This window comes from Lepidochelys olivacea, assembly GCF_965140295.1.
Source record: "Lepidochelys olivacea isolate rLepOli2 genome assembly, chromosome: 18".
Taxonomy (NCBI): domain Eukaryota; kingdom Metazoa; phylum Chordata; order Testudines; family Cheloniidae; genus Lepidochelys; species Lepidochelys olivacea.
Window position 1 is genome coordinate 16251103 of NC_140428.1, and position 140439 is coordinate 16391541.

General features: G+C 47.8%; 8 protein-coding genes across 11 annotated transcripts; 2 read left to right on the forward strand and 6 right to left on the reverse strand.

Moving 5' to 3' along the window:
* Window positions 1–1752: 1752 nt before the first annotated feature.
* Window positions 1753–17104, forward strand: LOC311533012 (agmatinase, mitochondrial-like). Its single transcript, XM_084652042.1, has 7 exons — window positions 1753–2360; window positions 4020–4222; window positions 4855–4903; window positions 8727–8922; window positions 9591–9770; window positions 11878–11962; window positions 15312–17104. Exons 1-7 carry the CDS (start codon window positions 1948–1950, stop codon window positions 15383–15385), a joined length of 1200 nt encoding a protein of 399 aa, XP_084508168.1. The 5' UTR covers window positions 1753–1947; the 3' UTR covers window positions 15386–17104.
* A 2206-nt stretch (window positions 17105–19310) lies between these two features.
* On the reverse strand, window positions 19311–33781 carry DNAJC16 (DnaJ heat shock protein family (Hsp40) member C16). Of its 3 annotated transcripts, none has more exons than XM_084652036.1 (15): window positions 33693–33781; window positions 31824–32009; window positions 29840–29906; window positions 28982–29315; window positions 27608–27792; window positions 26313–26417; window positions 25495–25653; window positions 24532–24662; window positions 23603–23786; window positions 22387–22569; window positions 22018–22094; window positions 21402–21482; window positions 21213–21308; window positions 20397–20564; window positions 19311–19864 (listed from the first exon to the last, which is right to left on the reverse strand). In XM_084652036.1, the coding sequence occupies exons 2-15, from the start codon at window positions 31988–31990 to the stop codon at window positions 19465–19467; spliced, it is 2337 nt and encodes a 778-aa protein (XP_084508162.1). In that variant the 5' UTR covers window positions 31991–32009; window positions 33693–33781; the 3' UTR covers window positions 19311–19464. The 3 variants fall into 3 exon arrangements, with proteins under 3 accessions (XP_084508162.1, XP_084508160.1, XP_084508161.1); XM_084652034.1 differs by having other exon boundaries at window positions 20397–20567; XM_084652035.1 differs by lacking the exon at window positions 33693–33781 and adding an exon at window positions 32811–33396 and having other exon boundaries at window positions 20397–20567.
* Window positions 33782–35429: 1648 nt separating this feature from the next.
* CASP9 (caspase 9) lies at window positions 35430–49601 on the forward strand. The gene is made up of 10 exons (XM_084652039.1): window positions 35430–35651; window positions 36729–36942; window positions 38544–38633; window positions 39826–39863; window positions 41743–41919; window positions 43182–43271; window positions 45312–45459; window positions 45967–46146; window positions 46771–46880; window positions 48977–49601. The coding sequence occupies exons 1-10, from the start codon at window positions 35520–35522 to the stop codon at window positions 49067–49069; spliced, it is 1272 nt and encodes a 423-aa protein (XP_084508165.1). The 5' UTR covers window positions 35430–35519; the 3' UTR covers window positions 49070–49601.
* A 1600-nt stretch (window positions 49602–51201) lies between these two features.
* LOC311532978 (chymotrypsin-like elastase family member 2A) lies at window positions 51202–61181 on the reverse strand (the record flags this gene model as incomplete). Its single annotated transcript, XM_084652001.1, has 9 exons — window positions 51202–51457; window positions 52176–52328; window positions 52708–52853; window positions 53582–53718; window positions 56645–56773; window positions 58822–58919; window positions 60757–60845; window positions 61027–61089; window positions 61139–61181. 9 exons carry the CDS (start codon window positions 61179–61181, stop codon window positions 51440–51442), a joined length of 876 nt encoding a protein of 291 aa, XP_084508127.1. The 3' UTR covers window positions 51202–51439.
* Window positions 61182–71962: 10781 nt separating this feature from the next.
* Window positions 71963–81209, reverse strand: LOC311532979 (chymotrypsin-like elastase family member 2A; the record flags this gene model as incomplete). The annotated part of the gene is made up of 9 exons (XM_084652002.1): window positions 71963–72079; window positions 72797–72949; window positions 73387–73532; window positions 74281–74417; window positions 77388–77516; window positions 78847–78944; window positions 80785–80873; window positions 81055–81117; window positions 81167–81209. 9 exons carry the CDS (start codon window positions 81207–81209, stop codon window positions 72062–72064), a joined length of 876 nt encoding a protein of 291 aa, XP_084508128.1. The 3' UTR covers window positions 71963–72061.
* A 10761-nt stretch (window positions 81210–91970) lies between these two features.
* LOC311532980 (chymotrypsin-like elastase family member 2A) lies at window positions 91971–101218 on the reverse strand (the record flags this gene model as incomplete). Its single annotated transcript, XM_084652003.1, has 8 exons — window positions 91971–92087; window positions 92805–92957; window positions 93395–93540; window positions 94289–94425; window positions 97397–97525; window positions 98856–98953; window positions 100794–100882; window positions 101176–101218. 8 exons carry the CDS (start codon window positions 101216–101218, stop codon window positions 92070–92072), a joined length of 813 nt encoding a protein of 270 aa, XP_084508129.1. The 3' UTR covers window positions 91971–92069.
* Window positions 101219–105686: 4468 nt separating this feature from the next.
* On the reverse strand, window positions 105687–117785 carry LOC311533013 (chymotrypsin-C-like). 2 transcript variants are annotated; one of them, XM_084652044.1, is made up of 12 exons: window positions 117618–117785; window positions 114723–114803; window positions 114331–114411; window positions 112139–112172; window positions 111901–112002; window positions 111379–111467; window positions 111182–111279; window positions 110270–110392; window positions 108893–109029; window positions 107952–108097; window positions 106688–106837; window positions 105687–105764 (listed from the first exon to the last, which is right to left on the reverse strand). In XM_084652044.1, exons 5-12 carry the CDS (start codon window positions 111938–111940, stop codon window positions 105747–105749), a joined length of 801 nt encoding a protein of 266 aa, XP_084508170.1. In that variant the 5' UTR covers window positions 111941–112002; window positions 112139–112172; window positions 114331–114411; window positions 114723–114803; window positions 117618–117785; the 3' UTR covers window positions 105687–105746. The 2 variants fall into 2 exon arrangements, with proteins under 2 accessions (XP_084508170.1, XP_084508169.1); XM_084652043.1 differs by lacking the exons at window positions 105687–105764; window positions 112139–112172; window positions 114331–114411; window positions 114723–114803; window positions 117618–117785 and adding an exon at window positions 113045–113589 and having other exon boundaries at window positions 105805–106837.
* Window positions 117786–119551: 1766 nt separating this feature from the next.
* Window positions 119552–139971, reverse strand: EFHD2 (EF-hand domain family member D2). Its single transcript, XM_084651605.1, has 4 exons — window positions 139596–139971; window positions 125786–125933; window positions 121638–121772; window positions 119552–121025 (listed from the first exon to the last, which is right to left on the reverse strand). Exons 1-4 carry the CDS (start codon window positions 139898–139900, stop codon window positions 120891–120893), a joined length of 723 nt encoding a protein of 240 aa, XP_084507731.1. The 5' UTR covers window positions 139901–139971; the 3' UTR covers window positions 119552–120890.
* Between the last annotated feature and the right edge of the window lie 468 nt (window positions 139972–140439).

Genomic DNA, 140439 nt, shown 5'->3' on the forward strand with positions numbered 1-140439 from the left:
CCTCCCCACGTCGCATCCCTCTTAATATTTTCATCCATCTTGACTCAAGGCATTTTGGACTGCTGTAGTGAATACATCTCACAGCTTCCTTGCATCATCTGAGTCAAGCCTGCTTGGTATGAAACACAGGTGAGCCTCGGATATTCAATCTGGTTTGATCTTGTTCAGTCCAGTGGCCAAAATTAGAGTTGGCAGGAGGACAGCAATTCTGTTTCACACTACCTTTTGAGGTTTTTGTGAAAATTGAATTACGTTGATGTCTGTTTTCAGGTTGAAATGCGAGCTTTTTGATTTGGGAAGATAAGGGTGAGATGTGGGAGGTGATCCAGGTACAATCTCTGCTCTGCTTGATTCAGAGCAGAGATTTTCATCCGAGATGACTCCGAATGAGGCAGAGTAGGGACTTGAACCTGGGTCTCTAACATCCCAGGCCAGCAGTCTTGTCACCAGGGAACAGAGCACATGTGTATTCTTGCATGCACACAAAATAGTCTTGCTGAAAATTTCCTCAAAACTGATCTGTCTCCATGAAATGTTTCAGTTTTGCTGAAATTTCAGTTTGTTGAAAATGTTCCAACTATCTCTAGCCAAGATTAATATAGTTTTTTTTTAAAAGGTTGCAGGTTCCTGCTTGCTAAAAATGGGAAAGCTGGGGCTTGTGAAGCAAAGAAATGCTGAGTGTCCATCATCAGAATGTATTTAACCACTGGAAGCTTTTGGTCACAGCTGGATTTTGGCAGAGAGTTTGCCATTTTCTGATATACACTGACAGTGTTCACAGCTGCACTGTTACAAGGAGTTGCCATTTCTTGGGCTTCCTACTACGAGGGTTCATATCACTTGGGTATTAATCGAAAATGTGATAAAACTCTAGGATTGTATTACTTCCAACCCAAAGTCTTTTATGATGACTAAGGCCTACGCTTCCCTGGGGACTTACCCTGAGTCCAGTCATCAGTGGCTGGTTGCCGGTATAGTTACCGGTGCATCTCCCCTAGAAAAGGAAAGCTGCCATTTGTACTGATACAGCTGACTTTGCTCTAAGTGCTACAGCCGCATACTGGGACTCTGTGTGTACATGCTTGGGGTTTGCACTAGGCCAGCTGGGCATCTGGAGCTGGAACTGGGGCAAATCCGCATAACTCCCTTGGAGAATTGTCTGTGGAGACCTAATAGGCAAGGCTCATGCTGAAATCACATGGTCCTCAAGAAAGTGGAAAGTCAGAGGGTGAGATGTGAAGAAAAAGTTCTTCTCTTTTCCCTAAACCTTTGCTACGACACCTGACCCCTTTAAACAGCTGCTGCATTCCCCGTCACTGTGTATTGCAGCAGGGCAGTGAAGACAACTTGAAATTCTAGTGGTAAATTTTGCAAAGGATCCCTTCGACTAACAGGCAAAGGTAGCTCAGGCAGTTCTGCAGTGCGGCCTGTGGCTTCCTTTTCCTTTAATCATATGGAGGTGCGGCCCGCAGGGACTACAGGCTGCTTGATTTAAATGAACATGTTGCAAGCTGGAACCTGGCCACATCAGATCACGGCAATAATGCTCCATGCGGCACAAATTCAAATTGCTCCGGCCATTTGGCTGAGTAGACTCTGGGGTCCCTGACACAGCATCTGACAATCCCAGAGGAGGAAAAGACTCCATTTCCCAGAATGCAAGGTGGGAGGAAACGGAGGAGGGGGGCAGGGGGAGTGGGAATGGATTATGGGGAAAGGGTAGGAGTTTAAAGCTGCTGTATCTCTGCTATTGGCCTGGAGGAACAGAGGGAGATGTGGATCTCGGTGTTGCACTTTGAACCTGCCAGGGGGAAGGGAATGAGGGGGGTGGCATGAGTGCTGTCTGTCTCTGCTACCCAGCCACTCTCTGCTTTGAACCTGAAGGGCCAGCTCTGGGCATCTGGGTGTCTGCTGTGCTGGGGGAGGAGGGCTAAGCAGGGGGTGCAGATGGAGGCCCTCTTTCTGCGAGGCAGCCAGCTGCTCTGGAGAACGCTCTGCAAGGAGCGACTCTGCCTTCGGAAGTTCTCGACAACTTTCCTGGCAGCCAAGCTCCAGCCGCCTTTGCTGAGCAGCCCCAGAGCTAACCCGTGTGTGTGGGCCACAGCTCACCCCACTGCAGCTGGCTCCCTGCCTGGCTTCCATCGTGGGGGCTTGGAGCACCTGCTCGCTGGGCATGGTGCCCCTCGCCGCTTTCTCGCTGGTTCTAGCTTCAATATGCCTCCCAGTGCTCAATTCGTAGCTAGGCCCGTGGGGGTCTGCTCCATGATGAAGCTGCCCGTTCAGACTTCACCAGAGGGACTAGATGCTGCTTTTGTTGGGGTGCCCCTTGACACGGGAACCTCCAACCGTCCTGGTGCAAGGTAAGGGGCAGCTATTAGGCTAAGAGCTGAGGAGGGGGAAGCCACAACCCATGAGATAGGGGCTATTCAAGAAAAATCCCAGGGGAGTCAGTGCTGATGAAAGATTGGGACCGACTGCCTGGTAGCATGCAGGCCTCTTGTTATTCCAGGGAACAGATATGGCAGAATGCAAGGTTTCCCGTACTGCCCTGCCAGTCTGCCTCGGGCGCGTCCTGCAGGGACCAAGAAAAAGCGGGAGAGGGTGATTTGCTCTTGGTACCTATTCAGTCCTGTTCGGGCTGCTAATGAAGGTGCCAGTTGTCAGAGTGGTTCTGTAATGTGACAGTCAGGGTCCAGACACCCCAGAACAAGGGTCTGAACCCCAAAGAATTTGCAGTTGAATCAACCGACTGAATATAATATTATTGTACTTTAAAAGGACATTGAGTCAAGTCTTTTATGAAAACTGGTGACATGCTGGTCGTGAATATCAGCGTGATGTATGTATGGGTGGTGCATAGAGTTATGTATGGGTGCTGAAAATATGTTCCTATAATATGTTGTGGAGAGAGTTGATAAACCATCTTGCCTGAGACAAAGGAATGGGGATTTACCTGTCTAGGTCAGAGGTGGGCAAACTTTTTGGGCCGAGGGCCACATCTGGACGGGGAAATTGCATGTAGGGCCATGAATGTAGGGCTGGGGCAGGGGGTTGGGGTGTGGGAGGGAGTGCAGGGTGTGGGAGGGGGTGCGGTGTGCAGGAGGGGCTCAGGGCAGGGGGTTGAGGTGCGGCAGGGGGCTCAGGGGGCTGGCGTGCAGAAGGGGTGTGGGGTGTGGCAGGAGGCTCAGGGCAGGGGGTTGGGGTGCAGGAGGGGTGCGGCAGGGGGGATTGAGGAAGGGGGGGTTGGGGTGCAGGAGGGGTGCGGGCTCCAGCCTGGCACCACTTACCTTGAGCTGCTCCGGGTGGCAGCAGGGCTATGGCAGGCTCCCTGCCTGCCCTAGCGAGATGCCGCTCCCGGAAGCAGCCGGCAGCACGTCCCTCGGCCCTGGGGAATGGGGGGGCAAAGGGCTTCGCGTGCTGCCCTCGTCTGTGGGTACCTCCCCTGAAGCTCCCGTTGGCCACGGTTCTCTGTTCCTTGCCGATGGGAGCTGTGGGGGGCTTTCCGGTTGTGAGCATGGCCTAAGCACTTCAGCAGATGGATCATGTGTGGCTCCAGTCAGAGACTTTCTTGTAAATCTGGTGTGACTGGCAAAGAGTTTCAAAAGCACCTGACAATTTAGACACTTTAAAGGGAGCGGAGGTTGAAAAGGTGGGTGTTCAGCATATCTGAAAAGCAAGCCCCTGAAAATCTTTTCAGGTTGGCCACCCAGAATCAGAGTCACATGTGAAAATCTTTGCATGCACTCTCGATTTGCAGTAAGCTCTCTGCCTGGATCTACAGATGACCTGTCTGTTGAAACCATTCGGCCATACTCATTATGCATCTGACGTAGACTATCACAACCACAATATAGTCCCACTTGAAACATTTGCCGCAATGGTCTTTCCAGCCTTCAACTCCTAAGTGTCTAGGAGGAGTGTGTGCCCAACCAGCCATGTGTTCAGAATCCCCGGGTTCTATACAAGTTTCGTCCTCGAACCATCCCAGATAATGAAGTGTGGGATTCTTTCCCTTCCAGGTTCGGCCCTCGCCATATTCGAGCGGAGTCGGGCATGGTGAGAATGTATAACCCCAGCACTGGGGCAGCACCTTTCCATTCCCTCATGGTTGCTGACATTGGTGATGTGAATGTGAACCTCTACAACCTGCAGGACAGCTGCAGGCAAATCCGAGAAGCCTATCAGAAGATTGTGGCAGCTGGCTGCATTCCCCTCACGATGGGTAAGGAACCCAGGGCTGGGCCCAATCTCATGCTTTGCTGTTAAAACACCAGAAAGTGGGCACCCGGAAGAATAGCAGGATCCATTAAAGCCACCTCCCCCTTCTGCCCCATACACTGCAATGGATACAGACTAATTTATTAACAGGGTCTTGAGAGTGCAACAGAGCTCCTCTCTCCTCCCTGCTGAGATAATTCAGTCTCCTGCAGCTGCTCCCAGACCTTTGCTGCTGCTGGTTCAGCTCTGGGGCTGGGGCTGGGGGAGAGGCACCTCTCCCCCAGCCTGCTGCGGCGAGAGAGGGCTGTATATCCGGGATCTGCATTCAGAAGCTGGCCTTGAGTCCCAGCTGCAGCAAGAGAGTGACAGCCAGCTGGATTTTTGAGAGCTTTTAAAAAGAGAAGCTGCCCCTTTTTATACTATCTGCCACCAATTAAAGCTGCAGGGAAGGTAGTTAGATGAATAAAGGCTGTTGCTTCGAAAGGATGAGCTCTCTCTTTGTGAAGTGCGGATGTGTTCCCCTATGAGAGGAGTGGTGCAATATGAATGTAGCTTGCTATGACTGGAAAATATATCTGGTCAGTGCTGGCCTGTTCTTATTACATAGCATGTTCTCTGTTCCCTGTCCCGTTGCAGGTGGTGATCACACAATAACATACCCGATCCTGCAGGCAGTGGCAGAAAAGTAAGTTTAAAGTCTTTTCTCAAGACTAAACATGCCCAATTTTTGGTCACTTTTCCTCATAGGTCAGGCTTCCTAACCCTTTTATCATTTTGGTCGCTCTCCTCTGGACTCTCTCCAATTCGTCCATATCTTTCTTAAAGTGTGGTGCCCAGACCTGGACACAATACCCCAGCAGAGGCCTCATTATTGCTGTGTGTAGTGGGGCAATTTACCTCCCTTGTCTTACCTACAACACTCCCGTTTATACACCCCAGAATGTTGTTAGCCTTTTTCGCCACAGCATCACATTGTTGGCTTATAATCAACTTATGATCTACTATAACCCCCACACCCTTTTCAGCAGTCTGACCACCTGGCCAGTTATTCTTCATTTTGTAGTTGTGCGTTTGATTTTTCCTTCCTCGTGTACTGCTTTGCACTTGTCCTTATTTAATTTCATCTTGTTGATTTCATACCAATTCTCCAATTTGTCAAAATTGTTTGGAATTCTCATACCGTCCTCCAAAGTGCTAGCGACCCCCTCACGGCTTGGTGTCATCTGCAGTGTTTAGAACATCCTCTCCATTCCGTTAGCCAAGTCATTGATGAAAATGTTGAATAGCACTGAACTCAGGCTAGACCCCTACGGGACCCCACCAGATGTGGCCTCCCAATTTGACAGCATACCTTTGATAAATACTCTGAGTACGGTCTTCAACCAGTTTTGCACCCACCTTAAAGTAATTTCATCTAGACTACATTTTGCTAGTTTGCTTATGAGACTGTTATGTGGGACTGTGTCCAAAGCCATACTGTATAGCCATACAATCTAGACACATCATGTCTACAGCTTCCCCCCCGTCAACTAGATCAGTAACCCTGTCGAAAAAGAAATTTGGTGGGGTTGGCATGATTTCTTCTTGATGAATCCCTTGTGGCTATTCTTTATAACCCTAGTATCCTGTAGGTGCTTACAAATTGATTACTTAATAATATATTCCAGATTCTTTCATCTATTGAAGTTAGGCTGACTGGTCTATAATTCCCCGGGTCCTCTTTGTTCCCCTTTTTAAAGATCATCACAATGTTTGCTTTTCTCCAGACCTCTGGGACCTTACTTGCCCTCCCTGAGTTCTCAGACATAATCATGAACTGTTCTGAGATTTCCCCAGCTAGTTCCTTAAGTACCCTAAAATGAATTTCATCAGGCTCTGCTGACTTGAATACATCTAATTTAAAGAAATATTCTTTAACTTGTTCTTTTTCTATTTTGGCTTGCATTCCTTCCTTCTTGTTCTTAACATTACTTGTGTTAAGTATTGGGTCACAATACTTTTTAGTGAAGACTGTAGTATTATCTAGTATTATGTAGTATTAAGACTGTTATCTTTTTAGTGAAGACTGTAGTATTCAGACATTACACAGCTCAGCCTTCTTAATGTCGTCAGTTATTAGCTTCCCTCTCTGCTAAATGGAGGACCTACACTTTCCTTTGTGTCTCTAATCCTACTCATGTATTCATAGAACCTCTTCTTATTGCCTTTTATGTCGCTTGGTAGGTGTAACTCATTTTGTGCCCGTCTTTCTGATTTTGTCCCTACATGCTTGTGCTATTCTTTTATACTCATCATCAGCAATTTGTCCATGTTTCCACGTTTTTGTAGGCTTCCTTTTTAATTTTCAGGTCATTAAAGAACTGCTGATGGAGCCATCTTAGCTTCCTACTGTTCTTCTTATCTTTCCAATGGCTCCTCAGACACTTGGGGTTCCAGGGTTCGTGTAATCAGACAGGGTTGGAGAGTCATGTGAGGGATAAAGTCGGGCTGCAGCAGTATCCGTCAGTCAATAGCTAGATGCTGGCAATCTTCCTGTTTGCTCCTCTCACTTACTCAGAGCTTGTTTGTGCTGATCCCAGCTGGCATCTTGTGTCTGCACTCGGTCTCTGGCTATCTTTGCCCTAGAGTTAATTGGTGCGCTCATGTGCTTATTGCCTTCCTGAACCTGCTGAATAGAAAGATGCCTTCTCAGAGGTCTGAAGCCATAGGAATCTAGGGTGGGAAGAAGACCTTGACAAATCAATTGTATGATCTGTTTGGCATCTAGATCTCTATCATTGTGAAGAATCCAAGATTTTATGCTGAAAGATTGAACAAGGTCAGAACTACTTGTTGTTAGAGAGCTTATTCCTTCACTCTCCCACTTCCCTGGTCCTTCTCGCATGAACAGAGAGCAACAATACCCGAAGTCCGAAGGTGCAAACAATTCAATGTTTATTGGGGTGAACTTCCAGCAAGCTTAAATACAAGTTCCTTTTTCCTTATTTTCGAATCCCAACTTACTTCCTGTTTGCCCCTAATTTATACAGTAATATTCTTAGCTATACCTTAACCAATCATTCTACTGAAATTTAACTAACCAATCCTAACATATTGTAACATGATTAGCTAACCAATTATATCCCACCACCTTAATTAGTTTACACCCAGCAAAATTAATTATAAAGCAGACAGAAACAATCACAGAACCAGACAGAGACCATGCCAATAAACAATAGCAAAGTGGGAACTATAATGACAAAACAATACAGAAGTGAGGATTTCACATCCCAGCTATTGATAAGTGAGTTCTTGCCAGACAGGATGCTATCAACCTAAGTTTCCTTTTACATTTTCTAGGCACTTCCCTTTCTCTGGAGGTGATAGGAATACAATCCTGTCCTGATAATGCCTGACAGCCCAATAGCACCTTATTTCAATGTGACTAGTTTGGAATGTGAGGATGTGACTGTTCGCTTCCTAGCTTATGGCTGCTTCTGCTGCTTAGCCAAAGGCCTTAGCCTAAGAACAGGGCCTCAAACTGTCACAGTAAGAGAAGGCCCTTACACCAGCAGACAGTGATTTTGATTCTTTCTTTTATACCTCTAGAACTAGCCAAGTGATAAGAATACCCCTAAATTCTTAAAGTACAGGCCTTTGCAGACAGGCCTGAATATCTATATCCTAACACTTGTGACAAAGTTCCTCCTCTGCCTTGGTGGGGCCTGCGCTTTTTGGCAGATTTGCTCCCCTCAGAGGTTCATGGCAGCCCTCAGTTTGGCCACTTCTGCTAGAGGCGCTAACCTCATCGCCAGCCAGCGTGCGGGAAACTTCTCCACCATCTCTGTTGTCCCACCTAGGGGGTCAGGGACAGGCCAGATCCCTTTCCAAATTAGACCTTCCCTTCTGGTGTTGCTCACAGCCCAGGTCAACTCCTCCTGTGTCCGATCGGGAGTTGGGGGGAACCCGGGCCCACCCTCTACTCCAGGTTCCAGCCCAGGGCCCTGTGGATAGCAGCTGTCTAAGTCTCCTGTATCCGCTGTGTGACAGCTACAACCCCCTGAGCTACTTCCCCATGGCCTCCCCACAGCACCTTCTTTATCCTCACTGCAGGATCTTCCTTCTGAAGCCTGATCATGCTTGTACTCCTCAGTCCTCCAGCAGCATGCCTTCTCGCTCCTTGTATGCCCCCCTCCAAACAGATGGGAGGTCCTTGTTAAAAACCAGGTGTCCTGATTAATCTGCCTGCCATAATTGATTCTAGTAAGTTCTTAATTGGCTCCAGGTGTCTTAATTGGTTCTAGCAGGTTCCTGATTGCTCTAGGGCAGCCCCTGCTCTGGTTACTCAGGGAACCGAAAACTAGTCATCCTGTGGCCAGTATATTTGCCTTCGACCGGACTCCTGTACCCCACTGGTCTCGGTCTGTCACATACTGTAAGCACCTGTGTTAACCAAAGCATCCACCCAAATGCAGGGGAGCATGGGGCTGGAGCTAAGGCCATGTTTGTGCCTGCCCTGTCCCCATTAGGCATGGTCCCGTGGGACTGGTGCACGTGGATGCTCACACTGACACTGGAGACACAGCGCTGGGGGAGAAGATCCTCCATGGGACGCCATTCCGACGCTGCGTGGACGAGGGGCTCCTGGACTGCAAACGCGTGGTTCAGATCGGAATCAGAGGCTCCTCCTACACCCCCGATCCCTACAAATACTGCTGGGACCAGGTAGCGTATACCGCTGCCAAAACCTTCTCTACTCTCCGCCGGGCCCAGCCTGTGCAGTCAGGGCCAAAATGGCCATTGATTTCAGTGCTGGGAATAACAATATGCCCCTCTTCTTCCTGAGACGGCTGCTGAGAGGCTTGCTGAGTGTGTGTGATGTGAGATCCTCAGACAAAAGGTGCAAGATGATATTGTTCATTAACTGATGCCGTGGCATGGAACACTTCTCCCACTCCAGTCCCTGCAACTAAGACACTTAGAGCAGGACAAAAGCCACCCGCTGCCATTCTTTTCATTTATTGTCCCTCTCTCCTCCTTTTGCACCAGATGGCAAGGGAATGGCACCCCCCCCTCCCTCATTGCTCTCCTGTCTGTGCTGTTTCCAGCAGCATATGCCCTGAACAGCTTCACCTGTGGGAAAAGCACTACTTGCCAGGGCAGGTGGAGACCATAGTCTGTCCTACGTGGGGGCAGAATGGAAGAGAGAGCAAATGCGAGACCACAGAATGGCTGGAAGCACCAGTTGTGATCCGCAGAAGACACTTGCTTTGGCCAGTTAGAGCTGTTTGCATAAACGTTACACTGGACCACTGCTCTCTCCACCCGTTTCCTTTCCCCAGCAGCGTGTTTCAAGCAGGTGAAGCCAACCTTTCTTCTCCTTCCTCCACCAGGGTTTCCGTGTCGTCCTGGCTGAAGACTGCTGGCTGAAGTCATTGGTACCACTGATGGGGGAGGTGAGAAAGCAGATGGGAGCCAAGCCCATTTACATCAGCTTTGATATTGATGGATTGGACCCTGCATATGCCCCTGGCACAGGGACACCTGAAATTGCTGGTCTCACACCTGCTCAGGTAAGGAGATGCTCAGACTTTATTTCTGAATGTGCAGAGTGGATGCAGGGAAAACCTGGCTCCCTTTAAAGGAAGTCCCAGGGCTTACACTGTCTGCCCCTAGAAATCATAGAATCATCGAATATCACGATTGGAAGGGACCTCAGGAGGTCCTCTAGTCCAACCCCCTGCTCAAAGCAGGACCAAGCCCCAATTTTTGCCCCAAATCCCTAAATGGCCCCCTCGAGGATTGAACTCACAACCCTGAGTTTAGCAGGCCAATGCTCAAACCACTGAGCTATCCCTCCCCCCTAAGCCGGACACACTTTCTCCTTTCCCAGACACACAGCTTGGGATCTCATTCCCCTTGTCCCAGCACACAGGGCAGTTCACAGACAACTGCCTGGAGATCAGAGTAGCTCCCTCCATAGGCAAGTCAATACCCCTGACAGACACAGGCACGTTTCCTTCACTGTCACACTTCTCCACCCAGCTAACAGGTAAGGTCCAGGGACACTCATCTTCTGCTCTCCTCGCCTTCCCACCCTGCTGCCTAGACACAGCCATCAGCTCACAAGGCTGCCTAGGCTCATCCAGACTTTCCTTACCAAGCACCTTGCCACTCCCTACAGATCCCCTGCCCTTCCTGCGTTTTCCCCGCACTCAGGTGGGGTCTCAGCTCCCACTGTGCTCAGCGCTGCCCTTGCTGTCCCAGTGGGGCAGGCAGCGAGCTCGCTGCTTTCCTCACTGCATCAGAGCCAGCGTGAGCCCCCTCCGGTGTGCAAGGGGGGCAGGGAGCCCCAGGGGTCTGGTTACAGGCAGGCAGTAGCCTGAACCTAGCAGGTCCTCCCCCCTGCCAGCCAGGTCATCTGCATTTTCACTGACCATTTCCCTCTCCACCGATTGGTTCCCTGATTCAAATTCAAACCCTCGGCAGTTAGAGGAGCAGGGCCTGGATCCTGTCCCAAAGAGGCACAGTCACCCCACAACAAGGTCTTGCAGTTGGTATCCTGGAGCACCACCCGTCCTGTGTCTGCACAGGGATCTGGGCCATAGGCAGGGCGAGGGGCTTCATCCCTGGGACCCTCACACAGCCCCTCAGCATCTGAGGCTGCACCACCCAGGGCCTGACAACAGTTCTCTCTGTCCCAGGATCTCGCCACCCCAGGAATGTCTCCCCATTGACCACACCTTCTGCTCCCACTGGAGGTCCGAGGGGCCTGGCCCCAGGAGACTCCACACAGACAGATAGGTTGGGCTCAGGAGTGGGAGCCTGTCCACCTCCCCACCCATCTGGCTGACGGAGTCTATGGCCTTGGGACCCAGCAAGGGAGCTAGACACCGGGGCTTTTCCACAGGGTCCCCCTGGTTCAAATCTCCAGCCTGCTCAAAGGCAGTGAGGTGGGCATCCACATCTCCCCCGCCCCCTCGCCCCTTAACCAGGGGCAGCAATTTAGTCTCGAGGTTCCCTGCGGAACTGGCACCCCGGGGTCTATCCCCACTCACCCCTGGGAGGTCCCCTAGGCCTCTCCGCTCCCCCACCGCCAGTTCATGCTGCTGCTGCTTCTGCAGCTCTTTCTTGGACTCTTGCTGTCTCTCACAGTCCTCTTGCTCTCTCGGACTCAGCTCCAATCCCGTCCGTCTCCGATCCCCCGATGGGGAACCCGATCGTGAAGACCCTCGTCTGGTCGGGGACAGGAGTCTTGGGGATGAATCTAAGGGTCAAGGAACTAAATGGGATTTAGAAGTCTTTAAACAAGAAACTTGGCAGAGCGGGAACTGAAATCATTGAGAACTCCTATTGTGTCCTGCCTATAATCTAGAGAGAGATTGGAAGTTACCCTTCTAGTATAGGAAAAGCCACTGCTAAGGGAGATTGAGCTGATATACAGTTTGATGGTGTCTCAGTATTTATACATCTAAGCCTCTGCTTTCCGCTCACTCCGGATCAATATGTAACAAACAAAGAGCACTAGGTTACAGCAGTGATCTCGGACTGTATCTTCTCAGATTTCATGTCAGCTGTGTTTAAAAACGAAAACACCCCCTCGGCTATTTAAATATATAGAGTGTTTTCAAAGTTAACAATTTGGGTACCTAGTAACTAGCCCTTTCTTACCTTCCCTAGGCTTTGGAGATCATTCGTGGGTGCCAAGGACTGAATATAGTGGGATGTGACCTTGTTGAAGTTGCACCAATCTATGATGCTTCTGGTGAGTCACAGGAAATATTTGGGACAATAAAGCAAACTTAGAGAACTGCTGCATACCATGTTTGTCAGTAGTAGATTGGGTCCTGTTTAGCTGTGGGCACTGGACGCTGTCTAGAGTTCAAAACAAAAAGACAGATATTTGGTCCTGGACAGTTTGAGCATCCCTAGAGAACATAGTGATGGCTGTTGGAAATACTTATAGTCAGGTTTCAGAGTAACAGCCGTGTTAGTCTGTATTCGCAAAAAGAAAAGGAGCACTTGTGGCACCTTAGAGACTAACCAATTTATTTGAGCATAAGCTTTCGTGAGCTACAAAAAAGCTTATGCTCAAATAAATTGGTTAGTCTCTAAGGTGCCAAAAGTACTCCTTTTCTTTTTACTTATAGTCAGCTATTCCTACTCTGTGTATTACCGACAATTCAAACAGCATGTTGCATGAGAATATTTAAGAAAATGCAGAGTAGTCTTTAGAAATCTAGCAACAGCGATTTCAGGGTATGCTAGAGTGTGTGACCACCAGGATGTCGGGGACAAATAGTGCTGTGTAAACAGGAGAGGCCACAGCTCTTGTATAACCAAGATATGGATTCCTCAGCGTTAGTCAAAACTCAGCTCAGTACTCTAAACAGCTGGAAGGTAAGAATCACTTGTGAATGAACTGCTGTGTTTGTGTAAATCTGTACTTCCATTCTGCAGTTCTGTAGCCCCTTCAGTGCAAGCACCTCAACCACTAATGATCTGATCCACTTGGTCCCCTTGTCGCTCCCTTTTCAGATGGAGGAAACTGAGCTACAGGGAGGTGACAGGACCTGTCACAGCTCACTCACCAAACTTGCTGGTGGAGGCAGTAAATAAAAGCCAGTTTTCTGGACTCAAAGTCCAGTGCTTTAACCACTAAGCAATCCTTCCTCTGTACTGCTGTGGCAGCCAGGTAAATGCAAAGAGACATCGGTCCTGCCCTTGGTGACAGAGGCGACTCCATGCTTCAACAGCAATAAAGAAAAAACAATATTTAAAACTAATTTAATTTAGAAAAACCAATATTTGAACCTGTTATGTTCAGAAACTGTGGTAGGCAAAGCGCACCCTGTAATAAGATGATGGCTGTATTAGGTTCATGTCCTGCCAAAGGCACACTTTTTAGCAGAACACTCTGCTCATGGAATTGACTTTGTCATATGTATATACACGCAGCCGGGCTCATGCAGGGAGAGAAGTGCTTGCTTTAAGAAACACCAAAAAAAAAAACCAAAACCCCAAACACTGTATCTGGTTCCTGGAGATCTGTAGAGACCATATAACAACACTGGACGGTCCTGTCCTGGGGCCACTCTGCCTTTGGATTGATTTCAGTGTGAGTTATACACATAAAGGGACAGACCTGGGCTTTGGCCACACCGGCACTTCACAGTGCTGCAACTTTCTCGCTCAGGGAGGTGAAAAAACATCCCCCTGAGCGCAGCAAGTTACAGCGCCATAAAGCTAATCCCCTTGTGGAGGTGGAGTACCAGGAGAGCTCTCTCCCAGCACGGGCGCGTGACCACACTCGCTCCCGCGGCAGCGCTTTGAAGTTTCGAGTGTGGCCCTGCCCCTGGAGTCTTAGGTTGCATTTATGCTGGCAAAAGTCAGCTGGTCACGATGGGTGTAGCTCCCACAGTGTAGCAATGGTTGTGATGCACTCTCTGTATAGAGTGTGAAGATAGTGTAACTGGAATATGCTTCATGCAGAAGGTCTCTTGTAAGGTTTCATTACAAAGCTTATAATCCACTGAGTGTGGTCATCCTAGTTGTATAAATGTATCACTCTTGTATCAGAAACTAGAAATATGAAATATAACTCTGAGGGCCTATTGTAGTTATGCAAATGGGCCATGAATGGTGGCTTGGAATCTTGATGGCTCCCATGGACCAGGACAATTGACTGTGGATGGCTCTGTTTGCAGGCAGGCCTTCCTGTGAGTCAGGCTGGGAGGAAAGGCGGCTTGGGGTCTCACAGGACATGTGACTATGTCACCTGAACTGGAATCCATCTTTAACCTGGTGTTTTTCCACTGAGAAGGAGGGGTGGGAACCCAGAGGGACAAAGGATTCCCGCCTGATGCAAAAGATATATAAGTGGGTGGAACAGAACAAGGGCCGCAGCCATCGTGAGGAATCTCCTAGCTACCACCTGAGCTGGAACAAGGGCTGTAGCCGGGGAAAGGATTGTGCCCAGACTAGGAAGGTGTCCAGCTCCAGTCTGTGAAAGAATCTTATTGAAGCATCTGTAAGGGTGAGATTTTATCTGTATTCAGTTTTTAGTACTATACTAGATGTAGACTGGTGTGTTTTATTTTATTTTGCTTGGTAATTCACTTTGTTCTGTCTGTTACACTTTTTACTTATTAATTAACCCAGAGTATGTATTAATACTTGGGGGGGAGGGGGAGGCAAACAGCTGTGCATCTCTCTATCAGTGCTATAGAGAGCAAACAATTTATGAGTTTTACTCTGTATAAAGCTTATAGAGGGTAAACAGATTTATATAGGGTTTGGACCCCACTGGGAGTTGGGCATTTGAGTGTTAAAGACAGGCACACTTCTGTAAGCTGCTTTCAGTTAAGCGTCCAGCTGTTAGGGGACGTGGTTCAGAGCTGGGTCTGGGTCTGCAGCCGGCTAGCGGGTCTGGCTCAAACCAGGCAGGGCACTGAAGTCCTAAGCTGTCTGGGCAGGAAAGCAGGGGCAGAAGTAGTCTTGGCACACCAGGTGGCAGCTCCCAGGGGGTTTCTGTGATCCAGCCTGTCACAATGGCGAGCGAACATATGCACAGGACCAAGTGTGTTCTCTTCCCTTGTACAATGGGAAAGACTACAGCTTTCCACCAAGGCACTCACTAGGGAAGTAGCACCAGCTGTGAATCGGGGCAGGCGCTGTAGATACAGCCTTAGTGTACTGTGCAAATGAAACTCGTGTGACTAAGAATTAAGTTACTTGTGAATTGTTTCAGCTGTTGCCTATCCGTTACTCTAATTTATTTCCTGGGGTTGGGGTAGAGATTCCATTTGAAGACAAGAAGGCAGTTTGGTAGAACTAAAGCATTCAGCATAACTACATTGGTAGTTTACCAGCACAGACAGCTTTGCACTAGTGTATGGCTTTTAAGCAGCCGGTCTCAGTCAGGCAAGTGAATTTGTGTAGGAGCACGTCATTGATTTGAATGAGCCTCTGCCAACATGGAGTCAATTACAGGCTGGGGCCTAGATATCGGAGGAAGAGTTGGAAAATAACCCCTTGTTCGTGTAGTAATGACTTTCTGACTGACCCTTTAATTGGAAGCCATTGGATAGTCATGGTTTTTTCTTTGTTTGTAGGTAACACAGCCCTCATGGGAGCAAATCTGCTGTTTGAAATGCTGTGCGCACTCCCACGAGTCAAAACGATTTAAAGCCGTGTAGGGCGGGCTCCAGCTGAGGCAAATCAAGTCACGACCGCTCTCTCTTCACCTACAAGATGAGTTTAATATTCACAGCCTTTCCACACAAGTACTTTGACATAATATGAATGAAGAAAAAAGCCTGAATGGAACAACTCAGTCAGATTTTGCTTTTAATTTCCACCTTCCCTCACCTCTGCAGTTAGAGAAGGGACGAGGGAAAGCTAAGCTTTGTGGTAGAGACTAAAAGCCATTCCTCATCAGACAAAATCATTTCATGCTCCTTGTATGCTATAAGCAGCGGCTAGAATAGATGCTGGAATTGCGGGGGGAAGGCTTAATGTTCATGTTGCTGTAGTAATATGGCTTAGCAGCATATGGGTCCAGTGATGGCAGCTGGAATTCTTTCAATATCAAAACTGGTGGCTATGATCTAAAATGTGGGGGTCTTTTGGAAGTGCCTAGTAAAGACTTTTTTCCACTAAACATAAACCTAGGAGGAGAGCAATATACAGACATAATGTAACATCCTGGCTCCCTTCCATGGGTATGGAATAGAAGAGTTCTTCTGGCTGCTTTATGCAGTGGATCCAAACTGACACTAGCTCCAAGCCCTACCTTAGGAGAGGACTTATGCCAAGGCACTGTGTTCTCCCTCGCAGTGATGGGACGTTTCTAAACCCTCTTTATGCATGATTTTCCTAGGGCCCATAGCTGTCAGCCTTCAGGAGGGCAATAGGAACATTGACTAAAATACAGGGCAGCTTTTGGAAACAGTTGTCCTTGGTTAAGCAGCCCTGTTGCCTGAGTGGAGATAACTAGCCCATTGCATTTGCTAAATCACAAGCAGTTAACAGCTATCGAACTTTTGCAATTAAGTCACGTACGCCACAACGCACTGTCAGTTTGTCTATTAAAATGCAAGGCCACCTCATCGTCTCACATTAAAATAGTTTATTTCAGTTGCGAATCTGTAATAATCTTAAAACAAAATGACATTATCAGTGCCTGTTCACAAATACAAAAACAAAAATTAAAAAAAGACATTTGCCAAATAAATTATTCCCCCCCCCCCCAAGAGTATCAAAAGTGCAAAATATTTACCTGCTTTTCAATCCACCTCCCAGGCTGCATTATTATATTAGTTCCTGGCAAGCTTTTACTGACCACATATATGTCAGCCATCGCTGCGAAGCTGCTGTGTACCACACCCAGTTAAGGGGAAAGGGCAGGTACAGTATTTGGACTCTAGGCTACGTTTCCCTGTGTTGTAACGATGTTTCGCTTCAGTTTCTGGGAGTTTTACATTTAAAAAGCTTATATTTAGGTTTCTCGCAGAGCAGTACATTAGCACTGAAAACTTCCTCGCTCTTAGCTCAAGAAAGTACCATGCACAAACTGAGAATGGCCGAGTGCATTTCCTTCGCTATGAAGCAAAGCAAAGGGCAATATTGAGGGCAGTAGGACAAAAAATTATCCCAGCTTAATGGTCTTGCAGCATCTGGAAAAGGGTGGAGGGAAAGCAGAGACATTCAATTCCAAGCAGCAGAGAGGTCCTGTGACTGGTCTTCTGCCCCAGATGAATAATGCAACTAGCTGGATATCAGAGCAGTGCTACCCTTGCTGAACAGATGAATTCAGAACAGTTGGGGTGTGCCTGAGCCCATGAAAGCATCGCGTCTCCCTAAAAATACAAAGCACTAATAATAAATCATGTACTTTTACAAATGAGCTGGTTTGACCTCCTGCAACTTTGTTCTACGTTCACTTTTATCCGTAACTGAATGGAATCTGTAGCACCCACAGTTGGCTATTTCCTGAGGGTGTATTACTGCGAGTGGTCTCTCCACAAGACCCACATCAATAGGTGTTTATACACAGAGTAAGAGTCACCCCTCTGTAGAGAACAAACACAAGGCCTACATACCCCACTGGAGCCTCAATATAGGGTTTAAGTAATGCCTATAGCCTTTTCCTGGGTCCTTTCTTCTACATAGCACACTTGGGCCCTTAGTTTAAAGCCCTAAAGTTTGACACTGGTTTCTGACTAGCAGAAGAGATAGTAACAGCCAGCTTTTGTAAATTATCCTTCTAGGCCTAACCCACTCCTGGAGACATTGTTCTGCTGTGTTTAGCATATCAAAAATTTTCTTTTTAAATTTGGATTTTTTTCTGCAGTGTGTCCAACTCTGGGATTTACAGCACTGTGTTAAACCATGCAAGACCCAAAAGGCAGAACTGGCTACCAACACAAGAAAATAACCAGGCTATTTCATTACCCAAGGCAACTAAAGCACCGGCTTCAACAGAAACAGCATAAAGAGTGAAAAGTCAGTCTGCTGCTTCAGGTTAGTTTAGGGTCAGTCTAATGCATGGGGGTTTTCAGCATTTTATTGCTGCATCTCTCCTAAGAAGAAAAATCCTCTTCTTCCCTCTCACACCCTGTGCTTACTAATCAAAAGGGTTCACGCTGGAGTTAGGACTTTACAGATTAAACTCCATTGGTTTAAGTAACATAGGGAAGGTCGGTTGAGTCCAATATTTTAACCTGACAGTACCCTTATATATAAGAGCATTATGATTATTGTTCAAGTGCTCTTTCCTTAGTTGAAGCACGGAGGGTAGTGAGGTTTTTAAGTAAACCCCCATGCTTGTAGGAGTGCTTTACAGTAAGGTTCAGAATGCTACTCAGGAGTTAATCTCAATCTGAATGAGAGGAAAACTCATGCAGAATTTGGCCATCATGTACCATAACGTGATCCATTCACGTGGAAGCCTCAGATTCCTATCCAGGTCACTTTGGAGAAGTTTATTAAGTTTACAGCAAGCATCAGATAAAGTGACTGTGTCCACACGGATTAACAGAGAGAAAAAAGGAAGTAGCAGTGTCACAAGATTACAGTTCCCTGCTTTGAAAAGAAACCTTTCCCATTTACCTTAACGTTCAGGTAGCAGCAAGAGACCATTTCTTTGTTGACTACTTGTCACTAACAAAAAGCCAGCTCCCTGGGCAAGCCAAATGGCTGGTAGGAGAGCCCATTTGATATATTTAAGTACAGTAACTCCACAGCCTAGAACCATTCCAGTTTTACACTGAACCATAGGTTTAAAAGAAGGAAAAAAAAGGCAACCTGTATGTTCAGAAACCTTTGAGCTGAGGATAAAAACAAAGTGAGAGAAGCTGAAACTACGCATCTTGTAAACGTCTGTCTACAGCCAAACTAGTTCCATATGTAACAAATGATCCGATGACAGCATTTGTTGGGCAACATAGTTCAAAAATACAGTCATTAAAGAATTAAGTTCCTTGATACAAAGAAGTGTCGATATTGTACTAGAGATGTACCATTGTTGTTTGAAAGGCGTCCAAGTTGATTCACTAGCAGGTATTGAAGTTTTCTTTTACATGTCTACTGGCTCATAGCAGCTTATGCCTACAATCTGAGGATGTGGGTAAAGTTATGGCTCTAAGAAGACAGTCTAAAAATCGACAGAAGCAAAAAGGCATCTGAAAAACAATGTACATTTAAATGGCTCAACATCTTTACAGTATTTACTGTAACCACACTCCTAAATCACTCACCGCAGGGAAAGCTGATAAATAAAGAATGCTTGGTATGAGGCCTTTCAGAGTTTCAGAGGCTGGGGAGATTCTGTAGGGTCTTCCCAGTATCACACCATGCACTATGGGCTAAGCATTGGGAAGGGGACCTGACCTATGTAACAAGTTCATTGTGTTCAGTCCAAACTGAGTCACCGTTGCGAAGAACTCACAGGTTTTCTTCAACTGAGAACAAACAAGAGACCGGACAGAGGCGATGCGGTGAGCAGGACATTAAAGGGAAATAGACTGGGTTTTGTCTTAGATAGTACAGCATTCAAATACAAGAACAATTTGGTACAGAGGACTTCAGTATGTTTCATCTTTCACTCCTAGGTCAAAGATGAAGGAAGATACTTCTACTCACTGGGCCTAGGAGAGTTCATCTAAAACCTACTGTCCATTTGTCATGACTGTTTATTCCTGGAAAGAATTGTCCATGGTTGTCATCTTAAAAAGTTTGTAGTGTTAGAATCTCTTTTAAATCCCTTCAGTCTAATGCAGGCCAGGATGGAATATAGAACCTTTGTAAGGAACCTTCTAAGAGACGTTCCATCCATAAGGACAACTTGCTTAATTTGTTCTTAACTTGTTTGGATCCTGGACTGCAGGAGGATTTTCCTCGGGCTTCTCCTGTGTGTAGCAAGGGGTCATAATCCTCACAGGACCCCATGGTTCCCCCTTCATCCCCTGATCTGTGAGGCTTGAAGAGGCAGAAGTATTTCTTGTGGCCATTTAGAGCTAGGACGTAACCGGTGTAGTCGCGCTCCAGGAAATGTTTATCGTACTGATTTGGAATGGGGGCAGCATCCTGGGCAAATTCTAACAAATACTCCAGCCATTCTCTATGCTTATCGAGACTCAGGAAGGAGAAATGAAGACAGCTGCTCCTGCAGAAGAAGTGAGAGGGAGACAATTTAGACTGTGTTCCAATTCAGACCAGACACCACACAGGAAACATCAAAGTTAGAAACTGAAGGAGGGTTGGAGTAATTTATTTTTTGCGCACACTATTTTGACTGACTTACAGCCCTGGAAAGTGAGGCCCTGTATTTGTCTGAACACAGGCACAGCATAAGTGGCAGTAGATAGACCTGGAGGGGAGAGTTCAGGCTCCATGGCCCATCCAGTCCTTGGCCTCTCCGCTGAGATCACCAGTTGCACTAGTGGCAGAGCGGAGGACATCCATCCATTACAAAGGGGACTGAGCCCACCAACCCATTTAATGCTGGCTATCAAACGGCTACCCATTTAAGCCCTCTCACAGGTGCAAGCACGCACATGAAGCTGAAGATGTTCTTGGGAGCAAGCATACACGTGACGAAGCAATGCAACAATACACACCCCAAGCCTATTCACTGCAGAACACTACACAGACCATTAAGACCATAGCAGAAGCCCAACGAGGAACTCCGTACATACCCTGTGAATGTGTAGACTTCCAGGGCAAACTTCTGAAGCAGGCTGGTTTTGGTGGGGTTGGAAAGGATCAGAACCACATTCATGTGACCTGGCCTCAGGCGCACCAGATTACTAGTATAGGTAACATCTGTTAGCTCAGTCACTTCAACAAAGCCCTTTTTGGGAATCCTGCTGGGCAGAGAGAATGACTCAAGTGAAAAAGGAGCAAAGGACAGTAAATGCTAAAGGTTAAGGATTAGATGCTGTTTGGCAAATCATTGTCTTTTCTCCTTCTTCACTCCACAAAGCATTTGTCTAGGGGCAAACACATGGGTTTCTAAGTGGCTGTATGGCGGGAGAAGGATAGCTTTTAAATGTAGGAGACGGAGAAAGTTGGGTGGATGGAAAGAAGTTGGCTGTATAGCCACTAGTCTGTTGCTAGTTCAAAGAACTTAGCAGTGGCTCCCTTGTATGACGGGTTTCAGTCACAGCTCAGGTAACAGCTACTTTCCAGTTCTCTACCTCGAAGGGACTTTTGGTCCCAAATATTCAATTTGTTGCTTTCCACGGATTGGCCGATAGCTGTGCCCATTCAACCATGCACGCTTTATATCAGCTACACCAAACTGACCCATGCGCTGCTGTTCACATGCTGCCTTTCAGTCACACCAGCTCCATTACTTCCCAACTACCTACCCACTGCCCTTCCCCAACCTGCCCTCTCTGCCTGGGGGAAAGGCAGTAGGAGCAAGACTGTGCCCCACCAAGCCTCTTGAGCAGGAAAGTGGAGGTGCAGAGAAGGCCTGACTAGTGCTGGAAGGAGTTAGCAGGAGAAACCTGTTCTCTTTGCTGAAGGCCGTGTCATTCTTTTCATTCTTTTCATTGGGTTCTTCTTTCTGGGGGAGAGGAGAGTCTCTCTCGTCGCTCGAGTCACTGCAAAGGAGCATTTTAAAATAGGGTAAGTTTCAACTGAGATGCTGAAATCTGGTCTGTAAGGCTCCAACAGATGGTCTGGTAGGTACTCACCTGAAAGCCTGAACGATAACAGTGCCAAAGAGAATGAAGAGGGCTGAGAAGATCAGGGACAGAAGTGGCATCATTTCCCGCCTAAGAGAGAAGGTTTGCAGTTAGTTCCGAGTTCCTACAGTCAACCTCTGCCTCAGGTTTTCAGCTTCCTTCCACCCCAGATAATAGCATATAATTTTCCTTGAACTGATTGTCTCCTGGTTGAAGGGCTTTAATGGAAGCTCTCTCATCATTCCTATCTCCTAATGAAAAGCCAGGAGACAAACAGAAGAATGTTTTTAAAATACCCTAAATGCTAATGAAAACCAGCACAGCAAGACAGCCAAGCCAGGACTATTGCCAAGAGGAGCAGTGTGTTTTCAGTAGCACAAAATCCAGGGGCAGACCTCAGCTTCACAGCTCAACCAGCTACCCAGGAGATGAGGCAGAAGTCAAGCTTCACTGTCCCACAGTTCCTCTCCTCTCTCCAAGAGAAGATATATATGCCTCCTTCTGTCCCTGTCAGATACCTCCATATCTTGATACGCTTTTGAATTTATCCTCAGGCAAGACAGAGGGCTATTACATCTATACAAAAAATAAGAGCTATATTGATATTTTAAATGGGATTCCATACCAGTTATTATGAAATACGCTATCCCAGACGTCTGAGACATACTCTATTGCAGAGTAGAGCCATCGGAGAAAGAACACCTGTAAAGATACAACAGGTCAGTGAGAAGGTGGCTGCTCTTCCCCCACGTGTGAAGAAACACATCAACTATGTCACTATCCCCTCTGCACCCCTTGTCCAAACCAGCTCAACTACCTCAGAGAACAGGGGCTGCCCCCTGAAGCTGATGAGTACAGTGAAAGAGTCTTGCCTCTCCAATACTCAAACCTCTAGGCACAATTCCCATCACTGACCACAGCAGTGCAGTCTTAGAGTTAACTAGAACCAACTAACATAGGTTTGTTATGTCTCTGCAAAGCTGAGAATACTTACAGGAGCAAGTTCATCATTCAAGTCTGGCAGGACAGTGTCTGAAGAGAGAAGACCAGGGTCTGTTCTTAACTGAGCCAGAAGATCCAAAAGCATGAAGTTATCCTCTTCGCTGCCCTTCCAGGCATCTTCCAAGATTTTATAGACCACTCTTCCTACATTATTGCGCCTTTCCAAGATGGCCACCTGGACAAATCAACATCACCACAAGCTTCAGGGAACAAGATACCAACTCGGAAGAAAGACTTGATGTGTCAAATGAGAATTCAGCACGAGGATCCAGATTAAAAACAGCTATTTCAGTTAATCTCTCACAACACCCATGTCAAAGAGTGGGCACAACAGCGGGATGGGAACAAGTATTAAAATACGCCACATGTTCCATAATACCCAACAGGAATAGAGATGAACAGCACGTGTTCTCTAAACCCCAGCTCCTGTTCTTTGGAAGCGTAACACTTATTTTGCATAGTGTTTTCCCTACACACTGCATTCCACATCACATTAGAGTTAGCCAGAAGGACAGTAATTAAGAAGCATAGGCAAGGAGGAAAAAGAGGGATGTTTTCTCAGCAGAGATGTGAAATAAAACAGTGGATTTGGTGGTGAGACATAGGAAGGTCATTCCAAATAGGAGAAGCTGCAGAGGACAAAGCTCTCACATGAAGACTGGAGTGACAGAGTGAAATGACAGAACGGAACAGTGCTAAATAAGTAGGAGTAGTTTGGGAAGGAGTAGAGAGAGACAAGGTCCATCCATGAGACTGGCAGGAGCAAGTTCATCGAGGGGTTTAACATCAAAGAGGACAATTTTGAACTGGACAGTGAAATGAACAGAGCCAGTGGAATCATGAGAATGGAAGATGATGAGGTTACACTTTGTACATGTCAGAAGGCAGGCAGTCGTGTTCTGCACATGCTTGAGTCTAGAGAGCTGAGATCAGGGCTGAGATCAGGACAGATCAAAAAGAAGAGAACTGCAATACACAAGACAATGAAGATCTGACCTGAAGCAGAGCATACCACCATGCAATACAAGAGGATTTGTCAGAAGTAGAAGGCCTGATCCTGCCCATAACATGCTCCCATAATATTTCAAAGAAGCAGCAGCAATGTTCTCTCCCCCCGCAACATTTTTGAGTTTGGGGTAAAAAAGTGTAAAGTTCAGAGAAAGAGAGAATGAATTACAGATTAGGCAGAAGGAAAATGTGACACTCACAGCAGATTTCCCCCAATATTTCTCATCATCCATCAGCAAGGCATGGGCAAAGTCTCGCTGACGGTCGTTGTAGATATGCACAAACCTCACGGTGTCTTTCGTGTTTGCCAGAGCAAAGGCCACAAATGCCTCATAGGTCCTAGCAAACTTGTCACCCTCGCCAGTAAGTAAAACCACACAGTACCTAGACAACACAATGAAATGGAGGATTCACAGCAGGCCTGGAGACACAAAGGAATAACAAACCCAGCCTGCCAGCTAGAACGGACCCTGACGAGCCAGAGAGACACTTCATCGTGTCTATCTTCTTATACACTCTATTGCTCAATGTTCCTATCTCAGTCCTTCCCATCTTCTATGTTCCTGTCCCCACAGAGTTACTGCAAGGTATTCTATTCCATAATACAAGAATAAGGGATAGTGAACAGAACTGAAAAGTGGCACGTTTGAAACTGATAAAAGGAAGCTCTTTCACACACACAATTAGCTTCTGGGACTCATTGCCACGGGAGAGAGGCCAAGATCTTAGCAGGATTCAAAAATAGATTAGACATTTAGATGTGTAAGAAGAACATCCAAAGTTCTAATACTAAATATAGAGAGACCCCCCTCAACACTTCTGAAGGCATATAGACCTAATCTTGAATTATTAGGAGTGTGGAGGAAACTCCCCTGGGGGCAGGTTGTCCCATCACTGCCACTGAAGGGGCTTCTTGGACATCCCTGTGCAGCATTTGGCACTGGCCACTGACGGTGACAGGATACTGGACTACATGAACCACTGCTCTGATCCCGTCTAGCAATTTCTATTCTTCCAATGACCCCCTTTATGGACCCCCCCAGACAGTTAAACGAGAGGTCGCCTGTAAGCAGCCACCAGGAGTAGCTGTGCATGAGGATAGGAGGATCTCCATTGCAGCAAGCCTTACTTCCGCTGACGGTGAGACTTCTTCACAGGACACAGCTCATGAAACAGTTTTTGGTTGGTGAGCCTGGCTGCCAGAAGGAACTTGTTCTGAGAAAGGAAGTCATCAATGAGCTGCTTTTTCATCTCTCGTGCCTAGAAAGGACAAAGCAAACAGAAGATCAGCTAAACCAGAAGGATATTCAGCTCTCAGGGAACATGAATGCTCTAGTGTTAAAGGGTCACCATGATGAAGGTCAACAAGATGCTTTACACAATGGAAGAGATGTTTGGGAGATTGGAAGCATGGCCACTCATGACTGCCCCTGGAGAAGGAGAATTAAACAGCTGTTGGAGCTGAGGGGAAAAAAAAAATCAAAAAAATCAGAGCATCCAGTAATATTAAAATCCCAACTGTCAGAAAGCGCAACAGTGACCGAAGGCTTCTGATTGACCCAGCATTTTACTGGGGTGTACCTGCACAAGAACAAAGGTTTGGGCATATCCCATATGCAGCCTTTCACTATTAATTCACTTTCTCTGTGAAACCTCTAAGTCTCATGGACTAGTCTGTTTAAGGAATTCCTCAGAGCCAAGGGTTCTTCCAAGGAGACTAACGATATCTGACAAAGCTGAATTAATTAAGAGCTGCCCACTCTCTGTACAGTCACTGCTCCACTGAAACCCAAAGACCTGCCCTCCTCCCATCAGCTTAGCTACAAAACTATGTTCCAGTGAAAACCAAAACTATCACCAGTTATCCTCCAAGTTAAGATCCTTGTTGAAACCTACAGAGCTCCCTCGCTCCCTGACATTCGTTCAAGACATCCTTCTGAAGCTCGAATTTCTGCTCCCATCCAACCCAGAGTTGGTTTGAAATGCTCCACTGACCCACTTCTGATGTAAGAAACAGGCCAGAAAAGCAGCTACTATATTTTTTACTTAAAACCCAGACAGACAGACAAAGACGCAGACCACGAAGTGATACCTGAATAACATCGGCAGGCTTATCAACGTGTTCCTTGAAGATCATCATAGTAGGGGTGTAGACATTGATGTTATATTGTCTGGACAACTCTTCAGTCCCTCTGAGTCCAACATACACGTATCCAAAGGACAAATAATCTCTGTACGCAAAAGCAGTGAGCTAGAGGGAAACAGAGGTCCAGTGCATGTTTACATTGCAGATCACGCTTTGATTCTTCCCCAGTACAGCTTATGGTGATTATTTCCCCATAGCCTCCGCAGCACTGTTAAGTCTACAACACTCACCATTGTAACAGCCAAATGACACGCAACGTCAGCCCATTCCCTTTACTAGGCTTATTACACAGTTAGCTTCTTCCTCATGACAGAGGAAGGTTGGCGGGATCCATAGCTTTATTTTACAATTTAACATTCTGTATCTTGCCAGATGTTTCTTTAGCAACTCATCGTCCTCAAACAAACTAGATGCGGTGCCCAAATGGCCCGGATCATTAACTATTTGTGGTGGGAAAGGAATGATGACTTCTCCCCTTGCCCCCAACCCCACCCACGCCCTTACTCCCACTAGAGATCTGTCTATGGCAAGAAAAGTAAGTTCTACTCATATTCAGATGTTTAAAATAGTTAGCAGAAGCAGGTCACCTGACCATGCAGTCTCCAAATAACACACATGAAATTGCTGGGTGTTCAGGGTGGATAATGCTACTTAGAAGAACCATCCAGCCTGTGCCTACACCGAGATCCCATTCTCTGCTAAGACAGGTGGATTTACAAAGCTATCCAAATGCCAGAGATAACACACAAACACAAGTACATTACCTTGTATAACAATGGCACTACTGGCATATGATCAAACAGAAGGACATGGGGTTTATTTTCTTTCTTCCAGTTTGACAGGAATCGGACATAATTTTTATCTGTAATCTTAAATGTAAAACAGACAGTTAGTTTCAACCTCAATACATTCAGAAAACTAAAGTTCAATAAGGTTAAATGGCTGCATTAGAATTGGGTCCTAAAAAGATGCCAAAATGTCATGGGTTTTTGGTTTTTTTTGGTAAAGGACAATTGTGCCCATACATCTTTTCACGCTAAGGCGATTTTTGCAAAACCAGGATTTTTACACTAACCGTTCTCTCTGCTTTTGCTGATCTTTCCTGACTTGATGTCATAAATTCTCAGTGGCATCACAATCATTTCCACAGCAACTAACTGGTGGTCATTACTGAGGATTATGACTTCAGATGGGGAATAAGCAAAAAGGGCAGAGGAGAAGTCAAACAATATGTTTATTTTAAAATGTCTCTAGTGATAAAAAAAACTCTGTCTTCCAAAAGGACTTAGTGCGCTCAACTCCCATTTAAAGGCCTGATTTAAAGCCTGCTGAAGTCAACAGAATGATACCCTATTCACTTCAGTAGGCTTTATGTCAGGCCTAAATATCAGCAGGAGTTGAGAATACAGAAAATCTTGCAAGAGGTACTTATCATTTTGCAGAAGTGGGCAAGGGGAGGGGAAGAGACATACAGTGATAGTCTCTAATGTCACGTCCACACCGGAGCACCGTTTTGGAACCTGGACATGGCTATCCTCCAAGCAGAGTTGAAACACGAATCCTTAATATAGTTGTGACTATCTCTGGTGTAGTCCCAGACAGTGTCAAATTGGCACCCGTGTGGTTACGAGCCCTAAAGTGAGCCACGTGTACGATCAAATGCTTACCATGAAGCACTGCAGTTAACCCTGAAGGACGGGAGTTATGGTAAGTGGGGTATCATCAGTGAGGGGGAGTGTCCTGCTGCCAGCTCTGGCACCTATCTCACCATGCACAGGGAACGATGGAGAAAAATTCCATCTTGTGCGTGAATGTAGTGTTTCCTTCAAAACTGCCTCCAGCATTCATAGCTGTAACGACTTCACTCATCCAAACCGCCATTCTCCCTTGATTAAGGCCATTGCAAATAGCTTCAGAAACTTCTGACACCCCCAAGACAAAGGTCACATCAGAGACTGACTCCTTCAGATGATGTGTCAGAGACAACAAAAAGATCCAAGTGCTTAGCACACACTACTACTTACCAGAATCTGAACACGCTGATCTCCCTGTCACGTACCTTCTCGATGAGGTTCCCTGGAAGAAGGCTCTCCACAAACTGCCGCAGGTTTTCTCGAATGACCGCATTGTGGAAGAAGGCTATTTTCCCATTAATGAGTCCCAGAATGGAGGGTGTGCTGTGTGCTCCCAGGTGATGTGCGAGGCGTCTCTCATATCCAGCATGGACAACTCCAATTCCCACTCCTGAAAAAGGAGGGCAATCCGAAAAGAGGGTTACCTTGACATGGTGGGTGAATGACCCAAACTCCCCTAAAGGGAATCAGCACTAAGGTGGCTTCTGTTACCAAGCACACCGAGAGGATTAGTTATTCAGCTGGTACTACATAGTGTTGCCCTTTTTCACATTCCATGGAGAGTTGTATTACTCTGCTCTCAGGAAGAAGTAACAATGGCACCATCTCCTCCTTACTCTTCTGCCTACTCTTCTTCTCTCTTCAGCATGTTAAAACCCCAAGGAAAAAATCACATTAAATATACAGTGCAGCAACTTCTGGTCCCTGCACTCTTATTTTGGATTCTGTGTTCTCTGTGACCGACTATCTCTGGTTATGTAGATGACCCATAAGGGGGACAGGAATTTTCATCCTGAGCAAGAATATTGTAAGTACTTAACTGGAATACAAGTGTATATATTGCCAGTGTTCCCTGATTTTTATTTTGGGTGCCAACATTTTCTCCCATCCTCCTGTGTCCTGCAGGATAGTGGCCTTGACTCTGGTCAAGTATGGGCTGGCTCACAGCCCCCTCTGGACTCCAGATTGCATCTCAGTACCATTCCTGGTATATATCAAAGGGCAATGTAATGTTTATATTGCAGGCCAGAACATAGTAGTCCCTGACCATGCAACACTCCTTGGTGCTATTTAGAGTGATGCAGGCACTAGGAATGGTTTAATCATACTGCAGCAGAAAAGGAGACAATCACTGAATTTAGAGATGGAAGAGACTCCCCAGACTGCATCCAGTCCATCCTCTGCCAGGGAAGGATTTCCTAATGCCTTGTCTCGTCAAGTTGCAGCTATCTCCAGGGATGGGGCTTTCACCAGCTCCCTTCAGAGACTGACCCAGCCCTACAGATCTAAAGTGTTTCCTCATGTTTTAAACCTCAATTTTTCCTGTCTCAGTTTCATTGATGAGGACTGGTGTTGAAAAGAAAGAGAGCAATGCCCCTCCACTTACACTGGAAAACAACAGAAATAAAGCTATTCACACCACACTGATAAACCACAAAGGAACTCCGTGGCTGAATTCACATTCAAACACAACCCCCAAAAGTTGAAGTCAGTTGCCGTGGCCTAGGATGGAAAGCTTTGAGAAAGCCTCTTTCTGAAAACACGTTGCATCTTGAGTTTTTAAAATTTGCTTCTCTTACCCAGCACCTCTAGCTCCTGAACAACCTCCTTCCACACAGGCTCAATGTGGATACAGCTGAAGCACCAGTCCGAGGTTATTTTAATGAGGTAGGGCTTTTTGAAACTGTCCGGTACAATCTCGTTCACGTAGTGCGAAAAATGCAGCAAGTACTTCTCATCGGAGGAGTCTCGTCGCTCCGAGTTAAAGGGGAAGTGGAAAAAGGATTCATCAAAGTAAAAGCTTTCGTGGAAGTGATGGAACTGGCGGTGCTGCTGCTGCTGAGGGTACCCCTGGTTCTCACCCACGTCTCCGTAACGATCAAAGTTTGATCTCTTTTCCTCATTGGAGAGGATCTGTCAATCACAGAGTTAAGAAGGGTTGAAAAGAGACAAAACCTGGCTCATGTTGAGAGGGAACTGGAAGGATGACAATTCCCCTTCTTAAAATGATTGAATAGCCATAAGGAGCAGACACACTGGGAAGAGGACACAGATGCTGAAACTAGGGCTGCAGCACCCCGACTTGGAGTGGTTTTCATTATATACAGGGTTTCCAGTTTAGTTCAATGGCTCTCAGCACCCCCACTATAAAAAAAATTGTTCCAGCACCCCTGGAAGAAGAATTTTTTTTGCTGAATGTCTACCCAGTTGAGCTCCAAGAAAGGGAACTGTCATGTCTTTTCCAGGGGCTGGTTTTTGTCAAGAAAACCCAGACAAAGATTCCACCACCCTACTCTTCCATACACAGAGCTGAGAAATTGTTCCATGTAGATATAACTAGAAAATAGTAAAGGCTACTTGTAAAGGATGAACAGCAATTTCCAGGCTCTAACATACATCCTGAAAGCAGCACAAAGTTACCAAACAGTGTTGAATACCTCATAGGCCTTGCTAATTTGTATAAACTTATCTTCTGCTCCTGGGTCCTTGTTTTTGTCAGGGTGCCTACAATGCAAAAAATAAAGAAAATGGATTTTGTCCTTTAGAAAGCATCAGCAATTTATCACAGGGAGTCACAGCAAGCCACAAGTGTTTTCAGCTTCAATTTAATACTCATACTAAGCGGGATACATAGACATTAATGCCATTTATTGGTATCCACTTCTTAATCCACCTGATGCAGATTTATGGCAAAAGTCTATTTCTCCTACCCAGGCTGAACCACATAAAGAATTTCAACAGGATTTGAGTGGTGTATGTAAAAGCATTTCCTCGGTTTTGAATTTTATTTCATAAATAAATGGTCCAAGTGGAGCTAAAAAGTTGATTTAACAGCAGGCAGTAAATTCCTTCAGCAACAATCCTACCAATTTCAAAGATGCACACTTTAGCCGCTGCTCTCTATATATTAGGCAGAGCAGCTACTTGGTACATCTGCAATTCTATTCTGCATGTTAATAGTTTTTCATGATAGCATTAGACCACAACCTTAATGCCTAGGTTCTATGAGACCCCAGAAGCTATCAGATTCTGTAGTTCAGATAACCATGTTTTTCCAGATGCTTTACATCAGCTCTTCTCTTCAGTGTATGAAACAGGTCTTAATCTATGGTCATAATTTGGTTTAGCTTAATTCACTTCCTCTTTTAGGAATCTTGAAAATTTGGCTTAAAAAAAGCTCAATGACTAGAAGTTGGCCGTGATCAATTTTTTATATATATAATAATAGATTTACTCAGTTGAGCTACTGGATGTGAGGAGCACACGTAAACTGTTAGAGAAATTAACTAGTGACTGTGATCCTGTTGCAATTCCTACAACAACCCTAAAGATATAGTACAGAAGTTATTAAAAGACATTTGTTTCTTAAATGTCTGCCCTTGTTGACTCTTCCAATATGGTATATTTTGTAATGTACAAGATGGAGAAGGGAAAAAGTTTCATATTAGATCCTCCAGAGTCTGATATCCAGAGAATTGGATGAACCGGAAGTTCGTACCATCAGAAAATATTACAGCATGTGCAGTGTGTACAAACAGCTAAAATTTAGGGCCAGATCCTGCCGTTCTTATTGTCAACCTGTGAATAAAAACGAGGAGTCTGGTGGCACCTTGAAGACAAACAGATTTATTTGGGCACAAGCTTTCGTGGGTAAAAAACCCACTTCTTTATTCACCCATGAAAGCTTATGCCCAAAGAAATCCGTTAGTCTTTAAGGTGCCACCAGACTCCTTGTAGTTTTTGTGGATACAGACTAACATGACTATCCCTCTGATACTTAGTACCTGTGAACAGTCCCACTGAAGTCGACAGGTCATTTGTGTGAGTACGTGATGTGGGATCAAGACTCTCATCACATACACAGAACATAGTGTATAACCAGCCTTTTACTTAGAATACACATGCAAACAAGATAGCTAAACATTATAGGTCCAATTCTACAAACCTCTTCTTGAGTAGTACTTACTCACAAAAGAAGAGCCACTGAATTCAATGGGACTACTCATGAAAATAAGTACTTCTCACTTTCAGGCTGCATAATTGGGCCCTTTATTAGGAAACAGTGTTCCTTCTCTCTCTCTTTTTTTTTTTTTTTTTTTTTAAAAAAGGTTTCTCCCTGACCAGCAGATACATTTACTTAAGAAGAGTGGGCCAGCTCCTCAGCTGAAATATATCAGTGTAGTTCTATTGTGGATTTAAGTTGATTTATACCAGCTGAAGTGCTGGCTCGCTATTCAGAATATGGTTTTATTCAACATGGTAAGAGCAAGTATGGGAAAATGGTTATTGTACAATTTTGAATGTCTTTGTTTTTATTTTGTAGATGATGGTTTCTCTCACAAATATTTGGTGCATTGGTGAAAATAGCCGACTCTACCTTGTAGAAACCATTTAATATACAACATATTTTAATCCACCTACCATTCCCGGGCGAGCTTCTTATAAGCCTTTTTAATGTCAGCCTGGCTGGATGTCCTGCTAACCCCAAGGATTCTGTATGGGTCAAAATCCACTGCAGACAAAATTTGCAGGACCAAGACCAGAACCAGGACCACAACCAACGAGATGCTTAACTTTTTCAGTTCCATTTCTCTTCCTTTAGGCAACCTGGACAGGAGAGTTTCCATATGCATAAGACAGAAGTACAAAACTAGGGATTGGTGCAAAATCCAGGAATCCCTATATTTAGTCCTGGACCACTGGCAAAAGATCTGAAAAACCAAAGGCCCCATCTCTTTCAAACAACCAGGACTAGCATTCATGTCTTATACTACTAAAAAGGTAAGATTTGGTAGAGAGTCTGTTCCAGCCCTTGCATTTCATGAAATATCACATCGTTCTAGTTATCATCATTTTGCTTCACCTGCAGTTCAACATTTTAGTAGCTTCTATCTTGAGAATTCTAGAGCAAGAGACCTGTGCTTTACACCTACTAGCAGTTCGCTACCAGTTTTCAGATATTAAAAAAGCAATAAACTGTAGCTGATTCTGCCATTCCATCATCTATTCATTTATCAAGACGAGCAGATACTTAAGGGACCAGTACAATTTTCAAAATCCTAGTACTAGACTAGCAATCAGAAACCAAAGAACTCTGATGGCTGACAGTTACATGAGACCATGTTAGCTGAAGGGACAATGCCACCCTGAACTCTAGTCAGTTCCAAAAAAGTGAGCTAGAATATTTTCAGCTACTACATCTGCCCCTCAGCCCCCACTGTTGTGTTTTTAAAACTGTATTTTCCAAAAATTGTTTCTCTCTCCTGTTCACGTATAAGATCCACAGAATCACCTCCTTCAACTAAATGCACAATGACAACAAGTTGACTACTTAAAATGCTGCCAACCACACAATTCAATAAAATGAAAGAATACAAAAAAACATTTTTAATAATCTGACACAGTTACCTTGAGCACTACTTGCCATAGTTAAGTGAAACCATTTCTTACAGCTGGGGTGAGATTTCTAAACAGATAATGTAAATAAATTTATTCACAGATGTTATTTATAACAGATTAGTAATAGGGGAGGAGATTTTTTTGTAATCCAGTTTTTCCACTGTTTACGCTCTTCGCTTAGATTCTGCATAGTTCACAGCTTGGGCAATGGAAATCAATGCAGTCAGTTTTGCCATCAGGTTCTTAGAGCTGCAAGCCTTGGTCTCCAGCCACTCTCTGGCAGGGGGCGTTTATTTGTTTAAAGAGAAATCCTAGCACTGGACATTTAAAAGTTAAAAACAACCCTCAAAAAAATCTCAAGAAATATGTCTCAGGTTTTACAAAACCGTATTGTTATGACCTGTCAATGTGGGGGCAGGTGCGATCGGACCGAGCAGCCCTTTCAGCCACAGCTGCTGACAACTCGGGCTACCCCGGGCAGGGGGAAGGGAAAGGAGCCAAGGGACCCGGAAGAGGGCACCCCAGCCGTCTCGGCACCCCCTGACACTGGGGGAGGGGAGCGCCCAGAGCTTCCCAACGCTGCTCCCCGCAGGGCCCCGCCAGCACCCCCCGCTGCCCGCATCCCCGCAGCTGCCCCACGCTTTACCCCAGGTCGCCTCCCACCAGGCAGCTCTGGGCTCACCCCACCGCCAGCCCCCCAGCCGGGCGCCCCGACCGTCGCCCCCGCTGCCCCTGGCCAGGCCCCGGGCGGCGCTCGGAGCGCGAGCCCCGGAGCGGGCGGGACGGTCCGCGGGCAGGCTCAGCCCTAGATCACATGGCGAAGCCCCTTAAAGGGCCAGCGCGCACCCCGGGCGGGGACCCCATGGTGGGGGGGGAGGGGGCGATACCCACCCTGCGCTCGGGGCACCCGGTCCCCGCTTCCGGCTTCGCGGCCCCGCCTCTCACCGTCACCATAGAGACGGCGCACTGCTCTCTTCCGCTCTCTGCTCCATCCGGTCATAGAGAGGAGACACGGATCATAGAGCAGCGCGGGGCTCCGAGGGCTAGCGAGTACCATTCTGCAGAGCATGACGGGATACAAGCGGAGAAGGCGGAGGTGGGGGATATCCTGTAACCAACCTCCTTTTATGTCGAGGCAGGAGTATCATGACGAGATGTCATGGTGAAGTATTGGCCCATGTCACAGCACCGTGACCTGGGGCGTGATGGCGTGTCATGGTGTCAGCCTATGTCACCATGGCGCTGCATCATACTGTGACGTCATGTCTTGGTGTCAGCCCACGTCACCGTGGCGCCGCGTCACCATGTGACGTCATGTCATGGTGTCAGCCCATGTCACGGTGGTGCCACGTCTCCACGTGACGTCATGTCATTGCAGGGGGGCTGGAACCATTTTTATCGTGGGGGTGCTGAGAGCCATTGAAGTAAACTGGAAACCCTGTATATAATGGAAACCACTTCAAGCCAGCGGGTGCAAGAGCGAGCACCCCCCGTAAACCTAGTTCCAGCACCAATGTGCCCTGGTGTCAGCCCAGGTCACCATGGTGCTGCTGTGTCACAACATGACGTTGCGTCGTGCTGTCACCCACGTCACCGTGGTGCTGCGTCACCCTGTGGCTTCTTGGCCTCACAATATGGTTTTTTCTCTCCCTCTCCCCTGCTCCTCTCTTGGCGTGGTAACTGAATTAGCATGATTGACCCACTAGATGTATAAAATGCCAACCCTAGTCAAAATAGCCTAAGTTGCTTAGCTTCCACGCAAACATGTAGAGCTATTAGCAACCTCAAAAACCACACACACTGGGGTCCCAATTCTGCCTATTGTCCAGATTGTACCGGTGTAAAGCCACAGGTTTCAGCAGAGTAACTCCAAATTCACACCAAGGTGTGAGGACAGTTTCCATCTGTGCATGGAACTTGTTCTTCCATGCAGGAATGACTGCACTGGGACAGACTCATGGTCCATCCAGTCTGGTATCTTGACCCATGCCAGCTGCTTGCATAGAGGATGTGGGCACACAATATACTGCTGTTAGCTGTGCAGTGCTGCCTGACCGGGGAGAATGTAATAGTCTGTCAAGGGGGAGCATATAAAACCAGTATTGACAGAGATAGGGGAAAGGCTACAGGATGTCATAGAAAGGAGCAGCAGGGGCTTATAGAATCATAGACTATCCCGGTTGGAAGGGACCTCAGGGCGTCATCTAGTCCAACCCCCTGCTCAAAGCAGGACCAGTCCCCAATGTTTGCCCCAGATCCCTAAATGGCCCCCTCAAGGATTGAACTCACAACCCCGGGTTTAGCAGGCCAATGCTCAAACCACTGAGCTATCCCTCCCCCCCACCCCGGAGCTTCTGAACCCCTAGAAAGAAAGAAGGGCGATTCTTTCGGGGCCCTGTGGACGGTGCTGTACAGCGAGAAAGGGAAGGGGTCGTGAAGGGAGCTGGTGTCAAAGCGGCAGGACGCGCACACGCCGCCGGGGCTCCGCAGGGGACGGTGTTACGCCGCCCTACACCTGCGGAGGACCAGGGCGGGCGCTACGGGCGACGGGAGCCAGAGGGGAGGCCCCTAAGGAGGAGCGGCCTCGGGGAAGGGCGGGTCCTAGAGTGGCTTCCGAAGGGGGCCGGGCCGGGCCGGGCCGAGAGGGGTTCCCGGAAGCGGGCGGAGCGTCTCGGCTGGCTCCTGCCCGCGGCTGGCTCCCCCGCACCCCGCCCCAGGATGGAGGAGGCTCAGCGGCTGCTGCTGCAGCGGAGCCGCCTGCGCCTGGTGCGGGAGCTGCAGGTGGCCCCGCTCTGGGACCTGCTGCTGCACAAGGGCGTCTTCACCCAGGACATGATCGAGGAGATCCAGGTGCCCCGCCCCGCCCCCCCCGCCCCGGGGCTGCATCTGGGGTGGGGGCTTCCGGCGGTACCGGCCCCCCAGCCCCCCACCGCTGCCGCCCTGCCCTCGCTGTACCCCGCCCCCCTCCCCATCCCTGCTCAGCCCCCCCTTGCCCAGGCTCCTTCCCCATGCCCCCCGGGGTATTTGCATTTTAGCGCCCCCCCGTGGCTAGAGACTGCAGTGCAGACGGCAGGGCAATGCCCCCGCCACAAGACCCAGCCCCCCTGGGGTTCGCACGACCCCCTTAGGCTTGCTGGGGAACTTCTCCACTATCTCCCGCAAGGAACCCGGCAGCCGCTAGATGCCATTGTCAGGCCGCTGAGCTGCCGCCGGGGACCGTCTGCCCGGCTGTAAACGGCTGAACTTTCACAGCCAGGGGCAAATCGACAGTTGTGGGGAGTTCCCTGCATTTCTGATCGAGCCGTTCAGGGTTATTGCAGGGGCCGAGGTCGCAGAGCGGCTGTGAATTTAAGTTTTATGACTGTGAGCTGGAAGGACCACCTTGGAATTAAAGTGGCATAACCCTAACTGTGGGGGTAAACAAGCCAAGAGAAGCTTTAAAGGCTGGGCGTTAGTTTGTACAAAACCAAACCAAAACCAACAAAGGTATAATACAGTAGAACTTGCACTATCATGTGGGAGGCAGTATTGTCTAGTGGTGGGAGTGGAGGACTGTGGATCAGGTGACTTGGGTTTTATACCTCACTCTACCAGTAACTTGCTGTTTGACCTAGGGCAGTTCCTCTGTGCCTCAGTTTCCCTACCTATGATAGTATCTGGGTCTTAAAAAATTCACTGGGCCTCTACTAGACAGAGGCATGAATTTGCCAGCCAGAGGCTGATGTGAAAGATGGGAGGGTCATCAATGAGTTGCCTGGCTACAGGCTAAAAAGACAACACCCTGATCAGTTTATGTTCTGTTCACATCTGGAAAATCCCCCGTCCTTTCTTGTACTCATCCTCATGCTGTTTATGAATTGCTGGACTGTAGACATGCTGTGCCCACTGGATGCTAATGCTTTCTGTCTTGGTTTTGCTCCCCTATAGAGAGCAGGCACTCGAAGAGACCAAGCCAGGCAGTTGGTTACAGACCTTCAGACGCGAGGAAGACACGCTTTTCCTGCATTCGTCTCAAGCTTGCGAGAAACTGGACAGAATGACCTTGCCACTTTGCTGAGTGAAGGGGACAAATTCCCACAGTTGCGTCCGGTTGATCTAAAACCAGTTGAAATTGGCTTACGTGGTGGAAAGGGTGATACGTGTAAGTATCAGTGGTGGTGCTGTTTTCGTGATAGACGGCAAAATTGGATACAGCAGTTGTAAACCCTGTTGCTGAGGAGGTACAGGAGGCTGGCTAACAGCTTGTGAAATCTGATAGACCGGATGTCTCCAGAATCATTGATTGTATAGATTATTCCACACAGCCACTGGGAAAATATAATGCTATCCAATACCACTGAAAACTTTTAATTGGCAGCAATCTCCTAGTGCTGTGCTAATAACTTTAGAACGGCTGGGTTTTTTTGCAGGTAACCTCAGTGGTGTCTCAAATCTGACCTCTGAGGACACAAACATTTCTCTTTTCTATTGGCGAGAGAGTGTGATCCAGTGATTAGAGAAGGGACTGGACACTGGCAGATCTGAATTCCATTCCTAGCTCTGTGTCTTACTTGCTGTGGGATTTGGGTCAGATCACAATTCCTCCATCTGTAAAATGGGGGTAAAACCTCCTTACCTGTTAAAGGAATTCTGAGGTTTAATTATTGTAAAGCTAAAGTGTGCTAAGATTCTTGGATGGAAGGGACTGTACAGCATAGTATATTTTATTTGCATTTGATGTGTAACTTGTCTACCTGTCCTGTTTTTACCTTATATAGTCATATTTCTTTCTTTATTATTCCAAGGACTTGTCTACCCTTTAAAATGCAACAGTGGCGTAGCTGTAGGGCTTCAGTGTAGACACCACTGTATTGACGGGAGGGGTTCTCCCTGGAGCGTAGGTAGTCCACCCCTCTGAGAGGCGATAGCTAGGTCGACGGAAGAATTCTTCCATCAGCCTAGCGCTGTCTACACAGGGACTTAGGTCGGCTTAACTATGCCGCTCGGGGGTGTGGATTTTACACGCCCCTGAGTGACGTAGTTATGCCAACCTACTTTTCTAGTGTAGACCAGACCTTACAGAGAGAGTTCTATACATATTACAAATTTTTTTACCAAAAATGTAAAGGCAGGATCCCTGCCCTGACAAATGTCTGCTCTCACTCAGACAAGTCTGATACACATGTTGCAAAGACATTTGGTGCTGAGAAGATCAGCACAGTAAGGCCTTGAGAAAGGCAAAGGGTTTGAAGCAGGAGAGAGAGGAGTCTTGGGAGGTCATCCTGAGAATAAGTGGTAGCAGGAAAGAAGAGGCAAAACTGAAACTGGGAGCGGGAGGAGGGATGCAAAGATCACATAGGACAGAGGACATGAAGGAGTGAGAATTTAGGGTGGGATTTAGGTAGGCGTGGAGTAGAGAGAATTCTTTTTATGAAGGCTTGGCCTTTTCAGGATGCTTTAATTATTTGGGTGGGGTGGGGAAAGAGGGAGAGGTTGCTATTTCTAAGAGCACGACCCAGGAAGAAAGGGGCAGGTACCCTCCGTGTGATGGTGAGAACAGGTTTTGCTGTGTGCTCGCAATTCCCCTCCACTATTGAGTCTGGTTCTAGCAGCAGGGCAAGAGGCTCCGTTACCTGCAATCAGCAGTGCTCCATCCGGATCCTCCGGAGAGAGGCCTGCTCTCTGCTTCGTATGCTTTTCTCTCTTGCAAAAGTCTATCAGAAGGGCAGTAATGCATGGCCCAGATGTCTTATACCTTTACAGATGGGAAGGCTCATGAATATTTGCCTACCCCAATCCAAGCCGTGACTGAGAGATGCCAAGTGTCAACATGTCCCAGCGCAGCAGCTCCGGGTAAGCAGTCTCCGCTAGCCAATTCTTGGTCTAAATCCTTCATTCCATCTCCTCTCTCCCCATACCTCATGTAGGTCCCTTCGGCCCATCTTCCTCTGGGAGCCTCAGCGTGGCCCACATATTGTGCCAATCCGCCTTCTGGATGGAGCATCCTCTGGAGCAGTGGTTCTCCACCTGTGGCCCAATCAGTACAGAGCTGCAGCCCATGTGACATCCTCAGGGCCATACAGGGAGTATTGGATGCGGCCCACCTAGGGTTCTTGCTTCCCACAATGGTAAAGAGGTTGAGAACCACTGCTCTGGAGTGTATCAGTGCCACTCCATAACTCCGCTGGAGGCATTCCCTCTACCCTGCTCTTCCCTCTCCCTGTGCCCTTTTGCCACAGGCTGGCTGATCATGCTGTCTACACATTGCATCCATTCCCTGCTAGTCCAGGCATCTCTCCTGAGTAATGATGATTTTCTCTCTGTGTGCAGTGACTAGCAGCCACCTGCAGCCATTTCCCTCTGTGAAGCGGGTATCTCTGTGTACCATTACTTGTATCAAATCCATAGTATTTGTACACATTTCTGGCTAGTGTCTGAGAGCCATTAAAAGCACCCAGAGAAGAAAATATCAAGACTAAAACCAAGGCTCTGTCATAAAGGATCCATCCATCGAAGGTGGGAGGGATGCAGCCCCAAGTGTACTGTGCCATGTAATTGTTGATTTAAGATGGAATGTAATCAATCTGAACAACTAGACGCTGTCAAAAGGAAAGCTACTTTGAGTTGTAACACTGATTGTTCCAGAGACTTTTATAGGCTAGGTTAGGTTAGGTTGCCTGCTGCTTAGGAGAGGAGAGAAGGTATTTGGGATGGAAAGGCTATGAGATGATTTCCCATCTAATTCTGTTGTGACAAATGAAGCTCAAATTCACAACTTTCTGGCCAATACTCTTTGACAGGCAATGTCCAAATCCATGATAAATGAACCCCCAGAACTTCACTCCCAACATCTGCAGTCCAATTATGCATGTAAAGGAACAGTGTTTCTTTCCGGTGTGTCACCGGGGGCGAGGAGGAGTTCAGGTGTCAAAGCACTGGAAATATTTGCATTAATATGAATCCCATTAAGCAGGGACCCAACCTCTAACGAATGTGAGGTAGGTGGCGGAGCTGTATGTCATTTCTCTCTCATCACGTGTTGTAGGTTCTGCTGCAGAGAAATCCAGGAGGAACTCAGATATGGTTAGTTTCCTGCTTCTACGTATAGTGTTTTTACTCGTTTCTTACTTGAACGACCTTCCTTTTTCTCCCCTGTCCCACCCACTTTGCATCCTGTTTTCAAAAGTCAAAGGGATTTAGGCTCTTAAGACTCCAAATTACAAAGGTATTTAGGTGCCTAAAGGTGAAGCAGGTGTATAGTGTAATTTTCAAAAGCGTCTATTCAGGTGGGGTGCCTAAGTTCCATTGAAAGTCTATGGGAGTTAGGTGTCTGTCTCACTATGGTATTGTTGTAAATCTCGCTGGGCACCTGCTGTTATTTTCAAGTCCCTAAATACCTTTGTAAGGTTTTGTCTATGCTAGAAAGGATTTGCTGGCATACTGGGCAAAATAATTTTTTTTGCCAGTATAATTTATACCAGTTCCCCGAACGAAATAAGCAGCAAAAGGACATTTTTGCTGGAATAACTGCGTCTGCTCTAGGGGTTGTGCTAGCCCTAAAGCAGTCAGTTATGGGTGTGATTGTCCCTCCTCCCCTCAACCAACAGAGATATGCTGGCAAAACTTTTAAGTGCCTAGCAGGTCTAAATCTGGCCCTTAGTGCCAAAGTTAATGGGATTTGGGTGCTTTTGAAAATTTTTGCCTGCAGCTGGTAATTTACATTGTGCTTCTTTACAGTTTATTTGAATCAAACTGTTCTGTGTTATTTAAAAGATCATTTAAATAATTACTAGCAAATGTGACTTTGATGTCCAGGTGTCAGTCAGATGCAGCATCCGAGTGAGTCCTGCTGCTTGGACTGGGTCAGTTCAGTTCAGATTAGAACAATTGTCACACCACACTCACTCTTCTAATTACATTAAATACAACATAAATCTGACCAATAACATATAGTCAAATATTTTTCCCTAAGTAATTATCATCAAGACAACTAATAATTACCTAGCGCAACACTTAAAGTGTGCTGCATTTGTAGAGTGGGTATTTTGTTTTTGTAATTATAGTGTGAAATATACTAATAAAAAAACCCCCACTCACTAAAATGCACTGCACACATTTGTGCAGCATGACCGTTACAAGTTAAGCTAGTGTCGTGAATACAGACCTGCATGTTTAGGAAAGTGGAGGCCAAATTCATCCCTGATGTAAGTCAATGGACGGGAGTTTGACCCTGTATCCATTTCAGTCAAGACCCTGATTCTGCTGATCCCATTGACTTCAGTGGGACTCTGCATGAATGAAGTAAAGCTGGATGTGTGACATTATCCCAGCTGCTTGTGTTCACTCGTATAGGGAGCAATTTTCCCTCTAATTTTTTACATCCATATGCGGAATTAATTTTGTTATGTGCACCAATATGGAGGTGATGTGTGGTATGGGTGGGGCCGAGGGATGAGGGGTTAGGGCAGAGGGTTGGGATGGGGATGGGTGAGGGCTCTGGCTGGGGGTTGCTGGCTCTGGGATGGGGCTGGGGATGAGGTGTTTGGGGTGCGGGTTTCCCCAGGGCTGCAGCGGGGAGAGAGGACCCTCTCTCGCTGCAGCAGCCCAGGACGGGGGCAGAGGCGCCTATCCCCAGCCGCAGGAGCTCCGGGTCCGGGGCCAAGGGAGAGGCACCTCTCCTGGCCGCGGCAGCTCTGGGGCCAGGGGAGAGATGCCTTTCCCCACCTGCACGGATGTGGCCGCACAGCCTAGAGGGAACTTAAATAGGGAGCATGGATTCCATTATCCATCCTACATCCTGGGCAAACAATAAATTGAGTTTTCAGAAGCAATAAAATGTGGTTCATGAAAGCTGCATTGTCAGTTCTGAGCTGCATCCCACTGGATTAGCCGACAGACACACTGAATAAAATGAGGTTGAATTTAGTTTGTCTGACTGCTCCCCTGTGGGTATGTATGCCAGGTTTATGTTCTGAAAGCTAACCCGTGTGGTTACTGCCTCATCATCAACAACGTCCGTTTCACCGAAGAGTCTGACCTGTCTTCTCGAGAGGGCTCCAACGTAGACTGTGAGAAACTGGAGAAGCGCTTCAAGTCACTGCACTTTGACGTCCTGGTTCAACGAGATCTCAAAGCTCAGGTAAAGGTGGAAGCATTTGGCAAGAGCCGAGGGGCTAAGAGGCTATGCTGCAGGTGAAGGTGTGGTGGTAGCGGGGGTGGGCATACCTGTGCTAGCTTCAGTCTCACTAGGACAGGTAACAGTCGTCGTTCAGACATGGCCGCACAGGCTAACTGCCTGAGGACAAGCCCATCCGAGAGCCTACATACGTTCAGCGGTGGCTAGCCCTCACTGAAGTCCATGGTGCCACATCTACACTGCTACTGTTACCCGTGCTAGCTAGATTAAAGCTGGTATGAGTCTACCTACCCGTGCAACAATCCCACCTTCGCTTGCAGTGTAGATGTACCCTAAAAGTGTTGCTAGAGGGTGACAACATGTGCTTCGATGGTAAAAGCACATAACCCTCCAACCCCAAACTTGAGTGTTCGAAGAGACAGCGAAAGCACTGTTTTCAAATCATCTTGTCTTTTGCAGTTATAGTAACAGATGAAAAAGGAGCCCCATGTTCTGGGCTCTCTGGGCTGAGTTTTTATTCCTGAACATGATTTATAAGTAATTGTCTGTGGATGTATTTATTTGATAGTTCTGACCGGGATTCTCCCTGACTGGCGTACCCAGGGGCTTGATTTTCTGTTTGTTCTTGAATGATACAATAGTTGATATTAAGCAGGGCATTCAATCTCCTGGCATACAAACGAGTCTGATTATTTTTAAATCTGAGGCGGAGCATTGGTGTGCGTGCGTGCGCACATCAAATGCACTGCCTTCCATTTGTGCTGCGTTTGGAAGAAACACAGAAATGGAGGTGTCCTTTAAAACAGCAAAGTAAATCTCTTCATTTAAATGGCAAATGTTAAGTAGCAGTAGATTGCAATCACCCTGAGCTTGTTCCATCTGAGAAGTGGTTCAGTGTCCCAGACGAAGAAAATAGGGTGACTCTCCGTGTGGACACTTGTCAGAGTAATAAAATTGTCATCCTACTTGGCACTGAGTTTAACAGCCTTGCTGGCAAAAGAGAGGGCAAGGACTGACTGGGCCGTGGAGCAAGCAATGGGTCTGTTCTCCTCCACAACAGCAGTGTCCGCAGATCAGCATTGAGCAGCACGGGGAAGCTGGTCTGTGCTCTTGGGTGAGCCAGTCTCCAGGGAGCACACTCTGACCCCTTTCAGCAGCATGACATTGACATGGGATTGCTAAGGGGCAGGATTGAAGGTAGCAGTTGCTAAACTGGCAACGGAAAAATGGGATCATTGAATGCTGACCTTTGCAAATGTGTATAGGAAATTTCCAGGGAGTTGCAGCACCTGGCGAGGCGGGACCACAGCGCTCTGGACTGCTGCCTGGTAGTGATCCTTTCCCATGGCTGTCAGGTAGGAGGATCGGCACTCTCGTGCATATCTCCCCATGATTGGGGGAGAAGCATGCTCCTGAAAAGTGTGTGTGGATTGCCACCATGCCCTGGGCATCAGCGTGGTGACTGGTTTCTGCTCCCTCCTGTCCTGATCTTATCCTGCCGACATAGGCCATTAGGGCCTCTCCTTTCCAGGTCTCGTACTATGTAGGGGGGGTTGCCCGGGGAAAGGATCTTCTAACTGCAGTGCTGAACTAATCATGGTGGGGGTTGCCCCATTACCATGCGCGATGGGGCCTCCCTTGATGGTAGGCTCGGTGATTTGCTTTATAGCTATAAAATGTGGTGAGGTGTTTTCTCAGGTGGGTGACAGATGCTATATCAAACACAAACTCTTTCCTACTTTAATCTGACCTTGCTGCTAATTCCCCTTCCTGGGCATCCTGTGCCCCTTTTAAAAAGAAAAGGAGTACTAGTGGCACCTTAGAGACTAACCAATTTATTTGAGCATAAGCTTTCGTGAGCTACAGCTCACTTCATCGGGTGCATTCAGTGGAAAATACAGTGAGGAGATTTATATACACACAGAACGTGAAACTGGGTGTTATACACACTGTAAGGAGAGTGATCACGTAAAATGAGCTATTACCAGCAGGAGAGCGCGGGGTGGGGTCTAACCTTCCTGGGACATGGGGTGTGTTCCGAGTTTATGGTGGATGAAGCAGTGAGGGGAGCCTGCTGCTAGACAATGTTTTGTGTGGAATAATTCTACATCCGCCAGGGGAGCGTCCATGGATCAATGCGGGGGGCGGCGGGTGTATAATCTGGTTTGAGTCTACCTACCTGTGTTACAATCACACCTTCGCTTGCAGTGTAGATGTACCCTAAAAGTGTTGGAATGAATGAATGTAGTAGGAATGAATCCCTGGATTACAACAGCGCCTAGCTAGAGGAAATGTGGTGAAATTACAGAAAGAGGAAAATTTAGGGTGGCTGTTAAGCAAATATTCAGATTAGCCTATGGGGCAGTGGGTAAATTAAAGCTGACAAATCCCAGGTTTTGGGGGAGAAGTGGGGGCCATTGGAAGATCAGGGGCATGGGTTTCTGGAATTTAGACTATTTAAAGTAACACATGGGTTTTCTCTCTCCTTAACTCATATCCCAAATCCTCCTAAATATCGGAGCATCAGATTCATCCCAGCATCCATATGCAAGGAAAGACTTTTAAAATGGGGGTTGTTTATACTAGAGCAGTGGTTCCCAAACTGGGGTTTGTGAATCCCTAGGGGTTCGCGAAATGTTACAGGGGGTTCTCAGGAAAAAATTCCCTAATGGCGGACAGAGCTGTCCCTAGGGACCCCAGGCAGCACCGGGCCAGCAGCCTGGAGCCCCTGGACTTCCAAGAGCTAAGCAGATCAAAGCAAGCATATCTATCATACTGAGGAGATTTAAACTTTAAGACTCCTTATAAGAAATGGAAAGGGAGGTGGATATTTTTTGCTGTTTTTAAAATTAAATAGGCAGCTAATATTGTTTTAAAAATTATTATGAAGAACAAGTTTAAACTTCGTTGTAACGTGCGTTGTTTGCCTGGACTGCTCAAGACCTGAATGCTTGTGTAGGAGGAACTCTCTGAGTTGGCTTCTTAAATATCTTCGTGCTGTTTCACATCTGACACTCCTTGATGAAACAAAGGAGCCTTGTCTGATAACAGGCTTATTCAAAGTGATACAAGCTACAAAAGTGAGATCTGGGAAGAGTGTTGCTGTTTTCATATTGTAATAAAAATATTGTAATGATAAATAATAATTAATAATAAATAGTGTGTAATAAGCATGTCATAAAATGTCATATATTTCCAAGATCACTGCTTTTATAATTTACACTCAGGTAGAGGAGAAAATCCCTGGAAATATTCATTTTTTGGAGGGGGTTCGCGAGACTTGCCATTTTAGTGAAAGGGGGTTCACAGGTAGTTAAAGTTTGGGAACCACTGGGCTAGAGAAAAGGTTGGCCTCTTGCCTTTGTGTTAACAGCCAGCGGATTTTGCTCTTTCAGACCAGCCATATTCAATTTCCTGGGGGCATTTACGGCACGGATGGAAAGCTCATTCCAGTCGAAAAGATTGTGAACTTCTTCAATGGGTCCCATTGCCCAAGCTTGAGAGGAAAACCCAAACTCTTCTTTATTCAAGCCTGTGGCGGAGGTGAATATTGGCTTGAGTTCTGTGAGTGCTTTGCCTTCGGGGCTCCTTCAGGAGGAGAAGCAGTCGTACGGCCGCTTGCTTGTGCATAGGCACTTGGGGTGTAATAATTCTCTGTCATCTCTTTCTTTTGCTGCTCTTATTCCCTTTTCTCAGGCTGTCTTCTCTTGCTCTCTGCCCCATATTCTTATTGCTGAGGCAATGCACTGATTGGCCACAGAGAGTGAGGTTTCTAAAGACTGAGCCGTTAGAAGCACTTCAGAGCCGGAGGTGCGTTCCACTGCAATGGAGCTCTGAGCAGAAGACTCCTGTATGGAGTCTGCCACAGCTGATTGTTTCGGTTCTCTGCCTTTGGCTCAGAGCATCTCGCTGGCGTGAATGGACTCTGTGCTTGAGTGAATTGCAGGTGGCTCCTTTGTTAAAGGACCGTGTTTGCTAAGGGGTGGGAGGGAACCACTGCGTATTAGTTACGTATGTGACGGAGAAGGGTTTTCTGGTTGCCTCTTGCAGAGCAGAAAGACCGAGGATTTGAGGTGGATTCTGATTCACCTGTAAACCAACCTCGTGGAGGTTCCGTAGAGTCAGATGCAACTCCCTTTCAGATCCAGCCCGGTAACTTGGATGAGCCAGATGCAGTAGCCAGCTTACCCACTCCCAGTGACATCTTCGTGTCCTATTCAACTTTTCCAGGTGAGACAACATAAGTCAAGCACTGGCAGTGGATAGAGCACTGGCCTGGGATTCAGAGGACATGGGTTCTATACCTGGCTCTGCCACTGACCTGCTGGGTGACCTTGGACAAGTCACTTCCCTGCCCTCTGCCTCAGCTTCCCCAGCTGTAGAATGGGGTTAATGATACTGATCCCCTTTGTAAAACACTTTCAGCTCTATGGATGAGAAGTGCAAAACGAGAGAGAGGGCTTATTATATATTCTTACTTTTCCTCTTTCGAAGTCTTAAAGAACCTATTCTTTGGTGAGTAATAACACGCTGCATTTATCATCTGAGGATCTCAGCCCTTGGCAAACATTAATTGAGACCCTCACCTGCATGAGGCAAGCAATTATGATCCCCATTTTAGACGGAAGAAACGGAGGCACAGAAAGGTTTTGACTTGCCCCAGGTCTCCCAGTGAGTCTGTAGCACTGGCCTCGCTCCCTCACAAAGAGTCTGAATGTTCTACTGCTGGATTTGGAAGAAATTATCCATAGGGTGGAATTTCTACCCCTCCGGGCATGTCCCTATGGAGTTAGGAAGGAAAGAAAGGACTGCTTGTAGGGAATGAGTTCCTTACTTTCCCTGTGTTCTCCTAAGGTTTTGTCTCCTGGCGGGATACCCAGACTGGCTCGTGGTACGTCGAAACACTGGACAGTGTATTGGAACAATACGCTCCTACTGAAGACCTGCTCTGCATGCTAGTGAGGGTAAATGTTCCTGTTTCTGACTCTCTTGTGGAATGTAGGCATTTGGTTTTGCGTTTAGTCAGGCGTTAGACACTTAGGCCTCCATTTTCAATAGTGACTAGTGATTTTGGGGTGCTTCAGTTTTGGGGGGCCCAACAAGAGATGCCTTGAAAAAGCCTGATTTTCCAAAAGGGCTAAGCACCTGCCCTCTGAGAATCAGGCCTCAATCAGGTGTCGCACCCAAAATCACAAGTCACTTTTGAAAATATAGGCCTTAATCTTTGCCTCACGGCCTGCCCTCACCCTGCCTCAGAGCAAAGTACCATCTGTCCGTCCTGTCACAAAAAGGCAAATTGTCAGAGCCAGCAGCAGCAGGCACAATGGTAGTTTGTTGAGATAATCTCCTACTTGGACATAAAATAGCAAGACATGGTTGTGCTTGTAACGGTCAGAGTTCTCCGTATTGATCTTAGCTTTTTGCTTTTACTCTCTCTCTGCTGCTGTGGTGAGCTTTTGATTTTTCTCCTGGAACGACCTGTTGTATGGATAACCCCACCGGATGCTTGTGTTACTGTTATTTTTTTCAGAGTAACAGCCGTGTTAGTCTGTATTCGCAAAAAGAAAAGGAGTACTTGTGGCACCTTAGAGACTAACCAATTTATTTGAGCATGAGATGAAGTGAGCTGTAGCTCACGAAAGCTCATGCTCAAATAAATTGGTTAGTCTCTAAGGTGCCACAAGTACTCCTTTTTTTTGTTATTTTTTTATCCTGACTTGTAAGTGATGTAAGTGCATCTTAATTTATGTCCATGAAATGTAAATGTGTATGTTAATGAGCCGGTAAGTTTGAGTATATACTAATTTAGGATTCTCAGAAATAACTCTCCCATATTGTGAATGACGGGCACAGTGTTTCAGAAATAATTCAGTGAAAATCCGAACCTCTCAAACTAACTTTTAAGGGTACTCGTACCATGCTGCAGCCCTCATACACTGCAATGAAATAGCACAAAAGCCCATTTTGTCACTATCAAATGGGCCACTGTGTTTACTCAGCAATGCCCAACAATTAGGGTGACCAGATGTCCCAATTTTATAGGGACAGTCCCGATTTTTGGGGCTTTTTCTTATATAGTCACCTATTACCCCCCACCCCGTCCCATTTTTTCACACTTGCAATCTGGTCACCCTACCAACAATAATCATAATCATTCACTTACCAGAAATTGTGTACTGGACATACACCTACAACTCAGATAGTGGAGAGGTGGTTGTTTTGTCCATTCAAGACTAGGCAACTGACGTTCCAATTTTCAGAATTCCAGCTGGTCTTTTGCGTAACCCATGTGTAAAGAAACATCCTACATTGTCTTCAAAACAGGAAAGAAAAATTGTTCTCACAATCTCCTGGACCTAATTCTGCTCAGGTAGAAATCAGTGGCACAACTCCTGTTGATTTCAATTTGCTGAGGATCAGGCCCTCCAATTCTAAAGTGGTCAAACCAATTTCAGTTGGGAAAGTGAATGCTTTGAAATCGTTCAGTCCCAGTGCAGGATTCTTGGGGAGGTGATGGGGGGTCCTAGCAAATACGGAAGGGGAAGAGGGATAATAGACCTTTCTGTTTTGAAAGAAACTGCATGGAAGTGTCGCCACAAAAGAAATGACTAATCTCTTGTGAGCAAAGGAAAGGTTATTTCTGATTCATACAAAGAGCTGTCTGTGTGGACTGGGCAGCGGGGGGTGGGTATTGACTGCTCTCAGGCAGCCTTCAGAGATTAGCATCTGATGAGGAGCACAGGGGTGATGGAGTGGCTCTGAAGTGTCTTAGAGGCAAAGACCTACAGTACAGTACAGAGGTTTGACACAAGATCTGCTCTGGAACTCTTTATCTTGCCCTGCACTTCTCCAGAGTTGTCTTAATTCTGCCAGCAAACCCTCCCCACCCTCACCTTATAAATGTTAAACCTACCCACTGCCTTTCCTCCCCCTTTCCTAATATATACAGCTCTCCTCACTGCACCCATGGTTATCTGTGCGTTTCTAGTGCTGGGAAAAGCTACGTTCCAACACACTCAACCAGCAAACTAGCCAATTCCTTGGTTTTTCTCTTTCCCAGGTGGCTCATGCTGTGTCTGCTAAAGGAAAGTACAAGCAGATGCCGGGCACTTTTAACTTCCTCCGTAAGCAATTCTTCTTCATGAACGACTAAAGTTGTGGCGGGGAGGTCTCCGCCATATGCCCGGGTTGTCTCCACGAGGCCGGAAGAGATTCTGCACCTGACCATTACTGCTCCGAACCAGTGCTCCTCTTTGCCTTCGTCTTTTCATGGATTCATTTTTCCTTGGAAGCTTAATGTGTTCATGCATTCGTTACTGTGAAATAGACGTCACACCTCCTGCCTGGTCAGACCAGGACTGGTTGCTTCCTAATCTCAAACATTTAAGACCGACAACAAGGACTAAAGGGAAGAGTCCAGCCCTTCATTAGGAGGTTGCAGCCTTGGACTCTGTATCTCTGCTATCCAGAGGGCCGTGCTGGTGGCCATTTTAGGCCCCACTCTAACTACGATTACGGTGCCCTCTGCCAGGAGGCTGGGTGAAGTGTCAGCATTTTGTAATTACCTTTGTATTTAAACTCTTTGAATCAAAAATGCCCCTGAATCAAAAGCCAGTGTTTGGGGATGGGGAATCATTTTACAACATCTGTTGCCCTTTTGTATTAAAGACCCCACTCTTTCTATACAGTTCGTCTTGCTCTTTTATTCTCTTGTCTCTTCTCCAGCTAGCCTGGCGTTCTCTGACTTCTCTCTTACGGCTAGGCATCTCCCAGCGTCCGGGGGAATAAAAGCATGATGATTTTAGCAAAAAATATTTTGATGGCTCTTTAAGAACTCTCCCACTAATGAATTATCACAACCGTCCACGCTTACCAGGAACACCAGAGTAGCTTAGACCAGCTGCAGCTAGTCTGTGATGCTTAATGGCCGATTCTCCCTTTAAATAAAATCAGGAGTGTGATTCCTTTGGTTGCTGTTTGAAGACACCAATTACATTATTTCCCCCTGCAGCTGACTCACTTGGGTGCTGGTCTTATGTACGAGTCTGATTGGCTTTACTTTAGAAACACGGTATGCCTGGCACCTGCACTGTTAATGCTCCTCCGGGGAGAGGGAAGCAGAAGACTTATCTGTGGGAAATGGAGCTGGGGGGCCCTGTCATGTGTCACAGGGAGCTGCAGCTAAGCAACACACGCCTTCTGGACAAGTGATATGGCAGGGCTAAGGTTGGTGAGGGACTCTGCACGAGAGGGGAGAATCTGGAGCGCTGCGGTTTGCTACCGTACATTCCCTTTGCTGTGCTAAAACGTGGTCTCTCGAAATCCAAGTAAGTTACTGCTACTGTAAGCGCTTATTGTCCTTTGCCCCCTTCCTTTGCCCCCTTGCAGCTTCCCTTAGCCAGTTGGCTTTGAGTCGGAACGTTCCCCAGGCCATGGCTCATCCTGATCCTTGCTCACATGTGCAGGACTGAATTGACCAATTGTCTGTCTTCGGTTTTGCTCCTTTCTGGAGCATCAGAGCTCCTTTGTTAGGATCATTTGACTAAAGGCAATGGGAATGTAGGTGGCCCTCAGTCCTTCCAGGCTGTTTCTGTTCAGTAGTTCCCGGCTCTGAAAGCTCAAGGCAGACGGGGTAAATTTATGGCCTTTCCCTAATTCTTTCCAAGTGGGTTAAATTTTATAGTGGTAGAAAAATGAACACTGGCTTGTGTTTTCCCCTCTGCAGGTGTGCATGAAACTCCAGTTGGTATGAGATTTATGGGCTGCTGGGGAGAGAGAAGCACCATGGGCTCCATTCCCCTTAAAAGGGTAAAAATGTATCATCAGAAATTATCCTCCGTCTTTAAAAGCCTCCCTGATATTTCAAAGTGGCTTTCAGGTGGTTCCCTGCTCTACGGCATGTTCTTCAGCCAGCAGCCGCTCCAGGATCATTTCCAATAGCCAGACATAACCCAACGAATAACAGCATCAAACCACTGAATAGGGGAACGGCCAGGAGCTCTGCATTGCGTATTTTGAGAGCATTGCCAGGTTCTTGGGATTTATAGTTCTTATCATTCTCCCGTGCTCAGGTGAAAGGCAAAGGGAGAGTTGGCAGCTGGAAACTAGTATGGGAATGTGGCATTAGAAGGGAGTGTGGGGACACCAGGGTGACAACACACATTTCTCATGTCAACCACTGTAGAAGGAGATGGCTCTGGGTGAGCGCCCGCCCCCCGTCCTGTTCCCCCATTCTTGTGTCTTGCTTCTTCTTCCACTTTCGGTCACGATGGGGTTTATCTAATGGAAGAAAATACTCCATTGCATAACGCCCTACCACCGTGTCATATGCTTCATCCTAAACCCTCCCTTTCCCCGAGGCACAGGCTTTACATGTCCGTTGCAAACAAACGTTGGTTATTTATTATACACAGATTCCTTCAGTACCTCAGATTGGAATTTCATGAGTACGACTTTATTTCAAGTAGCAAAATTGCTCCCCACCCACAGCACAGGGTTAGTCTGTTGTCCATGGCTCTTCAGGTTAGTTGTTTGCCATAACCTGCAGAAAGTGTAAAACACAATGTGTGAGGGGGAAATCAAACCAGAAAACTAAGGAAATCTGTAAATAGGGCCACCCAAATGCTACAAATTGTCCCTTTAAATACATAAACCAGTCCTACAACCCTCTCTCTTCCTAAGGATTTAAGACAGGTGATTTGGCTTCTGTGTCATCCTTTATGTGAAGTGTTCATTTATAGTTAATAAATATTTGATAAGAACATTATAGCCATGAGCGATATGTGTTCCTGATCATCAGAGTAATAGATGATAGCTAATTAAGTTGTTGGACATCAATTACCATTTATTAAAACTCTATAAAATATACCCTTAATATACAACATGACAGATTTATTCCAAAACATCTGAACTTTGGTTAGAAATGAAGATCATTTGGATAGTTGCATTCAACCGGAAGACACCTCACCTTTGCTGCAGGAACTAATTCTCTAGAAACAAGACAACATTCTCTCTTGTTGTGGGATTGTCTACATGGTGAAGTTATTATGGAATAAGTTAGGGGGTGAATTTAAAGTGCACTAACTATTCCGGGGTAAGTGTGTGTGCATGGGAAGCAACTGCTGGCCAGCGTATCCATATGGACAAACCCTCAGTCTTGAACTGTTTTGCAGGTGTTTTGTTTTGTTTTACCCCGAATGACCATTTAGAAGTTCACAGCAGAGTTTGTTCTTGCTCAGCAGCAGATACTAGACCCTTACCGTAGCGATCCAGTTGTTGAAAGCCGAGACTCGAGTGAAGACGGAGGGTTTGCGGTAATAATTACAGCCTAGTGCGGAGCCAAAGCTGACTATGCCATGAACTTCCCACTTGCCATCAGCACCTCTGCAGTTCAGTGGGCCACCAGAGTCCCCCTGCAAAGAAGGAGAGGCACAGTCATTGAACGGGTCTCATATAATTAGAGATGGGACATGGGAGAAAGGCAGGAGTGTGAATGAAATGAATATAGGTTCTGTCTTATGAGAAGGCTCCCAGCTGCCATGTTGAGGCCCAACAAGTAGGGGGAGTTTGGATCCAGGGGTTTGGTGTGGATCCTTCTTGCACGTGAAGGTATAGAAATGTGTTTATTAAATAGTCCTTCAACACGTTAATTGCTATCAACCTCTACGAAGGGGTTTCAACGCCCATCTAGAATGGGTAGGTCCTAGTACCCTGCCTCATCTTCAGAGTCCCTTCCTATAATGGAGAACTCTCTAAAGCCATGCCCATAAATGCCAAGTTCTCCGGACTCACGTTGCAGCTGGAGATCACTCCGTCGCCGCCTGCACAGACCATGGTGTGTTTCACTGTGCTACCCCACCAGCTAGGCAGGGAACAGGTGGCGTAAACAATCACGGGCAAAGGTCCTTGCTGCAGTTTATCTGGCAAAGCACCGTTTGCTGGAAGGGAACAGAAACAAGGGAGTAGCATTAGCTCCTGGCAGTGAAGAAACAGCAAAATAACGTATCCAGGTACAAGAGTCAACAGGGATTCCAAGCACAGAGGGGTTGCAGAATCCAGTCCTTAGCACATCCCTCCTTCAGAAAAGTGTCTGAACTAGATGGATAATCCTCGTCCATTTTAACAATGGCTCTCTGCCTATATCACATGGGAAATCAGCTGGTGGCCGAGCACTTTAACATTCACATATCAACACCCTACTGGCGGTAGCGTCAGCGAACAGGTCAAGGAATGAATAGGCCAGGATCCCTGCTCTGTGCTCTCACCTCTCTAGGTGATGCATCCTGGTCAGGATTGAAGCACGAGGCTGTTGCCTGCATTGTACCCGTTCTCTGCACAGGGCCTTCCCTGTGCCAGGCTGGCTGTCCCACTCTAACATTCACTTCTTTAAAGTGGCTTTTCAACTCTTCCATGAGCACTAGCAGCCCCAGCAGCCTTCAAACCACTCTCACTTGGGTTACAATTGCACCTCGAGGCCTCAGCTGGGGTCCTGACAAAAGCTAAACATTCTGCAAGGAAAATGCAGAAACATCTCTAGTGCAGGAGTGGCGCCAGACCCTGGTCAGCTCTCTCTTTGAATTGAGGGCTGAGGGGGACCAGAAAAAAGAACCTTATTCCAGTCAATCCCAAAGGAGATGTTACCACTGAGAACTGTATTAACACTTACTGTACAGCCTTCCCCATCCAGTTACGTAGCAGATGACGCCAGAGGCCAGGAGACTGTTTGCCGGAGGGAGGCAGGCCGGCTGGATTTGATTGCTCAGAGCAACGCTCTGGGAGAGTTTGATCAAAGCGATGTCGTTGCTGTGTTCAGAAGCCGGGGTTGAGGAGGGAGCGTGCACAGAGGGAGAGTGGAAGAAAACACAGACCCATTAATATGTAGCATTTATAGAGTGCTCCGCCTATTCGAAAGAGTGGCCCTGCCTTTAGCGGGAGGAGGAGGGAAGGAACGTCCTCAGGGCATGGCAGAGGGGTCCCACCCCTTGGTGTTGCCCATAACAGACACTAACACATGCCTCGGTGCCCATAGGCCCTGGTGGAGCACCTTGATTTTCCTTCCTCATGGCCCAAAAGCCGTGTGGAAATCCAGGTCCCAGCATCTCCAGCTCCTCTTTCCACATAGGGCTCAGTTTGAGAGGCTTGGCCTGTCTCTGTCAAGCTTTGGGGTAAACTCAGCCTGTGACTATGAGAGCTTCTGGAGAATGTATGGAGAGCCTCCTGGAACTTCAGGCTCGTCAAGGCTTGTCAAGCACTCGTTTCTGTTCAGCTCCCTGTGGTAGGTGGGCATCTCCCTAGGGAGGTGCCCATGCTGTTACCGACTCATCCTTCTACTCAGAGACTCCCAGGAAATGGCCTTTCAGCCAGAGGCTTCCTTGTCAGGCTGGGGTTCTGTCGGGGCCGGGGGAGTGAGACCTTTGTCTTTGTCTTGGAACCCCCCAAATGGATAAAAGAAAAAGGGCTATATGGCTTTTAGCTTATGCAGTAGAGGCTCATGCATTTAGCTCCAAACATCCCAGGTTCGATCCTGCCCGCTGACGACTGGGGTCTGTCAGTGTTACACAAGCAGTTTTTGAAGGGAGGGTTAGCTCAGTGGTTTGAGCATTGGCCGGTTAAACCCAGGGTTGTGAGTTCAATCCTTGAGGGGGCCATTTAGGGATCTGGGGCAAAAATTGGGGCTTGGTCCTGCTTTGAGCAGGGGGTTGGACTAGATGACCTCCTGAGGTCCCTTCCAACCCTGATATTCTACGATTCTATGAATTCAAGAGACATAACTCTTTCTCTTCCAGTCAGTGCTGCACATACTCCATCTCAAACACATGCCTTAATGCCACCTGGCCCTGTTGGAGCACCAGGACTTTCCTTGTGTGTGGCCTGTGAGGTTTGTGTTTCAGTTTATTGCTGAGTCAGCATCCAAACGTACAAGGACTCATCTGTGGTCCGTGAGCATCAATGATTCCATAACTGATATTTGTTTTTCTTTTTACCACTCGGGGTTTGCCAAAACCCTTCCCTCACAGCAGGGCAGTGTTCTGTACCTTTCCTCTCCAGACAGGGCAGCATTTAAGTAATTTTTCAAGCCTTCCCGAGCCTCAATAAACATCATGGTATTGTGCCCTGTAACTGCTAGACTGAGGTGTAATAAACCAGTGGAATCTAAAAGTGTCGGCTGCAGTTGGACATAGTCTGGCTCTGTTTAATGGTGTTCAGCCCTACATTTGGCAGATGACATAATGTAGCAAGTTTCTTAACTGCTTGGTGTTCAGGCCTCTAAGGGAGGCGGCTTGACCCTCGGCAGTTATCATAAGAGCACAATGCCATTCTATTGATGCCTGCTACGCCCACACTTGAATACTGCGTGCAGTTCTGGTCACCCCATCTCAAAACAGATATAGTAGAATTGGAAAAGGCACAGAAGGTCAATAACAATCATTAGGGGTATGGAACAGCTTCTGTATGAGGAGAGATTAAGAAGGCTGGGACCTTTCAGCTTGGAAAAGAAGCGACGAAGAGGGAATATTACTGAGGTCTGTGAAATCATGACTGGTGTGGAGAATGTGTTATTTACTCCTTCATGTGGCACAAGAACCAGGGCTCAATAATAGGCAGCAAGTTTAAAACAAACATAAGGAAATACTTCTTCATACAACACAGTCAGGGGATGTTGTGAAGGTCAAAACTATAATGGGGTTCAAAAAACAACTAGATAAGTTCCTGGAGGACAGGTCCATCTATGGCTATTAGCTAAGATGGTCAGGGATGCAGCCCTGTGCTCTGGGTGTCCCTAAGCCTCTGACTGTCACTCGATGATTGCCCTGTTGTGTTCATTCCCCCTGAGGCATCTGGCATTGGCCACTATCAGAAGACAAGATATTAGACTAGATGGACCATTGGTCTGAGGCAGTATGGCCATTCTGACGTCCTAGTTCTTGTACTACTGCCTTGGGGAGCTGGGCTTGGCCACATACTTGGGGATGAAACGCGTAGAAAGTTGGAAACGGAGCTGATTCATGGAGCTAATGCACTAGGACTTCAGCAGAACCAAGGAGTCCTTCAGCAACGTGGCCTCAATCCAAGTTACTAATAATACTTTGCACTTCTAGTAGCACCTTTCATCTGAAGCTTTCAAAGGACTTTACATACATTAAACATATGTATGAAATGAACCTCTCCACACACCTGTCTCTTCACCCACTGCTAAGATGCAGGAGACACTGTTGGGTCAAGCAAGGCAGCTGTTAAGCAATAAACAACTGTGCTATGCAGCCATTGAACTGAATTCACTTGCAATAGGTGGAATTTGGTTTGGACACGGGGGTTAATTCACCTGTACTCTTACGAAAGCTGCTGTGGACTCTTTAATAGCCACAAGTGGTCAGCAGCTCAGGTGAATGTGTCTGAAAGTTTCGGAGATAGTGGAGGCTGAAGGCATCACTTAACTACTGGGGAGGTGACTCCTGCACTGGCATCTGTCCCTTTGGGGGTGATGGGCATCTGCTCGCTGAGCCAGGCACGCCCATCCTCCATAATGTGACAAGGGTTTGAACTGTGGAAAGGTTTCACCACTCCCCACATCCAGTCACCCAGTATTTTGGAATCATCAGACTGAGCCTTGCTGTAACAACTGGCTCCAAATTTGGAGCTGCCCACCGTGTAGGGGTGTTTGGACCGAGAGGCCTTGGTTTAGGGCCCTATCGCTAATACTTTTTATAAATAGCTGCTATTAACTTACCCATTTGCAACACGGTTTGGGTTCCAGCCTTCATGGACAATGATTTTTTCTGGACTGGCTGCAATCGATCCTTGTTCAGTAGCCTTTAGGTTGAATTTGCCAAGAAACACTCGATAGGTCAAAGAAGAACTGGGGAGGAAAAGGAACAGGGAGAGATAAGAACATAGGAATGGCCATACTGGGTCAGACCAAAGGTCCATCCAGCCCAGTATCCTGTCTACCAACAGTGGCCAATGCCAGGTGCCCCAGAGGGAGTGAACCTAACAGGTAATGATCAAATGATCTCTCTCCTGCCATCCATCTCCACCCTCTGACAAACAGAGGCTAGGGACACCATTCCTTACCCATCCTGGCTAATAGCCATTAATGGACTTAACCTCCATGAATTTATCCAGTTCTCTTTTAAACCCTGTTATAGTCCTAGCCTTCACAACCTCCTCAGGCAAGGAGTTCCACAGGTTGACTGTGCGCTGAGTGAAGAAAAACTTCCTTTTATTTGTTTTAAACCTACTGCCCATTAATTTCATTTGGTGGCCCCTAGTTCTTATATTATGGGAACAAGTAAATAATTTTTCCTTATTCACTTTCTCCACACCATTCATGATTTTATAGACCTCTATCATATCCCCCCTGAGTCTCCTCTTTTCCAAATTGAAAAGTCCTATCCTTTTTAATCTCACCTCATATGGGACCCGTTCCAAACCCCTAATCATTTTAGTTGCCCTTTTCTGAATCTTTTCTAATGCCAGTATATCTTTTTTGAGCTGAGGGGACCACATCTGTACGCAGTATTCAAGATGTGGGCGTACCATGGATTTATATAAGGGCAATAAAATATTCTTCATCTTATTCTCTATCCCCTTCTTAATGATTCCGAACATCCCGTTTGCTTTTTTGACTACTGCTGCACACTGCAGGGAAGTCTTCAGAGAACTATCCACGATGACTCCAAGATCTTTCTCCTGATTAGTTGTAGCTAAATTAGCCCCCATCATATTCTATGTATAGTTGGGGTTATTTTTTCCAATGTGCATTGCTTTACATTTATCCACATTAAATTTCATTTCCCATTTTGTTGCCCAATCACTTCGTTTTGTGAGAGCTTTTTGAAGTTCTTCACAGTCTACTTTGGTCTTAACTATCTTGATGCTTAGGTGTGTAGCTCCCTGCTTCCTGCACAGTTACACGCTTCTTTGGGAAGGGCGGCCAAATGCAGCCTAGGGGTCTCCAGTGGGAACCCTCGGAGAACTGCAGGGGCCAGCATGCATTGATCTACATTAACAGCCGTTGGTTTAGGACGGAGCATTGCATGCTGGAACCTATAGTCACTAGAGGCTGCATCTCCACATGCTCCTCTGCCTCCTGCCAAGATTCCCGCTAAACGTGGGCCCCAGCTGATCTTCGAGCTTGAGGCTGCCATTTCCTGGCATATCTGAGCAATTCCAAAGGCCTCTCTGGTAGTGTGATAATGTCTATTACGAAAGCATCTCCACTGGTAGAGAGGTGTGTGGAAGAGTATTGTGCACCCTGGCCATCTGACCTCACACACAGCCCGCCCATATCTGGGCTCATATCTGCTCTGACGATGCTTTCCGTGACTGGAGTGGTAGTAACCAGCCGCAGTGCATGTGTGTACGGGAAACAGGCCTGTACTGCGGGGCTGGGTAGGCAGCTGGCCTTGACCGAGGCATTTAAGGTGATGAAGTCAAAGCTGATCACGCCCCTCATTTTTACAGCATCCCATAATCTGAGAACAAGAAGCTCTCACTGAAATTGATGGCAGGTGACTTTAAATCCAAAGGGACGATTTCCTCATGGAAGTGGGTGCGCTAGTTAACCTATGGAACTCACTGCTACATGTGCTTGTAAAGAGAACACGGCTGATTTTAAAAGGGGCTGGACAATTTAATACCTAATATGTATTGTTATACATGCAAAAATAAAGTCAACAGTGCAGGGCATGGCACAAGCAGGGGAAGAGGAAGGAAGTTTTCCCCTTCCAGTGAATCATCAGGTAGGGGCCACAGCCAGAGACACGATCTAGACGTGATAAACTTTTTAGAGGGGGAGAGCCTGTGATTAATATGCTTCGGCTTTCTCTTTTCCTCAGAGCATTTACAGCTTTCTGCACGTTGACTTAAAAGAAATGATTGTCCAGGCTTCGGCAGCTAACATACCTGATACAGTGAGCAGCTGTCATGACCCAGTTGGGTGCAATGAGGGTTCCCCCACAGGTGTGATACCAGTTACCACTGGAACTGTATTGCAGGGAGACCTAGGAATGATATGGTAAGAATGCTACTCTCTGATCGACTTCTCCTTCTGTTGCGAAGGTGAAAAGCTGAGCACCCAAGTGCTCCATGTCCAGATCACTCTCTTGTGAAAAGGTTTTTTTCCAAAGTTTCATTTCACCGTTGCTTTCCCAAAGCTATTTACTAAGCATGGGCCAAACAGAGGGTTGTATTTGCTACAGAAGAAATGGGTTCATGAAAGACCTCTTTGTCACTCTATGTAGAAATAGGGCCCTGTTGGTGGTTTGGGGGGTTTGTTTTTTAAATATTTCACTGGGTTTAGTGGGCCTGTGGCCTGATCATGGAAATGGAATCTAGGGAAATAGGGATCTGTGAACTCCTGAGTTGTCGCTTTTGTTCTGCCTTTGACTCATTGTGTGACCATGGGTAGGTTGCTCAGCTTCTCTGCCACAGTTGCCCAAATATGCCATGGGGATTGTATCAACAGTACAGGGGTGTTATTTATTAACCTTTCGACAGGTGAAGAGCTAAATAAGTGCAATTTTTAAAATGTATTCTAGGAGTTAAATAGTCCCTATTTTGAGACACTGGTTACTTGCCGAGCATGGCTCTGCAGACCTAGCAAAATATAATGACATCGATCTCTTATTCCTCCAGAGCTTTCATCCTGATGGATCCGAGCAGGCTTTGACACTTAGCTGACCTGTCAGCTGCAGACGGGAATCGCTTCGCTCCCCAGTTAGTTCTTGAAAAGAGCACAGTAACGCTGCACAACCATCTGGGATGTTGTGATTAATAGTAGTCATTAATTGGTAACTCGTCTTTAGCACACTCCGTACGAGGAGCTCCAGCATTAGCAAATGAATCCCGACACGCGCCCTTGGGATGAGGATCAGAAATGGAGGTGCCGTGTCCCAAAATAGCATGTCAGGATCATTTCCCAGCATGCTCCTTGTTTGCTATTTATTGACAAGCTTATCAAAGGGCTCATCACATGGCTCTGGGCGCAAAGAGAGCCCGTTCCCACACCCACTGAAGCCAGGGAGAGTTCCTCCTCCTCACTGATTTCAATGGGAGCTGGATTGGGTGCTAAGTGACTTGCTTTAGGGCAGGCAGTGAGTCTGTGGCAGAGCTGGGGATAGAACTCAGTTCTCACACCTCTTCTTGCACCTTAAGCACAAGGCCAGTTGGCCTTGTAGTGTGTCCCATTTAGAATACAGCCAGGATACGCCTACACGGTCTCTCACTTTGTTGCTTCTGTAGGCTCAGCTCACACACCCACCAGGGGTCCTTAAGTTGCATTCCCCATTCTACCCCCTAAGCTCCTTGTGTGCTGCCCTCCCGTCCCCCTCACGTCAGGGACATATGTAAATAATCCCGCTTGTATAATTTCTTAAATTATTTCTTTTCTTTCCATGTGGGAGCAAAGTCCTTCAGGGGATCAAAACCTTCTGCTCCATTGGGATGCTGGGCAGGGCTGAGATCTGGGGCGTGTTGTTACACTGGAAGGGGTCAATGGCTGCCATCAACCACTTCCCTGATCTATGTCTATTATTATAGACCCAGCTGTAACTGCTGGGTCTGCTAACCAGATGCCGGGGGCTCCAGGTGTCCTCCACTTTTCTGCCTTCTCGTTTTCCAATTTTCACTAAACTCAGTAGGGCTCTGACCACTGATGCCTAGAACGTTCCCTGGAAGTTTGGAATTGATCGGATACCGTGTTCAAAAGTTATCGCATATCAGACAGGGAAATGCCATCAACGCGCGTGCAGGCTGAGCAAAGCAAGGCCCAACGTAATGGGAAGGCAAGGTGGCTCAAGTTATCCTGGAGTGGGCTAAGGAAACCCGGGAATCACTAACCTGCCAGGGCCAGCTGAATGGTATTGCATCGTCTCCTCCAACCACTCTGTTCAAGAGAGGTGGGTAGGCGGGATTCCCACAACTGAGGGCTGCAAGAGACACAAGATGGGGTCCGCTTTAGAAATCAGAACAGATCAAGCCACCAACCAAAACCGACCTGATCTTTGTGTAACACATGTTTGAACTTAGGGGACCGATTTGGCGCCCTTTCTATCACCACAGAGGTTTCTAAGCCATAGTCTATTCTGACCCTTACACTGCACCCATTACTCTGATATCTCAGCACCTCCAGGCTGCTGGTCAGCGTCAGGACCACAGGATCAAGCTCGAAATCTGCAATTGGTAAAACAGATGAAATCCTACGTCTAGGCGGGATACATACCCCCAGTGGCCAGCGTCAGGGTAGCGAACAGGATACGGATCATGGTGCCCTGTAGCTGTGTCAGGAGCAGTGCCTCTTCTGAGCCCCCTTATATGTCCGTAGCGCTTATCTCTGGCAGATAGGGCCTGGAGCAGGGGGCGTGTGGCTCAGTTGCCAGTGGGAAGATTTCGCACCTGTGGGACATTTTCCTGTGTGCACATGCTAAAAAAAGATGGACCTTGAGATGCTGGCTTCAGCTCTGCCTTGTCTGGGGAGTGCTGCGTGAGCTGGATTTTGTTTGTTGCAGCTGTTCGCTCTCCCGCTACCTCGAGTCCTGGTCACAAATATGTGGATAGAAGGGAAAATTACCTGAATTCGGGGGGGGGGGAAGGCGGTAAATCTCCCTCCAGCAATTCATGGGGAACCCTTATGATGTGGCACTCCATATGCTCTATGGAAATATGCTTATGAATATGACATAATTGGAAGTGTGTTCATCCTATTGGTTTGCATGTATTATTTCTATATCTGGAATTAGGAAAATAAGATATAAACTTTAATCACTGATGTAAACATATTAAGTGGAGGCCATTAAGGGTGTTCCAGAAACAATCAGTTGTAAATGGCATTAGTTACTTGAAAGCCTTCGTGTGTACGTGTGGGCCAGTCCATGGGGAATGGTGCTTGGGGGTCTTACAGTGACATGTGACCATGTCGCCTGACAATGAAATCCATCTTAAATCTGGTACTTTTCCATTTAGAAGGAGGGGTGGAGACCCAGAGAGACAAAAGAGTCCCGCCTTGTGCCAAAGATATAAAACGGGGTGGAGCAGGACAAAAGAGGCAGCCAGTCATGAGAAAACCCCTGCTTACCACATGAGATGTCTGCTGGATCTAACAAAGACTGTACCGGGGAAAGGATTGTGCCCAGACTAGGAAGGAATCTAGTCTGTGAGAGGTTTCAGAGTAGCAGCCGTGTTAGTCTGTATTCGCAAAAAGAAAAGGAGTACTTGTGGCACCTTAGAGACTTACAAGTTTATTTGAGCATAAGCTTTTGTGAGCTACAGCTCACTTCATCGGATGCATTCAGTGAAAAATACAGTGGGGAGATTTATATACATAGATAACAGGAAACAATGGGTGTTACCATACACACTGTAACGAGAGTGATCACATAAGGTGAGCTATTACCAGCAGGAGAGCGGGGGGAGGAGGGGGAACCTTTTGTAGTGATAATCAAGGTGGGCCATTTCCAGCAGTTGGCAAGAACATCTGAGGAACAGTGAGGGGTTGGGGGAGGAGGGGAATAAACATGGGGAAATAGTTTTACTTTGTGTAATGACCCATCCACTCCTAGTCTTTATTCAAGCCTAAGTGTAAGCAGTGTCAGGATGAGCTCCACCCTGACATCTGGTGGTGAGGTGTGGCAAGTTGTGGAAAAGAACTTCAGGGGCCGAGCTCATTTGCATAGGCACACCCACCCCGCCTAGAATGAGGCCATAGCTGCCCAAATGGTCACTTTGGCTGCTGTCGGATCCCCAGTGTCTCTGTTATTGGGGCAGGAAGAATAAATTGTTATTACCCTGATTATGGGAACTGTGCTTGGAACTGTTCTTGGCCTTTTGCTATGGTGGAGGGACTCACCATCAACTAAGTAGCACTCGCTAAACAAGGGTCATGGGTTCCAAAACTCTGTGAATTGAGAGAGGCTGGGGCCAAGTATTAATGCTTGGTGGCATGGGCCCCTTACCTGCTAATTGCACTTTCTCCTCTATCCACTGTGAAATATCAGAGCTAATTTTGATTCCCTTAGGAGTCTAATTACAGGCTGCTGAGCTCACTTTGGGCTAATGGCGCACCAGCACTGAGGCTCCCCTACTACAAGCTGAATTCACCAAAGAGCTGAACTGACTAAGAGCTGAAATCACTGAGCGTTGTGTTAAGTAGTGGGGGAGCCTGAAGATATATAGTGGAGAAGTTTGCTGGACGGCTGGAGTGCCTGGTGGACAGGCTGGTGGAGCAGTTCATAGGATGGCGGGAGCTGCTGGTGGGACACGGAGCAGTTCATGGGACGGCGGGAGCTGCTGGTGGGCTGCTGAGCGGAGCTGAGCGAAGGAGTTCGTGGGGCGGCTGGTGGAGCGGAGCGGAGGCCTATGGAGCTGTGGGGCGGTCAGCTTCAGATCATGTAGGGTGCCTTTTACCCCCGCTCCCATCTCCACCCAGGTTGGGAGGTAAAGCTCTCCAGATAAACTTTTGAAATCTGGGGCTGCCCTGACCAGGGACAGAGACTTTTGGTCATTGGACGTTTGGGACTTTGGGTGATTTGGGGTTGCTGGACTCAAGAACCAAAGGGAAAGGGCATGCCCCAATTTGCTTGGGGTGGGTTTTTTGCTCATGGGTTGTGTTATGAATCCTGTTGGTGGTGTTTCCCCAACATAATGCCACACTGTTTCTCTCTGTTATTAAAAGACTTTTTGCTACACTCAGACTAGGTGCTTGCGAGAGGGGAAGTATTGCCTCTTGGAGGCGCCCAGCGGGGGGTGGTATATATTTGTCCCAGGTCACTGGGTGGGGGCTCAAGCCGGTTTGCATTGTGTTATTGGAATGGATCCCCTAGATATTGAACCTGGCCCTTGTTGCTGCCAACTCTGATGGGCAGAAGGGTTACATAAGTTACAGTTTGCAAATGAATTCTAATTCAGCAGTCTCTTGTTGGAGTCTGTTTTTGAAGTTTTTTTGTTGAAGAATTGCAACTTTTAGATCTGTAATCGAGTGACCAGAGAGATTGAAGTGTTCTCCGACTGGTTTTTGAATGTTATAATTCTTGACATCTGATTTGTGTCCATTTATTCTTTTACGTAGAGACTGTCCAGTTTGCCCAATGTACATGGCAGGGGGGCATTGCTGGCACATGATGGCATATATCACATTGGTAGATGTGCAGGTGTACAAGCCTCTGATAGTGTGGCTGATGTGATTAGGCCTTTTGATGGTGTCCCCTGAATAGATATGTGGACACAGTTGGCAATGGGCTTTGTTGCAAGGATAGGTTCCTGGGTTAGTGGTTCTGTGGTGTGGTGTGGTGTGTGGTTACTGGGGAGTATTTGCTTCAGGTTGGGGGGCTGTCTGTAGGCAAGGACTGGTCTGTCTCCCAAGATCTGTGACAGTGATGGGTCGTCCTTCAGGATAGGCTGTAGATCCTTGATGATGTGTTGATGATGCATTGGAGGGGTTTTAGTTGGGGGCTGAAGGTGATGGCTAGTGGCGTTCTGTTATTTTCTTTGTTGGGCCTGTACTGTAGTACGTGACTTCTGGGTACTCTTCTGGCTCTGTCAATCTGTTTCTTCACTTCAGCAGGTGGGTATTGTAGTTGTAAGAATGCTTGATAGAGATCTTGTAGGTGTTTGTCTCTGTCTGAGGGGTTGAAGCAAATGAGATTGTATCGTAGAGTTTGGCTGTAGACAATGGATCGTGTGGTGTGATCACTTTTATTAATTTCCCCAGAGTAAGTGATTAATACCTGGGCCAGTAAACAACCATGCATATCTCTCTATCAGTGTTACAGAGGGGAGACAATTTATGAATTTGCCCTCTATAAGCTTTATACAGAGTAAAATGGATTTGTTTGGGGTTTGGAACACATTGGGAACTGGGTGTCTGGGTGCTGGAGACAGGTAACCTGCTCAGCTGTTTTCAGTTAAGTCTGCAGCTTTTGGGGCATTTGTGTTGCAGCAGGCTAGCATGTCTGGCTCAACAAAGTAGGGTTCTAGAGTCCCAAGCTGGTACGGAAAATGGGCTCAGAGGTAATTTCAGCACATCAGGTGACAGTCCCAAGGGATCTCTGTGACCGAACCTGTCATACCCCTAGTCCACAAGGTCCTCCAGGAGCCTCTGGTGTTGCAATGGAAGGATCAGGCTCAGGGCAAAGCCACCAGGGCCTGGGTTTGAGGGTTAGGTAAGGGGGAACATGCGTGAATACGGACATTTGAGCACGTGGCCAAAGGGGCAAAGGCGTGGGTTGGGCCTGCATTGAAGGGACGGGCATCGGAATATTATTAGACCCTTGCCTAAGTTGCCTTTTTTCAGGGGGTGAGATGGGAAGAACAGTGGGCACTTGGGAGCAATAATTATAGCCCCCACCCCAAAAAATATAAAGACCCAAAGACAATTCCCCTCCCCACCTTCTCCTTCAGCCCCAAAGGAATTGGAAAGCTAGAAACTGTATGTAATAACTTTTTCACAGTCCTGGTAAAGCTCTTCCTGATGGAAACTCACCAGGCTGCTACGTATGGGTCCCACCACATTGGGCCGTGTGAGGTTTAGGCTTTCCTTGGTCTGGGTAGACTCCAGCACTGTCTCTTTCTTTTGGCATCTCTGGCATGGTCCCATAGTACAGGCTGTTTGTCTGTTTCCCCATCATGGCAATGGGACATCAGGGACTAGCTGCCCTAGGCCCCCCCAGAATAAGTGCTGGCTCCACAAAGACACCCCAGTTGCTCAAGCATTCCCTGGCCCAGGTCTCCCACCTTTGTGAGCTCTCTGGTTTACACTTCCCAGTTGATGCACACACTACACAGGCTTTGCAAAAGGGGAATCCTAAACCAATTCCTCTTTACTTCAGGCAGCACAAAAGATAGACAGATCCAGACATAATAATAAACACATCTGCACCTTTTTCCCCTTCTCAGTTGTCCTCACCACTCTGGAGCATTCTTTGGGCTTAGGTCAGAGTTCTTTAGGGTGTCCAGGATCTCCCTCCTGCAAGTCATAGCTTCTCCTTCAACTCATGGAGTTTGTCAAACTTCCTTTGACCATGGCTGGTTGAACAGTATAAAAAGGTCCTCTCAGCTAGGAAAGTAACCTTCGTTGTTCCTTTCTCTTGACACAAGCTTCCTTTTATCTCTCTGCCCGGCCCAGGCTCTGTGTTTGTAAAGGGCTGTACCCTCACCTCCTCTTTGTTCTCACTCCAAACCCCTTCCCTGCAGACACACTTGGTCAAACTGGTTTCCCTAGACTTCAGCCATCCCATTGTCTTAAGGTGCTCCAATATGTATGGGAGCAATTCATGTTAATGACTCTCCATTGTCCCTGGACTGGGAGAGCCATGCTACCAGGCCTGAGAGCATATATTCCCACACCCACTGAGGCATTCAGTGGTACAGCAATTTCATAAAATAATCCAGAATTCATATGTTCTACATAGATTCTCCAATTTTCCACACTTTACATAAAGAACTATTATTATTAATAATTGAAAACAAATAAAAATATAACCCTTCTGCCATTTGGAGTGGCAGCAAGAAGGGCCAGATTCAATATCTAGGGGGGTTCCTTTTCAACAATATAACCAGAACCAGCTTGATCCCCCACCCAGTAACCTGGGAAAATTTCAGTCTAAGAGGCATTTCTTCCCCTCTTACAAGCACAGAAAGAGTGTGGGGTAAAAGCCACCATGCTCCCTCCACTGCTCACCACCCCCACCTCTCTTCTGTAACCTCTGCCAGTCAGACGCTTAGTGACTTTCAGCTCTGGGCAGAATACGATCCTACCACAAGGGATTTCAGCTCTCAGTCATTGTCAGCTCTGGGCAGACACACTGTCCCACTGTGACGTTGCACTCCATGTGCTTTATGAAATATGCTTATGAATGTGAATATGATGTAACTGGAATATGCTTCATGCAAAAGGTCTCTTGTAAAGTAGCATTACAAATCTTATCATCTACTGCGTGTGCTCCTCCTGTTTGTTTGCATGGACTAGTTCTAGGGCTGGAGTTAGGAGAATAAGATACAAACTTGTGTTACTGATGTAAACATACTAAGTGGAAGCCATTAAGGGTGCTTCAAAATCAATGACCTGTGAATGGCTCTTGTGGCGGGTTCGGTCACAGAGACGCCCCCCTTGGGACTGTCACCTGATGTGCTGAGACTGCCTCTGAGCTTGTTTTCTCCTGCCAGTTTGGGCCTCCAGAACCTGCCTTGTTGAGCCAGACATGCTGCAAACACAGACCCAGCGTCTGGGCCACTCCCCCAAAGCTGAAAATATCTTAGCAAGTGCTCCTGTCTCCAGCACCCACACACCCAGCTCCCAATGGGATCCAAACCTCAAATAAATCAATTTTACTCTGTATAAAGCTTATACAGGGTAAACTCATACATTGTTTGCCCTCTATAACACTGATAGAGAGATGTGCACAGCTGTTTGCTCCCCCAGGGATTAATTACTTACTCTGGGTTAATTAATAAGCAAAAGGGATTTTATTAAATATACAAAGTAGGATTTAAGTGGTTCCAAGTAATAACAGACAGAACAAAGTAAGTTACCAAGCAAAATAAAACAAAACATGCAAGTCTAAGTCTAATACAGTAGGAAACTGAATACAGGTAAATCTCACCCTCAGAGATGTTCCAATATGCTTCTTTCTCAAACTGGACTCCTTCCTAGTCTGGGCCCAATCCTTTTCAGACCAATGTTGTAGTTTATCATGCAAACCCCCATAGTTGCTGTCCTTTGGTCCAGTTTCTTTAAGGCATCTCTTTGGGGTGGAGAGACCATCTCTTGAGCTAGCTGAAGACAAAATGGAGAGGCTTCCAGGGCCTTTCATATTCTCTCTCTTGTGGGCGGAAACCCCTTTGTTCTTCTGTGCAAAATCACAGCAACAAGATGGACTTTGTAGCCACCTGGACAAGACACATGTCCATGAATGATTCAGCTTTTTGCAGGCTGACACCATTGTTTACACGTTAGTTTGAATGTTCCCAGGAAAGCTCAGATGTGGATTGACGTCTCCCAAAGTCCATTGTCAGTTAAGTGTTTCTTGGTTGGGTACTTACTCAGAATAGGCCTTTCTCAAGAAGTTGACCAAATGCTTCACTGAGGCTACTTAGACTCAAACACATTGAGCTACAAATACAGAGCCAATATTCATAACTTCAAATACAAAAATGATACACACATACAGACAGTATAATCATAACTAGCAAATTACAACCTTTCCATACACATCTTACTTGACCTTCTTTGTACAAGATTTGGTGCAACTATTGGACCTTGGTTCTATACGGTCTATAGATCTGTATGGTCACAGTTTATGTCAGTAATGTCACAGCTCTGTTGCAAACCAGCCTCTCTACATGTGGGCCAGCCCAGGAAGAATGGAGGCACATGATTCCACATGATGCTGGAATCCATTTTAAATTTTTCCATTTAGAAGGAGGGGGTGGGGACCCAGAGAGACAAAAGATTCCCTCCTTGTGCCAAAGCTATAAAAGAGGGTGGAGCAGGACAAAGAGGCTGCCAGTCATGAGAGAGCCCCTGCTTACCACCTGAAATGTCTGCTGGAATTAACAAGGACTGTACCGGGGAAAGGATCGGGCCCAGACTAGGAAGGAGTCTAGTCTGTGAAAGAAGCTTATTGGAACATCTCTGCGGGTGAGAGATTACCAGTCATCAGTTTCTTAATGTATTAGGCTTAGACTTGCATATTTTTGCTTTATTTTGCTTGGTGACTTACTTTGTTCTGTCTGTTATTGCTTGGAACCACTTAAATCCTATGTTGTATACTTAATAACATCACTTTTGTTTACTAATGAACCCAGAGTAAATGATTGATACCTGGGGGAGCAAACAACTGTGCACATCTCTCTATGAGCGTTATAGAAGGCGGACAATTTTTCAGTTTACCCTGTATAAGCTTTATACAGAGTAAAACGGATTTATTTGAGGTTTGGATCCCATTGGGAACTGGGTGTTGGAGGGGTAACCTGCTGAGCTGTTTTTGGTTAAAGTCTGCAGCTTTGGGGGTCTGTGTGGGAGTCTGTATTGCAGCAGGCTAGCGTGTCTGGCTCAACAAGGCAGGGTTCTGGAACCCTGGCAGGGAAAATGAGCTGGCAGGGAAAATGGGCTCAGATGTAATTTCAGCACATCAGGTGACAGGCCCAAGGGGATCTCGGTCATTGACCCCATCACAACTGATTTTAAGCTCTGATTGAGTATTTAAAATAACAAAGAGGTTCTTATTTAGCTCTAGTCTTTGAACAGTGGGGAGAAACAGACTAAACCAGTTTGGGGAGAGCCCTTGGAAACGGTTTGCAGTCTTCTGACTTAGATATCTGTCTCCACCCCTCTTACTTTCTCAGGACTCTGGCATTCATGCTCCTGGCTTAGCGAGGTTTTTTCAACTTAGTGTGACTCCCTCATTTAGGACAGGTTAAGCACAGTCCCGCTTCCCTGTATTCTTACAATTATTACAACATTGGTAATCATATTTCACTACCCCTGCATTCAGTATTAAGGTGATTTGTAACCCAACACCAGCCAAAGTTGATCACTTTGACACCACTCTGTCTGCTGAATATCTAAGCAGAGCAGGAGCAAACTGTATTTACATAAACACAACCAAAGTCTCTCCCCCTCCAAGCTAGCTGCAAAGGGAGCATTCATTCAGACCCTGCTTACAAATATGGCACCTTTCATCCATCTGGCTTTGAGTCGGAACTTTTCCCAGGCCATAGCTCATCCTGATTCTTGCTCACGTGTGCAGGACTGAATTGACCAATTGTCTGGCTTCGGTTTTGCTCCTTTCTGGAGCATCAGAGCTTCTTTGTTAGGATCATTTGACTACAGGCAATGGGGATGTAGGTGGCCCTCAGTCCTTCCAGGCTGTTTCTAATGGGTAGTTCCTGGCTCTGAAAGCTCAAGGCAGAGAGGGTGAATTTATGGCCTTTTACTAACTCTTTCCAAATCGGTTAAATTTTATAGTGGTAGAAAAATGAACACTGGCTTGTGTTTCTCCTCTGCAGGTGCACATGGAACTCCTGTTGCTATGAGATTTATGGGCTGCTGGGAAGAGATAAGCATCATGGGCTCCATTCCCCTTAAAAAGGTTAAACTGTATCATCAGAAATTATCATCACTCTCAAAAAGCCTAACTGACATTTCAAAGTGGCTTTCAGGTGGTTCCTTGTTCTATGGCATGCAATTCAGCCAGTGGCCGCTCCAGGAACACATCCAACGGTCGGCCATAACACAATGAGTAAAGGCATCAAATCACTGAAAGGGGAAGTGCTGGGAGCTCTGCATTGCGTATTTTGGGTTCCCATCAAGAGCATTGCCAGGTTCTTGGGATTTATAGTTCTTATCATTCCCCCATGCTCAGGTGTGAGGCAAAGGGAGAGTTGGCAGCTGGAGCCTAGTACAGGAATGTGGCGTTAGAAGGGAGTGTGGGGACACCAGGGTGACAACACAAATTCCTCATGTCAACCACTGTGGAAGGAGATGGCTCTGGGTGAGTCCCAACCACCATTCTTGTGTCGTGCTTCATATTCCACTTCCATTCATGTTGGGTTTTATCTAATGGAAGAAAATGCTCCATTGTATAACGCCCTGCCACCGTGTCATATGCTTCCATCCTAAACCCTCCCTTTCCCCCTGCAGCTGACTCACTTGGGTGCTGGTCTTATGTACGAGTCTGATTGGCTTTACTTTAGAAACACGGTATGCCTGGCACCTGCACTGTTAATGCTCCTCCGGGGAGAGGGAAGCAGAAGACTTATCTGTGGGAAATGGAGCTGGGGGGCCCTGTCATGTGTCACAGGGAGCTGCAGCTAAGCAACACACGCCTTCTGGACAAGTGATATGGCAGGGCTAAGGTTGGTGAGGGACTCTGCACGAGAGGGGAGAATCTGGAGCGCTGCGGTTTGCTACCGTACATTCCCTTTGCTGTGCTAAAACGTGGTCTCTCGAAATCCAAGTAAGTTACTGCTACTGTAAGCGCTTATTGTCCTTTGCCCCCTTCCTTTGCCCCCTTGCAGCTTCCCGTAGCCAGTTGGCTTTGAGTCGGAACGTTCCCCAGGCTATGGCTCATCCTGATCCTTGCTCACATGTGCAGGACTGAATTGACCAATTGTCTGTCTTCGGTTTTGCTCCTTTCTGGAGCATCAGAGCTCCTTTGTTAGGATCATTTGACTAAAGGCAATGGGAATGTAGGTGGCCCTCAGTCCTTCCAGGCTGTTTCTGTTCAGTAGTTCCCGGCTCTGAAAGCTCAAGGCAGACGGGGTAAATTTATGGCCTTTCCCTAATTCTTTCCAAGTGGGTTAAATTTTATAGTGGTAGAAAAATGAACACTGGCTTGTGTTTTCCCCTCTGCAGGTGTGCATGAAACTCCAGTTGGTATGAGATTTATGGGCTGCTGGGGAGAGAGAAGCACCATGGGCTCCATTCCCCTTAAAAGGGTAAAAATGTATCATCAGAAATTATCCTCCGTCTTTAAAAGCCTCCCTGATATTTCAAAGTGGCTTTCAGGTGGTTCCCTGCTCTACAGCATGTTCTTCAGCCAGCAGCCGCTCCAGGATCATTTCCAATAGCCAGACATAACCCAACGAATAACAGCATCAAACCACTGAATAGGGGAACGGCCAGGAGCTCTGCATTGCGTATTTTGAGAGCATTGCCAGGTTCTTGGGATTTATAGTTCTTATCATTCCCCCGTGCTCAGGTGAAAGGCAAAGGGAGAGTTGGCAGCTGGAAACTAGTATGGGAATGTGGCATTAGAAGGGAGTGTGGGGACACCAGGGTGACAACACACATTTCTCATGTCAACCACTGTGGAAGGAGATGGCTCTGGGTGAGCGCCCGCCCCCCGTCCTGTTCCCCCATTCTTGTGTCTTGCTTCTTCTTCCACTTTCGGTCACGATGGGGTTTATCTAATGGAAGAAAATACTCCATTGCATAACGCCCTACCACCGTGTCATATGCTTCATCCTAAACCCTCCCTTTCCCCGAGGCACAGGCTTTACATGTCCGTTGCAAACAAACGTTGGTTATTTATTATACACAGATTCCTTCAGCACCTCAGATAGGAATTTCATGATTACAACTTTATTTCAAGTAGCAAAATTGCTTCCCCTCCCCCAGCACAGGGTTAGTTGTCCATGGCTCTTCAGGTTAGTTGTTTGCCATAACCTGCAGAAAGTGTAAAACACAATGTGTGAGGGGGAAATCAGACCAGAAAACAAAGGAAATCTGTGAACAGGGACATCCAGACTCTCCAAATTGTCCCTTTAAATACATAAACCAGTCCTACAACCCTCTCTCTTCCTAAGGATTTAAGACAGGTGATTTGGCTTCTGTGTCATCCTTTACATTAAGGGTTCATTTATAGTTAATAAATATTTGATAAGAACATTATAGCCAGGAGCAGTAAGTGTTACTGATTATCATAATAATAGATGATAGATAATTAAGTTGGTGGACATCAATTAACATTTATTAAAATTCTACAAATATAGCCTTAATATAAAATTGTGCCAGATTTATTCCAAAATGTCTGAACTTTGGTTAGAAATGAAGATCATTTGGATAGTTGCATTCAACCGGAAGACACCTCACCTTCACTGCAGGAACTAATTCTCTAGAAACAAGACAACATTCTCTCTTGTTGTGTTAAGGGATTGTCTACGTGGTGACGTTACAATGGAATAAGTTAGGGGGTGAATTTAAAGTGCACTAGCTATTACGGGGTGTCCACATTGGAAGCTACTGCTGGCCTATGTACCCAAATGGACAAACCCTCGGTCTTGAACTGTTTTGCGGGTATTTTGTTTTGTTTTACCCCGAATGACCATTTAGAAGTTCACAGCAGAGTTTGTTCTTGCTCAGCAGCAGACACTAGACCCTTACCGTAGCAATCCAGTTGTTGAAAGCCGAGACCCGAGTGAAGACGGAGGGTTTGCGGTAATAATTACAGCCTAGTGCGGAGCCAAAGCTGACTATGCCATGAACTTCCCACTTGCCGTCAGCACCTCTGCAGTTCAGTGGGCCACCAGAGTCCCCCTGCAAGGAAGGAGAGGCACAGTCATTGAACTCCAGATTGGAAAAATCCACGTCTTTCTATGGTGCATGAGAAGAGAAGTCATTGACAGGGGTCTCGTATAATTGGAGATGGGACATGGGAGAAAGGCAGGAGTGTGAATGAAATGAATATAGGTTTTGTCTTATGAGATGGCTCCCAGCTGCCATGTTCAGGTCCAACATGCAGGTGGTGTTTGGATTCAGGGGTTTGTGGTGGGTCCCTCTTGTAGGTGGGGGTATAGAAATGTGTTTATTAAATAGTCCTTCAACACGTTAATTGCTATCAACCTCTACGAAGGGGTTTCAACGCCCATCTAGAATGGGTAGGTCCTAGTACCCTGCCTCATCTTCAGAGTCCCTTCCTATAATGGAGAACTCTCTAAAGCCATGCCCATAAATGCCAAGTTCTCCGGACTCACGTTGCAGCTGGAGATCACTCCGTCGCCGCCTGCACAGACCATGGTGTGTTTCACTGTGCTACCCCACCAGCTAGGCAGGGAACAGGTGGCGTAATCCACCACAGCCAATGGTCCTTGCTGCAGTTTATCTGGCAAAGCACCGTTTGCTGGAAGGGAACAGAAACAAGGGAGTAGCATTAGCTCCTGGCAGTCAAGAAACAGCAAATGGCACATCCAGGTACAAGAGTCAACAGGGATTCCAAGCACAGAGGGGTTGCAGAATCCAGTCCTTAGCGCATCCCTCCTTCAGAAAAGTGTCTGAACTAGATGGATAATCCTCGTCCATTTTAACAATGGCTCTCTGCCTATATCACATGGGAAATCAGCTGGTGGCCGAGCACTTTAACATTCACATATCAACACCCTACTGGCGGTAGCGTCAGCGAACAGGCCAAGGAATGAATAGGCCAGGATCCCTGCTCTGTGCTCTCACCTCTCTAGGTGATGCATCCTGGTCAGGATTGAAGCACGAGGCTGTTGCCTGCATTGTACCCGTTCTCTGCACAGGGGCTTCCCTCTTCCAGGCTGGCTGTCCCACTCTAACATTCACTTCTTTAAAGTGGCTTTTCAACTCTTCCATGAGCACTAGCAGCCCCAGCAGCCTTCAAACCACTCTCACTTGGGTTACAATTGCACCTCGAGGCCTCAGCTGGGGTCCTGACAAAAGCTAAACATTCTGCAAGGAAAATGCAGAAACATCTCTAGTGCAGGAGTGGCGCCAGACCCTGGTCAGCTCTCTCTTTGAATTGAGGGCTGAGGGGGACCAGAAAAAAGAACCTTATTCCAGTCAATCCCAAAGGAGATGTTAACACAGACGGACTTAGTGTTACCACTGAGAACTGTATTAACACTTACTGTACAGCCTTCCCCATCCAGTTACGTAGCAGATGACGCCAGAGGCCAGGAGACTGTTTGCCGGAGGGAGGCAGGCCGGCTGGATTTGATTGCTCAGAGCAACGCTCTGGGAGAGTTTGATCAAAGCGATGTCGTTGCTGTGTTCAGAAGCCGGGGTTGAGGAGGGAGCGTGCACAGAGGGAGAGTGGAAGAAAACACAGACCCATGAATACGTAGCATTTATAGAGTGCTCCGCCTATTCGAAAGAGGGGCCCTGCCTTTAGCGGGAGGAGGAGGGAAGGAACGTCCTCAGGGCTTGGCAGAGGGGTCCCACCCCTTGGTGTTGCCCATAACAGACACTAACACACGCCTCGGTGCCCATAGGCCCTAGTGGAGCACCTTGATTTTCCTTCCCCATGGCCCAAAAGCCGTGTGGAAATCCAGGCACCAGCATCTGCAGCTCCTCTGCCCACATAGGGCTCAGTTTGAGAGGCTTGACCTGTCTCTGTCAAGCTTTGGCGTAACCTCAGCCTGTGACTATGAGAGCTTCTGGAGAATACATGGAGAGCCTCCGAGAGCCTCAGGTTTATCAAGGTTCCCTGATTTAAAGCATTCGTTTCTGTTCAGCTCCCTGTGGTGGGTGGGCATCTCCCTAAGGAGGTGCCCATGCTGTTACCGACTCATCCTTCTACTCAGAGACTCCCAGAAACTGGCCTTTCAGCCAGAGGCTTCCTCGTCAGGCTGGGGCAGGTGTTCTGTCGGGGCCGGGGGAGTGAGACCTTTGGGTTCAAGATGCATACCCGCTCCTCCTCCAGTCAGTGCGGCCTGTAGTCCATTTCAAACTCATGCCTTAATGCCCCCCGGCCCTGTTGGGGCACCAGGAGTTGTGTGAGGTAAGTGAGGCCTGTGAGGTCTTTATGTTTCAGTTCATTCCCAAGTCAGCATCCAAACATACAAGGGCTCGTCTGTTGTGCGTGAGCACCAATGATTCCAGGATAGTTATTTGTATTTCTTTTTAACACTAGGGGTTTGCCAAATCCCTTCCCTTCCCATCACCCTCACAGCAGGGCAGTGTGCTGTGCCTTTCCTCTGCAAACGGGGCAGCATCTAAGTAACTTTTCAAGCCTTCCCGAGCCTCAATAAACATCATGATATTGTGCCCTGTAACTGCTAGACTGAGGTGTAATAAACCAGTGGAATCTATAAGTGTCGGCTGCAGTTGGACATAGTCTGGCTCTGTTTAATGGTGTTCAGCCCTACATTTGGTAGATAACATAATGTAGTAAGTTTCTTAACTGCTTGGTATTCAGACCTCTAAGGGAGGCGGCTTGACCCTCGGCAGTTATCGTAAGAGCACAATGCCATTCTATTCATCCCTGGTATGCACACATGTGAATACTGCGTGCAGTTCTGGTCACCCCATCTCAAAACAGATATAGTAGAATTGGAAAAGGCACAGAAGGTCAATAACAATCATTAGGGGTATGGAACAGCTTCTGTATGAGGAGAGATTAAGAAGGCTGGGACCTTTCAGCTTGGAAAAGAAGCGACAAAGAGGGGATATGACTGAGGTCTGTGAAATCATGACTGGTGTGGAGAATGTGTTATTTACTCCTTCATGTAACACAAGAACCAGGGCTCATTAATAGGCAGCAAGTTTAAAACAAACATAAGGAAATACTTCTTCATACAACACAGTCAGGGGATGTTGTGAAGGTCAAAACTATAATGGGGTTCAAAAAACAACTAGATAAGTTCCTGGAGGACAGGTCCGTCGATGGCTATTAACTAAGATGGTCAGGGATGCAGCCCTGTGCTCTGGGTGTCCCTAAGCCTCTGACTGTCACTCGATGATTGCCCTGTTGTGTTCATTCCCCCTGAGGCATCTGGCATTGGCCACTATCAGAAGACAAGATATTAGACTAGATGGACCATTGGTCTGAGGCAGTATGGCCATTCTGACGTCCTAGTTCTTGTACTACTGCCTTGGGGAACTGGGCTTGGCCACATACTTGGGGATGAAACGCGTAGAAAGTTGGAAATGGAGCTGATTCACGGAGCTAATGCACTAGGACTTCAGCAGAACCAAGGAGTCCTTCAGCAACGTGGCCTCAATCCAAGTTACTAATAATACTTTACATACATTAATTGAACCTCTCCACACACCTGTCTGGTGAGAGCTCCCCTCACCCACTGCTAAGATGCAGGAGACACTGTTGGGTCGAGCAAGGCAGCTGTTAAGCAATGCACAGCTGTGCCACGGAGCAGTTTAGAGGCGTTGAATTGAATTCAGTTGCAACAGCTGGAATCTGACTAGGACACTGGGGTTAATTCACTTGGACTCTTACAGAAACTGCTGTGGACTCTTCAATAGCCACAAGTGGTCAGCAGCTCAGGTGAATGTGTCTGAAAGTTTCGGAGATAGTGGAGGCTGAAGGAATCACTTAACTATCACTTAATCACTTAATTGTTAGGGAGGTGGCTCCTGCACTGGCATCTGTCTCTCTGCGGGTCATGGGCATCTGATCGCTGAGCCAGACCTCCATCCTCCATAATGGGACAAGGGTTTGAACTGGGGAAAGGGTTCACCGCTCCCCACATCCAGTCTCCTGGTATTTTGGAATAATCAGTATGAGCCTATGCTGGTGTTCCCCCAAACTTTTTACCTCGCATCCCCCCCCCCTTATGCCAGTCTGCACCCCCCTCCCCCCCAGGCTGGAAACAGGGCCACAGCTCTGGGTGGGGGGGATGCGGATGGGGTAAGGGGGCCAAAGTTGGAGGCCTGAGCGGGGCTGGGGCCGGGAGCGGAGCCTCAGCTGGGGGCCTAGGATGACTGCCGGGGCCCCAGGTGTGGGGCTGGGAGTGGGGCCCTGGGCACGGGGCCAACAGTTGGGGCTGGGGCCAGGAGAGGAGCTGGGTGGCGGTCCCTCCCCACCCCTCATGGGGCGGGGGCTGGCCCAGGCCCCAGCTGCGCCCCCCCCCCCAGAATGGTCCTTCACCCACAGTTAGGGGACCTCTGGCCTATGCTGTAATAACTGGCTCCAGATTTGGAGCTGCCCACTGTGCAGGGGTGTTTGGTTTGGGGCCCTATCTCTCATACTTTGTACCAACAGCTTCTATCAACTTACCCGTCTGCGACATTGTCTTCGTTCCAGCCTTTATGGACAATGATTTTTTGTGGACTGATGGCAGTCGATCCTTCTTCAGCAACATTTAGGTCAAATTTGCCAAGAAACACTAGATAGGTCCGAGAAGAGCTGGGGAGGAAAAGGAACAGGGAGACGTGCTTAGCTGTGTAACTTCTGGCTTGCTGTGCAGTCACACACCTCTTTGGGAAGGGCGGCCAAATGCAGCCTAGGGGTCTCCAGTGGGAACCCTCGGAGAACTGCAGGGGCCAGCATGCATTGATCTACATTAACAGCCGTTGGTTTAGGACGGAGCATTGCATGCTGGAACCTATAGTCACTGGAGGCTGCATCTCCACATGCTCCTCTGCCTCCTGCCAAGATTCCCGCTAAACGTGGGCCCCAGCTGATCTTCGAGCTTGAGGCTGCCATTTCCTGGCACATCTGAGCAATTCCAAAGGCCTCTCTGGTAGTGTGACAATGTCTATTACGAAAGCATCTCCACTGGTAGAGAGGTGTGTGGAAGAGTATTGTGCACCCTGGCCATCTGACCTCACACACAGCCCGCCCGGGAGGGCTCATATCTGCTCTGACGATGCTTTCCGTGACTGGAGTGGTAGTAACCAGCCGCAGTGCATGTGTGTACGGGAAACAGGCCTGTACTGCGGGGCTGGGTAGGGCAGCTGGCCTTGACCGAGGCATTTAAGGTGATGAAGTCAAAGCTGATCACGCCCCTCATTTTTACAGCATCCCATAATCTGAGAACAAGAAGCTCTCACTGAAATTGATGGCAGGTGACTTTAAATCCAAAGGGACGATTTCCTCATGGAAGTGGGTGCGCTAGTTAACCTATGGAACTCACTGCTACATGTGCTTGTAAAGAGAACACGGCTGATTTTAAAAGGGGCTGGACAATTTAATACCTAATATGTATTGTTATACATGCAAAAATAAAGTCAACAGTGCAGGGCATGGCACAGGCAGGGGACGAGGAAGGAAGTTTTCCCCTTCCAGTGACTCATCAGGTAGGGGCCACTGCCAGAGACACGATCTAGATGTTGTTACCTTTTTGGTGGGGGAGACACTGTTAGGTCGAGCAAGGCAGCTGTTAAGAAACGCACAGCTGTGCCACGGAGCAATTTAGAGGCGTTGAATTGAATTCAGTTGCAACAGCTGGAATCTGACTAGGACACTGGGGTTAATTCACTTGGACTCTTACAGAAACTGCTGTGGACTCTTCAATAGCCACAAGTGGTCAGCAGCTCAGGTGAATGTGTCTGAAAGTTTCGGAGATAGTGGAGGCTGAAGGAATCACTTAACTACTGGGGAGGTGGCTCCTGCACTGGCACCTGTCCCTTTTGTTATTAATATGCATTGGCTTTCTCTTTCTCGCAGAGCATTTACAGCTTTCTGCACGTTGACTTAAAAGAAATGATTGTCCAGGCTTTGGCAGCTAACGTACCTGATGCAGTGAGCAGCTGTCAGGACCCAGTTGGGTGCAATGAGGGTTCCCCCACAGGTGTGATACCAGCCACCATTGGCACTGAATGTCACGGAGACCTAGGAACGATACGGTAAGAATCCTAATCACTGATCGACCTCTCCTTCTGTTGGGAAGGTGAAAAGCTGAGCACCCAAGTGCTCCGTGTCTAGATCACACGCTTGTGAAAAGGCTTTTTTCCAAAGTTTCATTCACTGTTGCTTTCCCAAAGCTATTTACTAAGCACGGGCCAAACAGAGGGTTGTATTTGCTACAGAAGAAATGGATTCGTGAAAGACCTCTTTGTCACTCTATGCAGAAATAGGTCCCTGTAAGTGGTTTGGGGCTTTTGTTTTTTAAATATTTCACTGGGTTTAGTGGGCCTGTGGCCTGATCATGGAAATGGAATCTAGGGAAATAGGGATCTGGGATTGTGATCCCGCATTGTCGGTTCGGTTCTACCTTTGACTCATTGTGTGACCATGGGTAGGTTGCTCAGCTTCTCTGCCACAGTTGCCCAAATATGCCATGGGGATTGTATCAATGGTACAGGGGTGTTATTTATTAACCTTTCGACAGGTGAAGAGCTAAATAAGTGCAATTTTTAAAATGTATTCTAGGAGTTAAATAGTCCCTATTTTGAGACACTGGTTACTTGCCGAGCATGGCTCTGCAGACCTAGCAAAATATAATGACATCGATCTCTTATTCCTCCAGAGCTTTCATCCTGATGGATCCGAGCAGGCTTTGACACTTAGCTGACCTGTCAGCTGCAGACGGGAATCGCTTCGCTCCCCAGTTAGTTCTTGAAAAGAGCACAGTAACGCTGCACAACCATCTGGGATGTTGTGATTAATAGTAGTCATTAATTGGTAACTCGTCTTTAGCACACTCCGTACGAGGAGCTCCAGCATTAGCAAATGAATCCCGACACGCGCCCTTGGGATGAGGATCAGAAATGGAGGTGCCGTGTCCCAAAATAGCATGTCAGGATCATTTCCCAGCATGCTCCTTGTTTGCTATTTATTGACAAGCTTATCAAAGGGCTCATCACATGGCTCTGGGCGCAAAGAGAGCCCGTTCCCACACCCACTGAAGCCAGGGAGAGTTCCTCCTCCTCACTGATTTCAATGGGAGCTGGATTGGGTGCTAAGTGACTTGCTTTAGGGCAGGCAGTGAGTCTGTGGCAGAGCTGGGGATAGAACTCAGTTCTCACACCTCTTCTTGCACCTTAAGCACAAGGCCAGTTGGCCTTGTAGTGTGTCCCATTTAGAATACAGCCAGGATACGCCTACACGGTCTCTCACTTTGTTGCTTCTGTAGGCTCAGCTCACACACCCACCAGGGGTCCTTAAGTTGCATTCCCCATTCTACCCCCTAAGCTCCTTGTGTGCTGCCCTCCCGTCCCCCTCACGTCAGGGACATATGTAAATAATCCCGCTTGTATAATTTCTTAAATTATTTCTTTTCTTTCCATGTGGGAGCAAAGTCCTTCAGGGGATCAAAACCTTCTGCTCCATTGGGATGCTGGGCAGGGCTGAGATCTGGGGCGTGTTGTTACACTGGAAGGGGTCAATGGCTGCCATCAACCACTTCCCTGATCTATGTCTATTATTATAGACCCAGCTGTAACTGCTGGGTCTGCTAACCAGATGCCGGGGGCTCCAGGTGTCCTCCACTTTTCTGCCTTCTCGTTTTCCAATTTTCACTAAACTCAGTAGGGCTCTGACCACTGATGCCTAGAACGTTCCCTGGAAGTTTGGAATTGATCGGATACCGTGTTCAAAAGTTATCGCATATCAGACAGGGAAATGCCATCAACGCGCGTGCAGGCTGAGCAAAGCAAGGCCCAACGTAATGGGAAGGCAAGGTGGCTCAAGTTATCCTGGAGTGGGCTAAGGAAACCCGGGAATCACTAACCTGCCAGGGCCAGCTGAATGGTATTGCATCGTCTCCTCCAACCACTCTGTTCAAGAGAGGTGGGTAGGCGGGATTCCCACAACTGAGGGCTGCAAGAGACACAAGATGGGGTCCGCTTTAGAAATCAGAACAGATCAAGCCACCAACCAAAACCGACCTGATCTTTGTGTAACACATGTTTGAACTTAGGGGACCGATTTGGCGCCCTTTCTATCACCACAGAGGTTTCTAAGCCATAGTCTATTCTGACCCTTACACTGCACCCATTACTCTGATATCTCAGCACCTCCAGGCTGCTGGTCAGCGTCAGGACCACAGGATCAAGCTCGAAATCTGCAATTGGTAAAACAGATGAAATCCTACGTCTAGGCGGGATACATACCCCCAGTGGCCAGCGTCAGGGTAGCGAACAGGATACGGATCATGGTGCCCTGTAGCTGTGTCAGGAGCAGTGCCTCTTCTGAGCCCCCTTATATGTCCGTAGCGCTTATCTCTGGCAGATAGGGCCTGGAGCAGGGGGCGTGTGGCTCAGTTGCCAGTGGGAAGATTTCGCACCTGTGGGACATTTTCCTGTGTGCACATGCTAAAAAAAGATGGACCTTGAGATGCTGGCTTCAGCTCTGCCTTGTCTGGGGAGTGCTGCGTGAGCTGGATTTTGTTTGTTGCAGCTGTTCGCTCTCCCGCTACCTCGAGTCCTGGTCACAAATATGTGGATAGAAGGGAAAATTACCTGAATTCGGGGGGGGGGGAAGGCGGTAAATCTCCCTCCAGCAATTCATGGGGAACCCTTATGATGTGGCACTCCATATGCTCTATGGAAATATGCTTATGAATATGACATAATTGGAAGTGTGTTCATCCTATTGGTTTGCATGTATTATTTCTATATCTGGAATTAGGAAAATAAGATATAAACTTTAATCACTGATGTAAACATATTAAGTGGAGGCCATTAAGGGTGTTCCAGAAACAATCAGTTGTAAATGGCATTAGTTACTTGAAAGCCTTCGTGTGTACGTGTGGGCCAGTCCATGGGGAATGGTGCTTGGGGGTCTTACAGTGACATGTGACCATGTCGCCTGACAATGAAATCCATCTTAAATCTGGTACTTTTCCATTTAGAAGGAGGGGTGGAGACCCAGAGAGACAAAAGAGTCCCGCCTTGTGCCAAAGATATAAAACGGGGTGGAGCAGGACAAAAGAGGCAGCCAGTCATGAGAAAACCCCTGCTTACCACATGAGATGTCTGCTGGATCTAACAAAGACTGTACCGGGGAAAGGATTGTGCCCAGACTAGGAAGGAATCTAGTCTGTGAGAGGTTTCAGAGTAGCAGCCGTGTTAGTCTGTATTCGCAAAAAGAAAAGGAGTACTTGTGGCACCTTAGAGACTTACAAGTTTATTTGAGCATAAGCTTTTGTGAGCTACAGCTCACTTCATCGGATGCATTCAGTGAAAAATACAGTGGGGAGATTTATATACATAGATAACAGGAAACAATGGGTGTTACCATACACACTGTAACGAGAGTGATCACATAAGGTGAGCTATTACCAGCAGGAGAGCGGGGGGAGGAGGGGGAACCTTTTGTAGTGATAATCAAGGTGGGCCATTTCCAGCAGTTGGCAAGAACATCTGAGGAACAGTGAGGGGTTGGGGGAGGAGGGGAATAAACATGGGGAAATAGTTTTACTTTGTGTAATGACCCATCCACTCCTAGTCTTTATTCAAGCCTAAGTGTAAGCAGTGTCAGGATGAGCTCCACCCTGACATCTGGTGGTGAGGTGTGGCAAGTTGTGGAAAAGAACTTCAGGGGCCGAGCTCATTTGCATAGGCACACCCACCCCGCCTAGAATGAGGCCATAGCTGCCCAAATGGTCACTTTGGCTGCTGTCGGATCCCCAGTGTCTCTGTTATTGGGGCAGGAAGAATAAATTGTTATTACCCTGATTATGGGAACTGTGCTTGGAACTGTTCTTGGCCTTTTGCTATGGTGGAGGGACTCACCATCAACTAAGTAGCACTCGCTAAACAAGGGTCATGGGTTCCAAAACTCTGTGAATTGAGAGAGGCTGGGGCCAAGTATTAATGCTTGGTGGCATGGGCCCCTTACCTGCTAATTGCACTTTCTCCTCTATCCACTGTGAAATATCAGAGCTAATTTTGATTCCCTTAGGAGTCTAATTACAGGCTGCTGAGCTCACTTTGGGCTAATGGCGCACCAGCACTGAGGCTCCCCTACTACAAGCTGAATTCACCAAAGAGCTGAACTGACTAAGAGCTGAAATCACTGAGCGTTGTGTTAAGTAGTGGGGGAGCCTGAAGATATATAGTGGAGAAGTTTGCTGGACGGCTGGAGTGCCTGGTGGACAGGCTGGTGGAGCAGTTCATAGGATGGCGGGAGCTGCTGGTGGGACACGGAGCAGTTCATGGGACGGCGGGAGCTGCTGGTGGGCTGCTGAGCGGAGCTGAGCGAAGGAGTTCGTGGGGCGGCTGGTGGAGCGGAGCGGAGGCCTATGGAGCTGTGGGGCGGTCAGCTTCAGATCATGTAGGGTGCCTTTTACCCCCGCTCCCATCTCCACCCAGGTTGGGAGGTAAAGCTCTCCAGATAAACTTTTGAAATCTGGGGCTGCCCTGACCAGGGACAGAGACTTTTGGTCATTGGACGTTTGGGACTTTGGGTGATTTGGGGTTGCTGGACTCAAGAACCAAAGGGAAAGGGCATGCCCCAATTTGCTTGGGGTGGGTTTTTTGCTCATGGGTTGTGTTATGAATCCTGTTGGTGGTGTTTCCCCAACATAATGCCACACTGTTTCTCTCTGTTATTAAAAGACTTTTTGCTACACTCAGACTAGGTGCTTGCGAGAGGGGAAGTATTGCCTCTTGGAGGCGCCCAGCGGGGGGTGGTATATATTTGTCCCAGGTCACTGGGTGGGGGCTCAAGCCGGTTTGCATTGTGTTATTGGAATGGATCCCCTAGATATTGAACCTGGCCCTTGTTGCTGCCAACTCTGATGGGCAGAAGGGTTACATAAGTTACAGTTTGCAAATGAATTCTAATTCAGCAGTCTCTTGTTGGAGTCTGTTTTTGAAGTTTTTTTGTTGAAGAATTGCAACTTTTAGATCTGTAATCGAGTGACCAGAGAGATTGAAGTGTTCTCCGACTGGTTTTTGAATGTTATAATTCTTGACATCTGATTTGTGTCCATTTATTCTTTTACGTAGAGACTGTCCAGTTTGCCCAATGTACATGGCAGGGGGGCATTGCTGGCACATGATGGCATATATCACATTGGTAGATGTGCAGGTGTACAAGCCTCTGATAGTGTGGCTGATGTGATTAGGCCTTTTGATGGTGTCCCCTGAATAGATATGTGGACACAGTTGGCAATGGGCTTTGTTGCAAGGATAGGTTCCTGGGTTAGTGGTTCTGTGGTGTGGTGTGGTTACTGGGGAGTATTTGCTTCAGGTTGGGGGGCTGTCTGTAGGCAAGGACTGGTCTGTCTCCCAAGATCTGTGACAGTGATGGGTCGTCCTTCAGGATAGGCTGTAGATCCTTGATGATGTGTTGATGATGCATTGGAGGGGTTTTAGTTGGGGGCTGAAGGTGATGGCTAGTGGCGTTCTGTTATTTTCTTTGTTGGGCCTGTACTGTAGTACGTGACTTCTGGGTACTCTTCTGGCTCTGTCAATCTGTTTCTTCACTTCAGCAGGTGGGTATTGTAGTTGTAAGAATGCTTGATAGAGATCTTGTAGGTGTTTGTCTCTGTCTGAGGGGTTGAAGCAAATGAGATTGTATCGTAGAGTTTGGCTGTAGACAATGGATCGTGTGGTGTGATCACTTTTATTAATTTCCCCAGAGTAAGTGATTAATACCTGGGCCAGTAAACAACCATGCATATCTCTCTATCAGTGTTACAGAGGGGAGACAATTTATGAATTTGCCCTCTATAAGCTTTATACAGAGTAAAATGGATTTGTTTGGGGTTTGGAACACATTGGGAACTGGGTGTCTGGGTGCTGGAGACAGGTAACCTGCTCAGCTGTTTTCAGTTAAGTCTGCAGCTTTTGGGGCATTTGTGTTGCAGCAGGCTAGCATGTCTGGCTCAACAAAGTAGGGTTCTAGAGTCCCAAGCTGGTACGGAAAATGGGCTCAGAGGTAATTTCAGCACATCAGGTGACAGTCCCAAGGGATCTATGTGTCCGAACCTGTCATACCCCTAGTCCACAAGGTCCTCCAGGAGCCTCTGGTGTTGCAATGGAAGGATCAGGCTCAGGGCAAAGCCACCAGGGCCTGGGTTTGAGGGTTAGGTAAGGGGGAACATGCGTGAATACGGACATTTGAGCACGTGGCCAAAGGGGCAAAGGCGTGGGTTGGGCCTGCATTGAAGGGACGGGCATCGGAATATTATTAGACCCTTGCCTAAGTTGCCTTTTTTCAGGGGGTGAGATGGGAAGAACAGTGGGCACTTGGGAGCAATAATTATAGCCCCCACCCCAAAAAATATAAAGACCCAAAGACAATTCCCCTCCCCACCTTCTCCTTCAGCCCCAAAGGAATTGGAAAGCTAGAAACTGTATGTAATAACTTTTTCACAGTCCTGGTAAAGCTCTTCCTGATGGAAACTCACCAGGCTGCTACGTATGGGTCCCACCACATTGGGCTGTGTGAGGTTTAGGCTTTCCTTGGTCTGGGTAGACTCCAGCACTGTCTCTTTCTTTTGGCATCTCTGGCATGGTCCCATAGTACAGGCTGTTTGTCTGTTTCCCCATCATGGCAATGGGACATCAGGGACTAGCTGCCCTAGGCCCCCCCAGAATAAGTGCTGGCTCCACAAAGACACCCCAGTTGCTCAAGCATTCCCTGGCCCAGGTCTCCCACCTTTGTGAGCTCTCTGGTTTACACTTCCCAGTTGATGCACACACTACACAGGCTTTGCAAAAGGGGAATCCTAAACCAATTCCTCTTTACTTCAGGCAGCACAAAAGATAGACAGATCCAGACATAATAATAAACACATCTGCACCTTTTTCCCCTTCTCAGTTGTCCTCACCACTCTGGAGCATTCTTTGGGCTTAGGTCAGAGTTCTTTAGGGTGTCCAGGATCTCCCTCCTGCAAGTCATAGCTTCTCCTTCAACTCATGGAGTTTGTCAAACTTCCTTTGACCATGGCTGGTTGAACAGTATAAAAAGGTCCTCTCAGCTAGGAAAGTAACCTTCGTTGTTCCTTTCTCTTGACACAAGCTTCCTTTTATCTCTCTGCCCGGCCCAGGCTCTGTGTTTGTAAAGGGCTGTACCCTCACCTCCTCTTTGTTCTCACTCCAAACCCCTTCCCTGCAGACACACTTGGTCAAACTGGTTTCCCTAGACTTCAGCCATCCCATTGTCTTAAGGTGCTCCAATATGTATGGGAGCAATTCATGTTAATGACTCTCCATTGTCCCTGGACTGGGAGAGCCATGCTACCAGGCCTGAGAGCATATATTCCCACACCCACTGAGGCATTCAGTGGTACAGCAATTTCATAAAATAATCCAGAATTCATATGTTCTACATAGATTCTCCAATTTTCCACACTTTACATAAAGAACTATTATTATTAATAATTGAAAACAAATAAAAATATAACCCTTCTGCCATTTGGAGTGGCAGCAAGAAGGGCCAGATTCAATATCTAGGGGGGTTCCTTTTCAACAATATAACCAGAACCAGCTTGATCCCCCACCCAGTAACCTGGGAAAATTTCAGTCTAAGAGGCATTTCTTCCCCTCTTACAAGCACAGAAAGAGTGTGGGGTAAAAGCCACCATGCTCCCTCCACTGCTCACCACCCCCACCTCTCTTCTGTAACCTCTGCCAGTCAGACGCTTAGTGACTTTCAGCTCTGGGCAGAATACGATCCTACCACAAGGGATTTCAGCTCTCAGTCATTGTCAGCTCTGGGCAGACACACTGTCCCACTGTGACGTTGCACTCCATGTGCTTTATGAAATATGCTTATGAATGTGAATATGATGTAACTGGAATATGCTTCATGCAAAAGGTCTCTTGTAAAGTAGCATTACAAATCTTATCATCTACTGCGTGTGCTCCTCCTGTTTGTTTGCATGGACTAGTTCTAGGGCTGGAGTTAGGAGAATAAGATACAAACTTGTGTTACTGATGTAAACATACTAAGTGGAAGCCATTAAGGGTGCTTCAAAATCAATGACCTGTGAATGGCTCTTGTGGCGGGTTCGGTCACAGAGACGCCCCCCTTGGGACTGTCACCTGATGTGCTGAGACTGCCTCTGAGCTTGTTTTCTCCTGCCAGTTTGGGCCTCCAGAACCTGCCTTGTTGAGCCAGACATGCTGCAAACACAGACCCAGCGTCTGGGCCACTCCCCCAAAGCTGAAAATATCTTAGCAAGTGCTCCTGTCTCCAGCACCCACACACCCAGCTCCCAATGGGATCCAAACCTCAAATAAATCAATTTTACTCTGTATAAAGCTTATACAGGGTAAACTCATACATTGTTTGCCCTCTATAACACTGATAGAGAGATGTGCACAGCTGTTTGCTCCCCCAGGGATTAATTACTTACTCTGGGTTAATTAATAAGCAAAAGGGATTTTATTAAATATACAAAGTAGGATTTAAGTGGTTCCAAGTAATAACAGACAGAACAAAGTAAGTTACCAAGCAAAATAAAACAAAACATGCAAGTCTAAGTCTAATACAGTAGGAAACTGAATACAGGTAAATCTCACCCTCAGAGATGTTCCAATATGCTTCTTTCTCAAACTGGACTCCTTCCTAGTCTGGGCCCAATCCTTTTCAGACCAATGTTGTAGTTTATCATGCAAACCCCCATAGTTGCTGTCCTTTGGTCCAGTTTCTTTAAGGCATCTCTTTGGGGTGGAGAGACCATCTCTTGAGCTAGCTGAAGACAAAATGGAGAGGCTTCCAGGGCCTTTCATATTCTCTCTCTTGTGGGCGGAAACCCCTTTGTTCTTCTGTGCAAAATCACAGCAACAAGATGGACTTTGTAGCCACCTGGACAAGACACATGTCCATGAATGATTCAGCTTTTTGCAGGCTGACACCATTGTTTACACGTTAGTTTGAATGTTCCCAGGAAAGCTCAGATGTGGATTGACGTCTCCCAAAGTCCATTGTCAGTTAAGTGTTTCTTGGTTGGGTACTTACTCAGAATAGGCCTTTCTCAAGAAGTTGACCAAATGCTTCACTGAGGCTACTTAGACTCAAACACATTGAGCTACAAATACAGAGCCAATATTCATAACTTCAAATACAAAAATGATACACACATACAGACAGTATAATCATAACTAGCAAATTACAACCTTTCCATACACATCTTACTTGACCTTCTTTGTACAAGATTTGGTGCAACTATTGGACCTTGGTTCTATACGGTCTATAGATCTGTATGGTCACAGTTTATGTCAGTAATGTCACAGCTCTGTTGCAAACCAGCCTCTCTACATGTGGGCCAGCCCAGGAAGAATGGAGGCACATGATTCCACATGATGCTGGAATCCATTTTAAATTTTTCCATTTAGAAGGAGGGGGTGGGGACCCAGAGAGACAAAAGATTCCCTCCTTGTGCCAAAGCTATAAAAGAGGGTGGAGCAGGACAAAGAGGCTGCCAGTCATGAGAGAGCCCCTGCTTACCACCTGAAATGTCTGCTGGAATTAACAAGGACTGTACCGGGGAAAGGATCGGGCCCAGACTAGGAAGGAGTCTAGTCTGTGAAAGAAGCTTATTGGAACATCTCTGCGGGTGAGAGATTACCAGTCATCAGTTTCTTAATGTATTAGGCTTAGACTTGCATATTTTTGCTTTATTTTGCTTGGTGACTTACTTTGTTCTGTCTGTTATTGCTTGGAACCACTTAAATCCTATGTTGTATACTTAATAACATCACTTTTGTTTACTAATGAACCCAGAGTAAATGATTGATACCTGGGGGAGCAAACAACTGTGCACATCTCTCTATGAGCGTTATAGAAGGCGGACAATTTTTCAGTTTACCCTGTATAAGCTTTATACAGAGTAAAACGGATTTATTTGAGGTTTGGATCCCATTGGGAACTGGGTGTTGGAGGGGTAACCTGCTGAGCTGTTTTTGGTTAAAGTCTGCAGCTTTGGGGGTCTGTGTGGGAGTCTGTATTGCAGCAGGCTAGCGTGTCTGGCTCAACAAGGCAGGGTTCTGGAACCCTGGCAGGGAAAATGAGCTGGCAGGGAAAATGGGCTCAGATGTAATTTCAGCACATCAGGTGACAGGCCCAAGGGGATCTCGGTCATTGACCCCATCACAACTGATTTTAAGCTCTGATTGAGTATTTAAAATAACAAAGAGGTTCTTATTTAGCTCTAGTCTTTGAACAGTGGGGAGAAACAGACTAAACCAGTTTGGGGAGAGCCCTTGGAAACGGTTTGCAGTCTTCTGACTTAGATATCTGTCTCCACCCCTCTTACTTTCTCAGGACTCTGGCATTCATGCTCCTGGCTTAGCGAGGTTTTTTCAACTTAGTGTGACTCCCTCATTTAGGACAGGTTAAGCACAGTCCCGCTTCCCTGTATTCTTACAATTATTACAACATTGGTAATCATATTTCACTACCCCTGCATTCAGTATTAAGGTGATTTGTAACCCAACACCAGCCAAAGTTGATCACTTTGACACCACTCTGTCTGCTGAATATCTAAGCAGAGCAGGAGCAAACTGTATTTACATAAACACAACCAAAGTCTCTCCCCCTCCAAGCTAGCTGCAAAGGGAGCATTCATTCAGACCCTGCTTACAAATATGGCACCTTTCATCCATCTGGCTTTGAGTCGGAACTTTTCCCAGGCCATAGCTCATCCTGATTCTTGCTCACGTGTGCAGGACTGAATTGACCAATTGTCTGGCTTCGGTTTTGCTCCTTTCTGGAGCATCAGAGCTTCTTTGTTAGGATCATTTGACTACAGGCAATGGGGATGTAGGTGGCCCTCAGTCCTTCCAGGCTGTTTCTAATGGGTAGTTCCTGGCTCTGAAAGCTCAAGGCAGAGAGGGTGAATTTATGGCCTTTTACTAACTCTTTCCAAATCGGTTAAATTTTATAGTGGTAGAAAAATGAACACTGGCTTGTGTTTCTCCTCTGCAGGTGCACATGGAACTCCTGTTGCTATGAGATTTATGGGCTGCTGGGAAGAGATAAGCATCATGGGCTCCATTCCCCTTAAAAAGGTTAAACTGTATCATCAGAAATTATCATCACTCTCAAAAAGCCTAACTGACATTTCAAAGTGGCTTTCAGGTGGTTCCTTGTTCTATGGCATGCAATTCAGCCAGTGGCCGCTCCAGGAACACATCCAACGGTCGGCCATAACACAATGAGTAAAGGCATCAAATCACTGAAAGGGGAAGTGCTGGGAGCTCTGCATTGCGTATTTTGGGTTCCCATCAAGAGCATTGCCAGGTTCTTGGGATTTATAGTTCTTATCATTCCCCCATGCTCAGGTGTGAGGCAAAGGGAGAGTTGGCAGCTGGAGCCTAGTACAGGAATGTGGCGTTAGAAGGGAGTGTGGGGACACCAGGGTGACAACACAAATTCCTCATGTCAACCACTGTGGAAGGAGATGGCTCTGGGTGAGTCCCAACCACCATTCTTGTGTCGTGCTTCATATTCCACTTCCATTCATGTTGGGTTTTATCTAATGGAAGAAAATGCTCCATTGTATAACGCCCTGCCACCGTGTCATATGCTTCCATCCTAAACCCTCCCTTTCCCCCTGCAGCTGACTCACTTGGGTGCTGGTCTTATGTACGAGTCTGATTGGCTTTACTTTAGAAACACGGTATGCCTGGCACCTGCACTGTTAATGCTCCTCCGGGGAGAGGGAAGCAGAAGACTTATCTGTGGGAAATGGAGCTGGGGGGCCCTGTCATGTGTCACAGGGAGCTGCAGCTAAGCAACACACGCCTTCTGGACAAGTGATATGGCAGGGCTAAGGTTGGTGAGGGACTCTGCACGAGAGGGGAGAATCTGGAGCGCTGCGGTTTGCTACCGTACATTCCCTTTGCTGTGCTAAAACGTGGTCTCTCGAAATCCAAGTAAGTTACTGCTACTGTAAGCGCTTATTGTCCTTTGCCCCCTTGCAGCTTCCCGTAGCCAGTTGGCTTTGAGTCGGAACGTTCCCCAGGCTATGGCTCATCCTGATCCTTGCTCACATGTGCAGGACTGAATTGACCAATTGTCTGTCTTCGGTTTTGCTCCTTTCTGGAGCATCAGAGCTCCTTTGTTAGGATCATTTGACTAAAGGCAATGGGAATGTAGGTGGCCCTCAGTCCTTCCAGGCTGTTTCTGTTCAGTAGTTCCCGGCTCTGAAAGCTCAAGGCAGACGGGGTAAATTTATGGCCTTTCCCTAATTCTTTCCAAGTGGGTTAAATTTTATAGTGGTAGAAAAATGAACACTGGCTTGTGTTTTCCTCTCTGCAGGTGTGCATGAAACTCCAGTTGGTATGAGATTTATGGGCTGCTGGGGAGAGAGAAGCACCATGGGCTCCATTCCCCTTAAAAGGGTAAAAATGTATCATCAGAAATTATCCTCCGTCTTTAAAAGCCTCCCTGATATTTCAAAGTGGCTTTCAGGTGGTTCCCTGCTCTACAGCATGTTCTTCAGCCAGCAGCCGCTCCAGGATCATTTCCAATAGCCAGACATAACCCAACGAATAACAGCATCAAACCACTGAATAGGGGAACGGCCAGGAGCTCTGCATTGCGTATTTTGAGAGCATTGCCAGGTTCTTGGGATTTATAGTTCTTATCATTCCCCCGTGCTCAGGTGAAAGGCAAAGGGAGAGTTGGCAGCTGGAAACTAGTATGGGAATGTGGCATTAGAAGGGAGTGTGGGGACACCAGGGTGACAACACACATTTCTCATGTCAACCACTGTGGAAGGAGATGGCTCTGGGTGAGCGCCCGCCCCCCGTCCTGTTCCCCCATTCTTGTGTCTTGCTTCTTCTTCCACTTTCGGTCACGATGGGGTTTATCTAATGGAAGAAAATACTCCATTGCATAACGCCCTACCACCGTGTCATATGCTTCATCCTAAACCCTCCCTTTCCCCGAGGCACAGGCTTTACATGTCCGTTGCAAACAAACGTTGGTTATTTATTATACACAGATTCCTTCAGCACCTCAGATAGGAATTTCATGATTACAACTTTATTTCAAGTAGCAAAATTGCTTCCCCTCCCCCAGCACAGGGTTAGTTGTCCATGGCTCTTCAGGTTAGTTGTTTGCCATAACCTGCAGAAAGTGTAAAACACAATGTGTGAGGGGGAAATCAGACCAGAAAACAAAGGAAATCTGTGAACAGGGACATCCAGACTCTCCAAATTGTCCCTTTAAATACATAAACCAGTCCTACAACCCTCTCTCTTCCTAAGGATTTAAGACAGGTGATTTGGCTTCTGTGTCATCCTTTACATTAAGGGTTCATTTATAGTTAATAAATATTTGATAAGAACATTATAGCCAGGAGCAGTAAGTGTTACTGATTATCATAATAATAGATGATAGATAATTAAGTTGGTGGACATCAATTAACATTTATTAAAATTCTACAAATATAGCCTTAATATAAAATTGTGCCAGATTTATTCCAAAATGTCTGAACTTTGGTTAGAAATGAAGATCATTTGGATAGTTGCATTCAACCGGAAGACACCTCACCTTCACTGCAGGAACTAATTCTCTAGAAACAAGACAACATTCTCTCTTGTTGTGTTAAGGGATTGTCTACGTGGTGACGTTACAATGGAATAAGTTAGGGGGTGAATTTAAAGTGCACTAGCTATTACGGGGTGTCCACATTGGAAGCTACTGCTGGCCTATGTACCCAAATGGACAAACCCTCGGTCTTGAACTGTTTTGCGGGTATTTTGTTTTGTTTTACCCCGAATGACCATTTAGAAGTTCACAGCAGAGTTTGTTCTTGCTCAGCAGCAGACACTAGACCCTTACCGTAGCAATCCAGTTGTTGAAAGCCGAGACCCGAGTGAAGACGGAGGGTTTGCGGTAATAATTACAGCCTAGTGCGGAGCCAAAGCTGACTATGCCATGAACTTCCCACTTGCCGTCAGCACCTCTGCAGTTCAGTGGGCCACCAGAGTCCCCCTGCAAGGAAGGAGAGGCACAGTCATTGAACTCCAGATTGGAAAAATCCACGTCTTTCTATGGTGCATGAGAAGAGAAGTCATTGACAGGGGTCTCGTATAATTGGAGATGGGACATGGGAGAAAGGCAGGAGTGTGAATGAAATGAATATAGGTTTTGTCTTATGAGATGGCTCCCAGCTGCCATGTTCAGGTCCAACATGCAGGTGGTGTTTGGATTCAGGGGTTTGTGGTGGGTCCCTCTTGTAGGTGGGGGTATAGAAATGTGTTTATTAAATAGTCCTTCAACACGTTAATTGCTATCAACCTCTACGAAGGGGTTTCAACGCCCATCTAGAATGGGTAGGTCCTAGTACCCTGCCTCATCTTCAGAGTCCCTTCCTATAATGGAGAACTCTCTAAAGCCATGCCCATAAATGCCAAGTTCTCCGGACTCACGTTGCAGCTGGAGATCACTCCGTCGCCGCCTGCACAGACCATGGTGTGTTTCACTGTGCTACCCCACCAGCTAGGCAGGGAACAGGTGGCATAATCCACCACAGCCAATGGTCCTTGCTGCAGTTTATCTGGCAAAGCACCGTTTGCTGGAAGGGAACAGAAACAAGGGAGTAGCATTAGCTCCTGGCAGTCAAGAAACAGCAAATGACACATCCAGGTACAAGAGTCAACAGGGATTCCAAGCACAGAGGGGTTGCAGAATCCAGTCCTTAGCACATCCCTCCTTCAGAAAAGTGTCTGAACTAGATGGATAATCCTCGTCCATTTTAACAATGGCTCTCTGCCTATATCACATGGGAAATCAGCTGGTGGCCGAGCACTTTAACATTCACATATCAACACCCTACTGGCGGTAGCGTCAGCGAACAGGCCAAGGAATGAATAGGCCAGGATCCCTGCTCTGTGCTCTCACCTCTCTAGGTGATGCATCCTGGTCAGGATTGAAGCACGAGGCTGTTGCCTGCATTGTACCCGTTCTCTGCACAGGGGCTTCCCTCTTCCAGGCTGGCTGTCCCACTCTAACATTCACTTCTTTAAAGTGGCTTTTCAACTCTTCCATGAGCACTAGCAGCCCCAGCAGCCTTCAAACCACTCTCACTTGGGTTACAATTGCACCTCGAGGCCTCAGCTGGGGTCCTGACAAAAGCTAAACATTCTGCAAGGAAAATGCAGAAACATCTCTAGTGCAGGAGTGGCGCCAGACCCTGGTCAGCTCTCTCTTTGAATTGAGGGCTGAGGGGGACCAGAAAAAAGAACCTTATTCCAGTCAATCCCAAAGGAGATGTTAACACAGACGGACTTAGTGTTACCACTGAGAACTGTATTAACACTTACTGTACAGCCTTCCCCATCCAGTTACGTAGCAGATGACGCCAGAGGCCAGGAGACTGTTTGCCGGAGGGAGGCAGGCCGGCTGGATTTGATTGCTCAGAGCAACGCTCTGGGAGAGTTTGATCAAAGCGATGTCGTTGCTGTGTTCAGAAGCCGGGGTTGAGGAGGGAGCGTGCACAGAGGGAGAGTGGAAGAAAACACAGACCCATGAATACGTAGCATTTATAGAGTGCTCCGCCTATTCGAAAGAGGGGCCCTGCCTTTAGCGGGAGGAGGAGGGAAGGAACGTCCTCAGGGCTTGGCAGAGGGGTCCCACCCCTTGGTGTTGCCCATAACAGACACTAACACACGCCTCGGTGCCCATAGGCCCTAGTGGAGCACCTTGATTTTCCTTCCCCATGGCCCAAAAGCCGTGTGGAAATCCAGGCACCAGCATCTGCAGCTCCTCTGCCCACATAGGGCTCAGTTTGAGAGGCTTGACCTGTCTCTGTCAAGCTTTGGCGTAACCTCAGCCTGTGACTATGAGAGCTTCTGGAGAATACATGGAGAGCCTCCGAGAGCCTCAGGTTTATCAAGGTTCCCTGATTTAAAGCATTCGTTTCTGTTCAGCTCCCTGTGGTGGGTGGGCATCTCCCTAAGGAGGTGCCCATGCTGTTACCGACTCATCCTTCTACTCAGAGACTCCCAGAAACTGGCCTTTCAGCCAGAGGCTTCCTCGTCAGGCTGGGGCAGGTGTTCTGTCGGGGCCGGGGGAGTGAGACCTTTGGGTTCAAGATGCATACCCGCTCCTCCTCCAGTCAGTGCGGCCTGTAGTCCATTTCAAACTCATGCCTTAATGCCCCCCGGCCCTGTTGGGGCACCAGGAGTTGTGTGAGGTAAGTGAGGCCTGTGAGGTCTTTATGTTTCAGTTCATTCCCAAGTCAGCATCCAAACATACAAGGGCTCGTCTGTTGTGCGTGAGCACCAATGATTCCAGGATAGTTATTTGTATTTCTTTTTAACACTAGGGGTTTGCCAAATCCCTTCCCTTCCCATCACCCTCACAGCAGGGCAGTGTGCTGTGCCTTTCCTCTGCAAACGGGGCAGCATCTAAGTAACTTTTCAAGCCTTCCCGAGCCTCAATAAACATCATGATATTGTGCCCTGTAACTGCTAGACTGAGGTGTAATAAACCAGTGGAATCTATAAGTGTCGGCTGCAGTTGGACATAGTCTGGCTCTGTTTAATGGTGTTCAGCCCTACATTTGGTAGATAACATAATGTAGTAAGTTTCTTAACTGCTTGGTATTCAGACCTCTAAGGGAGGCGGCTTGACCCTCGGCAGTTATCGTAAGAGCACAATGCCATTCTATTCATCCCTGGTATGCACACATGTGAATACTGCGTGCAGTTCTGGTCACCCCATCTCAAAACAGATATAGTAGAATTGGAAAAGGCACAGAAGGTCAATAACAATCATTAGGGGTATGGAACAGCTTCTGTATGAGGAGAGATTAAGAAGGCTGGGACCTTTCAGCTTGGAAAAGAAGCGACAAAGAGGGGATATGACTGAGGTCTGTGAAATCATGACTGGTGTGGAGAATGTGTTATTTACTCCTTCATGTAACACAAGAACCAGGGCTCATTAATAGGCAGCAAGTTTAAAACAAACATAAGGAAATACTTCTTCATACAACACAGTCAGGGGATGTTGTGAAGGTCAAAACTATAATGGGGTTCAAAAAACAACTAGATAAGTTCCTGGAGGACAGGTCCGTCGATGGCTATTAACTAAGATGGTCAGGGATGCAGCCCTGTGCTCTGGGTGTCCCTAAGCCTCTGACTGTCACTCGATGATTGCCCTGTTGTGTTCATTCCCCCTGAGGCATCTGGCATTGGCCACTATCAGAAGACAAGATATTAGACTAGATGGACCATTGGTCTGAGGCAGTATGGCCATTCTGACGTCCTAGTTCTTGTACTACTGCCTTGGGGAACTGGGCTTGGCCACATACTTGGGGATGAAACGCGTAGAAAGTTGGAAACGGAGCTGATTCACGGAGCTAATGCACTAGGACTTCAGCAGAACCAAGGAGTCCTTCAGCAACGTGGCCTCAATCCAAGTTACTAATAATACTTTACATACATTAATTGAACCTCTCCACACACCTGTCTGGTGAGAGCTCCCCTCACCCACTGCTAAGATGCAGGAGACACTGTTGGGTCGAGCAAGGCAGCTGTTAAGCAATGCACAGCTGTGCCACGGAGCAGTTTAGAGGCGTTGAATTGAATTCAGTTGCAACAGCTGGAATCTGACTAGGACACTGGGGTTAATTCACTTGGACTCTTACAGAAACTGCTGTGGACTCTTCAATAGCCACAAGTGGTCAGCAGCTCAGGTGAATGTGTCTGAAAGTTTCGGAGATAGTGGAGGCTGAAGGAATCACTTAACTATCACTTAATCACTTAATTGTTAGGGAGGTGGCTCCTGCACTGGCATCTGTCTCTCTGCGGGTCATGGGCATCTGATCGCTGAGCCAGACCTCCATCCTCCATAATGGGACAAGGGTTTGAACTGGGGAAAGGGTTCACCGCTCCCCACATCCAGTCTCCTGGTATTTTGGAATAATCAGTATGAGCCTATGCTGGTGTTCCCCCAAACTTTTTACCTCGCATCCCCCCCCCCTTATGCCAGTCTGCACCCCCCTCCCCCCCAGGCTGGAAACAGGGCCACAGCTCTGGGTGGGGGGGATGCGGATGGGGTAAGGGGGCCAAAGTTGGAGGCCTGAGCGGGGCTGGGGCCGGGAGCGGAGCCTCAGCTGGGGGCCTAGGATGACTGCCGGGGCCCCAGGTGTGGGGCTGGGAGTGGGGCCCTGGGCACGGGGCCAACAGTTGGGGCTGGGGCCAGGAGAGGAGCTGGGTGGCGGTCCCTCCCCACCCCTCATGGGGCGGGGGCTGGCCCAGGCCCCAGCTGCGCCCCCCCCCCCCAGAATGGTCCTTCACCCACAGTTAGGGGACCTCTGGCCTATGCTGTAATAACTGGCTCCAGATTTGGAGCTGCCCACTGTGCAGGGGTGTTTGGTTTGGGGCCCTATCTCTCATACTTTGTACCAACAGCTTCTATCAACTTACCCGTCTGCGACATTGTCTTCGTTCCAGCCTTTATGGACAATGATTTTTTGTGGACTGATGGCAGTCGATCCTTCTTCAGCAACATTTAGGTCAAATTTGCCAAGAAACACTAGATAGGTCCGAGAAGAGCTGGGGAGGAAAAGGAACAGGGAGACGTGCTTAGCTGTGTAACTTCTGGCTTGCTGTGCAGTCACACACCTCTTTGGGAAGGGCGGCCAAATGCAGCCTAGGGGTCTCCAGTGGGAACCCTCGGAGAACTGCAGGGGCCAGCATGCATTGATCTACATTAACAGCCGTTGGTTTAGGACGGAGCATTGCATGCTGGAACCTATAGTCACTGGAGGCTGCATCTCCACATGCTCCTCTGCCTCCTGCCAAGATTCCCGCTAAACGTGGGCCCCAGCTGATCTTCGAGCTTGAGGCTGCCATTTCCTGGCACATCTGAGCAATTCCAAAGGCCTCTCTGGTAGTGTGACAATGTCTATTACGAAAGCATCTCCACTGGTAGAGAGGTGTGTGGAAGAGTATTGTGCACCCTGGCCATCTGACCTCACACACAGCCCGCCCGGGAGGGCTCATATCTGCTCTGACGATGCTTTCCGTGACTGGAGTGGTAGTAACCAGCCGCAGTGCATGTGTGTACGGGAAACAGGCCTGTACTGCGGGGCTGGGTAGGGCAGCTGGCCTTGACCGAGGCATTTAAGGTGATGAAGTCAAAGCTGATCACGCCCCTCATTTTTACAGCATCCCATAATCTGAGAACAAGAAGCTCTCACTGAAATTGATGGCAGGTGACTTTAAATCCAAAGGGACGATTTCCTCATGGAAGTGGGTGCGCTAGTTAACCTATGGAACTCACTGCTACATGTGCTTGTAAAGAGAACACGGCTGATTTTAAAAGGGGCTGGACAATTTAATACCTAATATGTATTGTTATACATGCAAAAATAAAGTCAACAGTGCAGGGCATGGCACAGGCAGGGGACGAGGAAGGAAGTTTTCCCCTTCCAGTGACTCATCAGGTAGGGGCCACTGCCAGAGACACGATCTAGATGTTGTTACCTTTTTGGTGGGGGAGACACTGTTAGGTCGAGCAAGGCAGCTGTTAAGAAACGCACAGCTGTGCCACGGAGCAATTTAGAGGCGTTGAATTGAATTCAGTTGCAACAGCTGGAATCTGACTAGGACACTGGGGTTAATTCACTTGGACTCTTACAGAAACTGCTGTGGACTCTTCAATAGCCACAAGTGGTCAGCAGCTCAGGTGAATGTGTCTGAAAGTTTCGGAGATAGTGGAGGCTGAAGGAATCACTTAACTACTGGGGAGGTGGCTCCTGCACTGGCACCTGTCCCTTTTGTTATTAATATGCATTGGCTTTCTCTTTCTCGCAGAGCATTTACAGCTTTCTGCACGTTGACTTAAAAGAAATGATTGTCCAGGCTTTGGCAGCTAACGTACCTGATGCAGTGAGCAGCTGTCAGGACCCAGTTGGGTGCAATGAGGGTTCCCCCACAGGTGTGATACCAGCCACCATTGGCACTGAATGTCACGGAGACCTAGGAACGATACGGTAAGAATCCTAATCACTGATCGACCTCTCCTTCTGTTGGGAAGGTGAAAAGCTGAGCACCCAAGTGCTCCGTGTCTAGATCACACGCTTGTGAAAAGGCTTTTTTCCAAAGTTTCATTCACTGTTGCTTTCCCAAAGCTATTTACTAAGCACGGGCCAAACAGAGGGTTGTATTTGCTACAGAAGAAATGGATTCGTGAAAGACCTCTTTGTCACTCTATGCAGAAATAGGTCCCTGTAAGTGGTTTGGGGCTTTTGTTTTTTAAATATTTCACTGGGTTTAGTGGGCCTGTGGCCTGATCATGGAAATGGAATCTAGGGAAATAGGGATCTGGGATTGTGATCCCGCATTGTCGGTTCGGTTCTACCTTTGACTCATTGTGTGACCATAGGTAGGTTGCTCAGCTTCTCTGCCACAGTTGCCCAAATATGCCATGGGGATTGTATCAATGGTACAGGGGTGTTATTTATTAACCTTTCGACAGGTGAAGAGCTAAATAAGTGCAATTTTTAAAATGTATTCTAGGAGTTAAATAGTCCCTATTTTGAGACACTGGTTACTTGCCGAGCATGGCTCTGCAGACCTAGCAAAATATAATGACATCGATCTCTTATTCCTCCAGAGCTTTCATCCTGATGGATCCGAGCAGGCTTTGACACTTAGCTGACCTGTCAGCTGCAGACGGGAATCGCTTCGCTCCCCAGTTAGTTCTTGAAAAGAGCACAGTAACGCTGCACAACCATCTGGGATGTTGTGATTAATAGTAGTCATTAATTGGTAACTCGTCTTTAGCACACTCCGTACGAGGAGCTCCAGCATTAGCAAATGAATCCCGACACGCGCCCTTGGGATGAGGATCAGAAATGGAGGTGCCGTGTCCCAAAATAGCATGTCAGGATCATTTCCCAGCATGCTCCTTGTTTGCTATTTATTGACAAGCTTATCAAAGGGCTCATCACATGGCTCTGGGCGCAAAGAGAGCCCGTTCCCACACCCACTGAAGCCAGGGAGAGTTCCTCCTCCTCACTGATTTCAATGGGAGCTGGATTGGGTGCTAAGTGACTTGCTTTAGGGCAGGCAGTGAGTCTGTGGCAGAGCTGGGGATAGAACTCAGTTCTCACACCTCTTCTTGCACCTTAAGCACAAGGCCAGTTGGCCTTGTAGTGTGTCCCATTTAGAATACAGCCAGGATACGCCTACACGGTCTCTCACTTTGTTGCTTCTGTAGGCTCAGCTCACACACCCACCAGGGGTCCTTAAGTTGCATTCCCCATTCTACCCCCTAAGCTCCTTGTGTGCTGCCCTCCCGTCCCCCTCACGTCAGGGACATATGTAAATAATCCCGCTTGTATAATTTCTTAAATTATTTCTTTTCTTTCCATGTGGGAGCAAAGTCCTTCAGGGGATCAAAACCTTCTGCTCCATTGGGATGCTGGGCAGGGCTGAGATCTGGGGCGTGTTGTTACACTGGAAGGGGTCAATGGCTGCCATCAACCACTTCCCTGATCTATGTCTATTATTATAGACCCAGCTGTAACTGCTGGGTCTGCTAACCAGATGCCGGGGGCTCCAGGTATCCTCCACTTTTCTGCCTTCTCGTTTTCCAATTTTCACTAAACTCAGTAGGGCTCTGACCACTGATGCCTAGAACGTTCCCTGGAAGTTTGGAATTGATCGGATACCGTGTTCAAAAGTTATCGCATATCAGACAGGGAAATGCCATCAACGCGCGTGCAGGCTGAGCAAAGCAAGGCCCAGCGTAATGGGAAGGCAACGTGGCTCAAGGTATCCTGGAGTGGGCTAAGGAAACCCGGGAATCACTAACCTGCCAGGGCCAGCTGAATGGTCTTGCATCGTCTCCTCCAACCACTCTGTTCAAGAGAGGTGGGTAGGCGGGATTCCCACAACTGAGGGCTGCAAGAGACACAAGATGGGGTCCGCTTTAGAAATCAGAACCAACCAAGCCACCAACCAAAACCGACCTGATCTTTGTGTAACACATGTTTGAACTTAGGGGACCGATCTGGCGCCCTTTCTATCAGTACAGACGTTTCTAAGCCATAGTCTATTCTGACCCTTACACTGCACCCATTACTCTGATATCTGAGCACCTCCAGTCTCCTGGTCAGTGTCAGGACCACAGGCTCAAGCTCGAAGTCTGCGGTTGGTAAAACAGATGAAAACCTACGTCTAGGCGGGATACATACCCCCAGCGGCCAGCGTCAGGGTGGCAAACAGGATCCGGATCATGGTGCCCTGTAGCTGTGTCAGGAGCAGAGCCTCTTCTGAGCCCCCTTATATGGCTGTGCGGCTTATCTCTTGGAGATACAGCCTGGAGCAGGGGGCGTGTGGCTCAGTCACCAGTGGGAAGTTTTCACACCCATGGGACATTTTCCTGTGTGTGCAAGTGCTAAAAAAAGATGGACCTTGAGATGCTGGCTTCAGCTCTGCCTTGTCTGGGGAGTGCTGCATGAGCTGGATTTTGTTTGTTGCAGCTGTTTGCTCTCCCGCTATCTTGAGTCCTGGTCACAAAAATGTGGATGGAAGAGAAAATTACCTGAATTTGGGTGTGTGTGTGTGTAAATCTCTGCCCCAGTAATTCATGGGGAACTCCTAGTCCACAAAGTCCTCCAGGAGCCTCTGATGTTACAGTGGAAGGATGGGACTTTAGGGTAAAGCCGCCAGGGCCTGGGTTTGAGGGTTAGGTTATGTGGGGGAGGCAAGGGTGAGGAAGGACTTTGGCCGTGTGGCCAAAGGGGCAAAGGCGTGGGAAGGGCCTGCATTGAAGGGACTGGCTTTGGCATATTATTAGACCCTTATCTAAGTTGCCTTTTTTCAGGTGGTGAGATGGGGAGAACATTGGGCACTTGGGAGCAATAATTAGAGCTCCCCAGCCGCAAAAATATGAAGACCCAAAAACAATTCCCCTCCCCCACTGCCACCTTCTCTTTCAGCTCCAAAGTAATTGGGAAGCTAGAAACTGTATGTAAGAACTTTTTCACAGCCCTAGTAAAGCCCGTCCTGCTGGAAACTCACCAGGCTGCTGCGTATGGGTCCCACCAAACTTTTCCTTCCAAAATCCATCTTTGGGTTTTCCAAACATTTCCCAGGTAATGACGGTTTGGGATATTAAATGGGGCTAGTTCTGACAATCACACCTTGGGTTTCCCCATCATTTACTCGCTTCTGTTGCATTGGAGGAGATGGTTCTTGAGAGGTGGTAAAAAGCATTTCCGTCCTTTGGGGGCAGGAAGCCGGGCTCCTCCAGACCTGCCAGTATAGTGCCTATCACACTGTTGGTGCTAGATACATTATGTGGCTTTCTTACTGTTATCTGTATGGAGAAACTGCCCATGAATTGATCGGTTCTTGGGGCATCTCTCTATCTACAGTACTCATTATCCTGTGTCACTGTAGTATCTGAGTGCCTCACACTCTGTAATGTATTATCCTCACGTGAAGTGCCATTGACCCCCAGCTTTAATATGGGGAACCCAGGCACAGAGAAGCTATGTGACATGCCCAAGGATGTCAGTGGCAGAGTGGGGAATAGACACTGGGTCTCCTGATCCCTACACCATGGCTATAATCAGATCAACCCTCCTCTCACGGCAGATGTCAATACATTTAGGTTTCCAGTCCGGCTCAAGTAAAGAAACTTGTAGCATTAGATTGTCTGAGCTACTTGAGTCCTGTCTGTTACCCCTGCATGTGATCTCAACGCCCATTAAACTTAACCACAGCCCCATCTCCACAATACAACCTGAACTCCTGCCCCGAGACCTTTGGATCTGCAGACATTGTTGTTCATTACCTTGCTGTTCTTCCTTGCCTTGATGACGGAACTCTGCAATGCACCCGGGGTGGCTCAGATTTGAGATGAGTTTGGTCTCAGTATCAATCCACAGCAGAGGACTATTTGAACGAAGAGCAAAACCCACTTCAGAGTTTGGAGCCAATAATCCATGTGCTCTGGGAACACCCAGAACACTGGCAGGAGAACACACAGGAACTGGGCTGTTTTCAACCAGTTTGCTCAACTCCCCAGTGTCACAGGTACTTTAATTTAGAAAGGCCAATTGACTTATACAGAGAGCTGGGGACGGTGGTGGGGCGAGGTGCGTGTGAGTGTGAGAGAGAGCGAGAGTGTGAATATTTTACAGTATTGCCCTTCTACAATGTAGGTCGTGTAGTGAACCTAAAAGTCACTAGGAGGCACGGTTTGGCGCACATGGATTGGGTGCTGCCCCTTCATTTCTGGAGCCCTCTGCTCTAGCTCTGTGAAGGCCTTTGATCTGCCTTAGTCTCTCTGCTGTGCATGCGCATTCATCCCCAAAGCATAGACCAGCGAGCCCGCTCTGTGCTCCCCGGGAAGTAGGGAAGTGTTAACCCCATTTTGCCAAGAGGAGAATGGCGAGGTGGCTCATGTGAGATAACAGTGAATGGGTTAGAACTCAGCAATGCCTGGCTTCCAGCCCCTGGCACCCTTACGAGATGCAATACAGAGTTAGAGCCAAATCTTTTCTCTACCCCTCACCCTTAAAAAAAAAATTGTGTAGCAATCTCTGATTGCAGTCAAACAGGTACCATTCCACTGCCCCTGGGAAGGTGGGGCAGGATTCCAGGAGCCCACAGATGGATTCTATAGAGCCATGCTCCCTTCTCCAATGCACGGGTGTTTTTGGAGGAGCAGGTCAGGGGAGGGTTGGATCTGGCATGTCTCGGACTGCATTAATCCCCTAGCCACTCCCCTACGCAACAGGGCTGTGCAACAGGACAATTTTCTGCATCATCCAGGAAAATCCTTAGTGAATTAAGGTTAAGTAGCTCTGGCATCCTTTAAAAATGCAACGTTTATGTGTTAGTGTGGAATTGTACACAACTTCTCTAGCGGCGAGAGGTGACCAGTGTAAACGCTGGGATGTGTTTTGAGCCCCAAAGGACTATTTGAAACAATGTGCCTGGCCAGAATGAACTTTTGGGACAAACAAATTTAAGTGGGCTTCCCAGAAAATCGTCGGGGGGGGGTGAATGCAAATGTACAACCACCCCTCCTTCCCAGTTGTGCAAAACCCCAGCCTTCTGAAGCTATGCCCTGAGGAAAGGACCTTTGTCTGCTGATCACCTGTTACAGGAGGACAAGAGCAAAAACCCAAACCTTATAAAGGAAAAACAAAACCTATGCACGGTTGTTCTTGCTCTGAGCTAAAGCAGTTGTGAACTTGTAGCCCCAGGAGAAAACCGTGCATAGGGTTTGAAGGACTGACTCCTGTCAGCGCCTGTTGCCGTTAGGGGCCTGATCTCCAGTAAGCTTAATAGCAAGCATGTCAGTTCTTTTATCGTTTCTAATGATTTTGCTGTAATGCTTTCACCTTAAGAATAAATGTGCTTGCTTAGAAAGGGCTACACAGTAACTTAACTCTGGGCCATTACCCTGTTTGTAGCCTCTGGAGAGAAAGGAAAGCACAGATGCTGGCTGGGTTAGGCAGTCTGGCTTGCTGGAGAACTCACCATGTAGGCAGGGAACAGTGCAGCCTCGGAATACCCCGGTCAGAAATGGGAAAGATGCAGGTCACCACCCACGAGAGGTGACAGCTGGGGAGTGGGTGCCGTGCTGGACCATGGAGGGGGAAAACAGCTACCGCTGCCCTGAATTGTGGCACGGTGCACAGCAGCCACCATGGAGTGGCTCCACTGTGTTGCTCCTCCTCCCGCCATGCTTGGGGATCTCCTGCAGTGAACATCCCAGTCCCAGTCACACCAGACCAGCGGTGTTAAAGGAGATGCTCACTTGTCATTTTAGCTCTGTGGTCCCTCAGACAGTTCTACCGCATGATCTACCAAAGCATACGGGGGCATCCAAACATCTCTTTCAACGTAAAAATGAAAGGATCAGGCAGAGAGTGGTTCCAGGTAGGACCAACACCTTTCCCCTCCTTTGCTTTGTTGCTTGTGCATAACAAAAATCTTCCTTTGAGTGGTTGTGGGGGAATGTGCTATGCGATTTTGCAAGCACAGGACAGTAAACATATGGGTGAGTGGGCTTCCCTCTGCTGCAGAGGGAAGTGGCTTATACTTCTTCAAATGGAGCCTGAAGTTACTGACCAGTAAGACAGGGGCTACTTTATAGTTACATTCCACAAAGAGCCAAGCCTGGCTGTGTGCAACTGACGCGGGTGCGTGGGCTTGCTGGTTTGGGATGCATCACCGGCGAGATAAAGCCGTTGTATAAGCGAATGTATCAGCATCCAAAATCAAAGCAAGGCAGCTTTCACTTCAGCGTTATGTACAGATGCCAGAATAGCTTTGATCATTTCACTGCTGAGCTGATACCCCTTGTTTTTAGCCCAGCCTGGGCTCGCCAATCCTTGAGGAATTGGCTGTTTGAGGTACAGACCATATCTCTGTTGTGTTTGGACAGCGCCTGGTGGAATAGCACTGGGAACTCTAGGTTGTGCTGTGGTAACAGCAGTAGTAAGGACAACCATCTGCTTTCAACTCTTGTCTATTGATAGTCACACATGATTCCACAGTTTAGTCTCAGGTATTTTCTCCCCTGTATAAGTGTCCCTGGGAAAAGGCAAAAAGCTGGGCCAGATCCTCAGCTGGTGTCAATCAGTGTAACTTAACTGAAGTCACTGGCACTGTGTGTATTTCCTGTAAATAAGTACCCATGTGTCAGACACATTTCAAGCAGCCTCTGGACCAAGGAAAGTTGTGATGAGACAATTTATTAGGGTTTCCTGGGATTTACAATCAATGAAATGAGCTGGACTCTTCAGTTGAGATTTATTTTCTGGTGACAGGGGAAAGAAAAGAAGCAGTGTTAGTCATTTTTAAAAAATAAGTTACAGTTTCACACTAAACCAGACTAAATGGCTCCCGGTAAAGCAAGTTCTTATTTACAAGTCCATTCTGTCTGAAGCATCAATGGCTCTCTCCTACTGGAGAAGTGTAACCTATACTGTGGCAAGCTAAAACAGATGGGCCCGAAGTCCTGGGTATCCAATTAGATTTATACACGTGCAACAAGCTGGTCATAAAACTGGGAGATTTCTTTATAAATTTCAAAAAGTGTCCGAACAGCTGACCACTCTCCTCTAAAGTAACGTGGGCATCTGAGGCAAGCCCACAATCCTTCTGCATGGTGCAGCTGAGTCAAGTCTCTCTGGGTTGCCTCCTCTCCTATTGGCATTTCCAGCATTGTAGACTATTTCTAGGCCAGGAGGCTCAAAGCTAGGGATGAAATAAATGGCTGGACTTTCAAAGTTGCCCCTTACCTAGTAGCTCTCACTGAAATCCCACTGAAGTCAATGGAAGCTCCTTGGTGCTCAGGCTATTTACTTCAACACCTAAGTAATGACTTAGGAGCCTAACTTTAGGCCTCCATTTTTGACACTGGACACAAGAATGCCTCATTTTTGTAGGACAGCAGCAAAACCATTTGCTGTGTAGAGATGGCACCAAAGATGGGCCAAGGCTGTTCAGTTGTGATCCTGCTCCAAACTTCCCCAGAGTTTGAGGGCTTTGGTGCAGGCCTATACATTTGATTTAGTCATTGAGAGCTGACTGAAAAGGAAACAGAGATAGTAGTTCTGGGATGGGTCAACCGGTTTTCTTTTAGGTACTTAAATAAAAGCAACTAGATAATCATTTCACGTAAGTGTGCAGAAATCTAGTTAAGCACTTGGAGCTTTGCTTTAATGGGCCGATACCTACCTCATTTATCCAGTCAATGTAGGCAGACACCCGGGTGAAGACAGTTGGCTTCTTATAAGTGTTGCAGCCCAGCCCAGATCCAAAGCTCACAATGCCATGTACTTCCCAAGCATTAGCGCCATGACAGTTCAGTGGGCCCCCAGAATCTCCCTGACACAACACAAAAGAGGGAAACTTTTATTATAGTAACAGTCCTTCTGGCTCAGCGATAAGGCTTGGCTGATTTTCTTAGTATTAAGACTTTGGGAGGATACAGAGAGAATTTCTGCCTTTTTTTTTTTTGGTGTCTAGTGTCCTGGACTTCTTCAAACTCTTGGGGATAATGCCTTCATTCTGTACTGTGGTCACTGTTCAGAAAGTCCATATGTGACCCGGTGTTGTACATAGGACACTACCATTTTTCTCTATACTCGGAGTAAGAAATAACCGGTAGCTTTGACTTTTTCAAGGCAGCCTTGCGTATCTTCGCTCATGCATTCGAGTAACTTGTTCTATTGGGTGTGTGGCCAAGCTGAATTCCACTGTTCTATCAGAAGTGGGTGAATTGGTGTCTGCATGGAAATAAGAGGCTCGTGTTCAGATATGGGTGAGGCGAGCACCTTCAGACTTCTTCTCCACCCAGGCACTTCACTCTAACCTGCAACAGCTGCTTCAGTTCAGAGGATGGGCCTTGTGCTCAGCTATGAAGTGGATGAATCTTTTACATTTGTGTTCTGCGTTGTCAAAGGCATACATCAATCACCAGTGAAATGCAGCCACTCTGGTGTGGCGAATAGCCAGATTAACTCTTTCTGCTCAGCAGTTAGAAGAGACACTGGGATCTTATGAAAAGCACTGTGGGATCTTTAATTAATTTGCACGGATCAAAAAGGACATTGGGTTGCAAGATTGAGTTCAATCCTCCCCTTACCCCCCCCCAAAAGAAGTAAATAACATGGCTTGAGAGGTAACTTGATCCCTGCTTAGGTTTGAACCTGTAACTCCAGGGAGTCCTATATTCCAAACTTGATACATGGACTGCTCAGCTGTGCCACAAAACTCACTCAGCTTGTTAGCAAATATCAGAGGTGCCTAGTCTCACTTTGATGTCATTATCCAGAGGACTTTCTTGGTTGAATTTTCATAGCTAGGGAGTCCCTAGGAGCCACTGAGATGCTGCTGTGAACCCATCAGCACATGCCCCAGTTCCTGCCAACAGGATTTGCTCACCTTTCTTGAGAGGTGATGAGAAAGGATGCAGCACTACCGTGCTGGGAAGACTTACTTGGCATCCAGAAACGACTCCATCTCCTCCGGCACAGACCATGGTTTTCCTGACCATGAAGCCCCACCAGTCCCACTGACTGCAAGTGGCATGGTCCACCACAGGCAGCAATGCCTGCTGGAGATCATCAGAGATGGGGCCATTGGCTGGTAAATAGAGTGGGTCACAAAAAAAGAAAAAGAACCATCAGGAGCGTTTTACACAGGTGAGAAGCCAAGTCAGGAGCTGTCTTCCTCACAAGGGAGGTTATTCAGAAAATGGAAACATCAGATTGACTGGCTATTGGTGATCACTCAAGATACCAGTATATGAAGGGTGCAAACAGCAAAGGAAGGAGAAGAATCACTGAGGGTGCGTAAAAGCATTATGGGAAGAAACTGAGTAAAGGTAAATTTAAGATGTTAATCAGAGAAGACTAGACTGGGAAAAGGACTAGAACAAAGAGTAGGAATCAATGCTGCATTGTCAAGCAGGTAAACTAGTAACTCTCCTAACTCTCTTCCACCTCTAACCTCTATGATTTATTAGCTCTTTTGGGAGTCTGAGATCTGATCTGGCTCCAAGGGAAATCCAAGCTCAGACATCCTTTGGTTTCTGGTTCAGGAGCTCAGTCAGCCTGAAGGCACTGTGTCCTATTTCCTCCAGCATAATAGTTTCCAATCTTTTTGGCCACCTGCACCAGTTCCCCATGCTTTGGCCTCCACTGAACCAGCCCATGCTCACTCTAGCCTTTCACAGTGCATGGGCTGTTCCAGATCTTAGCTTTGTGAGAGGGCCATGGCATGTCAGAGCGGGGCCAGTGACATGGGAAGCTTGCAAAGGAGGCTCATTGTTAAAACAGGTAGCCTGGAGTAATACTCAGCAACGACTGGAGTCTATCGGTACTGGGCCACGTCCTAGAAGCGGGACACCACGGCTGTAGGAGAAGGTGCTCTACTCACTCCAAAGGCGTCCCCATCCGGTGATGTAGCAGGGGAAGTCTTGTGTCAGGATTGCACCGTTTGCAGGCAGGCAGGCTGGCTGGATCGTCTTGCTCAGTTGTACGGGCTCCGCTAGCTTGATCAGGGCAATATCGTTGCTGAAACCCAAATCAGATCGGGAGGGGAAGTTTAAACTCAGCTGGGAAACACTGGACTCCTGAGGACTGAGAGACCCTTTGAGACCCTCTTACCCACCTTTTCTTTTCTAGCTGAGTAAGATGTTCAAGTTCTTGTTCTTTCCACACTCAAGAGTGAGTGGGCTCACTAACAACCTTCCTTTCCCTCGTTCGCTCATTTCTAACTGCCGGATGTCTATGTCAATGTCTATGCTCAGTCCTGACTTGGTGTGGAAGACAGACCCACAGAGCAAACAGCAACTCTCTCAAGCAGAGAGGACACAAGTCCAGTTCAGTAGCTCTATGCAGGGCCAGATTTCAGTGGGAGTTTTGCCTGTGGGAAGGAAGCTGCAGGGTTGGTATCTTTAAGCAGTATTAGAGTAGGATCCAAATTTCAAAACATGGTGTTAAAAAAGAATCCCACCGTAAATAAAGATGCAATATTAATATACTGGATAAAGAGCAAAAGTGTCAAAACGGCTTAAGTCCCATTTTCAAAAATGACCTGGGTACTTAAAACCTGTGTCCCTTTGACTTTCAGTGAGACCTAGGTGCCTAAGTCACTTGGGCCTTTTTGAGAATTTTACCAACCACTTTTTCGCACACATTAAATACATGCCTTAGTTTGCAAACACTTTAAACTTGAGTTATGAGAATAAACGAAGTCTAATATCTGAGCCAGTCAAAAAAAAAAAAACATGGACAGCCAATGTAGCCATAAAACAACTGCTGAGGTGTTTGTGCCTTACCCCGGCCTGTCTTCTTAATTTGATTGAATTGATTTAATCTGAACCGTGACATTCCATTTCAAAAGCAACCCTTCACTAGAACCACCTCACCAAAGCACATCCCACACGGCAGCCAGTCAGAAAGCAAACAGAACCAAAAATCTCCCCTGCCCACTCCTTAGCTTCCCAAAGGAAACACGTCACGTGACTCCAGATCAAAGCAGGGAAGGCTGGCAGTGAGTTTGGGGCGGTGGTGGGAGAATGAGGGTTGGTGACATGCCCCAATAATTCTCTTTACACAAGAGTGGCCTGCCTGAATAGCAACTTTCCTTATTGCAGCTGTCAGAGGCATGTTTTAATCAAAGTGGCTTAGGGGGCAATCAGTGAAATAGAGCCAGAACTGGCTGATTTGAGCTCAGCTTTCACAGCACAAATGCTGAAAGAGAAACTGCAGAGCCCCCACCGCCAGCACCCAGGGGCCTTAGAGGATTTACATGGTCAGGAAGGAGTTCCATTTCTCATGGACAATGATCTTCTCCACAGCAGCGGCCACAGAGCCAGGTTCCTCGACCTCCAGGTTTTGTTTCCCCAGTAGAACTCGGTATGTTCTGCTGTTGCTATAGGAACAAACGGCAGGAGAAAACACTGTTAAACTTACGTCTCCAAATTCACAGCTTATCTGCTTAGGCCTTGCATTAGTTTCCTAGCTGTGACGAGGCCATCAATGAAAGCTAAGGAAGTAACTCTGTTAGCGGACAGCTATTAGCCTCATTGTGGATCAGGCAGCAGGTGAAGGCAAAGACCCACGCACCCCTAGCATGAGTTGCGTATTCTCACTCTTGGTCCCCTCCTCAGCTGCGTTTCTGCACTAAACACTTGGACTTCCTGGACAAGGGCTTTGGGCCTGTTCCCTTGGCAAAAAACTTCCGCTCCTAGTTTGTGCGCATGGCTTATCTGCCCTCGTTCACCCACCATGGCTATTTGTTTATCTCAGTGGTTCTCAGCCATGGTACATATATCCCTGGGGGGTACGCAGAGGTCTTCCAGAGGGTACAGCAACTCATCTAGCTATTTGCCTAGTTTTGCAACAGGCTACATAAAAAGCACCAGCAAAGTCAGTACAAAGTAAAATTTCGTACAATGACTGGTTTATACGGCTCTGTATACTATACACTTAACTGTGAGTACAATATTTATATTCCAAGTGATTTATTTTTATAATTCTATGGTGAAAATGAGACAGTAAGAAATTTTTCAGTAATCATGTGCTGTAACACTTTTGTGTTTTCGTGTCTGATTTTGAAAGCAGGTTGTTTTTAAGTGAGGTGAATCTTGGGGTACACAAGACCAATCAGACTCCTGCAAGGGGTACAGTCGTCTGGAAAGCTTGAAAGCCACTGGTTTACCTGATGCAGTGGGCCGCAGTGAGGACCCAGTTGGTAGCAATAAGGGTCCCGCCACATGTGTGAGCCCAGACGCCACTTTTGTCGTACTGGAGGGAAATCTGGAATTCACCGAAAGCATGAGGACGTTAGCCTGGATTTCACCCAGTGGTTAAAAAAATAAAGCCCAATCTTGGGCAATAATAACGCTGCTTCTTTACCTGCCAGGGCCAGCTGTGGGGATTGGCATCTTCACCTCCGACCACACGGGCGACAAAAGGTGGGTAGGCAGGGACGCCACAGCTGTAGGCTGGGAAATGCAACAGAGAAGAGAGATGAGCATTTACAAATTACCACAACCTCATACTAATGGCCTGACCCTATGCTCCTGTCTGCTAACCAGCTCAAGGAGTCCCAAGTTCATTTGGGGATGGGGAATGTGCTTGTGAGCTTTATTTCCACCTGAACTCCCCTGCCCCCTGTCCGCCCATGCGATTGGATTGAATGCAAGTTTGTCATCAAGCTGAGCTGGGCATCTGCAGAAGAGATGCTCACTAAAGGATGAGGCGCAACATACCAAGGAAACTTAGGAGGGAAGAGGAGAAGCCCTGTGTATGGTAAACCTGCATTCAATATGCTATGGGCACTGACAGTAAATTGCACCAAGGAAATTCCCATTTCGGGCCTCCCCTCTCCCTTCCCATCCAAGGAGACTGGAGTTGCCAGACATATAAAAAACTTACCATAGTCCAGGAGCAAAGCGAGGAACACAAACCCGAACATGGTGACTGTCTAGGTTCAGCGAAGGGGACTGCTGACTACTTAAAGGGTAAGACCAGTTTGACCTGAAGCCAAGAATGGAGATTAGCTGCAGCATAGAACCAATACGCGGTGAGATAAATATTTGTTCCTAACCTTGGGAAGTTATCGTTCAGCAGACATGATGCACTGGGCAGTTTGGAAGAAAAGGCAATGTCTTACCTTTAAAATGTGCGACCTAGCAGGATTTCTCTCTCTGTAGAAAGAAAAGGAGGACTTGTGGCACCTTAGAGACTAACAAATTTATTTGAGCATAAGCTTTCGTGAGTGACAGCTCGCTTCATTGGATGCACGTAGCAAAGGCTCACTCACCGTGTCATGCCGGGCAAGCCACAGTTGCTTTTAGGCATACCCAGGATATCAGGCACCACGAACCAGGTAATGCTTTCATTCTACACAGAGATCCTGGGGTCAGTAAAGAAAAGGCAAAACTTTGCTCTCCGGCCTCCATACACTGGGTTTGTACCGTGTTTAATCTGCTAATGGGCAGTCGTTTTTGACTCGCTTACCTGATCTTCTCTGTGCATCAGTTTTTCCATCTTAATTAATGCTCCCTGAAGGCCTCACATGGACGAGGCTATAGCACAGGCAAAGTACCGGTGTTATAGTCAAGTATTTTCTCATTTCGGAAACTTTTTCTTCTCAAGTGGGAGGCTTGGCTTGGTCTGGGTTACTGGGCCACCCATTGCTACTGTATAACAGTGGGGCCACTGTAAGATGCGTATGCATCTCCAGCACCTAGTTTTGACACCGAAAAGGGGTCAAGCCGGTATCTGCCAAGGTATTTAGGTACCTAATGCTCATGGGAATTTGGTGCCTCAAGCCTTTTGAGGATCTGAGCCTCACTACTTAAACATTCCACAGATAACCTTAGCAATAGCTTCAGTCCAGCCGAGCACTCGCACGCTGTAGCAATTTTCCGGACAAGAAGCCCCCTGACTTCAATGGGACGATGGTGGAGTAAGATTGCAGACAATGCTAATAAGGGAGGCAGAACCTGGCCTATCGCTAGAGAAGCTGTATCATTTTGCCTCGCCTTGCGACAGATTAGCGAGGATATTCTCTTACTAGTTACAAGAGCAGGGTTCCTAGGCCTCTGAAGGGCTTCTGTAACATTTAAGCACTTCCATATTTTCAAGGCGTGTTCTGAGAACGGCTCGCGCAAGTGAATCTGTGGGACAATTGTTTTTGGTAACAGGATTAAGGAAAAACCATCTGGTTACTTCCAAAAGTAAAGCTGATGTTCCGGCTTCTGCAGAAAGCATTTTAGGTGCTGCTGGCATTCACGAAATCCCCGTCCAGCTGCTGCCTGACCTGTAGGAGCCTCAAAGATATTTAGATGGTTTCAATGGGAGTTAGGTGCCAAACTAGATTTGGATCTAGGCACCTAAGTTCCACTGTGACAGTCCCTAAAGCCCCTGACTGGCTAGTGCAGGGGTGAGCAACCTACGACCCGTGGGCCGGATCCAGCCCCTCAGGGCTTTGGATCCAGCCCGCAGGATTGCCCCCACTGCTCTCAGAAGCGGCTGGCACCACGTCCCGGGGGCCCCCCCACAGCTCCCATTGGTCGGGAATGGAGAACCGCGGCCAATGGGAGCTTTGGGGGAGTTACCTGGAGGCTTGGCAAGGGCAGCGTGCGGAGTCCTGTGCCCCCCCTACCCCCAGGGACCACGCCGGGACGTGGTTCCTGCCACTTCCCAGAGCGGCGCGGGGCCAGGGCAGGCAGGCAGGGACCCTCCCCTGGCCCCAGTGCATGCCGCTGCCACCCCGGAGCCCGAACCCCTCCTCCCAACTCCCTGCCCTAAGCCCCCTGCCCTCCCATGCATCCCAACCCCTTGCCACACACCTCCTGCATCCCAACCCCTTACCCTGAGCCCCGTCACACCCCACACCCCTCCTGCACCCCAACCCCTTGCCCTGAGCCCCCTCCCACAGTCCGCACCCCTGCCCTGAGCCCCCTCCTGCACTCTGCACCCCAACCCACTTCCCTGAGCCCCCTCATACACCCCGCACCTCTCCTCTGCCCCAATCCCTTGCCCTGAGCCCCTTCCTGTACACCACACCCCCTCCTACACCCTGTACTCCTTCCTGCACCCCAACTCCCTGCCCCGGCCCTGCATACCATTTCCCCTCCCAGATGTGGCCCTCGGGCCAAAAAGTTTGCCCACCCCGGGCTAGTGGCTAGTTTAGGCAGCTCACCGCTGAGCTTGCTGGCTTTTGTGACTCGGTGCCTAACGTGCCCCACACATTGTGTGTGTGGGGAGCTTGGACACCTAACGCGGAGCTGTGAATTCCCCTGGGCAGCCCAGCACCTAAAAGATGGGTGCTGCCCCACTCCGCCTTGCAGCACTTACGTTCCTCCTTGAGCATCCGGCCCTTAGACTCAGCCTGGAGTCTGGGCAACCGGAACGGAGTTGCAGAAGGCAGGGGTAGCCCTATATGAAAAAGGAAGCCAAGCTTTAGAAGGGTCAGTGTGTCAACCATGGGAATGGAGAGCCCAGACTCTGTGAGATGGACACTGGGCCTATCGAGAGGGAATTTGAGGAGCAAATAGCCAAAGGCAGAAACAAATCACAAGAGGTAACGTAAGGGCTTGTCTAATTCACAGGGAATTGGGGAATTGACAGGGCCGTGAGTGAAGAATAGCCAGGGTGGGAATTCAAAGTGCAATAGCTGTTCTGCACTAACTCCCTGTGTGGACACTTACTCCGCAGTGGATTGACCTAACCCACACAAAGGCACTCACCTGGCAATAAGAGTGTTCACACGAGGCGCTTTGCTGTTCCGGGCTTTCCCCCCAATGGAGATAACACTAGTATGTCAGAGACTGTAGATCAGAAACAAGAAGACTGTGAGAGAATCGGTGGATTTGCTGGAATACTAAAGAACTGGGAGTGCAACTACAGAGACAAATGTTTTCTTTGATGTTCATCACAGAGGATGTTGAGGAGATAGTGAGCCTAGACCCACCTTCTCAAGTAATAAAGGTGAAACGGTGAAAGATGTGGAGCCATCAGAAGAGGAGGCGCTGGAAGAAATTAGGACATATCAGCTGGGTAGATCTCACGCCATTGTGGGGCCCTGAGGCATTGGTGCACCTCAGGCCTCCCTGTTCTCTGCCTGCCGCACACAGTAGGTTAGTCTCTTGAAGGCTGTGTAATTTGGTCTTATTCTGGTTGTTGGGTTCAGTGGGTGGGTGCTGGGTGGAACCTGTGATGTTCAGGTCAGATTAGAAGATCTAGGAAGACACTGCAAAGGGACTGGCTGACCCTTGCAGAGAGCTCAGCTGTGAGAGGCTCCAGTTCTTTTACACGTTGGCGTGAATTCAGCCAAGCTCCCACAAAGTGGCCTTTGCTTCTGGCGGGAAGACCCCTAAGAGCGAGGTGCTAACAGGTGTTTCACAGAAAGACAAATAGGCAAATACTCAAGGACCCATTTTTCAGCTGTCATGAAACCTGTGTAACCAGCTGCTCAGCTCCCCCCAGAGCCCTCGCTGGTGGCAAAGCGTCAGCTTGGGTGCCCTAGATGCAGTGAATTTTACTGCCAAACCTCCTAGTCAGACATAGAACCATGGGCCTCCAGCAGGGTGCGAGGCAAAGTGCTGTGTTCTCACACCCTGGGAGGACACAAACCCGAGAGCGCCTTGCAGCCCGCGGACTGACTGACGCATTAAAACGCAATGGCGCTTCCTTTCCTGTAGAGTTCCCGATAGAGTCCCATGCAAACTGTCCCCGGCACGCTTTGTAGATGCCAACGCAACAGTTGATGCCGGGTGTGAAATGGTTTTGGCACCCCTTACCGGGTGGCTGTGCCCGAACGCCAACAGAAGCTATAGCTGCAGGTCAGCCTGTGTTAGGTGAGCATAATGGTCCCGTGGGACCTTAAAAATCTATTAATTTAGTTCTTACAGCTTTTGCATAGCGACTTATAATCAGAACCTGAGCAACGGGGTGGCACGGGGGGAGGATGTCTTTGCAGCCTGCCTGTGTGCTCTCCTCCCCTCTATACACTATTGTCAGTTTTGTGGCTGCAAAACCTGCAGCCCCACTGAACACCCTTGGCTTTCAAAAGCAGCCTGGAGAGACCTCTAGCCATGGACATCTGGCACTGGAGCCAGGGTGGGAGGCTGGTACAGATCATCCCTCACCCCTGCTGGCTTAGATGAGCTGCTTAATATGGGGCTTGCTGGCTGCTTCTAAAACTTCATGGTATCATCAGGGCTGGATTAACCTTTTCTGGGCCCTGGAGCCTGGACTGTGGCCATGGCTCCCCCACTTCACCCCGAGGCCCTGCCCCCACTTGGCCTCTTCCTCCAGAGGCCCGGCCCACCACTCACACAGGGGTAGGGGGCAGAAAGGAGCAAGCAGCAGGTGGGGGCGGAGAGGAACGAGCCAGAGGCGGGTCGTCCGGGGCAGGAGAGGCCAAGTGGGGGAGTGGCCTCAGGGCGGATCGCAGGTGGAGTGGCCATAGTCTGGGCACCAGGGCCTCTACTGGCATCATTGTAAACCCGGTACTGGGTATCCTACAGATTGCACCAGCCTGGGCTGCACTGTATCAGGGTGTGGAGGGTGGGGAGAAAATGGGAGGACTGGGTATTAAAACTAACTGTCACCAGCACTAGTAAACCTAGCATGGTCATAGCCAGCATCACCTCCTATTGCTCTCTACTGAATTGTCCCATCTTGGATCCACCCTGCAGAGCACTTCATATCTCCACCTGCTCCTGCCTCTCCTTGGATCTAGTTTCCCACTGCTGTGGCCTCCCAACTCCCTTTTCCCCACGGTTCCTATGCTGGCTCAACCTCTCTCCCGAGTCTCCCTCGCACCCTTCTGTTTCCCTGTGTTGTTTGTGTTTCCCCTTCTGCTTTAGCCCATCTTTCTTCTCCATCTCTTTTTCTAAGGGAGGCAGGTGCCCAACCCACATTGATTTTCCGCTGGTGCCGAGTGACTAATTTCCATTAGGCCTCTCTGAAAATCTTATCCGCAAGAGCAAACGGGGAGGTTTGGCTTGGCAGCCGCGGGGGATTCTTGTGGGCAATTTGCTCATTTCATTACGTTTTAGAAAACATTTCTTAACACGGACATTTGCCCCATTCCCGCCTTCCCATTCCCCAGGGTCGTGAGCAGGAGAATAAATATAGATGCTGTGATTTAACTATCCAGGACAAATCCACAGCCCACATGGAGATTTTGCTTATCAGGGGGCTGCTGGTATGAAAGTAGGGTTTGGGCTCATGAAAATTTCATCTGGGGCTCCCCAGGGCAACAGCCTCCATGCTGCATCAATGAGTCACGAGCAGGAGGATTAGGGAAGAAGTTTTAGGAATCCATTTACTTAGGAACCCAGATCCAGAATCTAAAATGATCCAGTGAAAAAGCTCTTCTTTGGCAAGAATTCCACTGGGTCAATTTCTAAGGTCAAGCACAGACGCAGACAAGTGAGAGGGAAATGTTCTACTATATCAGCGAGTCCATCACCTAGGGGGCTGCACAGGGTAGTCACCTACCTTGTTCTCTAGCTCAGTGCATCTCGGCCTTTCCTGCACCAGGACCCCAATCCCTTTTAGGGAGCACTAGGGGATCCCTGGCTTTGTCCAGTCCATTTTTAAGTGGCCCCAGTAATGAAGTTTCCATTACTTACCTTGAAGCTGTTACATGATCTAAGATCCACTGGCAGGACAACTGTCCTTATCTTCAGCCTGAGTGTGTATTTTCTGAATTTCTTCCCAGGTCTCCTAGTTATTGTTTCCTGTACCACATGCTGGGTAGCAACATGTGGACTCCATGCTTGTAAAATTAAAACTGCTGACAGAGGTGCTGCAGCCAGCATTCCAGCCTTGTGCACACAGACTAGCTTCCTGGTCCCTCCTCCAAACTTCTCCTGCAACTTGTGCTCCTCCCTCAGAGTTCCATACAGGTTGCTACAGCTCCCCAGAAGGTTAGGCTGCTAATCTATGGGCAAGATGATGTCATAAAAATCAAATCCCACTCTCAAACACACATACAAACTCCCATTGGTTTCAGTGTCTATCTAAGAGCAGAAACTAATCCTAAAACTTCTCTCCATTTTCTAGTCTAGGCTATGGGTCTCAATCTGTGGTTCCCAAACTGGTCTGCAGAGAGCAGCTGGTGATGTGGGAGAAGAGGCATCCATGGGTTTGAGATGTGGGTGTCACTATGAAAAAGCTTATGAGTCACTGGTTTAAGCAGAACCAGGAAAAACCAGTGAACAAAATTGCCTGTTGCAATTCTACACGCTAGGTGGCAGTGTGATTTAATTCTCAATTAAAGGGTCCCGTTATTTTTGCAGGGGTTTCTGTATTGCTATCATAGTGGCTGGCTGTACAATACTGCATGTGCATCTTCTGCACTGTTTCCATTTTAAGGGGTAGTGACCAGAAGTATTTTTGAGTAATATTTGCTGCCAGCAACATAGGGGGGGAAGTATGTTGCTCTTTGCCACTGCAGTGTCACGCTCACTTTCAAACGGAACCTAGGGAGAGTACACAGGTCAGGGGCTACACACGTGTTCACTTGCAACAAAGCTGGTTTCTGCATGTGTTAGACAGCTTGATGCCTGACTCATGCCCAAAAGAAGGCGAATGGGCAGCTTTGCACCTAAACAGCCGCGCTGCTGCTAGGATTTAACTGATGCAGAGAGCCATAGTTTAAGGCCAGAAGGGACCACCAGAGCATCTGACCTGTCTACCACAGGCCACCAACACCACCCCTCACCTGCCCGCTAAACCCAACCAGCTGGAATGAGACCACAATATTACAGCCCATGGGAGACTAGACAGACTCATGGGCCACAGGCAGAGAATAATACCTACATAATAGGAATAATAATAATAAATCCCTTTGCATTTGAAATTCGCCAGCCATCAGCCACACACAGGCATAAGAAATATAGGTTTTATTTTAGTTTAGTTACAAAAAATAATCGGACCCCTGAATGGAAGGAGCTTTTGAAGAAAAAAACCAAAACAACAACTTTTAAATTCATCTGTAAAAACATCTGCTAAAGAAAAGCAGTAAAAGAATGGAAGAAACCAATATAATCTTTTAGCAGATAACCGTATGAAAAATAATAGAGCCTCTAAATCCACCAATGGGTTTCTTCTTAAAATCTTTTACCAGAACACCAGGTTGGTCTACACGCAATCAAGCAATTAACTTTTTCAGGATGAACATGACACTCTGCATTTGCATACCATTGGCATGGATTTTTAAAACACTTTTTCCAGTAAACATCAACACTTAAATGTCAAGTCTTCTGTTCTCACACTTCACTTCCTCATCTGAATGACGACATTAAGGGTTAGTTCGGGCTTTCCATGCTTACAGGCAGGCACAAACCAATTCTACTGGTTTTCATTACAAACACCACTTAGTGCCATGGAGGTTTCTGCGCATTCCAGTTGACCTCATCAGAAATGCAGTTAGAGACATTAGTTATGTGTATGGTTTCATTACAAACCCTGAAAGGACCGAACAACGGTGATTAGAGTTTGTCCCTTTCTTTTAAGGATCACAGTGCATGCAAAAGACATATAAAAGCACTTCTCAGAGAGGTGTTTTTCCAGCCTGAATGTTTATTGGTTGTTAAAGAGCCGTAGCTGTATTCAGCAAGTTTCCCCAGCATGCCTGTGGCTTTCCCCTCACTTTTTGCAGGTGACCAAAATATTTAGGCCTGATACTGAGAAATCCCCTGCGTTCGTTCTCCTACCATGGCTCTTTCTGCACAGGGAACACTGTCTACAAACCAACTCAGGTGACATACACAAGATTATGCCAGCACTAGCTGCATCTTCCAGAACTAGGCTGTGTCCTTTTCCCTAACACCTCGGTACTAAGCGTTTATCAAGAGGGAATGCAGAGAGAGGCAGAGCTTCGTCATGAAATGCAGCACTTGGATCTCAAGTCAGCAATATGCCAAGCAACTTCTGGAGGTGCTGTGAGTCCTTAACTCCCACTGCCATCAAAGGCAGCTCAGGGAACTGTCCAGATTGTAAAAGTTGAGCCCTTAGTGTATGCAACCATTTAGGACCAGTCTGTGGTGCTTAGCATCTCACAGAGAGGCAGGCCCTGCTCAAAATCCACCTTCTCGTTCGCACCCCCTGATGAAGGGAGGTAGTCTTGTCCTCATTGTACGGGCCCAAAAAGTTTCAAGCAACTCATCCAAGGCCACACAGTGAATCAGTGCCAGAGGCAGGATTAGAACTCAGCGTCCCCAGCTCCTCATCCAGTTGACTGACCATGCTGCCTTAATGTGGGCTTTCCCCCAGATGATTTTTGGAACGGTTTCAGCTACGGGCCTTTAAAGTGACTGATTTAAAGCATTAAGTGTAGACTGTTTCCAGAAGACCCCGCGCACTAACAGCTGCCTAAGGCACTTCTGCACAAGCAGGAGATGCTAGTCCAGAGTGCAGTACAATCAATGCCGGGGGCATAGCCACAGTGCTTATCATACGGTTTGGTTTACAAAATGGTTCACAGCTAGAGAACACACACGAGTTCAGAGCACACGGAAAGTTGTTTTCTTTTTTTGTTTTGTTTTGTTTTTTTTAAAAGCAGAGTTACACCCCCACCAATTTGCAGACACACATCGTCACAGAACAGCTAACAGACCAACGGGAAACGGCTCGCCAAGTCTTCACTTGCCATATTTACATTGCAAGACAACAGGATGATAAACAAAACCATCAGCAGCCTGTCCCTGAAGGTGGCCCAACAACTCTGGATTCACAGACAAAAAATGTTCTTTATAAATTGGTCCATTCAACCATCACTTACACAAATCATTCCGGACATTTCCCAGACAGCGGTTTGCTCAGCACCTCCTTGGCACTCTGTACCGTGGAAGTCCTTTCCAGGGCTGCTGCCGCCCCCCGCCCTCCCCGCCAACCTCTGATCATTGCTTGAACGCGGACTGTAGTTCCTTAAAGGCGGCTTTCCTCTGTTTCATCTCCTCCGCCTGCTTTTTCTTCTCCTCCTGCTCGGCTTTGATCTCCTCTTCGAAGCGGCTGGCCTCATTAACAGCTTGGACCTGGAAGTTCAATTGCATTAGGCAAGGGAGTCAGAAGAGCCAACCCCACAAGGCCTTTGGCAGCAGGATTTCTCACAAAGAGCGTGAGCCAAAGCCCAGCAGAGCCCAGGGGAAACTCTCCACTCCCTTCAGTGGGTTGGGGATCAGGCCCTAACAGCGAGGCTTCTAGCCGGCCCTTTGGGCACGACTCATCTACAAGTCGCCATCCAAACTCGTCATGTGTGAACCGGCAGCAGGTGCGAAGCCACGGCACCTTTGCTGTCCCGGCTGTCATTCAGCAGCCTCGCAAGGAAGAGCAGATGCCGCATGCAGCAGCTTTGCAGGCTGCAAGCCAAGCTCTACCCTTGGGGGCAGGCAGCTGCCATTGGCTCACACAGGAAACGCACGACAACGGGTGGTGGTCGGGGTCTGGCTCCAGAGTTGCTTTCTGTAAACCGCAGTGTGACGCACACTGGTTATATAGGACATCTGAACACCGAGCACTATGGTCAGAATCCTCTCCCAGGCCCAGAACACCCGTCACCTTGTGATAATGGAACACACCCTCATGTGTTCCCCCTGCCCCCCTCCTAGCTGCACTAAAATGACTTCAAGTTGTATTTTTATCCTTACTTTGGCCTCGAAGAAGCTTTTGGCTCCTTTCACGCCCTCCGTGGAGACGTCGATCTCCGAGAGCCGCGCTAAGGCGTGAAGCCCGCTGTCTTCCTGCAATTCGCCCGCCGCGGCTTTGCGGAAAATCAGGAGAAACTGTCAGAGGGAAGAGGCACAAAACTGCAGTAAGTGGAACTTGGCTGGAGGGCCTAAGAGAATAATCCTGGGAAGAGAGACTTGCTCCCCGCTGTGTTATTTATTACTGACCAAGATCAGGGGCCCACTGCACTCGTCAGATACGTAGGACAGTCTCCGCCCTGAAGAACATACACAATCTCCACCACCGAAGAGGAGAAGGAAAAGCTGAAGTGACTTTCCCAAGGTGTCCCAAGCCAGCAGTGGCAGAGCTGGGAGACACCAAGTTTCCTCAGTCTTGGTCCAGTGTCTTGCCCACTGGACCTGGCCTGATACAAAATGTTCAGAGTCAGTTGTATCAAGCATGAGAGGGCGAGTCAGGAGACTGCCGTGTAACCAGGAAAGGCGGGAAGCTGACAGGTTAGACACTGAAAATTAGGTCACTGGGCCAGCATCACCATCTTATTTAGCGACTGTAGGACCAAACACCATGAATATTCATCTTGTGAATGATACTGAGCTGTATCACATGTCTGCTGCACATCTGCTCACGAGTATTTTAAGGGCAAGTGCTGAGATAACTGCATAGAGCAAGCAAGCATGAATGCCAGCCGCTCAGGGTTGCATGCAGATATGTCCCTCACAGAGAACGAAGGCGCTGGCGACAGCCTGGACAGTGCATAAAACAGGAAGATATAATCCCCTGAGTACATTATTTTGCCTTGCTGCTAAAGTCTCACTTCTCTTTTCGGAAGGGGATTTCATTCGATCTGCAGAGGCTTCGTTACGACGCCCCAAGAGCAGAGTGCTTTTGCACGGATGCTGTTTAAGGAGGCAAGCAGCCCGTCTCCCACAGGAAGCATGTTTAGAGCGATGCCATCCCAGGGACTCTGTGCAGTCAGTGTAACTCACTGGAAATCTCCCACAAGGAAGGAAGACTTTTAAATGCAAGGGGCTGCGTGTCCGCATGAGTGTCCTACACTGGGGGTGAGGTTCAATGCTGGAGAGACCTAGAGATCTGCAGGAATGCAACAACCTAAACACGACTGCCCCATTAGACTTACCCTTGTTCATATAGCACGGTAGGAGTGCTTCGCGGCTAGAAGAATATATTAATGCCTGCCAGCTTACAATCTAACAGACATAGCGATCCTCCTCTGGGTGGGGCATCAAGAGGGGAAGACATTCTGGGGAAAGCAGGTTTAACCATTTCTTATATTATCCTAGACAAGCTCCAGAGCAGAGATGGGTGCCAGCAGGATGCTAGGCCAGAGTGTCGAGAGGGGGTCTGAACCGAGGACAGCGAGGACGTGAGAGGCAAAGGGGGAAGGAGGATTTTGTAGGCGAGATGGACAGCAGAGGCAAAGGCATAAGTGGAGGGAGAGAAGGAGGGGCACAGAAGCATCAAGGCAATAGCAGAATTAGGGATGTAAATATCAGCTAAAAAGTTAACCAGTTAAAATTATATTGTTTAACTGGTTAACCGAGGTTGCTCTGGCCGGCCTGGCAGGGGTCCCTCCTGCCAGCCCGACCCGGCATAGCTGGGGTCCTCTGGCCGGCATGGGACCGCCGTGGTTAACAGGTAAGGCCAGTTAAGGGTAAACCTAATGCTTACTGGTTAACCTTTTACATCCCTAAGCAGAATGTGGGGCCAAGCGGGGAGACCACAGAAGCGGAGGCGGCAGCACTGATGGGGAGGAACGTGCAGCAGATGACACCGGGGAAGGACGTTACGCCATTATGACGTTTCATCTATTTTAAGTAGAAGGGACCATCGTCTTCCAGCCTGACCTGCACAACGCAGGCCCCAGACCTCACCCTGTGATCCCTGCAGCAAGCCCAGCACCCTGTCAGCTAGCGCAGATCTTTTAGCCTTGATTTAAAGTCTATGTGATGGAGAATCCACCACACCCATAGGTAAGTTGCTCCAATGGTTTGTTGCCCTCACTGATTTAAAAAAAAAAAAGCACCTTATTTCTAGTCTGAATTTGTTTAGCTCCAATCTCTAGCGACCGTTCTGCCATTGTCTATTAGACTGACAAGCCCACTGTGAAAAATCTCTTGCCTTGTAGGTACTTCTAAAGCCATGATCAAGTCAGCCCTTAACGCTTTGGTTGTTAAGCTAAAGAGACTGAGCTCCCTGAGCCTCTCTCCATCAGGCAAGTTTTCCAGACCTCAAATTTCAGCAGAAGGATTCTTGAAGGGGGGAGATGACAGCTCAGAGTGAGAGGGGACCGGCTGCATGGAGGAAGCACTCGCAGTTTTGATTTAAACCCAATACAGATATTTGCGGGGAATCCAGCCCCATTAGCAGTGACCCTGTTTGCCCTTCCATTGTCCAGGGGGAATTTCTTGCCAAAAAGACATGGCGTGGGGCGTGTTAATTTCTCATCCAACCGAATAAGGAGTGGCTGAGCACTTGTAGACCTGCAGAATCAGGTTAATTGTGTGTGGTCTCCTGGGAACTGTCTTATTTAAGCGCGTGATGGACAGGGAATGGGGAGGGGCACAGGGCTGCGTTACGACTCTTTTCCAGTCCCCAGACTCACATTAACAACACTGGTTTTGCCAAAAGTAGTAGGTGAAGCAAAAAGTGCATCACAGAGTAACAGAACCAGACGCTCTCCATCCTATCTCCCTATCAGTCATTCGCAGCCCTGTGCCAACTCCCCCCCTTCCCTGCTTCATCTCCCCTCGAAGAGACACTGGGCCTGGGGCCAGACTGCCTGCTGGTCCTCTGACAGAGCTAACGTGTAATGGGGACAATTCACACTCCAGATGATGCAGGAAGAGGGTGAGCCAAGATCTGGACCAACGGCTGCCACAGGGGACTCCGAAAATGGCACAAGCATCGCTCAGACAGGAAGTACAGAGTCACGGCTCCGCACAGAGGCAGCTGGAACCCTGGTGCCCAGAGATCTTTTCAAAGGTGGGAAGGAGGGAGAGGCCTTTATCAATTGCTTGAGAAGCAGCCCACTCCTTCCTGTAGCAAACTCCTAGAGCGCACATTGACACTTACCCCCTCCCCTCTAGTGACTGGGCACTCAGCCTTTATACGCCATCCCCAAGTGCCAAACCCGCCCACGTTGCGCAAGACAAATTCCAGTATAACCTGACCTCACCAGTGTCATGGAAGCTTTGCAGATCCCAAAGAAATCAGAGTCAGAAAAGCCCCTGGATTAGTGAAATGCTGGTGATTTAAAAACACGGGAGCTGAAAAAATAAAGAGCCACAAATTTGGCAGGTGACTGAAGCCAGTGGGACTGGTCCGAGGCTTAAAGATAGGCACGTGCTTAATTATCTTGCTGGATCAGGGCCGAAGGGAGAGAACACGCAAGCCCCACGCTGCCAGCCACAGTAACACAAAGATGCTACAGCTGTGCAAGGTGGGAACCTCAATCACAGCCCAGCGTTGTGGCCTCCAGGTTGAAGTTGCCAGCTGTAAAACCGCCCGAATGCAGTTTAGCTGGCATTTAAGCACAAGCTTCTCCCCAGGGCACAGTTGCTATAGACATTTATATGGGGCGCATGTTGAATTCTCCTGCCTTCGACTGGGAGGCCATTCCCTTAGGGCTATGGCAGGAGAAACAGGCTGGTGGATCTGGAAACTGACTCAACCCACCCTGACTCCAAACTGACCCAGATCTAGCCCTCTAAAGCATTTCTAACACACCCATCACCATACTATCTACATCCTTCTACAGGAGCCTACAGACACATCAGAAGAGCTTTTAGCCAGCTACTTTCTAGGGCAAAAGGCAGTCTGGCTGAACGTGCACAGCATAGATATTCAGTGGTGGAAGGCTCGGAGACACATGCAGCGTGATTAGCTATACACCGTAACCGAGGGCACAAAGATCACTGGGGAGCAAGTGAAGGAGCAGTTGTCCTGCCCTGGCAGAGAAGAGAAACATCTAAAAGTCTCGGTATCCCCGGAGAGGAGCAGGTGCTTCCATGGATCGGGCACACAAACCAGGATGGGCACACTGTCCTGGCGCACTCACTCTGATACTGCTCACTAGAGAAGGCCTTACCTCCCGGAAGCTAAGCTTGCCATCAAAATCTTCGTCTACTTCTTTGATCATATTTTTCAGCCCAAGGTGCGTTTGTGATGCTCCTAGTTTTTCCATCATTAGCTTCAATTCCATCAGATCAATGAAGCCATCTTTCCCCGCGTCATACCTAGGAGACAGAAACAATAACTACAGAGACCAGCTTCCCTTCAGAAGTTGCTAATTCAGATCCCGTGACTTTGCCTCTATGTTATCAGCACTTTTCTAGAAGGCCCTGTCCTATCGCTCCCCATCAGTGCTGCCTTTGCAAACCCACCTGTACCATCTCTCTATGCCGTGGATTCATCAAATACCATGGAGTCAGTGGAACTCAGGGACTTCAGTATCAAATGATCAGGCCTCTCCCAGTTGAGCTAAAATGTTAGCTTAGCTAAAATCTTAGCTGTGAGCAATAGCAAGCTGTCATCCTCTGTGGGCAGCAGCTACTCAAGGGAGACATGATCACACATGATGGGTGAAATTTACCCTCCTCTCCCCCAGGGCCATGCAGCAAAGCGTCAGGAGGGACATATATAACATACTAAGAGTGAAATCCATCTCTGTACAGGAGACCAGCAGAGTGATGCAAGGAGATAGTACTGACCCTCTGTATTATACATGCACCCCCTGATGCTTGACTACAGCCGCTCCTGAACGGCTAGTTCTCAATCAAAAAAGAAACATAATTCCACAAAGCATCATTCCAGCTGGCAGAGAGTGAATCGAAGACCTTTGCCTAGAGCCCCTGGCATGGGATTGAACTACACACCCAGTAAATGCAATCCCTTTCCAGCTCAGGACCCTGAAGCTCTAACTTTCAATTCCCTCTCCAGCAACATAACACACAGACTGTAAAAAGAGCTACAGTTAGTGACATTCAGATCCAGCTTAGGAAGCTGATCTACTGCCCAATGGTACAATTTCCCCACTGTACAAAAGCCGACCAGGTGAATACCACAACAGGAAGTTCATAGTCCATAATAAAATAAGTTCTTAAAATAATGGATCTGCTTTTGTCTCTTAATGGCCTACCATCATGCATTATGCAGCCTGTTGACACTGAGTGCAGAGTTATGGTATAGCTCAGCCCCTTCATTGTACTTAGTGGGCGAGTCTGTTTGCTTTCCAGCCTCCAACCCTGGCAATAGCTGGAGCTTATCACAATATCCACAAGCAATGCCATGCTAAAGACAAAGACCAGACTCTGTGTGGGTGTGGAAAGAGCATAGGGACATGCCAACCTGAATGGGGCAAGGCAGGAAGCAAGAGCAGGAAGCATTTCGACATTGTATTACTGATTGTACAGAGTGCAATGGCTTGCAAACAGACAAGGACAAAGCAAACAAAGGAGGAAATTACAGGGTTGGTTGTGGGCTTTTTTGCACCATTAAAATATTTCTTCTACTTATTGTTCCAAAAATTGTACAGGGGGCATAAACAACACCAGAACTTACTACGGCAGTTGCTCTGATAAGAATCGGGGCACCCCTAGAAAGTGAGCAGAAGTTCGGGTAATGGGCCATCACTTCCTTCAGTGGAGATTCCAAGGCCACAAGGGACCACTGATCATCTAGACTGACCTTCCATATAGCACAGGCCTGGGCACTGCCCCACGATAATTCCTAGAGCAGAGCTTTTAGAAAAACATCCAATCGTGATTTTAAAATGGTCGGTGATGGAGAATCCACTATGAGCCTTGGTTAATTATCCTCACTGTCAAAAATGTACGCCTTATTTCCCGTCTGAATTTGTCTCGCTTCCACTTCCAGCCATGGGATCATGAGTTAACCCTTTCTCTGCTTGATTTAAGAGCCCATTATTAAATATTTGCTCCCCATGTAGAGATTTATAGACTGTGATCAAGTCACCTTTTTAACCTTCTCTTTGTTAAACTGAACAGATTTAGCTAACTAGATGGAATGGTGGCACTTTGGCAGTCTCAGTACACTCAGCATCAAGCACTAGCTCTTAAACGGCTTGGGGGAAGAGAGGGAGAGAGACTTGGCACAAGCCTCCAGGCCTGGCAGCTGAGCTGTGAATATCAGACGTGCAGAGCCCTGCTGTAGAAAGTCGTCTTACAGATCTCCAGCTGGTGGCTTCAGCCCGGTTATAGACACATCTTTATGGAGCTTGGCTGCTGCACTCCAAGTTGAGTACTCTCAGGAGCAGGAATTTTGTTTCCCACTCTGAAGAGGAGATGGCGCATTCAGGTATGAAATTAGCTACCGGGATGGGAGGAGAAGCAATTAAGAGTCTGCACGTTCTAGGAAAGCCTCTCCACCCGCTTAGCGTGCAGATGATCTGCCTGGTGAGCTGTCTAAAACCTTCCTGTTAAAAGAAATGAATAGTGGAAACCACACACTTCCCCAGAGGCTTATGATATTGTGAGGTTTTAGATGAAGATCTGGTTCCTCTAAAGTCTCCCAGGTCAATGACTCAACATGTATTTAAAAATAGTAGCCAGAATGTAGATAGCCAGGATGTGGCTGGAAGCACCTAGTATTGAAACTCATCACCAGGCATGTACCAATGGACCTCAAAACACCCTCAGACTCTTCTCTTAATTTCATCTCTGGCTAGGAATTCTCTGTCACTAAGGAGTGCATAAAGAGACATGAAGTTTTATCATCCTCAGATGCAGCCCCCAATTCACACTGTAAGAGCTCTGTGGCTACAATTATTAGTATCGGTGTTGCTTATGATCCACTGTGTCCTGGCCCAGGGGTTCCCCATAAGGACGTCAATATCCCACTATAATAATAGTCAAGGTTCATCGTGAACATGCCCCATAAATCCCATCACAGAACATGTTTGTGCTGAACGTTTATAGCAAGCATTAAGATGAGCCAGGCCGTGCTTTGGTGGCTTACTCAAGATGGCTTTGGGTGTGTTTCCACACCGGAGGCATGTGCGAGACCACTAAAGGCACCCGAGAGTGTCTTTTTATAGCATCTAGTTTTACTTTTGGCTTAAATGAGATTGGTTTGCAATGGTATTCAAGCCCTCCAGGACACATCCAAGTGCTCCATTTGCTCATCACTCTCGGGGCTTAGAATACACTTGCACTAAGCATTAACAACCCCACTAAAGGGCTCCCTGCGGGGGGGGAGTGGATGCTTTTGGAATGATACTTTGTGTTACTGCTGAAATTAACACGCCAGATGCTTTTCTCCCCAGTGAAGCGTGCACCACTTCAGCTAAAGAATTTGTTGCAGTACAAGAGGAGCTTTTCCAGGTAAATCTTGCCACCGCTACCAAGCATGGAAGATTGGTTTGAGACCTGTGCCTTGATAATCCCCCTTCAGCCTAGGCCAACCTACTTTTGAAGTGGAATCACAGCTGTACATGTGCTTTGAGTTGAGTGGATTTAATTTGCTTCATCATTATCTGACGACACCCTACACCTCTTTGCTTAAGTCCTACATGGTAAAATGTGCACATGCTATAGGAGGTTCAGTGCTTGCTTTACTCGGCATATACGAGATTTCCAATGAAGTGATCACGCTAAATCCATTCAAAAATACTAAATTAGAAAACATAGTGCTCCAGAGGCAGATTCAATATAGGACTGGTGTGTGCATCAAGACGAATGTAGCTATGCACATCTGTTAAGGAAGGAGGAAAACACATCCACTTCAGTTGTTGAATCATTATAAACTCTGAAGGGAAGTTTAAAATCTAAATAAGACTAAGCACTAAGCAACAGGACTGAACCCAGAGACTGATGTATAATATAATGGGGTGGAATAAATAACCTAAACATTCTTATTTACCATTCTTCTTTCTGCCATGATGTCCAGACACTGGAATGCTGTGCTGAAACAAAGGATTTCTGCTAATATACGTGTCTATGTTGACACAAGAGACGTGTATCTTAAGGCACAGAGTAGCTCTGCACTGGTTTTCAAACCAGGAGAGATGGCCACAGGATCAGTGTTTTAACAATGACTTCATTTCTATTGAGCAATGAGAACTGGTGAATCAGCTAACCTGATAGACACTGGTAGTGAAAGTAACAATTACGCTGATACGCCATTTACCTGCTCTATTAAGATTGGTTTAGAACAAGGTTGCTGTTCTTTAATGAATCAGAATCGTTTGTCCATAAACTAGAAGGTTCTTCTGATTAGGGTGAAGTCTTCATACCTACTCTTATCAGTGAAATCATTGTCGGGCAGCCAACAATTGCAGAAGTCACAGATGGAAACGACCCATTAGAACATGAGGGCCCTCTCCCTGAAAATGCTAGATTAATCTGGCAGACTGTCTAGGAAAGCAGATTCAAGTCATATCCATACTTAAAAATTTCATAAGGACATCTAGTGAGTTTGTTTGAAGACCCTGATGTTTTTTGTCCCTAGAATACACCTGCTGAAGTTCCCTGACTTCCCTAAAGAATCACAGAAGATTAGGGTTGGAAGAGATCTCAGGAGGTCATCTCGTCCAACCCCCTGCTCAAAACAGGAACACCACCAATTAATCATCCCAGCCAGGGCTTTGTCAAGCTGGGCCTTAAAAACCTTTTAGGATGGAGATTTCACCACCTCCCTAGGGAACCCATTCCAGTGCTTCACCACTCTCCTAGTGAAATAGTGTTTCCCAATATCCAACCTAGACCTCCCCCACTGCAACTTGGGACCATTACTCCTTGTTCTGTCATCTGCCAAAACTGAGAACAGCCAAGCTCCATCCTCTTTGGAACCCCCCTTCAGGTAGTTGAAGGCTGCTATCAAATCCCCCATCACTCTTCTCTTCTGCACACTAAATAACCCCAGTTCCCCCAGCCCCTCCTCTTAAGTCATTAACACATCCCAGACACATTACGCTAAACACCCGGTGTCTGACAGAGTAGATGCCAGCAACATCCAGCAAGAATTACTTCATCTTCTTGAGCTGACTTGTTCAGAAAGACGATTTATATGTTTGATCTGGATGATCCCTGCACCTAGCACAGTTCTCCATCAGCAGTTCTTTTAGTTACTTTATTCATTGTTCATCTTCAAAGTCCTTTGCAGACATCCTCCCAACACCCTTCTGAAACAGGCAGATATTCTTACAGGTTTATAGATGGGGAGAAGCCCGTGGTCAGAAAGCTGAGCTCAGAAGTCAGGAATTCCTGGCTCACCATTAGAGTTGGTAATTCAACAATCTGGAGTGGGTAGCCCTGATTTCAGAAGTTCTGAACTCCCCTAATCCAGCTGAATGGCAGCCCCAATTAGCCCCACTTGCTTCAATATGGTACAAAGGGTTGGGTTTGTAGAACTAGCAGGTCAACATCTTGTCTACAAAAATGAAGCTGGAACAGTGGCGGATTTAGAGTTAGTGGGGCCCTGTGCGCAGCTTCATTTTCGGGGCCCCCCCCTCGGGACCCAGCCAAGAAAAAGTACATTCTCTCTTATCTCCCTCCTCCGTTTTTCATTCTTTTTTTTCTTCATCCTCCTCCTATATTATAAGTAATGGGAAGTAAATGAAAATAAAGTGAGCTACCTTGATTGGGGCAGGGGGTTGGGGTGCAGGAGGAGGACAAGGGGGCAGCGTTTACCTTGGGTGGCATGGCTCCCAAAGCAACCGACACCCCCCGCCTCCGTCAGAGACTCCTAGGCGGGGGGAAGGGCAGGGGGGTCTCTGTGTGCCGCTGCCCGCAGGCATTGCCGCCGCAGTTCCCAGCCAATGGGAGCTGCAGAGTCGGTGCTCGGGGTGGGGGCAGCGTGCAGAAACCACCTCCCCCCCCCCACCCAATGGCTGCAGGGACATGCTGGCTGCTTCCAGGAGCAAAGCGGCGCTGAAGGAGGGAGGTAGAGCGGGCAGGGAGCTGCCTTAGCCCTGCTGCTGGCATGTCTCTGCATGCCCCTGGAGGGGAGGGGGAGCAATGGGTCTCTGTTCATTGCCTGGGGCAGGGGCAGCATTTGGAGCTGACTCTCCCCCCCCCCCCACGAGGGGCGCGCAGAGACGTGCCAGCCGCCAGCCACTTCCGGGAGCAGTGTGGGGCCACCGGCCACGGCATGCAGGCAGCCTGCCAGCCTGAGCCCTGCTGTGCCACCCGCCGGGACTCGGGGCAAGTTGTCAGATATTTGTCCTGCATTTTGGGAGACCCCCCATCATTGGGGGCCCCGTGCCACCCCTCGGTTTGTTTCATGGTGAATCTGCTCCTGAGCCGGAAGACCTATCAGGGGGTGGAGGTGGGGAAAGAGTTTAATCTTCCAGTTTGCCAGGGTCGGAAACAACCCTTGCACAGTATTGGAAAAATGGAGCCCGCTACTTCCCGGGGCTACACACCGCTCTCCGTAAGACACGGGGCGTCAGGAAGCATCCCTTAAATCTCTGCATGGTCCCTCAGCCAAAAGGAGCCTTTCTGGCACTCCTCCAGGGATTAATAGAGCAAAGGCCTTGGATCAGGGTAATTTCCAGTCCTGAAAGCGAGATCTGAAAACGCTCCAGGCAATTCTCATAATTGTGCTTCGGAGTTTGGAGGTGGAAAGTCTCAGCTGGGCCTTGTCTGATCCTCTGTGAGCAGTGACCTGCTTTTGAGTCCCGGCTGCCAGCGGGGGGCAGTTCGCGATACCCGACACCCACGCTCCTAGCCAAAGTTGAGAGCTACCCTACAGCACAAATGAAGGCTTGGTCATTTTCCACCTTTATCGGGAGCTAGCGCTGTGAGTAACTGGTGGTGGGCCAAGGTTCCAGACTGCCTTCCATTAAGTATCTTGCCTGCAGGACATTCATCCAGCCCCAGCTTGTGCCGTCTGCTGCCAGAGGACAATGTTCCCCACACTGAGCAGAAGAGAGGAGAATGTGGGGCTGCCCCGACAGCCGTCTCTCTGTTCCACTCATTACGGACATCGTAGTATAACTCACGACTTCACCACTTGTGCGCGCCACACTCTCTCCCCTGCACGGGAAGGCCCGAAGATCCCAGTGGCGTGTCTCCAGCCTCTCTGGCTGTCCTGGAGTGAAATCGGACCCACGAAACACAGACCCAGGGACAGGTCCCCACCCCCAAGGAACCTGCCAATTGTGTTGGCTCCAGCGGCAACAGGCGTCAGGCTTCTCCTCTGCAGGGCGCTGAACAGAACCATTTGATTCCTCTGTTCAGAATTCCTTGACGCAGGCCCCTAGAGAATTAGTGATCCACATGGCTGGGATTCTCGAGCTGCTGCAGGGACTCATGCGTTGGAGAGGTGGACACAGCGAAGAGATTCCCAGACAGACACGCATCCCTTGGCTTCGCTCCTCCAAGAATGCCAAAAGGGCCGGGCCAGGCCCACCTGGCTGGGAGGGGTCAGTCTCACCCTCCCCTCCCTGCCACAGTAGCTCCAGCTAGGATCAGCTGGAGAGCAGTACCTTGGGGCCACCTCAGCTGCTGACTCTGATCCTAGTGTTAAGAACCCAGCAGGGAAACTGGGCTCTTAGATGTGGGCCAGTCAGCGCCCCCACTGCCCTTAGAGTTCAGGGGCAGAGGGATTTCTCGGTGCTGTCCAGCTGCAGGAATCCGGCACTTCACCACCATCAGCAAAGCACAGGCGATCCTGAAAACATGCCCAGGCCCACCTGATCATTTCCTTTCTTCCAGCAGGAAAATCCACAGATCTGTCCCACCTTGTTAGTTACCGCAAGCAAGACTCTCTTCCCTCTGGAGGAGGGGGGAGAAGTTGTGTTTAGGCTCTGCCACAAGCAGTCACTGTAATCGCAGCTCGAGGAGCTAGAGCTGGGTCCGAATAAGGCATGTTTGAAGCTATCATGCGAGGGGAGCAGAGGTTCTCCACAGTGCAGAGCCTAAACCTGCGCCGGCCTGTGACTCAGGGGTGCAGTTTGCTTTTGGAGCAGCAATGGTTCCTCTCACTCCCCATGGTCTGTGGGCCTTCCTACTATATTAGGAGAAAGGACGGTCTCCTGGAAGCCTGGGTACATTTGGTTGAACGTGTAGCTGATGACAAAGCCAGTTTGGGAGGCGGAAAAAAAGCTTCTCTCTAGACTGGGTTCTCTCCAAACTGCAACAAATGCAGCTCCAATTCAGTGGCTAGTACATTGGCTGCCTTGAATTAGGCACCTGCCCCTCTTTTCCCCTTCCTTAAGTTATTCTAGGGATCCATTTTAACTTCAGTGTGATAGCCTGGGCTATAAAGCAAAATCTCCCTTCTTGCTAGCATGACTCATGCTTTGCGTGCCAGGGCTGGTAGCCGCTCTCTTGCTGAAAATCCCGCCGCCCTGTATGTAACTCAGTCCTTCCTCTTCCCCAAATCAGTGGGGTCAATTCAGTGCAGCATTTCAACAAAGCCTCTGTCTGGATAACATTAAATACACCCTGTGGATGAATTATTGCAGTGTTGCAAATTCCCTCAGCTTCCTAACTTGGAAAGGGGGATTACCTCTCCTGGAGACAGGCTTTAATTGTGCCCCTAATCTCTGGCTAAGTGGTAAATGACCCCATTATTAGCAACCTCAAAAGAAACATCATTAGAGCATTTCTGTGTCAGAAGGGTCAGTCAATGGCTCCTTCAAATTCTTTGCTAGCAAGCTCTTCCTGCTTGTGTTACTTAGTCTTCCCCAGTTCTTTGCCTCATTAAACAGGACCATCCCAGGAACCCTTCATAATTTAAAACAGCCATGTTTACCAGTTTGGCGCCAACAGATCGAATAAGGATTTGACCAGGCAAAGAGGACAAGGACGAACTATGTTGAAACCAGGCTCCTAGCTAGAGACAGCATGTCCTTGCCCTGGTTTAACCCCATCCACACCGGGTTATCTTCACTGGCACCAACCAAGCACGATTTTTAGAATTCGGGATGTAAAGCCTGTGTAAATGGAATCTGGAAGATGCCAAGATTCTAGAATCTTGGAAGTAACGGGGCTGCAATCAGAGGTGCTGGATAGGAGGCGATGGACCGTTTCTTTCTCTGAGGAAGAAGTATCCCCCAATCTGCCAACTCCTTTCAGGAAGAGAGCATGGCACAGAATTCAGCAACATTTTGTCTGACATTATATATTATACCATAGGAAAACAAGTACTGATTAGATCTCTACCACAGCTGCTTCAGGGAAGACAGATGACTAAATATGTGACTGACCTATACTACAGAAGCAGATGACTGTATTTCCTGTGTCTTTCTAAGCCTCTGGTTCTATGGTCTCCTTATACAGACACTTAATTGCTGTAGCAGAGAGAAACACGCACACAAAAGACTGCAGAAAGCAGTGAGCTCATTTCAAACTAAGTGTAAAGGTATTTGAAACTTACAGAACTAAACGTAAGTATGTTGATAGCAACGTGGCCTTTTGAACAGGAGCTAATAAATACAGAACCAAAAATACACCCCACAACTCAGAAGAAAGCCAATGGGGTAGAAGAGGAACAACCTGCAAACATATACTGGAGGAGAAAAGCAGAACTAGAAAAAACAGCATGAAAGGAAGAGAAGTAAAACCTCTAAAGCCGGAACAAGCTAACACAGCTTTGGAGGTGGACTGACTTAAATCTTTACCTATGTGGTTCTGGTGACTAGGAAGGAGAAATAATTTAAGGCTAACTTTTGTTTTTCTTTAAAAGGTTAGGGGAGAAGCAGAACTTAACAAAGGGATATTCATGGGCAGAGCACTACTTCTGCAACCTTTTCATTTTACAAGATGTTTTAATTGTTGCTTTCCCTTCTGGACATCTACAGAAATGCCTCACACTGACTTAGGAAGTGGGGGATGAAGTCAGGGTCCCTTAGGTTCTGTTACACACACAACCGGGCTTTGCAAGCTCTGCTACAGGCCAGCACAGCTACACTACAAGAGATTAAAAAGTAGCAATTTGCTGAATTCAATGCGACACATAAGCCACTGTCTGAGGGACTGATCGAAAGACCAAGGAAGTCAACGAGACACTTCCCATTGACTTTGACAAGCTCTGAATCACACCTCGTGTTAATACCCTGAAAGGGAAGCAGGAGGAGGGCGAGAGAATGAGAAACGGTCCGTTCAGTAGGTTTTAAAAATGAAGAACAAGGGAGAGCACACAGAGGCAGATTACAAAGCCGCTAATAACAAAATGTCTGGGTAATGCTGGATCTCAGGACCCAGACCAGTAACCCTTACTCACACGAACTATCCCAGGGACTATGAAAAGTGAGCTCTGGAAACCTTAGTACAAATACACATTTAGAAACTGAATGCCTCATGCTATGATTAATCACTTCCCTATCACCGAGGTGGCCTTGGGCACTGGAGCACCTTGCTCCCTCCTGTTCTCTAACTGTGGCAAATAACAGGTTAGTCTCCTGTGGGCGCTGGTGCTGTGGTTTAGTTTTGGTTGTTAGGTTTAGTGTGAGGGTGCTGGGTGCTGTTGGTGGTTTGTAATATACTGGAGGTCAGACTAGATGATCTGGTTGTCCCTTCTGGTCTTGAACTCTATGACTCTTTGATTCCACTAGGCTCCACGGGGCGAGTATACATCTCAGGCCTCAATGGAGAAAAACTTTCCACAGACCCTCATATTTTACCTACCAAATGTCTGTTAACGCTATCAGAACGGGGGCAGTCTTGTCACTAAAAAAAGGCATCTGTGGCAAAAGAGGAGCAGCAAATTCATCTATACCAATGAGAAAATCTTCAGAGAACAAGTCAGATACAGAGAAATTAACACAAGAATATGACAGGGATTGCCACTGCTCTAGTTTTCATCAATATATAGACAACACAGGCAAATCCAGAAAGTAAGCTGAACTGGTATTCTGGCTACCTGGATTTGCCAGTGGTTTTGGGTAGAATTCTCTAGATTTTGCTAATTATCCAAGTTATGACAGTGGCCCTGGCTTGATCCATAAGAATGCAATTTGCTTGGCTTTACTTTGCAATCTAGCTTTACAGCTCCCACACAGACTCTCATTCCTCATGCTGCAGCAAAATGCTCGGAAGTGTGTTCAACTAAGTAACGTTAGAACAAATGAGCTGAGTGTGTAGAAACTGCTCACTCTGTAGTTCTGTAATCAGAAGTAGGCGTTAGAGCTGGGCCAGAATATGGCCAGACGCAGCTTTTGGCCAACAATGTGGCATTTCCTCATTTTCAACTGCCACATGCAATGCCTATCCCTGAGCAGTGGGTTGCACTCCAATTTTAAAAGAACAAACACAGGTCAGCACTGGTCCAAAATTAAGATCTCTGTAGCCAGAAAAAATTTAAGTTTCAGGGGAAACAGATTAACAATCCCCAAACAAACATTCCAAAACAATGCAGCAGAATAATGCCAGTGCAAAGTATCTGGAAGTGAAATTGACTCGGAACTTACCATAAAAACAAAAGCAGAACTAGTCCATTTTTAATGTCCCAGCAGAAAAACATTTTAAAAAAAAGGCCCATCATAGTGAAAAGTAACTTATTCAAACAAAGCGTTTCCAGTATAATTTCAGATTTTGTAAACATGAGGAAACGTGTTGTTTTCCAATAGCATCTCCCTTAGTTCCATCACTGCATTTATTTTAAATCAGTGTCAGAGTTTAAAGCCAGAAGGGACCATTAGATCATCTCGTCTGACCTTCTGTATATCACAGGCCATTAAAATTCACCTACTTACTCCTGTATGGAGCTCAATTAAGAGTCTATGGACCATTGCCCTGAAGATCCTTATGTTTTTTTAGTGCAGCCTTTCTAGTTAACACACTCAAACTCTCTAAATATTTGTTCCTAGACTGATTTAGCTAAACACTGTTTAAATAAATGGCTAACAACATATGTCATGTCTCAGCTGGATGCTAATTTAAAATAGCTGAGCAGGAAAGGTCAGGATTTAAAGAGCAATGACAGGCCCTTATATTGATGGTAGTAACATACACAGAGCAGCATCCTTTCCACCGATTTCATCCCTGTTCCTACCCCTATTGAAGCCAACAATAAAACTCCCAGCAGTGGTGCAAGAATGGGCCCTCAAAGCATTACACAACTGACCAGGCGCATTATGGGATTTTCCCACTTTGCTTTGAAGCATTTGGTGCTCGCCAGTGCCAGAGGCAGGATACCAGACTACATGGCCCATTAATGTGATCTGTATTCCCGGAATTTTAACTTGTTACACTGAGAAGGTAATGTCTGTACATCAAGCTATAGATCAACCGATTTTTACAGAGGAGATCCAGTCTATTTTACTTATTAATGTTGCAGCTTGTAACTTAACCCACAGCCTGCAGAATTCTTATGTTTCCAGAAGATCAAAACTTACGTTTCTTTTCAGTTTCCATGAGAAATTTCTACAACTCTAAGGTTTCTTCCCTGATAGTTGCCGTTAGCGACTACTGATAACTTATTTGAAGCAAGCTAGTACAGTAATTGTCAGAGCGCGAGCCTCAGGAGGGACTGAATGGAGAGCAACCAAAAAGAGGAATACAGCAGAAATTAATAGAGCAGGAAGTGTTGCTCTGATGTGTGAAATTTATTGCCATGTCAGGTTTTTCTAAAGTTGCCTTCTTTTCTGTTAACTCTACGGAAAAGAGCAATGTCTGCAAAGCCATAACGCCACAGGCCCGGCTTGGTTAGTTGGGAAGAGATGGAAGGATTTTCTTGTTAAATCCAAAACAAGAGCAAGTCACCTCCAATTCTGGAAGTGGAACTTGCAACACACACACACGACAAAAAAAGGAACAAGATTCCCTAAACTATAACTATTACAAAAGCAGCACTGGGTATTATCTCAGCATGCAGCAGAAACGCTAATCACCCTCACACCACTAAGCTTTCTTGTGCAGGATCAACTTCTTCTATAGAGGTCTGGAGGCTTCACACCCGTTGCCAGACTCGCTTAAAAGGAGGGGGGAGTTTGTGCAGAGATCTTTTCCCTCTTCTATCCACAGGCACACTGCACACCCTGCTTTAAATCAAAAGCCCAGCCTCTCTAATGCAGCTAAGTCTGGCAGTCTTTTGGGGGAGGAAAGGGGGAATTGCTCATGCTCCTAATGTAACCATTCCTACTCCCTCCAGCGTCACATGGCTGAGAGTGGCATCTCTAAGCCTGCCAGAAGCAAGCTGAACTACACCCCACTTGTGCATAGGTCAGTGATGCCCTGAGGGGCAGAGGAGTGTCTCAGGGGCAATTCTCCCCCCAAGACAGAGGTCAGTGATGCCCCCGGGGCAGGCGATGAGGATGGGGAAGCGGTTGGGTTTGCTCCTCAGGAGGGGAAGGAAAGGGGCTGGAGTCCCCCAACCAGAGAGACAGGTATCTCTGCCCAGAGGAAGGAGGCTGGGGAGGAGGATCTCCATCATCTCCCCCCCCGGCACTCAGTGGTTGCAAGTGGCTCCATCCACGCCCTGTCGTGTGTGGTTAGGGGGTGGGGTGGGGGCTCCCCTTCTCCCCCGGACTTTACGGGGGGGGTCGCTTTCCCGGTCCCCAGCACCGGCTGCTGGGGTGGGGAGCGGCTCAATTCCCTGGTTCTCCTCTCCCCGGGCACTCACTGCACCAGCCTGCACGGCCGCCGGGGAGCTCCCTGCCCCGCCCCGGGCGCCCCCCGGGCACCCCCGGCCCCGGGCACCCCCCGCGCCCCCGGGCCCTCACTGCTCCAGCCTGCACGGCCGCCGGGGAGCTCCCTGCCCCGCCCCGGGCGCCCCCCGGGGACCCCCCGGCCCCGGGCACCCCCCGGGCCCTCACTGCTCCAGCCTGCACGGCCGCCGGGGAGCTCCCTGCCCCGCCCCGGGCGCCCCCCGGGGACCCCCCGGCACCCCCCGGGCACTCACTGCTCCAGCCTGCACGGCCGCCGGGGAGCTCCCTGCCCCGCCCCGGGCGCCCCCCGGGCACCCCCGGCCCCGGGCACCCCCCGGGCACTCACTGCCGGAAGAGACGCTCCATGTCGCGGATCTGCCGGCGGGAGAACTCGCGGAACTCGGTGTAGGGGTTAAAGACCTTGCGGCCGCCGCCGGGCGAGAGCTCCCCGCCGCCCTGGCTCAGCTCCGTGCGCCGCTGCAGCCTGGCGCTCAGCTCATCGCCCGCGCCGCCGCCCAGGGGCTCCGGGCCGTCGGGCTCGGGCGCGGCCGCCTCCCCGTTCTGCCCCTCGGGCCCCCCGCCGCCGCCGCCCTCGCCCTCCTCCAGCTGCAGCCGGCGGCTCAGCTTGCTGGCCAGCTCGTCCGTGGCCATGGTGCGCGGCGGCTGGCGCGGCCGAGACTCTGCAGCAGCGGCGGGGACGGGCCCAGAGGAGGAGCCGGCGCCGCCCACCCGCCGCCACTGACTGACAGCGGGGCCAGGCGCGGGGCGGGACACGGGGGCGGCACGGGACAGGCAGACAGGTGAGGTCGGTGCACGGTGCAGGACAGACAGGAGGCTCAGGCTGGACAGGACAGGGGCTGGGACACAGGATAGACAGACAGGTGAGGTCGGTGCACAGTGCAGGACAGACAGACAGGAAGGTCAGACTGGACAGGACATGGCTGGGGCACAGGACAGACAGACAGGTGAGGTCGGTGCACAGTGCAGGACAGACAGACAGGAAGGTCAGACTGGACAGGACATGGCTGGGGCACAGGACAGACAGACAGGTGAGGTCGGTGCACAGTGCAGGACAGACAGACAGGAGGGTCAGGCTGGACAGGACAGGGGCTGGGACACAGGACAGACAGACAGGTGAGATCGGTGCAGGACAGACAGACAGGAAGGTCAGGCTAGACAGGACAGGGGCT

Bases quoted from the DNA above. Each gene is read 5' to 3' on its own strand.
- LOC311533013 (XM_084652043.1), bottom strand. From the start codon at position 111,940: ATGTTCGGGTTTGTGTTCCTCGCTTTGCTCCTGGACTATG. The intron at 109,030-110,269 runs GTAAATCCTCTA...TTTGGGTTTCAG, and splicing joins TGGAACTCCTTCCTGACCAT to CAACGATATTGCCCTGATCA. The intron at 108,098-108,892 runs GTGAGTAGAGCA...TCTATTTACCAG, and splicing joins CGGATGGGGACGCCTTTGGA to CCAATGGCCCCATCTCTGAT.
- EFHD2 (XM_084651605.1), bottom strand. From the start codon at position 139,900: ATGGCCACGGACGAGCTGGCCAGCAAGCTGAGCCGCCGGCTGCAGCTG. The intron at 125,934-139,595 runs GTGAGTGCCCGG...TCTGTCTCCTAG, and splicing joins ATGGAGCGTCTCTTCCGGCA to GTATGACGCGGGGAAAGATG. The intron at 121,026-121,637 runs GTAAGGATAAAA...TTGAACTTCCAG, and splicing joins AAAGCTTCTTCGAGGCCAAA to GTCCAAGCTGTTAATGAGGC.
- DNAJC16 (XM_084652034.1), bottom strand. From the start codon at position 31,990: ATGGAACTGAAAAAGTTAAGCATCTCGTTGGTTGTGGTCCTGGTTCTG. The intron at 29,316-29,839 runs GTATTCAACACT...TGTGATTGACAG, and splicing joins AAATTAGCAAGGCCTATGAG to ATCCTCTCCAATGAGGAAAA. The intron at 24,663-25,494 runs GTATCACTTCGT...TGTCCTTTCTAG, and splicing joins AGCCTGCCGATGTTATTCAG to GCACGAGAGATGAAAAAGCA.
- CASP9 (XM_084652039.1), top strand. From the start codon at position 35,520: ATGGAGGAGGCTCAGCGGCTGCTGCTGCAGCGGAGCCGCCTGCGCCTG. The intron at 43,272-45,311 runs GTAGGAGGATCG...TTGCTCTTTCAG, and splicing joins TCCTTTCCCATGGCTGTCAG to ACCAGCCATATTCAATTTCC. The intron at 46,881-48,976 runs GTAAATGTTCCT...TCTCTTTCCCAG, and splicing joins TGCTCTGCATGCTAGTGAGG to GTGGCTCATGCTGTGTCTGC.
- LOC311533012 (XM_084652042.1), top strand. From the start codon at position 1,948: ATGGAGGCCCTCTTTCTGCGAGGCAGCCAGCTGCTCTGGAGAACGCTC. The intron at 8,923-9,590 runs GTAGCGTATACC...TTCCTCCACCAG, and splicing joins ACAAATACTGCTGGGACCAG to GGTTTCCGTGTCGTCCTGGC. The intron at 9,771-11,877 runs GTAAGGAGATGC...TACCTTCCCTAG, and splicing joins CTGGTCTCACACCTGCTCAG to GCTTTGGAGATCATTCGTGG.